The sequence below is a fragment of the Chiroxiphia lanceolata genome, chromosome 5 (assembly GCF_009829145.1).
Source record: "Chiroxiphia lanceolata isolate bChiLan1 chromosome 5, bChiLan1.pri, whole genome shotgun sequence".
Lineage (NCBI taxonomy): Eukaryota > Metazoa > Chordata > Aves > Passeriformes > Pipridae > Chiroxiphia > Chiroxiphia lanceolata.
In genome coordinates this window covers 60,579,639-60,723,817 of record NC_045641.1, presented here as the reverse complement: position 1 = coordinate 60,723,817, position 144,179 = coordinate 60,579,639, and the positions used below count along the sequence as shown (strand labels likewise).

The following is a 144,179-nucleotide window of genomic DNA, read 5'->3' as shown; positions in this document are numbered from 1 at the left end:
AAAGCTGGTGCTTTTCTGGCGCTGGGCCTGGACACACAGCAAGTCCTCACAGGCCACACAGCCTCTGCCTCATAACACAGGCAAGGACTGTTCCAAGAAGCTCTCTTTTGAACAGACCCTGGTGCAAGGTTTGCCTCAACCACCTGCTGCAGGGAGTGAGCAGCCACCCCTGCTGCTTATCACACACTATCTGCTCAGAAGGGGACAGGCCACTGGCTGCAGAAAGCTCCGTGAGAACAGGTTCCCACTGCTGAGAACTTCTGCTTTTAAAAAATTAAAATTGGATGGAGCCCTGCAAATAACACATTTCCCCCTCCTCCCTTAACAAAAGACCAAGTACGTTATATTTTCATAGAAACTACCAGAAAACTAACTGGCCTTCCCACAAACGCTACTGAAAGTCCCAGTAGCTCAGGCAGGACTTTTGGGAAAGCAGCATCTCCATCACTTGTGGGCTAGTCCAGTGAGAGGGAAGTCCCAGTCACTTCCCAGTCCCAAGGATTGCCAAGTCCCAGCAACCCAACCTGGGTTACTGGTTAATGTATGTGGCAGTCATCTGTCGCCAAATCTTCCACCTGCAGGAAGGTGTGTCATTCTAATATCTTCCAGTGGGACAGAAAATTAATCTCAAATCTTCAGTCTACACTGCCAAGACTTGCCACATCATTATGGCAATAAAATAATTTGAAAAGCAGGTTCAGGTGAGGTCAAAGACATGCTTTCACAAAACAACTGTATGTAGCACTGTGCTTACCTTACTGACAGAGAGATTTTGTGCAAGGAAAAGAGATCCTGTCCATTTTTGTGGGACCACAGCAAAAGCTAGTAAACCACCCAGGTCTAGCAGTCTTCCACACAGAGAGGTGAAAACACATCCCCCACACCAACCCCAGAGGGGAAGATCAAGAGCACAGCAGTACTGCAAAATAAACACACAGTTTCCCAAGCTGCTGAGAATAAGAGAAAAGCAAAAACTGTATCCAATATTTTTGGTTAACACTCTTACACAAAATCCATTAAGGAACCCATATTCAGCTGAGAGTGTATATGTTCACATTTCGGTATAGCACACACAAGACCACTTGGTGCCCACTGAGGTTGAGTCTCCTTGCAATTACCACTGCAAAACCACTTAGAAAGACATCAGTCAACTCCCCACAAAGCTTGTCTGGACTTTTTGCAAAGCCTGTTAATGGCAACAGACTAGTGCAAGCTGAATGCCAAGGAGATCCTCCATGCTGAGGAGAGAGATGGAGGGGACAGGTGTCTCCTTCCCCCCATCCCACCTCATGCTGTCTACCACAGGCTTGAGGTGCTGTATTCCTTTCTTCACGTTTGCACCACGCTCACCTAGGGCTACGTTCTCCCAAAGATGACTTGTGCAAATATCCAGCAAAGTCACCTCAAACTCTGCCAGGCTTTTTAGAAGATACACCGCTCCCTGCAGTAGTACAGCAGTGGCCTGGAAGCCCTGAGCAGGTACAGTATCCAGTGCAGGTGGCAGCAGGCACGCAGTCCGTGACCCGCTGAATGCGCTCGCTGAGGGATGGTTACTACGCTCAGCTTCTGCTGGGTGTGTTTACAGGGACATGTAACAAACTAAAGCACAACCCAATCAGGTCAGTATCCCTGCCTTGTGAAGGCAAATACACAACACAGTGTCTAGGCAAACACTCAGAAGTATGTATTTTGTTTCTTAGCATCTGATGTGCTTATCCAAGAGACACTCTATTATGAAGACTTTAACAAGCCTCTGGAGATACAACGGCATACTCATCTGGGAATTTTCAACTTCCAAACAGCAATTTTAGATGTTGTTTGAGTACCCCGATGTTAAATCCATGGTCTGGTACTTTTATTTAGAAAGTCCAAGACTGATTGCAGACACAGGGTTCATTAATGCTGCAAAACTTATGCAGCAAGTACATCTTGACTGCTGCATGGCAAGCACAGAACTCATATCAACATCAACAACGTGATTTACTTTCTAACCCAGATTCTTCCAGAAATCCAGACGCTGATAAGATGATCTCTGTCACCAGCTGGTATTTACACCACAGTAGAACAAGATGTATTAATGTTCTGGCAAAGACTGGCATCAAACACATATTCTGAAAATATTTTGTTTTGCATCATTGCTGCCATTCTCACAGGAGCGGCCTTTTAACACCATCCTTCAATAGAAGGGAAACTAGTGCCATCTGTTTCCCACTTGATGAATGGTCAGCAACAGTATTACCATACATCATGCCTGAATGGGGAAGAGCTAGTAGCAAAACCACAAGTTAAACAGATTTCTCTGACAACTGCATTGAAGTGCAGTTATAAATGGAAGGCGTCAGTTCAGTCACACATTTAATCCTAAACAGTTGCCATTTGACCATTATACACTAAATATTCTGTCAGCTGGAGAGCTTAATAGCTAATATGCACTTAGAAGTACATACGACTGTGCCCTTTGAAAGGTTTTAACCTGAAAGCTTTGCAATTTAGATCTCAAATTAGAACCAGGGAGTTAGACTGCCAGCTACCCTAACACCTGAATCTTAGCTGTGGTATTTTAACCATGTGAAATCTGGGACAGATAAAAAGATGGCAAGTAGGAAGTAAGTAACTTGCATAGAAATTAGAAAGAATTACACAACATAATTTTGCCAAATCTAAGCACACTAATAATGTTACTTAAGCTTGTTATTATTTGCCAAATTTAAGCATGTTATTAAAATATATTTTTTAAATCAGCACTTGCGCAGAAGCGAAAGGGACAGCTCACCAGCAATGAACCAGAAATCTCAGCGGAGTGTATCTGTCATTCTACAGAAATGGAGATTTACCTGCATTAGCAGGGAAGCTGTATTCCTTCAAGTCAGGGGAAAAGTGTTTCTCCTCTTCCTCCTCCCTGGTCTCTCCCTCTGCAGCTTCTCCCTGCAGAAGTTCCTATTCCCCCAAGTTCTGCTTTACGCAACTGCTTTAGCAACTTGAATGGATTCAGAAAAGACTCCAGGAAAAACCTCTCTGCATTATTCTACCCTCTCACTTTTGGAAAAGCAGCATCAAAACCAGAAACTTGTCTTGCAAAAAAATCTGGAGTTAGGAAGAGAACAATAAAGTAAGTGGGAAATAAAAGAATCCCCACACCCTGCTTATTACCTTTGTGAAAGGTTGGTACAAAGCAGCATGCATCACTACATGTGTGAAAATAGTTTCATGCTTTTGTTGCCTGTCAGGACTAGAATTTGGTGCTTAGTTTTCTTTGCAAAATTTAATTTGATGATCTAAATTAGAAGGAGGCATTGCTTTAGATGCTCATTAAGTTTTCAATTTATGGAAGAACTTCTGAACTCTTAGATTTTAAAGTAAGCTGAGCCATTTCCATTTGTTTTTCCAGATTCCTTCTGCATTCTTTCTGATCACCCAAGAAGAATGAAAACCTTTTATAACAGAAAAGATGGAATTCCTAGAAGGCAGGCATGTCTCCCTTCATAACACAATTATCAGGCCACTTGGAATGAACGTGCTCACCTGCTTCTTGCAAAGATGAAAGAGAAACATTCCCTGGAGTTATGGAAGAGCAGAGGGATGCCAGTCCAGCTACTCAATACCTTCCTCTCTTCCTATTTCTTCATTCTGACCCTGGATCATTCACCCTTCGTACAATCCAAAACTGCCAGTACATTGACAGAGAAGAGGAGAACAATTTGACTTGCCTTTATGTGTACAAAACAGCCTTGGCACAGCCTCCCTCAAGTTGGTCTACAAAAAAATACGATCTAGCCTACATATGTTGATGCAGCCGGTTTCTGTCAGTAAAAATCTCACAATTGTTGTCTCTATAGCATTTCATTGGAACTAAGAAACATAGCCAAAATGGTATGATTGTTTTTTTCTTTTAAAGGGAAGGAAACATGCCTTAATATAGAAAGAATATACATGCTCTGCCTTTTGCATCTGCAAGTGCATACACCCAGGCACATGCACACACACGAAAAATGCTTCCAGAGCTGTCTAAGGCGCCAGGAGCAGAGTTGTTTCTCGCAATAAATTCTTGGGCCTGTCCCTCTGCTGAAATAAACTGCAATACCTCTCCTGAAAATCAACTGTAGGACAGAAAAGTGTACATCAACAGAGGAGCTGATCTATATCAGAGACTCAACGTAAACATACCTCCAACCATGAGTTTACACGCTGCAAAAAAACCCCCTTGGAACAGAAGTGAAAATTGGACCCCCCGAAAAACACTTTAACATTCACAAAGCCAGAATGCTCCAAGGACATAAGAGACCAATCAAATTGGGGTCATCTGAAAATGCAATTTCATTATCTGCAGCAACATTTCTTTTACTCGGTCATCTGTCCTTATAGCTCAAAACAGAGTGACTAGTTTCCAACACCCATAACCTAGAATTGTGCATACTGTACACTCTTCTGGCCCCCTATATCCTCAGATTTTCCTTCCACTTCCCTTCCTCTCTCCGCCCAAAACAACTTTACTTGGAGGAAAGCTGTATTTGGCCATTACAGCCTAGGACACATCTGAATATAACAGCATGCTGTGGAGTTGTCACTTGATGTGCTGAGCAAAACCAGCAAAACTCAAAACTACATTTCAGGAATCTTTTCTCTGCCAAAATAAGTAACTCACTCTTTTGCTGGTAGTTGTCTATAGCTACTGTCGTGTGCTCAGAGCTGCAGTAAAATCTTAGCACACCAGATGCAACTGGCAGCAAATACTAACCACGTACCAAAAATCAAATTGGACATTTCTTTCCCGTGTTTGAGCGTTCACAGCATCCTGGCTGGGTCACAAGCTGTTCTGAGTTAAGTTTTCAGAAGCAATTAAGTCACAAAGGAGTCTAGTTACCTGTCGATCTTCACTGGGAAGTAAATTCCTAGCCCACTTAAACTACAGAATTGAAGGGCTAAGTCACTTGGGTGTTTCTCTAAACTGTCATGTGGTTAGTCCTCCAGAAGAGATAGGCCAAAGCATTAAAACAGTAATCAGTAAGATTTGCATAGGGGTTAAAAAGAAAAAAAAAACCACCCGAACCTACCCCACCTGCAGACATTCCATCTTGAAAGATGACTCCCCCTGCTCCCTGTTGCATAACTAACTTCATGCTCAGTCTGAGGAGGAGCCCAACAAGGAGAACCTGGGATGTTCTCAAACAAGTGCTGGAGTTCAGTCTGTGATGCTTATCTGGAAGCAGTCACCACAGCTGTTATGATGCTGTTTGCAATCACCTGCTACTGAAAAAAGCATCACAGACACTTGCGATCATGAGACACTGAATAGTTTTGGTTTGTGTTTTTTGGCTGGGGTTTTTTGTTTGTTTGTTTTTAAAGAGGGTAACATACCTAGATGGGGATTTGAACAGAAGGTGTAGTAATTATTTGGCAGAACAGCTGAAGTGACTTCGTTAAAAAGGATACATTTTCATTTCGTTAAGTAATATTACTGATAATTCCACTTGGACTTTGGACTGAGCACATTCTAAAATGGCAAAGGCTTAAGTTGTGAAATGGAGTCCTGCTCATGCATTCTGCATAACCACTCAATTTTCAAGCCCCAGTTCCCTGGCTGCTTTTTTGTGTTAAAATGTAAGTGCTACAAGGGGTGTAAGTGTGAAGCTGATTGTCAAGTAGAAACATGTGTATGTTTTTCATCTCGTTAAGGAAGAGGTACAAAGCATCAGGTGTTAAGAATCAATACAAAGCAGAGTTTGGTAACAGAGAAAGAGCTGTTCAGCACGAGTAAGACAACAAACCATTACAGTTTTAACTTTATTTTTAACATCTGAGAATTTATCATCTCTTTTAACGTCTTCTACTAAGAAGTCAGTGATATTTTCTTCTTAAAGGAAGACTAATCACATAGGCAATTAGCTTCTTTTAGAGAATGAAGTGAGGAGGAATTTTTCCCAGAGGCACTGGCACTCAATCCCACCTACTTTCAGTGGGAGCTGGATGCTGCATGCCTGTGGGTGTGTTTGAAAATTCCAACTTGCTACTTGCTGATTCTTTACCACATACCACAGATCCCAAGAAACCTAGAATTTACCTGTGTGCCAAAGGAGGTCAGTGTCCTCTGGTGTCAGCAGAAAGGTTTCCAGTTCACTGTCTGTCCCTACGGTGCAGACTTTGGGCGATCTTGTTCTCTTTATTTAAAAAAGCTGTAAACTACACAGTGAAACTGTCTGTGTCCAGACTGGAAAGGGGTGTACACACCCAGCACACGGCTGACAGAAACTGTCTCACCTCTGTAAGTACACACACAGTAGTGAAAGAGTTTGCTGAGGAAGCACTGCTCTCCTGGCATACCTTATCAATGAGTTAAAGAGTTGTCTCTATGGCCATCGAACTGCCACCTTCCTGAGCACCGAATTAAAACTCAAAATGAAAAAGAGCATCACTGGTCACACTCAAGTACGTTACTCGGTCTCCACCCCAAGTGCAATGCTATTGCAGTGCTGGGCTCAGTTGAGTACGCTGGGCCTTCTCCTCCCCACTCCCCAGCCACGAGGGGACGATGGCAGGGCCCGGCCTTGAGCCCAGAGAGACACGTGTTCCAGGCGCACAGCGCCGGGTTGGGGGGCAGCATCCTGCGCCGGCTGCCTGAACAGCCACAGCGCAGCTCCAAACTTTTTTGCAATTGTAATGATTATTAAAGAACTTGGGTTGGAAGGACGGGCCGTCAGCAGACAAGGCTCTTTATACGTACGAACCGGGGCCGTTCCCGCCAGGAAAGAGCCGCTGGGGGAGCCCCGGGGCAGGCGGGATTCAGCCCAGCTCGCTGCATTAAGGGACGGCCCGAATAAACAACAGGTTTGGCAGGTCCCTTTAAATCCCCTTCACGAGATGGATGCACGAGAGGAGTCGGCAACTTTTACCTCACGAAAGGGAGAGCGCGACTGGGAGCACTTCCCCGGCGCAAAACACCGCAAGTTTGAAACAAAAACAAAACAATAGGGAGTAAGAGATGCCCGAAAAGGCAGAGCCCGGTCGCGCCGCTCCCGCCGCTTTCCGCCGGGCACCGCGTGGCGCGGGGAAAGCGCCGGCCCCGGGCACGGCCCCGCTCCCCCCCGTTACCGCCGGCGGGGCTGGGGCCGGGGCCGGAGCGGGAACAAAGACCCCCCCGGGGCGAACGACCTACTTTCGCGGGCGGCCCCGCCGGTCAGGTGGAGCCGCGAGAGCGCACACGGGGGTGGCCGCGCCTCCCCTCCCTCCCTCCCTCCGCGGGGCTGCCAAGCGTTCAACTCGCCGAAAGACGAATAAAAATTAAAAATAAATGAGAAGAGGGCAGGAAGGGGAAGGCGGCGCGCCGGGGAGGAAAGCCCCGAGCGCGAAGGTGGGCGCTCCAAGGCGGCCCCCGCGCTGCAAACGCCGCCCCACCACGCGGTCTCGGTGCAGGCGCCTCATCCGGCACCGGGGGGAGCGGCGGGAAGCGCGGATCCAGCCGCACACCGCCGAGCACCGGGACCCCCGTCCCGGCGAGGTGACGGCCACCGCCCCCCTCTCCGGTCCCGTCCTCCCCCCCCACCCCGCCCCGCGCCGGTTCCTCATGGCTCGGCCCTGACGTAATTCAAACATGGCAACAGTTTCACTTCAAAGGGCCGTCGCAGACCTCCCAGCAACGCGGTCACGCCGCGGCGGGGGGGACGCGGACCCTCCCCCGGACCCCCGACCCCGCGGCAGCCCCGGGCCGGCCGGCGGGGCTCCCCCGCCCGCCCCGGCGCCGTGCGCGCGGCGGTGACACAGGGAGCGCGGGCGCATCCAAAGTTTCACCGCCCCTCCAAACTCCTCCAAAAACGGCAGCCAGCCCCCTAAAAAAACACTATCCCGCGCGGAACAAGTGTCACCCCCACCGACGCCCCCCACACGCCAGGGCCGAGGCCCCCCCACCCCCCCGCCCCGGCGCGGCCGAGCGCTGTCCCCCGGCGCGCCGGGAGCCGCGCCGCCCGCAGCACATGCGAGCCCTTTGTTTTCCCTGCAGCCGGGCGCTGCCTACGTGCCGCGCCGGGGGCACGCCGCCCGCCCCGCTCCCGCTCTGCACAAACGCCCCCCGGAGCCGGGAGTTAAAACTTGTTGGCGCCGGGCACAGGCACACGCCGCCGGGGACGGGAGCGACTTGCAGCGGCGCTGGGCTGCGGGAACGGCAGGACGCCATCGCCGCCCGCCACACCGTCCTCCCCATGCCGGCAACGCCGCGCACCGGGCCGGGGGCAGGAGGGGGAGAGGCCCCACGCCGCGACCTGTGCGACCGACAGCACGTGTCGCACACCAGCCCACAGACACGCGTTTTGCCCCGTCTCGGGGCGTGCCCACACTCCGACCCCTCCGCGAGTAGTAGCGGTAACAGAAAAGCAGCTGCCGGCTCTCCCCGCCGTGAAACACGGTGAGGGAGAGAGGGAGGGATGGCGGGCACCGGCGGGCACCCCCTCCCCTCCAGCGCGCCGCTGGCACCAAGTTGTGCTCGCCGGCGCTACAGGTGTGCGCTGCGGGGCGCACCCGGGGCCGCACCTGCGGCACCCGCTCCGCACCGGGCAGGCACGGCCGGCGGGGACACGCCGCCCGCGTGGCGAGGATGGGCAGCCGCGGCCCGGGAAAGGCGCCGTGCAGCCCGTCATCACCAGGCAGCCCAGTTTTCCCCACCCGCTCCGCATCTCGGGACCGCTTTCGAAGTTAAATCGCAGGAAAACTCGTTTCCCCTAAAGGCTTTAACCGTACTTTGGGGTGAGGAGGACAAGTCAGAGTTATCGGGATGGGTCTGCAACAATGCGGGAGGCGTTTCTCCCCGCCCGCACCTCATTTAAAACTCCACTAATAGATGAAAAAGAAAGGGGGGAAACGCCGCGCGCAGAAGCCACGCGTGTCAAACAGTTTCAAGGCGGCAAAGTCTTTTTGCCGCTGCAGAAACTGCAGACACGCTCCGGGAAAGTAAAAGTTGTGTGGGACAGAAACCACCGGCTGCTGGATTTAAAAAAAAAAAAAAAAAAAAAAAAAAAAAAGAAATCCCAACAACAACAGAAAATAATAAAGCCCCCAAAACCCCAAAGTTCAAACCCGCCGTCCGCTCTCGCCTGTACTTTTCCTCCCTCCCTCCCCACCAAGGAGCCAAGGGAAAGCAGTCACTCACCGCCGCGCTGCGCCCACCAACACACACCCGTGCGGTGCGCGGCGCTCCCGCCGCTGCGCGCGCTCCCGGCTCCCCGCGCTCTGCCGCCGGGCGCGGGCGGGCGGGCGCGCGCGCGCGAGTGAGTCCCCCCCTCCCCACCCCTCCCGCCCACTCTTCCCTGGCCCGGCCCGCCCCGCCCCCTCGCCGCTCTGCGCAGGCGCCGTTCCCACGGCCCCCATTGTGCTCAATCGAGCTCCCTCCGGCCGCGCGCGCCCCGTTGTCCTTTTAAGGGAGAAAGGGCCGCGCGGGGAGCGCGGGAGGGGGCGGGGCCCGGGCCCGCGGGGACGGGCGGAGGTGACTTCACGTGTCCTCCCCCCCCCCCCCGCACCTGCCTCCCGCCCCTCCCGCGGCCCGGGAGCGCTGCATCCCGCGAAACAGCGCGGTACAACACAACACCACACCAACACAACACGGCACCGCAGCCACCGCCGCCGTGAAACGCCGCTCCCCCGTGCGCGGCGCGTCCCGTCCCCGCAGCGTGGAGCGGCCGTCGGTGCCTCCCCGCAGAGGGGGGACACCGGCTCTGAACCCCTCGGGCGGAGCGTCACGGCCCCCGGGAGAAAGAAGGAAAGTTGTGTTTTGTTAGTTTTTTTGGTTTTATTTTTTTGTTGGTTTTTTGTTGTTATTTTTTTAGTTTTATTTGATTTTTTTTTGTTGTTATTTTTTTTCTGATCTTGAGGAGTTTGGGGTTTTTTTAATTTATTTTTATTTTTTTTTTCCCGCGATGGGTTCATTTTTTTAAAGCGCTTTAAAAGTCGTCATCGGCGCCTTATGTAATTTTTTTTCCCGCGGCGTCAGAATGAGCAAATTACAAAAAAAAAAAAAAAAATCGGTTCACGGTCTTTTGTGCGATTTTGGAAGAGCTGCTTCACGAGGCGGCTGGCGGGCTGTGTTGAAATAGGTTTCCTTTAAAAACTCTGTCAGACGGATTAGCATGTGATATAGAGGGTAACACCTAAGGAGTTATGACTTAGCACCATTACAGCCGATAACTGCAATAAAGTTGTAAGCTACTCCCTCCCGAGCTGACACTCAAATCAAGCCCGAAGATGGAATGCCTTCTTTCAAAGTGTCTAAAACTTTCCTACTGAATGAACAGCAGCTCAGGCACAGTGTGCAGTTGTTGTTGAATACTCTAAAATACTAAAATAATGCCATTTCTATATTTCTATAACAATTTCTTTCTTTTATCCTGCTAGTGACCTTTTCAGTCTAATCCTGACTTAGGCACAGATTTAGCAACTCACAAACTGCTGAAATGATTCTTCTTCCAGCAGCAGCACTAGCTAACCTCCAGAATTTTCAGGAGAGCAGGACAGGCCACTTTTCCTTACCTTCGTCTGAGCATCTCACATCTTCTCCACTTGTGTGTAAATATCTGGTAATTCTATACCATCTCCTTCCTCCATGCTGCAAAACCTGACAGTTTGGGCACACAGTGTGGGAGGATGTCTCCCAGGGAAGTGTCCAGGTTATTATGTGAATTTTTTTTTTTTTTGAATGATCATAGTGTGCTGCCTTTGGTACCAGTGCTTCCTTCCAGACACAGCTAAACCAAATCACATTCAACTTGTGCAGCAAATGCTGAATATTTTCTCAAAATACATCTATAATTTTCCTGGGTTTCCTAGTCTAGGGAACTCTTCCAGTGCTTTTGACAACTTTTGTTCGCACATAACATGTGTCTGGGTTTATCAGCTTCTTTCTTTTTGGTTTGAGGGAGTGATTCTCCCAGATTTTCTCCCATTGTTTCCCCATTTTTTTGTTCTCCATACTTCTCAGGGCCCCTTAGTGACATTCCTTTTAGTCCAGTGCTATCTAGTATGGCATTTAAATCCCCAAATGAGGATGAAACGGCATTTTCAAGGAGAATTCTCCTAGGTATCAAGCTGCCTTTCAGCACCCAGTGGAACAAAGCTGATCTCTCACTGCCAATCAATTGCTGCCCTTGTCATCACCGTGCTGAACATCCATGGAACAGCTCAGGGTGGGCTCTGACTGCAAGCAAACCAGGGCCAGGACAACTGCTTGGATATTTATTTCACAGCTTTATGCCCTTACACTCTGACTTTCATGAACACGGTTGTTGCTGTAACCTGGGGAAGATCTGAGTTTCCCACCACTGTGTTGCTCCGGCCTGTGAGCAGCTTGGCTGCCCCTGGCCTCTCAGAGGAAAACAGCTTCTGTCCACAGAAGGCCAAATGGCAACAGATAGACGAAAAACATGGTCAAACCCTTCATTTCTGAAACATCCCCAGTCTCCTTGAAGTGTTTGCTGGGGACATTTCAGGGCTGCCCTGTAACTCAACAGTGGGTTGAGTTCTCATTTTTGGCTGGTGGCTGGCTTGCAAATAAATAAAAGGCACTTAAATAGCTAATGAGCTTTCACCAAGGTCCCTCTAGCTCCTTGCCCTTGAGCAGGCCACTTGTGCTCCCCACACCATCAGAGGGACACCTTGTCTGACCTTGCTGTGTGGATAGAGGGTGATGAAAAATAGCTCCAGATTTGGGACTATTAAACTCCAAGCCTAGGGAGTTTTATTTGGAAAATGCAGAAACCACATGTGCACCTTTACACTATGGGTAAAGCCTCATTTGACAAGGCTCTGTTTTAAAAAATTAAGCATTTTTCTTTCCACTCAGAGCATGGTATAATGGAGGAATATGGAATTTCATGTAGATCCCAGGTGACCTGGAAAATGAGCTTTAGTCCAGGGAATTTATTCTCATCTAGATCAATTCTAAAAAATATTTACTTTCAGAATGTGTGTGGTCTCTGGAAAACTAATGGGACTGTTCAGTGTTCCAGTTAAACTGGTACCTTTTCTGCATGGGCTCTTAATTATTTTATCTAGGAAGCTAAATTATTTAAATGGTGTCATAATAAAGCTAAACATGAGGGGGTTTTACAGATAAAACATACATGTATCATCAATGCTGAGGCAGAGGTGCTAACATAGAGGAAAAGTAGGGCATTTGCCAGCAAGGACATCTGATCCTATTGTGTTATTTTTCAATATTAATGAATAAGTAAACACAAATAGGCTGCTTGTTGTGAGGAGAAGAGCAGCTGTCAAGATCAAACCCAGGCAGCTGTTCCTGCTTTGAGATTTCACTGTAAAATATTTTTTATAACTTCAATAATCTGAAAATTTGCTTTATTGGCTATATGCCTGGGCAAAGGATTTTGAAAAAATTACCAGGAGTTCTTTCAGGAAAAAGAAAAAAAAAAAAAGTGATTTTGCCAAGAAGTACAATTTTAGAGGGAGATATCGTTGACAGATCCATTCTTTAGCTCCAACTTGCACCAGTTGCCCACATGAGTAACAGGATGTTAATTTTTTGAAGGTGCAAATGCTCCCATAACTGGTAGTTTAAACAAGCTAATAAAGAAATGTGATTTCCCCCTCTGTTTTATGTTTTAGCCCAAATAACAGATGGCTACAAACCATGGCAGCAAAGTTTGATGAAAATAGAAATTGATACTATGATATTCATGCTGCCAAAATGAAGTACTCAAGTTATGTGGCTCAGAGACACAGGACCCTGAACTAGTTTACTCCTAGGAATAAGGCAGATCATTTATAGCCCAGCCTAAGAAATCCATCAGGGCTTAACAGATGCTTTCTGAAGCATTTTTAATTGACATTTCAAATTCCTTAAGAGGAAGATAATTCTCTTAAATTCTTAAGAATTGCTCAAATTGTATTGCAAAATGACCATTTTCTATTACTTCTTAAACACCTTTAATGCAACTTCTCAAGTGCTGCTCATTTCTTTGCTTCCATACCTATTAAAGCCAGTAAGACTATTCTATGGGGATTTATATTAAGGCGATTTGAAGACACCATTAAGAAGATCAGTCCTCTCTGCCTGCCAGGCTGTTTCCTGTCAAGAAAGTTATCCCCCCTCCTCCTGTCATTTGAGGCGGTTCTGAAAACGGAGACCAAGTGTTTGGAAACCCAAAAGAGATCTCTCCTCTGAACCAAGAGCCCCATCTTTCCCAACAGCATGGAGAGAAGTTCCAGCTTTTGTACTGATGATTTCAGAGTAATCTTTGGGGAAGAGAAAGTTAGTAACTCCTTTAGAGAGTGTTGTGTAGGCCCAGTCTCAGGTGAGATCATTCAGGGGACAGAATTAGTTCTTTGAAGTTTCTTACTGAACCTAGGACTCCCAACCAAGTGAATCCATCTCCTTAACCCTATTGACCACTGCATGGCCCTGAACACAGACACAGGTGGCTGGGAGAAAATGAAAAGCAAGGGTAGGTAGCTGGGACAGCATCCATAGTGCCCAGAAAGCAATACCTCAGTGTGACAGACTTTTTCTCTTGACCTCTTTCTCAACAGGAATCAAGCAGGTAAATAGGGATGCCTGGGAATGGAAACACCTAGGGAAGCAAATTGATTTTTGTTATGTTTCAGAAAAGAGGTCATGTCCCGATGCCTGATATCCTCTTCTGGGAGCAGCCAGCACGTTCAGCATGGGGGGCAACAGGACTCCTAGTGGGAGCTGCCAGGAAGGATTTTCTTACAGGTGTAGGTGCTCTAGGCTCATACCCAGAACTCTGCTAAATAAAAACAAGCAACCTGAGGCACTATCTTTCCAGGTTAAAGCATCACCCATTCTTTCTTTGGAAAGGTCTATCCTCAGTGACATCACTTTGTAATCTACAGTACCAGAAGACAAAACAAAGTTCCCTTTTTTCAGGGGGAAAAAAGCTACACAACCCCCCCCATAAAAAAAAAAAAAAAAAAAAAGGAGAGAGAGAGGGAGAGATAGCCCTAGCAAAGGAGAAAGGCACTTCCTGGAGGTGACAAAATATCAGATTTTGACTACAGGGAGCCAAATAAAGTAGTAGGGAGAAAGCATATTTCTCTGTGGGCAGTTTTTACTCAGTCAAAGCAAGGCAGAGGATGTGTACAAGGAACAAGTCTCACGAGGGGATAGCACTTTGCTGACCTTATTGCCAAGCTGCCAGAGACAGACAGAGTACTTCCAAGTCTTCTGGTGAGGAAGAAGAGCTGGGGGCAGACCTGGCTAACCAGGGAAAGGAGGCAGTAGGAGGAGATGGTCCTTGAAGGAAATATGCAGAACCTGCAGTCTCAATCACAAGCTTTGATCAAGCAGCCAAGAACCAAGTGAAAATCTACCTCCAAAATCTGGAGGGGGGAGCTGGAGGCAAAAATTTTTGCAGGGGTAGGAGGGAATGGAGTTGACTAACAAAGCCACCACATTACAGAGATAACTTCAGATAGCTTAATTGGATTGAGTCAGCTAATTGGACTGCAACAAATCAACCAAATTTGACACTTAATATCCTCTAAAAAACAAGCCAAGGGCAGGTAGAGGAAAAGAGCCATCAGGAAGAGTGCAGCACAAAGGGAGGAGGCAGCAGGATATATCTCCCCTCCTCAGGGCAGAGGCATCCCATTCTGAAAACAAAAAGAAGATAAGGGAAGGTGAAAGACTTTCCAGGAGGAAGTATTCACTCACTTCACATGTAGATAGGGGGAGGCAGAATGGGGAAGCTTCAGGCAAAATTTGAGCAGACGTTGATCCCGGAGATCCCCAAAAGCAAGTTGGGTCCCACAGTGGATGTTCATAGTCAGGAATTAACTCTACAGGGTGATGAAAGAGACTTAAATAAACCCAAACCAGGGCACATTTCTGACCATAGTGCCTTCCCTCAGGTCTAACTGCTCCTTCATATTGCAAATTACAGCATGCAGAGAAGTCAAGGGACCCAGATGCTGCCTGCAGGGCAGAAGTGGCAGAGCCTGAGCCACAGAGCCAGTGTGCAGCATGAGCCCCGTGCTACACAGGCACAGAGTGATCTGACAGACACCTCAGGGCCAGCGGGAAAGCTCCTCTGCCCTCACTGACCCAGTGATGAAGAGACCACCAAGGACACTAGAACCATGTGGGTATAGAAAAGAAGGGATGCAAGAGAGCATGACCCTACAGGGCCAGAGAAGGTATTTTGCAACTTATTTCCATCCCCAGGAAAAACATATGAAGCCTCTAAGAAAGGAGAGGGCAGCTTTTGAATCAGGAAAGTTCAGGACTTCCTATACCACATACATTTTAGCTTCCAAAGTGTCTTTGGTTAGAGGCACAGTTGGGTTTTTTTCTTTTTCAGTCACTGGGATGTAACTGGGTTTAGCTGTAAGGGGTTATGGCTGATTAGGAGCTGTGGGAGGAAGGATGCTCCAGCTGGGACTGAGGTTACCTGAGCAGGCTGGGGGTTCAGCCAGGCAGCAGTGCCCTGAAGCACATGGGAAGTGCAGGGAGCCCAGTCTCCTCACAGCATGGTAGGTGAGCATGTCTAGGGTGGCTCCTTGAGCAATCCCCAGGTTGGGCTCCTGGGGACACTGAATAAGAGCATCCTGCAGGGATGACCAGGTTGTGAGGAGGTGTCCTAGGATAGTACTGTCCTTGAAGCACGGGCATTTTTTGAAAAACAGCTAAACAAGTGATAGCTATTTACAGAGTAACAAGCTGGCCAGAATCACTTCAAAAACTGGCTTTCCTAAAACCAACTAGCAGTGTGGTTTCTGAGATGCTATTTTCAGCATGCTGTCAAAACAAATCTCTATCCACAGCTGAACTGACTGACTCTTCTTGTCAGGATAACTACCCTTAGCAGTGGCTGAACCAGTCCTAACACAAGGTTTCAAAAGCAAGAGCAATATTTACTGGTTGATTTGTTATCTATAGGAGGGAAGTTGGAAAACTGGATAGCTCTGGAAGTGACCTCTTGTGCTGATCCTTCTTTGCCCTGCAAATGCCAGGGCTCAGTACTTGTACTCGGAGTCGAATGGGGAATCATGAACATCCCATTCTTGCCATATAATAAAAAAGAGAAATGTTTGAACAAGGGCTAAATCCCTCCTACTTGGGCCAACTGCTGAATGGTGAGCAAAACAGTTCGAGGTTTCAGGCACTTTTCTCTGTGCCATCCAGTACCAGCCATGGCCCCAGACAGACCCAGACTGCAGGTCTGATCAGCCTGGCTTTCCCTCTACTTCTAGATCCTCAAGCTGTTTCAGAGCAGAGAGACCCAACACATTTAGCCACACCAAGAAGGCAGAGGGAGTGGCTCAGCTGAAACCCTCAGAAGCAAGGATGGTGGTGCCCATCAAGCAGACGTGTGTGAGCTGTGAAGGTCTTTCCTAGTTGTGTATGTGTGTGTGTAAGCATTCAAATGCTTCTCACTTAAATAGTCAGGCCAAGTTTACCCTCTTATAAACACATCCTGCTGTAAATTAGAGTAAATAGCCATTCATAGGAGGCCTGCAAAACAGGGGGAGTTTTGTTAGTGCCTCTCTTTAAGGCAGCAGCAGCCCTTTAAAACCTCTTTTATAAGCTGTGGCAAACAGGCTTCCAGCATGCTCCTTACACTGAGTCAGCATGTAGATGCTGACTGGAGCATGGAAACAACGTTTTGAGGGTGTGCTGGGAGGTTTGGGGGACAGATAGCGATGGATAAACTCAAGAGTCCACTTCAAATCAGTGTCACCTTTTTATCTATCCCTAGACAGGTGTGAACCTTGTGGAGGCACAGCATGCCAGGAACTCAGCTTCATGGGGACTGACTCTGAAACAGGTCAGTGTCATAGTCCACTTTCCTTCAAGCCTTCTGCATGGATCCCCCTGTACGTAACAACAGACTTTTAGGTCTGGTAAATACTGCCTTGGTTTGTAATCTCTGTGCCATGACAGTCCCCACTCATGTTCATGGTCCCAGGTTCTCAACATTCCCTGCCTTAAGGCTGTGATGCTCCTGTGCTGGCTCTTACACCCATCCCAGCTTCTGGGGGACAGCAGGGTGCAGCAATGCCTCCACAACTTTTTGCCTTCCAGATATTTTGGTGCATCTTCATGCTGGCCAGCTTCTGCTCTGCAACAGCACGCCTCCTTGCTGGGTTTATATAATCTGCTGTCATCACTGCTTCCTGCTCCACATGTTTTTAGTGCTTTAAATGCACAGAGAAAGACTCAGACTCCCCCCCCAACAGGTACATGCAGTCGTGCTTCAGGCAAGTCATACCCTAAATGATACAGGACTGTTTCCAGGCAACTCTTGTGGTAGCAGTTATTCATTTTCCATTCACCAAGGCTGCCATGGTAGGTAGACAGGAGTAAAACACATCATCTGCCTGTGTGAAATTCACGTAGAGTCCTTGCAAAAACTCTGAGAGTAGCTGGCTATGGCATCTTAACTACATTCCTCATAGAATTCAGGCTGAGTTGGAGTGCAACCTGTTACCATCAGTCTGGAAGCCCTACTAAGTGATTAGTCTGATGTGGTGGGTGACAGCTGCTTCAAACTTGAAAACATCTATAAATCTCTTCAAGAAACATAAGTTCCCTTCACTGCTAGTTCTCTTTTGGCACTGGGGGCTCCTAAAACTCACCTATATTCTAGGTGTGGTCCTGGTGTTTCCCTCTCCATAAAAAGGAAATGGGAGCACCCAATTTCCCTAAGGTCAGTCAACAACCTGTTGCTAGAAAACTCCTGTTTCTCTCTGAGGTAGCACAAATAATGCCCGTAATAACATGAGTCACAGGAAAATTAGAAACAGTACTCAGCTATAACCAATTGCAAAGTACATGTACCATAAAATGATCTTACAATAAAACATCTTCCAAGGTAGTCATCAAGTAAGTGACAGCATCTATTCCACACAGTTGTCAAAAGAGCCACACATGGTGTCTGAAGCAGAGTGGAGCCTCCTGTCCTGGGAAAGTAAGCTGCATCATTGTGTCCAGCTTAAAAAAACCCAAAACAAACAAAACCCCATCTCTACTGAAGGATTTTGACACAGGCCTTTCAGTAAAGAACAGGTCTGGACTATGTTATTGAGCCAAAAGTCATCAGATTCATGCTTAGTCACCTGTTGTCTTGGCGGACTTTTAAGTCTGGTTTTATCTTTGCATTTCAAGGGTTTCACTTACATATCATTCCCCTACTCAGCTCTGTGGAAAAAGAATATAAAGATACATCCTCCCTCCAGCTCTCTCCTCCTTCCTCCTCCTCACAGGGGCCAGCACCACCACTGCTGACGTGCTGGTGTGGTCTCTGCCACGCTGCTGCTCCTCCTCCAGCTGCCTCTGCCTTAACCCAGGTCTCTGACTCATGCTCCAGCACAGCAGCAGGGAGCGAGCACCAGTGTTTTGCCCACTCTCCTGGCATTTTTTCCTTGTCCCTTGCCTTTCTCACTTTAAAAACTTTGTGGAATAGCACTGGCTGGCTGCCTGTGAACCTAGACTCTCCGCCAGCCCTGGCCTCATCCATGCTGCCACACAAGCCGCCTCAGGGCTGGCAACCCTATTGATCTCAGCTGTGGTTTTGTTTCTGCATGAAAACAGAAGCACTTCTCTAAACGTTTCCTTCTAAGAAACAGGGGTTTAGGATTGCTGATGCTGTTCAGCTCAGCAAGGCTAGAATGTTCACAAGGCTTTACATGCTCTCGTAACCCCAGAGTTCTTAATTTATTTATCTTTTAAAGGTTTGATAGACTCAGATTAGAGTGCTCAGAAGTCAGATCAAATCCTTTCAAGCTAGTTTGGCATTGTCACAACTGGAGAAGAATTACATCAGGCCTGTTCTCAAACATCTTTATCAGGTGCAAAGAACAACCAAGGAGTTTTACTCGCTTTTGCACCAAAGGTTCATTTTGTGCTTGTACAAAACACACCTGGGTTTTGATATAAATGAGAATACACAGGAGCTGTGTGTCCTTATATTGGACTGAACTTTGTTCCTGGCTTCACAATCACATTTTGTGCCTTTCTTTTACATTACAGCAGATCTGCTATTGAACATGCATTGCACATTTAGCCAGAGATTCAAGAACACTCTCCTGTCTCATCAAAACTTTTTACACCTGCTTAAATGTGTTTAATGTTTCATCTTCCTACTTCCTTGCTGCTTGTGCTAAGAACAGAATGCCCTTGGAAAAATCTTGTTTCACTGCATATATCAGACCATGTATATCTGTGCTAATTCCAGAGATGGGCAAAGCACAATGCAAAGGTGTTCAGACAGCTTTGGCCCCTGCCAACTGTTTGTCTTTGTGCTTTTCATACATTTTTAATTGTACACACTTCTGCTTGTCCCCAGCTTAATCCTTTCATGAAGAAAGCCTGGTATACACTTGATTTGCAGCCATCCACTTCTTTGCAAGCAAAATCCTGTTTCATAACAGCCTTACTGTAACTCGGGTGCTGGCTATACCACAGAACAATGTTTTAATAAATGTTATTTACATTTTTCAGGGTAGCTAGAGGGCTTTTGGTTTTAATTAGCTGAGTAAGAGAGTCATGAGTTATTACACAGACACAAACAGAGCTGCTACCATCATCTACCAGCTCCTTACCCATGGTTCCTGTGCCAACACAGGAAAAAAATAGCACAGGCCCTTGCAGGCAAGTATTTTTTGAAAGAGGGGGAAGGGGAAATCGATTAAGATGTTACAGGGAGTATTGTGCCTGGAGTCCTCAATAGTTTTTCATTATTATTGAGAAATTGCCTAAGCCAGAGGTAGAAAGTCTCTTTTACATTTGGGAGGAGCAAAGGGAATACAAGCCCTCCTGCCATCCTCCCCTAAGCAATACTTTGGTGGGGGAAGTCAGGGAGGTTGCTTGCATGGAAACACTGCCTGCTGAGAACCATTTCAATGAACTATGGACTCCTTCCTCCCCCATCTTGCTGCTGCTTCCTTCTTCCCTTCCTAAACCTTACTCTCAGCACAAAAGTCACTCAGAATCCCCCTGCTTATGAAACCTGGAAGAAACAAAGTCCAGATGAGAGGGGCATATGAGGAAACTCTTTAGAGAAGGAACCTTGCTCAGTAACTCAGCTTAGGGCATCACCAGGAATGTGGCCAGCTTGGAGGGCAAAAGAACTAGACAAGGCATTAGGCTTGCAGTCCTTGGAAAAACTTGTAAGTAGCTCTGCATAATTTTTTGCATGAAAACTTCCCAACACTTTGGACATTTGCAGGAGCTGGTACCGTTGCAAACAGGTTTAACCTCCAATGCCAAAGGAAAACTTAATTCGGCTACAGGCCCAGTGTGAATGGAAAATGGATGTGTGCATTTAGTTGCAAAATGCTTCTGATAACTTGAGCCTGGAGCAGCTGTGGAGAGGAGAAAATGGACATGCCTGTACTGTTGTCTTCTGTGGCTGGTTCCTGCTCTACTGTGGTGAACGGGGTCTCAGATTTGCCCACAAATGTAATCTGTGATACTGGGCTGGGAGGGATCTGCCCAGAATATCCTGCACTTCGTGATAAGACAAGCCATGCCATTCACAATTCTACACAGAGTCAACACCATCAGTCTTCATGGTCAATCTTCTGCTTGTCAGACCCTGTGTACTTCCACTTGTCTCTTCCAGGCTATCTCAACCAAGAGATGAACACAAGGCTTTTGTATATCTTCATTAGCACAAGCCTGGCCCTTCACAGAGATAAGTATTTGTACGTAAAATGCTGAGATCACCTAGAAGCAAACTCTTTTGTATAAGACTGAGACTGTCTTAATAAATGCTGTGTGTTGAAAGTAGCAACAGTAGTCACTTTATTATTTTCCCATAAGAGAGTTGCTTCTCTTCTGTGCACAAACTAATAGGTTTTGCAGACTACAGTGTTCATGAATGCCTGTCTAAACTCATCAATTTTAGGAACTTTCACTGGCTTCAGCAAGCCACAGTGGATCAACTTGTATTTGCACTTCCCAGAACACACATTTGAATTAAAGATCAGCTAGTTCATTCCTCACTTTTTAGCATTGTGCCAGTTAAACACAAATGGCTAAGCCCAGAGCAGCTATCCTGTTTCTCACTGAACACAGCTACCCACACTACCCCTGTCTAGCACAAATTCCTGCTGACATCTGAAATTCTCTTCTAACAGAGTCCATGTCGAGGATGAATTAAATAGCTTCTCTGGTCTGCAAGTTTTTCCTAGTTCTCCCGTGTTCCTGTTAACATGAATGGAAACCTTTTCCACAGCTTTAAGAACATTAAAGCTGGGCAGAGCCATGGAGTGATGTTTCCACTTATGCTTCCTGAATGCAGTTTTTCTGAAAGTAATTTTATGGGTTGGGAGAGAATGTCCTGTGCACTACACCCACTTTCAGCCAGCTTCATACTATTTAAACAGTCAGGAACCACAAACCATCTGAGAGAAGTTTAGATCCCAGGCAAGCCAGTAGCCACACTAATTCCAAGCTGGTGGTTCATATTCATGGTCCAGTTTAGAACACATCCTATTTATCACATGGGGTAAGGACAGTTCAAAAGCTGCATGTGTGCAAGCAGGTAAACTTAATTCAGGTGAGACCATTGAGTAGAAGGAACAGGCTAAGGACACTTCATGGAAGAGTTCACAGCTATTTCAAGTACAGAAGCATAGTCTTGGGTCTGACTTCCCAGTTCATTTGCAATTAAATCCATACCTTTAGAAATAACCCAAAAATCACAACCCAACACCACCACCACAAAGATGATTCTCGGTTGTATTGACAATTTCTGACTACTACTGAAGATCTCTGGTGAGCACTACATATGTCTTCCTCCATGCATTTTCTGGCTGATGATCTAGTTGGGCTTACAATGAGCAGGGACAGGTTGTGGGGCAGAGAGGGGACATGATTTACCCGATGTTAATGAATGTCTGTACCTCCTAGAAGAGCTATAGGCTCAAGATAAAAAGCCAGGGAAGTTGCTTTTGCAAAGTATCTGTTTCCTCTTCTTCCCTTTTGGTAGGGAATTGGCTGCCATCCTCACACAAGCAAGTATTTATATGCATTTCTGCAGCGCTTAATCACATTGCAGATAGTAACTGTAATTACTGTATTGTAGCTAAGTAGGAAGAAAATCTGATCTTTTCTCCTAATGATTACAAAACTCTCTAACAATATACTGCTTGACAGACTGGCACGTGCCCACACCACCACCAATCAACAGGTTTTACCAATGCCTTTAAACTGGATTTAACCACAGGTGAGACCTCAGGCCACTTCTGTCACAGCAGCACTGAAAAGCACCTCTCAGTCACACACCAGTGGATGCAGGATGAGCAGTTGCTGACCCCAAGGCTGAACAACCTACCTTGGTGAGGCAGAGACTGGCTCCACTGAAGTCCCAGCACTCCCTAACTGCAAGATAGGCTGTAAGCATATTGCTTAAAGTTCTTGGTGGAAGTTAGGGAGACCTAAAAATTGAAGCCACGTTTTCTGGTCTCTGTCCTGTGCCTCTGTAAGACAAATAAGGACTTTGTCTTCATATCTAAATTATCAGTATATTGTAAAAATACAACTACCTGAGTCCATCACTTTAACCTTTCACGCTTGTAAACTCTTCATTTTTTTAATGTGTAAAGAACATGCTAATATATCAGTTGGATGCCTTTGAAGGAATGAACTCAGTATGGGAGGACAGTGCAGGGGGGAATATTCATAAAGATTAATGCTAGCTTAGCCTTCAGGGACAAGCTGCCTCTGTTGGACTTCTCTAGGCATAATTAAAAGCAGCCTAGTGAGGTTTCTCCTTGCAAGGCCTACTGAAGGAGCCCATCTTTTCCCACTGGCTGCAGAGGCAGGGCAAGGAAAATGGCTTCCTTAGGCTAACACCAGCCTTTGTGTTCCTAAGCAGGAGAATGCAAGGATTGCAGAGCACCAAACCCAACATCTGGCTACTACTGAGCTTATTTTTTTTTTCTTTAGGTTAGGCTTTAGTATCAGCTGGCTGTGGGAGCAGGAGAAAATCTATCACCGAATGCACTGTGTGAGGACTGGGACATCTCTTGCATTCTCCATGCCTGCCTTTTGCTGAGAGAAGAGATGCCCTGTGATAAGCATTTGAGATCTTCTTGAGGATTATATCTGTTGCACAGTCCTGCCAAATGCACTTTGCAAATAAAACTCAATTGTCCATTCGCCATCTTCACTTACTTAGCCCTTCACCCTACACAGGGCTTGAACACTGGAAACAGGGTGAACAGATCACTCCACAATTCACCCATTGTAACTGGCTGCTTTGGCCACGTCTAAAAGTCAGTGGATTCAGGGAAGAGGTCGTGTAAAACCAAGAGGTCCATATATTACTGTATTACTCAGAGTAACTGGTACGAACACCTGAGTCTGTCTGATAGAACCCACAACTATTTTACATTTATGGATCCTGCTGAACTCATTATTGAACGATAACAAGGTTGTCACTAGGTGACATAGCAATGAGGTCATTTACAGCAATGTCTTTTGAAAAATATGCTGTGGGTAAGGACCAGGGGGGCTTTGGCTGTGTTTCCCCCTGTAGCTTCTTCTCTGCTCCCCCCAAGACAAAGATGGGCTTGGTTCAAGGAGAAAATAATTTGTCTGGTCACATTCTGAGAGAAGCTCTTTCAGAGGATCTGAGATGCCCTATGAGGTCTGCAGGGAATACGGATGGGCCCATTAAAGTGTCAAGCTTTCCCACAGAACTCCAGCTTTCCACTGGCAAATCAGCTCTGCAGTGCTTCAGCGGATAGTTTACCATAACCAGCCACCAGATAGCAGACCCGTACAGAAATCTTCCCATTCCCTTCACATCCTGTGCTGAGATCAAACCGGCTTATAATGATACATATCTGATGGAATAGCAGGAGAGAAAATAGGAATGTCAGCAATGAAATGCTCCTTGACCACAATGACAGGAGCCTCAGCCTCTGATCTGATGGGGTGACAGTCAGGGAAGCAGCTTCACTCTTAACTTGAGCATAATTTTTTTATCATACAAGCTTACCTGAAATGCTGGAAGGAAAAAAAGGTTGGTGAGCTCTTTCAACTCTTACCATTTTCTCAGTTTTCTTCTGCTTACCCTTCGCAGAAAACATTGCAGTGTTCCCAGACTTCATCAAGGACAGTGCAGTGGAGAGGAAGTTATTTGCACTTCCTCATCTGGACAAGCTTAGTCCTGCCATACTTCAAGTACTTGCTGCCTTTGAGATCTCAGATCTCACTATCTCTAATTTACATACATAAGCCTAACACATTTAGTAAGCAGGTGCAGTATTAAGCATGGTCACTCCTCCCATTGACATCTGACAACAAGCAGCCCTATGGATTTTATCCACAGTTATGGGATCCTATAATTTTGCTGCAACACTGTTGATAAACACCAGCATAAGCAAATAATATATTTCAGGATTTCCACATATATAATCCTAAGGTCTGAGACAGTCCTCTCTTGAGATTCTCTGCCTTTTCAAAACTGAGAGTTAACATGAGTGAACAGACATGCCCCACACACATACATGCAGGGGTCTGCATTTCAACTATCAGGTTTTCAAAAATTCTATTTTTGCAAATTCCACCAGATCTACAGCTGTGAGGGACATGGGGGAAATTTCTGAAAATCCAGTCCAACCTGGAAAAGCAGGGCATTTCACTATCTTTTTGTTGCAGGCATCCATCTCTCTCCTGTCCATCAACCCTTCTTCTTACACAACACACTGACAGACTGGAGGACATGAGTTTCATTCCAGCATTTCAAATTATCAGAGCAGCTCACATCAAGAGAGGAAAGAGATCCTTGGCTACAGTTCCCATTTTCCTTCCAACACTTTTGCTTCCCACACTTGCCATTTTGCTGCCAACAGGATCCTACCCTCCTTCTCCCCACTATTCCAGATACCAAGAGCAAAGGAACCCAGGATGCCTGGCAAATACCACCCTGGTTAGAATTCAGCTTCACTGGGATCCCATTTCTTCCCTTTTATCAGCCATGCTTTCCACCTAAGTCTGCTTTCAACCTAAGAGTTGCTCAGGCTCAGCACAGTCTCTGCTTCCCCTTTGTGTCAGGGGAGGCAGAAGGACAGGTTTTGAGAGCAGGCCCTCAGACTCCCTTCTCCCCCACTTTGCTGCAGCAAGTTCCCACTACCAGGAGTCACCATCAGCTTAATCATTTTGTTGGACTCATTCCTTCTGTGGAACATGCCCTCCAGGTTCAGAGCAGCTCTTCTGCTTGAGGCCCGAATCTCTTGGTTCCTCTGCAAGGAGAAAGTGACACCAACCATTATTCTCACAGTTTTATTTGTAAAGGACATAGCATGAAAAGCTGTATTTCAATGTACTTCAAAACCTGAAAAACCCATGTCGGTTTGTGGTATGTATGTTAAAGTGCTTGATATAGCAATACTTTTACTGACGTCGTCTTGAAAATAATCCAGTTCTTATTTCAGTTAGTAGTAATGTAAAGACAAAATATACTTAATGGAGACATTTAAGGATCATTTTAAGCTATACAGGGCACATTTGTACATTTCAAGTGTAACACAACAATATTTCCCCTTAAGATGCGCACCTTCATTTGATTGAAAGAAGGAATTTTCTCAAATATGCTGTTGCGCAACTATCCTAAAACCCCACATTTTTGAACAATGATATCTAATTACACAAACCAACTTGGAATAAACATGAGCAGATTTTTCACTAAACAGTACGATTTCATTTATTTCAGAGAATTATAAATACATATTTTGTACATAGTGAGGCATTTGATTCTCTGACTCCCTCAAGCTACCATGCTGGGTGTTAGTATAACAGGACTATGCAAACTCAGACATCTGCAAACGGGCATTGGATAGGAGTATTTTATTTTTTTTAAAAAAAGCAGATACCAGAGAGCTTTGGTCTTTTCCAAGATTCCCTTTCTCAACCAAAGAAGGTGCTTTAACACTGAAGTAAAAACTGTGTTAGCTTAGAAGAATCCCAATGGGTTTCTCACCGTGGGTAGAATGATTTCTGTAAACCTTACAGAAAAAAAACTCACAGTTTCCAATAAACAAAAGTAGTCCGCTAAAAAATTAATCATACATAGTGGAATAAAAATTCACTACGAAGAGCTGTACTCCCAAGGTTGTCAAAGAACTAGTCTTCTAGGAATCTGAGGCACTCAGCTGTGCCCCTTTCAACATATCTTAGGGTGGTTTATTGCCTACAAGGAAACATGAGACATACATAATTTTTATTGTATTATTATTAACATGATGTGAAACCTGACAAAACCAAACAAGTCAACACTTGCTGAAAAAGCTGACGTGAAGTTGTGTTAAGTGCTCAAAGGTTTCTTAATGTAGTTTGAAACGGGGAAAGGCCCTGATTTGAATTTTTAAAATTCTCAGGTTTTCGCTTCTTCTAACTTAAGAAAGACTTCACGTAGTTATTGCCTTTTTCTCTTCATGTGGATTATTCATTTAGATGAATGACCTTTAGAAGTGCCCACATTTCTACTTTATTCTGCTTGTGCTTAACCCTTGTCATGTCAGATGAATGTTATGACTGCTTAAGTCATATATAGCCTTTGGAGAAGTATGCAGCAGTATACTTTGGGAAGCATCCAGCTAGTAAACGCAGACGATGATGTGAAGAAATCCAAAGACTAAAGAGGTGGTTATTTCAGTAAAATGAAAGTCACTTAGACTGGGTTGGGCGTGAAAAAATCCTGTATAGCAGTCATTAGACATAAAAGGCCTGAGCTATAATAGAAATCAAAACATTCTAAGCAGTCATTAGCAAATAATGCTGCCACATGGTTTCTGGTGCTAAATGTATAATTCATTGATAGAGTTAAGTACTAGGAATGCATTTTCAATTGCTGCTGAAGGTTTGTCGGGCATCATCTGCTGACTTTAAGCAGACTTGCCTGGCCACACAGAAAACCTTAACACCCCAAATTTCACATTTCTGGAAACGTAAGAGAGATGTCTAACTCATGACACCGTTCACAGATTTTATGTTAGTTACTCACACCCACAGCAGTGACATGGTAGTGCTGCCTACAATGTTTGGGATGAACTTAGTTTAAGGAAGCACAAGCCCAGGAGGAAAAAACAGTTATGAAATGCTGGAACCCTCATTAAAGTTGAAGACTCCTTGACAGCGTTATTTTACTTCTTTCTTAGAAACAAAAAAAAACTTCTGTAACATAAAACTCTCCTTTCCAATGAAACAAAGTCACATGAAGAGTTTTCTTCTGGCTGGGAATATGATGTGAAACTTTGACACTAAAGTGAGTGCCGTTTTAAGAACTGGACAGCAGGAGGACCACAGGAAAGTAGAGAAGCTTGAAAAAAGGTAGGTGAGAAAGCAAACCCTAATTCTCGTCCTCTTTCCTTTTCCTTACCTCTCATCCCTCCTTCCACAATGTGCACACTATGCCAAGACCTGCTACTGTCCACCATTTCCAAGTCCTTTCTAATGCCACATGAGAGCACAGTGCGAGGCAACACACTTACAGTACCAGTCAGGGGCCTTTCTCAAGCCACAGTTGACAGTGAGACTGTCTTTCCCAAGAAATCCACTGACAAAATGCCCAAGATCATAGGGAATAAACAAATGGAATCAAACACCTATATTCAAACTAACCTCCAAAACCTAAAACCAGGTGAAGCTAACTGTGTCCTCAGATCCTTCCAATTCCCATCCACAAGAACGGAAAATACTCTCTGTATTTGCTGCATGGTATTCACAAGATGATTTTTATACAATCTCTTGTTCAATTTGTAGCATACAGGATTTCAGTTGCTTCCAGTTCCTCATTAGGAGCTGCATCTATATATATGCTCCATATTAGTAACATATTAGCTGGAAAAAGTGTAGGAGAGAAGCCTCAAAATACCAAAGTGAGATTCATTTTTTTCCTCCTTTTACTTAAATCCTTTTCTTTTTGTAGCTGGATCATTTAAATTAAAAAAAAAAAAAAAAAGTAATCAAAGATCCTGTACTCCCCTAGGAACACTGATTCTGCAAGATAAAGGAAGACTTATAATCTGTCAGCATTTCAAAGCCAGCTGATAGAGTTCAGAAGCACAGCAACATCGGTGTTTGTGGCTCTACAGCAATGATTCTTCTCAAGTACAGCAAGAATTTGGTATGAACCAAATTCCTCAATGTGGGAAAAAAAGAAAAAGGTCATCCACAACATAAACTGGCCGATGGTGAGGAGGAATCATCAGGATGTGCAGAAAGAGAAGGGACACAGTGAGTGAGTCAAGCAAGCCATCATTCCCCATCTCAGGCTGCAGCAGCACTGCTTAAACAGGTGTCTCATGGTGCCTCAGGTTCTGAGGCTGACAGCAGTCCTCCTCTTCATTTTTTAAGCATTTCAACACGTTTCTCCTTCTGGAGATCAACAGAAGTGACACAGAAGAACTGACAGGAAAAAAAAATGGATGGCTCACAACTTCCATGCATGGAAAGGTGAGTCTTCAAAGAAACTAAAAGAGACCATGTACAGTAGGGTAAACCAGCATATGCTTACAACATTTCCAAGAGTAACACAATCACAATGGCTACATAAGGATATTTGCTGTATTAATTTGCAATACCTGAAAAAAGCCCTGCTGAGTTTGCGCTGTATTTACACACTGATTGGCTTCTTCCTTACAAGCAAGTAGCGGCATCCCTTCCCACCTTGGTCCTTCCCTCCCCCAAGTCCTTCCCCTGGGTTTAACCTACTCATAGTCAGAACAAGAACATTCAGTCTAAGAAAAATTTCTTAGAGTAATATAATTTCTTAAAGAAGATAGCATATTTACACACATCTAAACACATGAAAATACTCTATTTTTGTACTAAATTTCTGTTTCAAATAAACTACAATACTGCATCTTAGCTTTCTGCAGCTTTATAGGACAGTCCCCATCGGGCACAAACCGGGCTTCCCAATTCCGCTTCAACCGGCAGCTTTGCCTTACAGTGGTGCACTACCATCGTGTTCAAGTCCTGACAGGTCTCCCAACTGTGCTTTGCTTGCTTGGGAAAGGAATAATGAAGTTCTCAGCAAAGCCATGCTAAACATCCACTCCTTTGATGAGTGATCCTTCTAGGATGATGTTGAAATCTTGCAATGTCTGTAGCACTCGGATAAGGGAGTTGACAGTCATGCGGTCCCGTAGGAGAGCATTCTCCTCATACATCCTTGTAATGGGCGGGCACTCTGCCAGTAATGGGATCCACTGAGAGAGCAAGTGGTCCCTGAAAAGGGGATGAAAGGAAATGTTTCAGCACCAAGCAAAACGGATCTCAAACTGAAATTCTTCTCCAAGAACACAACCCAAAACATGCAGTCCCTCCTTGTGAGTGGTGTGTGTTGTTTGCACATAAATGTTTCCTGTGTAATTACAACTCTTGATTTTGTTAGTAAAATACTACATACTGCAGAAATGAAAATGGAAAGGTATCAGCAGAACCGGACACATGTAAGAATTCAGCAACATCTTCAGATCAGGAACAGGGAAAGTAAAACTCAGACAAAACCCAACAGACTGTTTTCCAACTGGCTTTCCAAGTATCCAGGCAGACAAGACAAAAATGGTACCTATTTCTAGACATATCAACTTCCACCCTCCAAAATACAACTAATCCCCCCTTCCAAGTGCAAGACAGAAAACATCCTATTAGGTGAGAAAGGTTCATCTAGAATAGTTCTGTCAAAATTATAAGACAACCCATTTTCATAGGCAATTCAATGAGGATTTAGAAATTCATCAGCTCCTGAAAAGGAACTCTGCATTTCCAAAATCAGTACTTCACCAAAAACAGTGTTTCAAGGCAGATTTCATACATATGACTGTCAAGCTAACAGTTATAAAAAAGCTCAAAACATTTTTAGCAGTTTAGACACTAGCCACGTATCATTACTGCTTCTTTGCTCCAATTCTCACATAGTATTAAAGCTGCCTAAAATAGGCATGCCTTAAAATGGAAAACTAAAGGTAGTAACATCGGTGCAAAAATATTCTGGTCTAATGCAAGAGGACACATATCACACAGAGCAGTCAGGTACCTTGTCCCCAGGCAAACCAGGATTTGGAATTTGCCATCCTTTCCAATGTTCCTTGGAGCTGTATTGATGGCATTCACGTAATGACAGAAGGTTTTGCATGAAGATCTCTGAAGCAAAAGGGCCTCCTCATTGTCTCCAATCTGATCACTGGTTTCCAAATATGCAACAGCTTTCTCTGTGGAAGGGAGAAAATCGGAACTTGGTGAGCAGAAGTACTTCATTATGACACAGGATTACACGAGGGAGGCCTTAAAAGAACAACCTGCTGAGAGGTCTTGAACAGTTTATATACGGATTCCTCGCTCTGAAGACCACAGGTAGGTGGACATGTCCACCTCTGCAATGACACAGCAGTGGTCAGACTGGCTGATGGCTAATACAGCCAGGTAACATCAAGGAGCTGCTCCAGAGCACCTATCTAGGGTTTCACTGTAAGTGATATCATCAGCTTTGATTTTTCACTTTTTCTGAGTAAGCACTGAACCTCAGGCTAGGTATATCAGCCTGTGAGCCCATTTTAGAGGGGTAAGTACATCCTGAATTACTGCAACATAGGCCTACAGGTTAAGCATCACCAGAAGGCCAGCACAGGGATTAGGAGAGTTCTCAAGAGGAACTAGAAATCTAAACCTTTCGTTCCCTGCCCTTTCCCAGCTCTCCTCCAAACATCAATTCCTACTCTACCCCGACCTCCAGCCTACCTGCTTTCTGGGTAGAAAAGCAGCTGTTTGAACATTCATCTACAAATAAATTACAAGAATCTGAAGTACTCTTAAATTTCGGCACAGGCTCACACTCTTCCCTTACACAGAGTTTAGTATTTCTCATCTTCCATCTGGTTTCTTATTGACTTTAAGCAACCTGGAGCAGGTGCTTGGCAGGAGAAATGGCACCCTAGCTGATGAGAATCCGAGGTCTGTGTGTGTGAGTAGTCATTTTCCTCTAATCTTTCTTTCCCTTCTGCCTCCAAATCACCTAGCAGCTTACCTATGAAATCCCAGATGAAGACGTTCTTATGAAAAATGCGAGCTGATTTGAATCCATGGTGGAAGACCTGCTCCAGTGCTGCAACCAAACCATTTTCTCCACACAAGAGAATGGTAAGGCTCCCTCTCTGTGGGAAAGGGAGAGTTGGTAAATACAACTTGCCTTGTTTGCATGCCAGAAACTTCAAATCTAAAGGTAGTGCATCTACTGGTACTTCAGTTCCATTTCTGTTTATGAAAATATGCAGGTAAGTAATGAAAAGCAGGAATTACCTCTTTCTCTGGCTTGTGAAAGTGTTTCACAATATTGTTCACAGCTTCCCCGATTCCCTCTTGGATCTGTCCTGCATTAGGCTCTGTGAAATGATGGAGAGCATACTAGCTGAAGTGGTGGTTTTTAAATGTTGCATTACTCTTGGACACTAATCTTTCCCGGCTTGGCATTTCAGCAGTCATGTCCTCTAGTTTTACAGGAGCTGGACAGATGTATGACCAGGATCTACACTATGCTTTAGCAGAGAAAGCCTTGCATGACCTTTACAGTCCCATGTCCTGCTGTAGCCAGGTGCAGTTACTCATAAAAGTTAATTTTAGGGATGTGAAGTTGATGTCCCCCAAAGTCCCCCTGGAGATATGCTCCTCCAGAAGGCAGTTCACAGCATCCACATCAAGCTCTGAACTGCCCTTCAGAGAGAACTTCCCACTGACTGCAAAGTGAGCTGGGAAGCTGAGCAGCATCAGCTACTGCAAATTCTGCTGCCTCCTCCTGCCTCATCTCACATCTCCATGCTCCAAAGAAAGAGATTACTATCCCTCAACTGTCAAATGGGGACATTAAAAGAGGCAACGTGTGCATCACAGAGCAAACAGAAACTGGGGCAGGAAAAAGTCATCAGCTTGCAGCTGTTCCTCTGCACCAAGCCTTGCTTCAGGACGACCTCTCCTGTTCACAGGAGATTTTTCTTCTCAGCAGTTGCTGCCCCCTTCTCTAGGGCCCTGGGGAGAAAGGAAAGGACTTACTGGTGTTCCTCCCTGTGAGGGAAGTGATGCTCAGTCGCCGAGCCACAGTAGGAGATTTCTGCTGGGGTGGGGTCCGGCACTGCTTTCCCAGCTCTTCGTCTGACGTGGAGGACACCAGCTCTCCAATGAGTATCCGTTCCAAACTGCCATCGTCGACACCTTTTCCCAGCCATCGCCCACAGGGAAACCTGCCACACACCCAGGGCAAGCACAGGTCAGACACACAGGTAGTGCAGCTTGATCTCAAAGCTAGAGAGACAGCTAGCACCCAAAAAACACTGAGAACAGGCAGGGAGTACTCAGTACCCTGAAACTTCTCAGACCAGAACCCTGCAGGCAGCATCCCCTGCACCACAACTGATCATCCATAGGAAAGGAAATACACAAAGCTTGGGTTATACACATATTTCACAGTCCACATCTTGCTTTCTGCCTTTTTCACTTGCAACCACAGCTGATATTCAGCCTTTAAAAACATTGTGATGATTAACAACTAAATCCCCACAGAGAGTTCCCACCCAGATGAAGCTGTGACATCTCCTTATACTCACCTCATATTTTATTGCTGTACTCTTTGAGTCCATACACAGTCCTAATGAAATCCATGCACATGTCCACACCCCCAGCCCCTGTACCCCATTTTCTCCTACTTTCCCCGGTACACAGTGGCCAACTCTGAGCTCTGGAGCTCACCTCTCTGCATTCTAGTTTTCCAAGTTCACATTTAATAGAATTAAGTCTGCTTACTCAGATGTTTTGTAAAACCAATGATGAGTTAGGAGAGTTTTTTGACACAGGTATGTACTCAATTGAAGATTAAGAAATCATCAAAACCTTTTATTTTCTTGTAATCAGAGTTTCTTAAAAGAAAAAGAAACCAAAGATTTGCCAACTCTGATTTCAGCTCTTGGGGTTTGAAGAGTTAATTTGTGCACGATATTACCACACTACTTTAAAACAAGAGATTTAATTATTAGACACAAACATATGAATCACTTCAAAAGTATCTATACTGTCTGTCCTGTCTCAGAAAGATGCAAAGAAAATCCTACATTCAACTCTCATTTATCAGATTATCTAACTTCAACTAGGCCTTCTGAAATGAGAGAACTGGGGGGGGGGAGACCAACCCAACCCTATCGGGGACCCAAATCAGCCCACACAGTGTTCCACCAACTAAGGTGAATGCCTTCTTGATTTCTTTAAATTCAGCATAGAAGAATTTCAGACAAAGAAAATTAAGACTTGTTGCTTACTTGTACGTGTGTCCTGTTATTTCATTCCTGACCATGACACAATCAACCAGCCACTTGGCCAGCAGCCCTGAGTTGTCATGGCCAATCTGAACGGTCGTCAGCTTCCCTAAGTTCTGGCACTGAAATGAGTAACAGTTTTTACTTAATTTAAAAAACAACAGACAACACACACCCCCACCACATGCACACATATGGTCTCAAATGTATGCCTTTATTCAGTTTCCTTTGATTTATAGAGCAAGTATTTTTGACCAAACATGCAGAGCATCTTGAAAAACTGCATAGTTATTTTAAGACAGGAGTAAAGAAATAAAACTATTAAAAGCTTGTGAAGAGACTATATTCTTTGTTGTGAGCACTCACTCAATATTTCTGAGAAGTATTAATTACAAATTTCTGAGCTGAGATGATAAAAAGGTGTGCTTTTGTAGAAGAAATAGATCTTCAATAAAAACAGCTTTTCAAAAATGCATTTAGAGCATACTGACCTTCAGTCAACTCACTCTATACCACGAAGCAGTTCCTAGATCTTCTATTATTTTCAGAGATTGATATGCTTATTTGGGGCCAAACAAAAATCACCTACATGAGACTTAGCATCACAAAGTCACAGAAAAAGGAAAACAAAGGGCTGTGAATTCCAGTGCTCTATGTAACTGTAGGTGGGGCTGGCAGCAACATCTGTTAATGTCACCTAAACACTTCCCTTGCAAGACCTTGGTTTTCATTGCTTCTAATACTGCCAAACAAGCAGCTTGGGCTGACATTTTCCATAGTGGGTGGCTACCCAAGTTGATATTTTAGGAAAGTTTCAGCCAAAAGAATAATCCAGAATAGCATTAATATGGTCCTTAGAAATATGTCATTTTGCTTGTTAGAAGCCTGGAGATCTTTTCTGCAAAATACTAGTATCTGAATGAGAAGCAGGCATTTATCACAAAAATATCCTCCCTACGTTAAAATCTACCTATATTTGGCAACAGCCTTTTTTTTGCTATTGTTGCTGAAGGTCAGTCTGCGTATGCTCCATGGATACAACCTTAATTTTAGCAGCAGATTTTCCTACAAAATCACTCCTTAATGGATATGGTACAGCCTGGAGGGAGCTGCAGGAGCTTGATGGGGCTCTCCCTGCAGTTCCCCTTAGCAGCTGCTTTGGTGTGGCACAGAGCCAACCTGTAATTGATGGGCGGGAAAGGAGAGGGGAACGCCGGGAAATCAAACCTAAAGAGAAAACCCCAGCAAGCTCAGAGAAGAGAACACGGTGAGGATGGCAGCTCTTGGGTTTTCCAGGGGCCAGCACCAGAGGCTGGGGTGTTGAAGAGCTCAGGGGTTAGACTGCTTGGTTGGAAGGAAAGCAGTAATGCTGGACAAGGAGCTGGAGCAGCAGAAGAAATCTGGAACTGCCCAGATGTAGAAAGGGACCTGGGTGGTGGTAAGTGGAAAGACGGACTGAAAGAAGGGAAAAGAAACTTGGAAGGCAGATGAGGAGTTGGAAATGAGGGGTGAAAGGGAAAAACAGGCAAGGAGGCATGGAAGGGAATGAGATGTGGAAACAGACTGGCTAGGTGAGGAGTCCTGGGCTGGGACAGGGATGGCAGTGAAGCCTGTGCTTAAAAGTGGTATGTGCTCATAGGAAACCTTCATCTCACACAGGAGGGGCAGGCAGCACTATTTTCTTGTACATATTTGAATGTACAGTGACCTTAAAAACTGAGACAGAATCTGAAACGCTCTGCTCTTAATAACCCCTGACCAAATTAATGTTTATTTGAAAGCACGTTTCAAATTGAAAAGTAAAATGTAAAGAGCATGTACTCACCTCAAATGTCATTTCTAGGTGATTTTTGGGAATTTGCATTACCCCAGTATCTCCTAGTTCTCCTGACACACATATCCACGGGTTTGACGTGGTTATTGCATTGCTCAGTTTTTTGATGGGAATTATCACTGACCTGTAAGGGATCACTGAGAACAGGGTGGGGAAGGGGAGGGGGGAAGTACGTTAGTCTTGATTTTTTTTTTTTTTTCCTTCTTACGGTAAACGCGATTTCTGGAGCAAAGCACGCCTTCCCCTTGAAGGGAAGTTATTGTCCCCTGTCTCAGCAAACAACCAAGGAGAACCCCTCCTTCCCTGTGCTCAGAGGGGGCGGCGGTGCCGCACGGTGGTGCTGCAGCCCCGCGGCAGAACCCGCAGAGCCGGGGCAGCGCAGGGGAAGTTCCGCAGCCTGCCCAGGGAAGGGACGAACCCGCCTGCGGCAGGATCCGGGGAGGAGGGGGTACACGGCAGGATACGAGGGAAACGAATGTCAGAATCATTGAACAGTCTGGTTTGGAAGGCATCTTTAGAGGCCATTTAGTCCAACCCCTTTGCAGTGAGTAGGGACATCTTCAGGTAGATCAGGTTGCTCAGAGCCCTGTCCAACTTGATCCTGAATGTTTCCAGAGACGGGGCATCCACAACTTCTCTGGGCAACCTGTGCCAAGGTTTCACACCCTCAAAATAAACAACTTCTTTCTTATAGCTAATCTAAACTGACCCTTTAGTTTAAAACCATTACCCCTTGTCCTATTGCAACAGATAAATGACAAAATGTTAGTCCCTCTCTTTCTTACAGGTCCCCTTCAAGTACTGAAAGGTTGCAGTAAGAAATGCTGGCATGGTCAAAGTCTCAAGTATGATGCGTCTCTGTGGATACCTCCCCACTTATTATTCTTATTATTTTGGTTTTAGATCTGTACCACCTATACATGCTTAAGGCAAGGACTGCCACCCACCCCAATTTGGATTTGATTCCTGATACTGCACCTCTAGCACTGCAAGATTCTCTCTCTCCTTATGTTTCACAAGCTGCCTTTTTGACTGGGGAAGCTAAGCCAACCTTTTTTACTTTTGTGTGCCATCCAATAATACTGCACTCAAAAAATACTCTCAAATTCCAAGCACTTGTCCTACAGGGAAGAGCTGTCAAGCCGGATGCCCCGCAGAAATAAGGTAATCAAGGATGAATAAATCTCTTTGCGCTGCGTTAGTTCTGAGGGGATTTCTTGCTTTAAGAGGAGAAAAAGTAGAATGAGTGCCTGCTTTGACAGCCACGTAAAGCTTGCTTCACTTCACTCTGAACAGGCAGGGAAATGAAGACTAGGAACTGCCCAGGTGAATCCAAATAATTAGGTCATCTCATGGGACCCTGCCTTTTCCACATTGACCAGTGTTGGAAAGACAAAAGATTCTTTTTCAGATATCAGTCCAATCTCTGCTCTCCTCCTTAAAAGAGAGGATGAGAGAGGGAATCTTTCTGGCATTTAAGGAGAGACAAAACGAGATTTAAAATATACAGTGGAGCACAAAGTCCCATGTATTTCATCCTCCAATCTTCCATCTCCTTCTCAGTCTGAGGAGAACAGCCTGTTATGGTGCACGCTTAACGCAAGACCAGAAAGAAGCATTAGCATGTAGAGGACTTGTCTGGGAGGGAAGATGAAAGAAACTATACAGAGAGCGGCACTCTGATGATTACTCTCCTTTGTGCAATGCTCTTATCCAGAGCACTTCCATACAACGTTGCCCCTCCAGCTGGTTTCCCAGAGCAACACCCAGCAGCCTCGCAGCAACAACCAAGGTTTCCAGATAAGGGCTCAGCTACTCAGGCACCAGCAACACCGTCTCTTACAAATCATGACAGCAACTACTTTTTATTCAGGGGGAAAAAAATTGATTCTCCAACTCACTGATTGTGGTGAAGACGCTTGTGAAGCAGAAGTAATCCACAGCGTTGAGCGAGAGCAGGTGATAGAGAAACTGTTCCCGTTCTTCCTCGCAGCGCAGGAAAGCGTAACGCTTGTAAAGCTTCCTGGTAGAAACAAAGGCATCACATATTTTTGTTGCTGTTGTTGAAAAAAGCACCACGTATCTTAAAAGGTGTTTGAATCTTGAAATATCAAATGAAGAGTGGATCTTAATGGCAGGTATGATTCCCCACCAACACAAGCTGCTAGAAACCCACGGAGGGTGTGTAAGTCTGCTACACATCTGTGTTACAGACCACTCTTGGCTCCACGCTCCCACAGCAAGGCTACAGAGTTCCTATCACTTTTGGGTTTGCTGCAAGGCACAGATATGAACCAACACTACTCACAGCAGCAGACCTGGACCAACCTAACAGCAACCTCATTTCTTTCCCATATCTCCCCACTCTGGAATGGTCTTGTCTAATCTTTGTCTCCATACCGTGGCAGAGAAAACTAAGCCAAAGGCATCAAGCAGCGGATGGGATCCTCCCACTACTCTCTCAGCTCAGGGACCCAAGTGTACATCACCAACTGCCCTAAGCAGTGCAAAGGCACACCAGGAATTAAACTGGCCCCGCTCTGAGACAGCACAGAGCTTGTGACAAGGTCTGTAGTCTGAAAGGAACAGACTCCTGAAGAATTGCTGAGATGTAGATGCACCTTCAGGAAAAGACAGGTCTGTCACCATGCCTTTAGTTGAACTCCCAAAAGGTGACTGCCTCCAGTTACTCTTCTTTCTTCCCGCTAGCAGAGTATTTGGTAGTTTTTGGCATAAATCATTAATGCAAACCATGACAGAGCCAGAACTACTTGCAACAGCTAGGATGTTTTCTTTTCCTAAGGTTTGGGGGTTTTATACTAAATGCATTGCTTTGGGAAAATGAAGTCGGGGTCATCTACACAGGCAATCCCTAAGTGCCTGTGCTTGCAAAAGGAGGCCTGGGAGAGCAGGCTCGGAGGGCTGGCCTCTGGCCCAGCTCATGGGCAGTCAGGATGGGGGCCTGTGCTTGGCTGGAGTCAGCCCAAGGCAGGGCTGCTGTGAGATGGGGCATTCCTGTCCTTGCTGCTTCATTTGTACAAGACACAACAAGTGTAGGGCTATGATGTGGCTTGGATCAATGCACTGATCTGACCACAACCTAATGCCTCCTTCCTGAAAATTGTGATGCGTTTTCCATGCAGACGAGCAGAGTTCTGCCCTGCTGGGTGGGCAGTACCTCCTCCCCCAGCTACCCTCTGCCCTTCAATCACTTCTAGCTGGAAACCACAGTACCCAAACAGGGTGTGTGGCTGTGCCACAAGCAGCAGCACCTTGAGACATCACTAAGGCAGACATGAAAGTGAAGCACTGAGAAAAGGAGCCAGCTTACTTTGCAAGTGCCTGGTTGGAAAGCAGTTGCTTCAGGTGCTGAGATAAAAGCTTCTTCTCCAGAGATAGCCTTATCCAGGCTCTGGCTCGCCCCACATCAGTCTTTATCTCACTCATGTTCTGAACGTGCCTGAAATGTGTGGGAAAGAAAATAAATAGATGAATCATAAAATTCTACAAATGGCAACATCCAGTGTGATGCTGCAGCTGAACTGGAAGATGTCTTCTGACATCAATTCTACAGAGACCCCCAGTAGGACCCCCCAGAACCCCTCATTGTGGCACTGAGATCCCTGGCAGCCCCAGACTGGCATGAGAACATGGGGCAACTTTTCCTGATGCAGTACAGCCCAAATTAGCTTCTCTGTGTTTGCTTGGCCAAGGTAAGTAGGGGTAAATCTGCTCATCCCCGCATTGCTGGAAGTAGATGCCCTCATGGACACTACTAACACCTAAAAAAAGCAGCCACCTCATGACACTCAGTTATATCACAGTTGCCCCCTCAGGCTGCTGAATCAAAAGGGTGCATCTGGGAGGGCAGAGGACAAACATGTATCTTGAGAGTTTCTCCAAATGGCAGTCTACTTTGAAGGCTCTTACAAACCCCTTGAGGGCAGCAGCAATGGGAAATCTAAGAAAAGGAGGACTGTTGGGGCAAAAACAGCAACAGGAAGCCTCAAGCAGAATCACATTTTCAGAGATATAAGAGGCCCTTGTGTAAGTGATAATTTGAACAGCCTTCCACATGCTTCATCTGTAGGAAAGCAGAACTGTTCCACAGGGGCTTTCTTCTATGGTTTTGCTTTTCTCTTTTTTTAAACTTCCCACATTTCAGTTTGGAGAATGCTAGAAAACTCTAGTTTTAGAGCACAGGGAGTTTTAGAAGAGGAAGAGAGCAGCCATGGCAAGGCCAAGCTGCTTCCAAAAACCCCCCACATGGTTAAACAAACAACAAGAAAAATGAGTAACGGTTTCCAGCAGGAGAAAGAAAAGGCTACAATTTCATCATTTTCATGCAGTTTGCATGTTAAGTGCACAGGTGATTCAGCCCTCCAAATCTCTGTGGCAGGCTCCAACTACCATCAGCTGGTCTGAACTGATCTCTGCTGCGATTTCCTGTCCAACTCCTGCATCTTCCTTGACAGCCCTCCACGCGTTGCTGAGTGCTAGGCAATATTTACACCAAAGGAAATCCAATGAAGTCATGCTGTGACTGATGCTTTTTGCATTGACTACTATAGTCTCACTGCCTCGTGCTTTCCCCCATCTGTTACACCCAAGCGTGTGCCTTATGTTATATTTAGATCCTGCATTATTTGACAAAAGTACTCTCTTGTTTATACAGCCTCTAACACGACAGGCCCAGGACCTTTAGGGCAAATTTGCACATACAACCTAGTGCTGTCCAGAAATACAAGCCCACTCTGCACAAATGAAGTGGATACTGGACACAGACCAGCTGCACTGCTCTCCATTGGGCTGCCCCAACTCTCAAAATACAGGTCTACCTTCACAATCCACACTGAGGTGTCTGTATCACACAGCTCAGTGCTGTACGTACATATCTGAAACACCATCAAAAGGAGTGATGGTAGCTTGCCAGTAGCAAAACCTAGGTTGCTTAAAACCTCTAAAAAAACAAACAAAAAAAGAAAAGAAAATTAAAAAAGAAGCCTTTTTTTTTTTTAAAGAAACTTCCTCCTGTTTACTAACACACACGGATAGTTTTCTGATGGACCAGATAAGTTCTACTTCTTGCTGAGCTGTAAAACAAACGCAGGAGGGCACATTACACTCACACACATGTCCTTGCCCTTTATAACCAAGCTCAGCAGCCTCCCTTTGTCAGCAGCGATGCCTACCATCTGAATTGCTGCTCAGAGCCTTGCTCCTGGCACTGGAAATCCCTGGCTCAGGATGTGGCAGCCAATGTTAGACCTTCCAAGCCACACAGCTGGACACGTGATCCGGAGTCCTTGAGAAACTGGATGCATATTACACTCAACTACATCGTGTTGAGACACTCTTCTCAGACATTTCAAGTCTTTTGAGATGGGAAGATCAAAGCACAGACTATCATCTCCCTCCCTCTCCTTCCCCCAGAGTGCTCAGCTTGAATTACATCTAATATGAAACACCGAGCAGATTATGTTATTTCACTGTGAGAAGATTCAAGTGCAGATGGACTCAACCTTATTCCATGCATGCTCTGTGCCTCTTCATTACCTGCTTCTGGCTCAGACTAGATTAGCATTAATTCTGCATTTGGGAAAAATAAGGATCTGCAACCATACAGCTTGCCAGAGATATTAAAAAGATCCAGTAATCAGTCTTGGTGTCAGCAAAAGCAGAGTGTAACAGAACAGGGCATTTGGGAACCCAAATTTAATTCACTCTCAGCTGTGAGAGTCAGAACAGCTCTATTTTTATCAGTGACCTCAGCATAAGTACTGTGTGCTCAACACTGCACAGCAAACTCTTCTTGTCAGAGCACTGAACAGCCATCTCAATGCAACTCCCTTGGCTGGGACTTGCTTTTAATCCCATTAGTAATAACAAAAAATCTATTTACCCTGTCAAAGGTAAGCCTGGGGTATGGGAGGACATCCCCTCTGTGAACAGCTGTGCTGACAGAAAAGGTTAAAACTGCTCAGTGCTGCCATGCCCCTGAGGATGGTGTGCACGCTCCCCGTCCCAGCACCATCAGGAACGAGCCACACTAGCTCATCCCAGGTAGGCAGCAGGTCTTGGCTAAGCCTTCCTTTTGACCACAGCAGATTAAGTATCACTGCTGTGGGCCCAGCTCCCAGCTCACATTCTCCACTTGCAAGTTCCCCGCAGGAGGGGAGGCACAACACGGGCATGAAAGCAAGAGCTGATAGCAAGGAAGAACGTGCCCGAAGGGAAAGGATCAGAAACCTGAACCCAGCTGGACCAAAGGTTTTGGGGAGTTGCCTTGGTGTTGACTGGTTGGGTTGGACATGCAGCAATGTGCCCGAGGGCTGTGGCCATGCTGGAAGCAGGTTGCAGCAGGAGTCTGACGGGGAGCTAGAAGAGGGTGGGAGAGATGCTGCAGATCCTCGCCAGGGGAGAAGCTGAAGGGCATACCCCCAAACATGCTTGTGCCAAGACTCCATGCACAAAGCCAAAATAAACGCCTTGAGCATCTTCCTTACCACATCTAAGATGCCTGGCTTTGCAAGGGAGGCAGAGGACACATCACTTTACCTGTAGCACAGGCTCATGGTGCACTCAGAGCATGACTGTGACTCAGCCCTGCTTTCTAAGTTGTTTACATAACCTTGCATGAGCCATCAAAAACAAGCCATGCTTAAGGCAATGCTTAATCCTCCAGCCACTAGTTCAGTTAGCACCGCAACCCCAGCAATTTAACAATTACCCATCCTTCTAACTTCAGCCTGAATCTGTGTGTGCAAACAAATATTAAGTGGCATTCCCTCCAAGCAGGAGAAAGTATGCCACGAGATTACAGATGACAAATTCAACTCACCATCTGCCCAGCATTTTCCATGACCAGACATGTTTGTGCACAATCACGAATACCCAAGATATTACAGAAGGTAATGTTCTGCTTCTGTACTTTTTCCTCTGAAGAGCAGCAGAAAGAATTTTGTGATTCAAACAAGAGAGCTCAGATCCGTGCTGGGCTTTCATTACTCCAGTGGAAGTACGTGGAAGACAGAACCCCTGCACACAGCAGTGAGCACACACAGCCTCCTCTGTCAGCAATCCCCTCCCAGCACGTGAGTTTCCGCTCCAGATCCTCCTTCATCCTTTCCTCAGACTGACCCTCTGCATGCCTGTCAGCCTTGCAGGACTGAATTAAGTAGATAGCTGCCACATCCCATGAGAGGGATGCTAAAATGACAGACACATGTTCAAAATGACCTCTTGGCACCATACTCCTAATTACACTGTATATATTCCCTCTCCCACTTTCGCGTGTTGTTTTAGCCTTATGTGACATGTCATATTCTTCAAAATCAGAGCACAAGACTCACACTATGTAGCATCAAACAAAAAGGTTGGACACTGTAGGTGGGAAGTACAGTGATTTTCTTTCAGAAAAGTCTGATTAATCTGTGTGATCTCACATCAGAAAAAAAAGTATATCCGTATCAATACACAGAGTAAAAATCACATCGCTGTAATCACGGTTTTGTGAACTTACTACAATTAACTTTATTTTTGCCATAAGATTTTTTACCATATTTTTATGTGGAAGGAGGACATGGTATTACAAGAAGAAGTACTCATATTGTCTCACACATTAAATTGCCAGCAGTTGTTAGCAGCTCTTTACAGATGTGCATTATTGCGTTAGTCCTCCTCTCTCTTCATGGCACCTTTAGCCGACTGCAATCCTTAACCCCAGCAAAACAAGTGTCAAAAAAATAGCCTGACCTGGCAGTGGCTTGATCAAGAAGATGCCCTGAAGAACTTCTGTCTGGTGCTGTCACCCCAGCCTCCACCTCTTCTTACCCTCTAACCCTTCTGGTTCCAAACCAACATTGCTTGAATAGGTCTCCGTAGCTAGGCTGTGGTCTCCTGCAGAGCACCTGCCCTAACTTCACATCCTAGCTTTAAACTCATCCAAATTCTAAATTTGAATACATTTCTATATTTGTTCATTTATTACTATTTGCCATAAAATGCCAGCTGAGAAGAAAGAACGTTGCTCAGGCATTGCAAGCAAGTTTTTATGTCCCTTTGCTCTATTTATCAACCGTACTTGCTCAGTCAGTACTTTGACACAAACAAAAAGAAACAAACTCAAAGAACCAAGGAATTCAACATATCTGCTGTTAGTTGTAGAAGTTGGCTTTACTGCTGGAAGAACCCCACCCAGGGAAAACTAAAATCCAAGTAAAACGTGTGTGGCTTTCACTGTCTTTTAGGTAAAATAGATCAAGTGAACATGCAAAAAAGGTTTTTCAAAATAGAAAGGCAACATGTCATAGATTTGAATGTGGGCTGAAGAGAAGGTTTAATTCTCCTTAGCCTTTGTAGACCCAAAGCCAGTGTGGATCTTTACCTTATGCTACACAATTAAAACCACAATCAATGCTTTAGGAACCAAATTGCATACCTCATATCTTGTATCAGGGAAACCCTCAATGTAGGCAGAGTAATTCCTGTATCAGACTTTCGTCTTTCTGTTCCAACAGCAACTACAATGGAGAAAACATGAAGTTAATGCAACACTACAAAAATAGTCTGCAATGCATTTGTTTCACATACAGCTGAAAACAATCGTAAGTGGCTGGTAACTGCAGAGTTTCTGTGCATTATCACTAACTCCATCCTGGAAACGTAGAAATAGACAAAATGAAAAATGCTGAATACATTACCTATTCCTTCCTTAATCCAGCACTGAATTCAGAGATTTAGCTTCCTTTTTTGTACGTGAAATACATTAACATAAATCTGATGTTTCTAGGAAAAGCTCACAACTGAGAAGAACTCGATAAAATTAAGCTACAGTAACATATTCAATGCTAAGAATGCCAAGCATTTCTATGCTCTGCTACTCTGAGCAAACTGCTTTTTGGTGACACATTTTGCTCTCAGGAATTTGTGCCTGCCAGCCAGATTGTTTAGTGCATTACTCATTGAAGCTTATTAAAAAGTCTTTTCATGGGAGAGACTAGTTTTTCCATAAATGCATCTTCGAGGACTGATCATACAAGTTCCCATCAGCAGGATTTGGATTGGAGAGTCCTTGGAAGATGACCAACTAAAGTTCAGAGACTTTCACTACAATACCCCAGCCACTGGGCAGGGAGATCTCCAGGTCATCAGAAAACCAATCTCTCTCACAGCACAGAAGTAATTTAGTGATTGTAAAGGGCCAAGCCAAAGCTTAAACTGAGCACCTAGACTGATGTACAGAGATGAATTACACAGTTTCTGAACTGTACCATCCACCAGTATAAAGATTTAGTGAATATGGAGTTATTCACATTGGGATCTGAGAGACAGATTATGCTCACTGAAAGAAAAATGTCAGCTGTCTTACCCCCACTTCCACACTTTCAGCTTCTACAGAAATCATCTCTTGTGGAAGCACTGCTTCTCACACCTCACTCAATGCTGATTAAAAGGAAATGTAGGCAGTGAACATACATCAAGTGATTTTTCCAGACAGAGATAGTAACTATGTTCCTTTGCCTCCAAGGATTTCAATCTATTTAGTCCAGACATCAAGACATCCTCACAATGACGATGAAAAGTCTCAAAATGTAAATGTGATATTAGCAAAGAAATACACCAAAAATCCTGCATGGATTCCTATGGTTGCACTGTTCCTCCCATGCCCAAGTTCATTCAGTGTGATGGACCCTTCATGGAGTCAGTTGTCAAGTACTCACCTGGTGACTCTGCACTGTGCTCCTGCTTCTCTTCTCTCTCTTGGTACTGAAGCAAATGGGACCACAGAGCAGATTTCCCCTGAAAATGGAATACACAGCACGCAGCTTTAAATAATTTCAGGCAAAAGGAAAGAGGTCAATAAACACAGCAAAATAATGGAATGGCATTTAAATGGGTAAAATGTTCAGTAATTACAATCAATCCTTCTCTCTTGGATCATGAAATCTTAGGAAAAAGAGAGGACCACCCCACTGACCTATTAGTCACACCACCCACCTTGTTTCTTTGTCCTCTCTCTGGGTTTTCCTTGTGAAGGTTGAAAGAGAAGAAATCAAACACATACTTGACAACATCACTGCAGTTTCCAGAGGTACCTCTCAAATAGAAAAAGAAAAAAACCAAAAACCAACACCCCCCCCAAATCCCTAACACCCGAAACTCCTCAACCTTGGCAAGATATGAACGAGGGACTCCGAGCCCAAAGATACCTCCCACTTTATGTTGGAATGACACCACTGAGTAGCAGCTTAAAAGGTAGTGATGGCATTCAGTGTTTGCTAGACTAGTGTTCACACAAAGTTCCAAGTTTCCAGCTACCAACCTGCTTGACCTGCAGACCATGGCTCCAGATCCTTTCTAGCAGATCACAGAGACTAGCAATCAATGTATTTTCCTCCAGACCTGTTATGTTGGCTTCTCCATGTCCCAGCTCAACTGCTTCATGGCCCATCTTCTCTACCAACATGCGTTTAGTCTACAAATAAATAAAAAAAAAAAATCCCCAAAGGTTTCTAAGAATATTATCCAGCAAGGGACAGAATTTCTAGATGAGTTCACTTAAATGTGCTTAATACAGAAACCATTGCTAATAGCCTGACCAGAGAAAGTTTAAATATCTTTACAGGGTTTGTAAATTAACAAGAATAATTATATTAAAAAAAGTTTGCATGATTACTTCAAATCACAGACTATCCTGAGCTGGAAGGAACCCAAGAGGATCATCAAAGCCCAACTCCTGATCCTGCACAGGACAGCCCCAAGAATCACACCATGTGCCTGAGAGCATTGTCCAAACACTTCTTGAACTCTTTTTGAACTGGTGCTGTGACCACTTCCCCGGGGAGCCTGTTCCAGCTGTCCTATTCCTACACTGTTGATCTATTACCAAGCAGAGTATAGAGCAAAACAGAGAAGAGCACTAGATACATTTTCAGTCTTACTGACTTTCTGGTTTTCTTCTTGTTACAGCCATTAAAGTTTAACACTCAGGTAATGCAGCATAACACCAACAGCAACAGACACAAGCTACACTTCCATGTCTATAAAAGCTCCTTTAATATTAGAAACTGCTATACCTCATTTGCTCTGCATAAACAACATGCACAAGTGACATATGCTGAATTCCTCCCTTTTGACTGAGGGTCTCGAGCCTGTTCTGTTTAGGCTACATGTAAATACGAACAACTAAAGGAAATCCTCCTGGAGATGCCTGATCATGCTGATTCTCCTTCCTGTCCTTTTTACTCTTTCCATCAACTTCAACTGCATAAATAGAAGAGCGAGGACACGTTCCTTTCTCTTCTAGCCGTTGAAAAATGTAAAACTAAATTGATACACTAAGGTATCACTAATGATACACTAATGTTACACTATATTACACTATATGTAATACTAATGTAAATGTTACACTAAAGGGATATCCACTCTGGTGAATAGTCTGGTATTCCAACAGACTAATGCCACTCCAGCTGTGAATCAGACCACCATCTGCAGATGCTATTTAGGCTCAGTGTAATTAAGGGGAGAACACACAGGGGACGACCTACCTTCATGCGACATTCCTTCAGCAACCCTTCCACAAACTTCCAGTTGGTTTGTGCAATCACAGCTGGAGAGAGGTCTGAGAGTTTGGGCTGCCTTAAATTTTTCCCTAAACTCCTTGCCTCCTGCATGTATTTCTAAAAATAAAGAGAATAATTTTAGATATTACAAGTCAGAGGGACTCTCCTCATCCTAATCCTAGGCAAGCAAATGCTGGTGGAAAGGAACGAGCTACTGTTAATCTAGGAACAGAATCTTGATTTGTCTGATGTTTAGGTGTCAGGCTGGAGGAGTGGAGCGATTCCTTCTGACAACAGAAAAAGCAAGATATTTTCCTGTGTGGTACAGAATCAGTCAACACTAGCTAGTGAACTGTGCTGTTAGCCACCAGCATGAAGTTAGGCACAGCAAGTGCATAAAGTGCAACACCTTCATTAAGCAATAAAGTCAAAACACTCAGTAAAGTTTCTTTTCACTGTTAAGTCTCACTTAAAAAAAAAAAATTAAAAAACCTGTCTAATTTGTGATCAGACTATACATGAATAGAAAAAAAAATCATCTGAAAATAAATTACAAGAAGCGGAAATACACTTAGTGAAGGAGAAAGATTTCATCCATTACTTTTCATCTGGATAGTTTATGTGGGAAAAATGAGACTTGTCTTTATTCTCAATTAACTTCTTGATTACGAGTGAAGCTCATTTTAAACAGAACTGACAGTAAGGATCATTTTTATATGGAGTGGTAATTGTGAAGTATGGACAAAAAAATCAGCATACTCCTTAAAGAAAGATCCAAGCTGTAATAAAACACTTTTAAACTTTCCTGCTCCACTGCCTTGTCTTCAGGGGTGGGGTATTTTTTGGTTCGGCTTTCATTTGTTAAGCCAAAAAACACACACCAAAAAAAAAAAATCAACAAGTGATCTCTGACCCAAACATCAGCGAGAGGGCTGAGCAAGGATGAGAAGTTGGCCAGTTGTTCAAGCATTATTCATAAAGTTTTTGTTAAAAAAGAGTAAGATAATAGAATGATGCCAAATAAAAGTCTTGAAACACGGTGCTCATAGCCTGCTATGGGAATGCTCTGTTTCCATAGTGTGTTTTCATCCAGTTAATGATGCCTCTTTGGGGGATGGTATGTGACAATGATCACTCTTTCCCAGAGAGAGCTGGATCACATCTCCCCCAGGGACTTGGTGCTGCTGCTGGCTGGGTTTTCTGGGAAACAGAGGTCACTATGGCTGTTGCATCCTTGGAGCTTTCCGTCTGGGCAGAAAATTTATTTCATAGAATAATAGAATGGTTTGGGTTGAAAGAGACCTTAAAGGTCATGTAGTTCCAACCTTTCTGCCAGGGCATGGATACCTTCCACTAGATCAGGAAAAGCAAAAGCAAAATCCAAACATATTGAAGTCAATTTTTTTTTTTTTTTAGGGAGAGTACAGTTTTTCTGACACAATTGGATTTTTTCAACACAAAATTTGGACAAGAACAACTTAAGGTCACCCCAACAGGTCAGACAAGAACGTAGGGTTCTGCCATGAAAAGCTGTGTTCATCAAAAGTGCTCAGTTAGGTGATTACAGCTGCACCAATACTGTAAGGATTTTAAAATAGTTGAAAAACTACAGGTGGGAATTAAAAAAAGTCACAGATGATGAAAGTGTGTTGTCCATCAAGCAATCTCACAAGTGACTTCCATCTAACTCGGTGCAAAAATTAACAGCAAAACAAGTGAAAAAAGTAATAAAGGGAATATATAACTAGGAAATCTAATATTTCTTTTTAAAGGGATAAATAAAATGCGAAGTGTGGTTATAGTCTGAAGAGTACAAAACACGGATAACCTTATTTTATTCATTATATGTCTTGTTATTACACTAAAATAAAAAAGAATAGTATTAGCTCTTGTAAGTTCAACAGAAGAACAAGGGTGGGCTGAGAGAATTAGTTGATTGCACTTTGCCTGTTCATCAACATCCACCACCACCTTCTTTCACACTGGGATGCAATGATTCAGCAGCCAGAAGGTGATGATTTTTGGATTTGACACCAGCTTAGCAACATGGGGAAAAAAAAACGACAGTGAAACAAATTCTTGTCTTTCAGCCTTGGAGCCACTGTGTTTGCCAGGGAACTGGAGTGGAAGCTCATTTCCAGCTACTTTTCTGATTATAACCACACTTCCAAGCGCTACAGGGACCGTGCTCCTACTCTACGAGAAAGGGAGAGGCTTGAGGTGCCGTGAAGACAGAGGTTCCTCATGCTAGCAACATCTCAAAAGCAGCTTTCAACAAGAAAAACTAAAACATACCAGGCAGCATTCAGAGAAGGATTTTTTAGGAGGCCGTGCAGGAGGGGGTGGTCCCTGATCCCACTCCCAGAAGGCCATTGAATTCTGACGAAGCAAAAGCTCCTCCGATGGCTAAGAGGAGGCAGATGCCCCAATGGCAGAACAGCCAGAAAGAAAGAGGAGACAAAGCAAAAGAAGCATGCATATGATCCACAGCCAAAAAAAGAAAAAAGTAAATACATGACAAAGTATTGAAAAGGCTCTGCTGAGATACACACGAGGCACTGTTTAAAATATACTTGCAAAGCCACATTAGCAAAAATAGCAACAAATATGTAAAAGTGCTGTTTTGCTGTGTTTCCACTGAAACGTCATTTGAAGCTATAGTTGAAGAGTCCACTCATCTGCTCAGGTTCTTTCAGAGGGCAAACTCCAGCACTGGTCAACATTATTCAGCAAGATTTACCACAAAACAGCATGAGTGTTTTATTTTTGCTATTGACATACAAAAGAAGCACATGGACATCAATGGAAAAATGTGGCAGAAGATATTTAACGAAGGACAAGGAACTGAAAAGATGGGAAAGAAATGCATGTATGTGACTGACATTTACAAGATGCATGGGAGTTTCCAAGCTTTAGGCATAAAAAGGCCCCAAAGTCTTAACCTTTCAAATAGGTTTATTCATGTCAGGAATCTACGCAAGAGAAAGAAAAAAAAATTCCTTTAAAAGAAAGGAAAGAACCCTGCCTCATTCGCTTCTACAGCACTGACATTTATTCAAGGACTTGACTTTTCCAGAGACCTGGCTAGAGCTCAGCAGCTGCACTCAGGAAAGCACCAGGGCTCTGCTGCCTGCGTGCAGCAGCACGACCAGAGTCTAAACCAGCAAATAAGCCATTTTTTCTGAAGACAATGGGGCTGTCTTTTTCCTAAATAATAAAAGCACTTTATTTACGTTGCGTACTTTGAAGTTGTACAACATATACAAGCATCTGTGACAAGCGAAGCGGCATCTAAATGGCTACAGAGACCCAAGCAAATATCACAGTAGCCACAAAACTGCCCTAAGCAATAAGCACGTTGTTTGTCCAAACCTCCACCTCCTGGATCACAGCTTGTGCTGCCCGCAGATGATGTCACCTACCTCCCTCAAATCGTTGTCCAAGCCGATGTGCTCCGAGTGCTGCCGCAGGCGGTCCTTCCTGCGCTGTGTGGTGGTGCTGCGGCTGGCCCAGCGGCTGGGAAGTCAGAGAGAGAGAAGACACACATGAGCAGGAAAAAAAAAAAAAAATGAGGAGGGAAAGCCTAGGTCAGGAGCCACAGACATCCGATGGGGCTGCAGCAAGAGAAGGAGAAGCCCAAACTTGGACCGTGCAGTAAACACGAGTGCAAAGTGGTGCCCGACGTCCCCATGCGAAGGCATCTGGCAGGCAACAGGCCACTGTGCACCCAAGGGACAAAAATCCTCATGGAAATGTTCCCACTGCCTGCCATGGTCTGCAGTGAGAGCTCCTGGCATCCAAAACACAGGTCATGCAGCGCCGCTGATGCCACCACCAGGTAAACTGTTGTACTTAATTACCCAACACCATTGCTGCGTTTGATGAAGTTTGATAAAAACAGTGTCTGTAGAAACAAACAAAATTACAATGATGTATTTTGAGCAGCAACTTCTATGATTTCCCTCTTTTGTGAGAAGTGCTACTTCTCCTTTCTGCACTTCCAGGAACTATTTGAGAGAAATTTCTCATTGCAATAGTAACTACTGTGATATTGGGTGCATTTATGCCTAAAGGTTATAAACAACATTTATGTTCCTGGGATTAATCATGTTGCTATCTTCATCTTCTGGGTTTTTTGCATCAGGTTTCTAAATATCAAAAAAAAGCCTCGTTATTTTCCACATGTTCATATATGTCCAGTTGAATTTTTCCTCATCTGAAGCTGTCACCTGAAAGCAGCCACCTGGTAACCAGGTTTGAAACTGGGCAACGTTGAAGCTCTCAAGTGTCCAAACTCCTTTATGCCAAATCCTTGACAACAAAAATGCTCAACTGGTGCAGAGAAAATGAAGTTAATGCAATATTTATAAAAGAAAGCAGAAATAACACTGTATAAAGCAAACTATCAAGTTAAAAATAAGCAGCTTAATGCACATAAAGGCTATATCTTTAGAATATCACTTGATTACTGTAGTTGTGTTTATTAAACTTAAAATTATCTTTCAAATGCAGTTTAAAAAAAGCCTTTAAGTGTATAGCCTTTCAGTCAATTCAAGAAGTCACCTGCCTCTCTCCTGCACTCAGAAGATAAAGAGTGAAACCAAGGTGAAAGAGAAAACAAATCCTGTTCAGAGCAGTGCTCCAGCTCCGGTGCCTGGCGGGATGTATGAAAAAGGCTCTACCTACAGGAAGAAAGTGCCTGGAAGAATTTGAGGGGATAACCTCAATCTGGAAGAAAAAAATAATAAATAATTTTTAAAAAAGCAATAAAAAGAAAACAGAACCCACACTTGCCAACCTTAGCACTTGAGTCGAAGGGACCAAAGGGACCCTTCAAAATCCATCTCCATCCTGGCCCCTCTACTCCAGATTGAAGTGTCCATGCTGGGCACCATGCCAGAACAACTGCTCTGAGATGGCTTTTTCTATAGGAACTGTGATCAACAGGCAGAGCCCCTCGGGATTTGGGTTCTCTGCTTTGACAGATCTATACAGAGGGCACCTGGAGATGTCCACATCAAAGACAGAAGTGTGTGCTTGGTGAGACTCTCCACATTGGTGGTATTGGTGAGAACAGCAGTCTCCAAATCCCAAATCCATCAATTTCTCTGTATGCACCCCAAACAAGAGCATACACAAATAAGATCTGGGATCTGAACTGTTTGGGCAAAGAGTTTCAGCTGGTGACATAGGCAGATACATGCCAGGGGGAGAAAACTCTTGCACTGAGCTGGACTTGGGCTCTGACATGTCTGGCAGACCATTTGGGATGTGTAGGGAGAGGAGCCTGACCCAAGAGAAGTACAGAGGTGTGACCCCTGATAAACAAACCCTCCTGTTTCCAGAGAGAAGGACTTTGCATACATGTACCTAAATAACTATCTCCACCAATTCCTCTGGTGGGTCAACTGAAGACTGAGTTTTGGCTAACTGCACCAATAAAAAGGGGAGAAAAAAAGTCATAGGAACCATAGTTTTATAGTCAAACTGAAGTCCCATCCTACCTCCCAAATAACATCAAGAAAACAAGTACAAAGGAAGAAATCTGGGTCTGCATGTAATTACGGTTCTTCACCTCAGCATCCCATACAACAGGGAATTTATTTTTAAAGCAATGTAGCCTCAAGTCTCTGGTAACTAAATGAAACAGCCCAATACGTGTCTGCACAGTAAATGCTTATACCTTCTCAGAGGAATACATTACTGACATAAGTGTCTCTGCACCTCTGCAGAAGTCTTAAAAATAAACAGCCCCTGAGTTTATTAAGTCACAATTTTTAATTTTTTTTTTCAGAAGCAATAGCCAAAACCCTATTAGATGACTGAAAGGGGAGAAATAAAACCCTACATTTTAATAATCTCAACAAGTAGAAATGTAGCACAAAACTCCACACCCTTGAACAGAAGATGCAGACATAAAAGTGACTTTAGCTACCCGGCTCTGGAGACCTTCCATTTATTGCAAGCCAGTACCACGTTTATGTTTCATGTGATAGAATGCCAGTAACACATTGGAAAGTTAAGCTATAGATCAAACATTACCATATATTTTTCTGCTCCAATTTATATATGGTAGTTTCTGAACTGTAGACAGAGCTTGGATCCCTCTCCATCTGCATTTCTGCAGTTAGTGGAAGACAAAAGAATTGCTAGAACTGTCCTTTGAGGGAACACGTCTCACCAAAGGTGAAAGCAGAATGAAAGTTATAGAATAATTACAGCTACTACACCATTATTAAAGATTCTTCAGTTCATTCCAGTGCCATACTTCATCTGGGAGAAGGCACAGACTATTCTCCAGATTATTAATCAGAACCATTTGAACATTTTAAGGATACAAATGTAAAGATCATTGGGTGTTAATGAAAAAAACGACTGCTGTTCATTAGCTGGAGCAATTACACACGCAGTGAGCTGCACGTTCCTTTTTCCCCAACCTCTAAGCTGAGGAAGAGGAGCTGTTGAGACACTGAGTGAGGTCTGTGCATTGAGATGCTGCTCTGAATCTCTCCAGGAGATTTCGTGAAGATCTAACAGCAGATAAGCAGGATTAAGCAGCTAAATCTTTTAAAGCCTTTTCTTTACTGGGCCACATAGAATTTTCCCAAAACAATGCTTCAATATTATAATAACCACTCCTCTTACAAGCAGCAACTGCATTTTAAATTACTCTTCCTCTCCTTTTGATCACTCAGAGTGATTTTAAGGGGTATAAAAGCCCATCCCAGCAGCCACACCACCTTCCCTGAGCTGTCGAAATCCCATCCGGGTGCTTCTCCTGGCACTGCTGTCAGCTACTGCTGTATTCACACCTCAGCCAAAGCAGTAAGCAAAGCTGTAATCCCACCAGCAAACACCTGCTTGTCAGCCCTTAGTCTTGGGCTTTTCAGCTGAACCACTACCACCCATGTCCTTATGGAGCAGGTACTTGAGGAGACCAAGCCCTCCTGGCTGGTCCCTACCTTGGAGGGATGAGCCTGGCACCTGGGAGTGCACGGCACTGCAGTGCTGCTGCTCAGCCTGGATGCTGCCCAAGTATTTCCTGACCCACAAAATGCCCTCTCCCCTTTATTTTTTGCTGGTAGAGCCGTGAGCATGGACTACAGGCATGTTTCATTTACTCCTCACAGCGGAGGCACTGCTACAAGCACCAAGTCTCTGGGGATTAAGCAGACGCAGCTCAGGCACAGTGTTGTGGGGAGCCCAGGGACAAACTGCCTACATGGAGAAGTGAGAAAAGGTTTGTTTCAGTATGTCTGCCTGTATCTAACTCCCATGTTCACAGATGAATGGTCCTCACCTTCAGGGACTGCAAGAAAACAGGGATATTTCAGAGGAGGGATCAGGGAAGACTGTGCTCTGTTCAATATAGAGAAATGAAATGAAGGCATCTCATCATAAAATCCTTGTAGCACAAAAACAGTGAATTTCAGTCAGTGTTGTTTAATATCAAATGAGACACAACAAGCATAGGAATAGGTTTGCAGAGGCTGGAGGAAATGTAATAGTGACACTTGCGAAAGAAGATACTTAACGTGTGATGCTTAATTTCTATAACAAAAGTGGTAAGGTAGTCAGCATCAAAGCTGTGAGAAACAATCTAGCAAAGCAGCAGCCTCACACCAGGGACTGGCTGCGTTGTATTGCAACCATGTGTACATCTCTCTCTCTCTTCCCCTTTTCCCCACCCTGCTTTTTAAAGCCCTATGGAGAAATGAAGAAATTATGTCTACCCAAACCAGACATGAGTTTAATAGGCAGGATATATACTGCAACACATGAACATGCTGCTAGAGAACATCATTCACAGATGGATTTAACCAATATTGCCATCACCATGAAAGTCACTATCGTAATTTACAATCTATTTACAGTGTTAAAAGAGAAGGAAGCAGACAAATGCACTTGTCTATAGGACGGAACTTAAATCTCCTCATCTAAACCATCTCATGAGGTAGACTGCTACTTAGGTCTACAAATCATGACAATACCCTTTCCACCTAAATATGCCCATCAAAGAGTTATCTGTGTTTCTGCATCCACAAATTAGCACATACCTGTACTACACCCTCCACCAAATCCCCCTAAAGCATGCATGCAGCCTCCACACATTAAACACACACAGGCTGCACATGCAAACTGCTTGGGTTCAGATGCAGTTTGTGTGGGACTGCACAGAGATTCCAAGTCATGTCAGACCAAACAAATTAAAAGGAATGTCAAAACTGAGCTCCACCCAATGGAGCTCACGGGGCTGACAGGGGAGGGGATCCACACTATGAATCTGCTTCACAAACGCTGCTCCGTGGTAAGGAGAATGAAGGCTCAGAGAGAGACTTATGCACCTTTCCCAGCTCTGATGTAGGGTGGAATAGGAAAGCTTTGAAACTGCTCATCGGGTGGACAAAGATGAGCAAAATGCCTTAAAGAGAGTGGTCTTGCACTGACAGGCTGTCTCATCAGTTTACATGAAAAGACGTGATTTAAAAGGGTGGCACCCACAACTGCCATCCTCTGCAAGGAAGAGCGGTAGCAAACCAGCAGCATCACCTCTGGAGCCCCGAGGAACCACTGTCCTAAGTGGTATTTAATTTGCAAAGTCCCTTGAGACAGTAGCACTGCTCAGGGGAGAGCAAATGGAACAGAGGATGCAAGGATTCGATGCAGTTCTCCCCGAGAACTTCAATTCTGCAGAGCTGTGTTAAAATGATATATTAACTCAGAGAAGTTAGTTGCACTTTCCCCACCTTGCACAAGTTGAGCAGAGAATCAGCAGTTCAGGAGACTTGCCCATCAGGTTCCAAGTCACTACAGCATGTATTTCCTATCTCAGAAACCATTTTTAAGCACAGATTGTCAGTCACACCTTATTCTCAAAAATGCATGTATTTAAGTACAAGTGGTTCCTGTTTTCATTGCACCTGTCAGTGGTTTGCTGTATTAGGTTACCTTTTGTGTAGCAACTGCATCTTTCAGATTATCATATGTAAAAGGTGAGCTTTTACTACTCACAAAGTTTAAATAACATCAGAGCTGTGTGGGGATGGCTTGTTGCTGACTCATTTCATGCTCATTTAGATGCACTGCAGAGATGCTATGCTATATTACTTGAAAATGCAGTTGTCTGGCTTGATTAAAAAAAAAAAAGCTTAATTGAAAATAGACAGCCTTGAAATGGTACCCAGTAGATAGGGAGGTAATAAAAGACCACATAATATGAACCACTCAGTGAAAAAAAGACCATCTCTCATACAAAAACTAGTTCAGTTAAAACCAGAACAAATTCTGTCATCATATAGAGATTCATTGACTCCTTTGCATTATATATATATACACACATATATAATATTTTCTTAAATATTAACTGATGTTAAATGTTAGTAACAAGCAAACAGCACTCCTATTTAAAAATGAGGAGAACTAGAGCACCAGGCAGCCCTGGACAGTTCCCAACTGGAGGAGGGGGCTGATGGTGGAGGCCACAGGACAGTGTCCACACAAGCTGTGCCATAAACTGGAGCACAAAAATGAACTGACTTCATACACTCCTAGTGCTTGATTTTTACAAATAAATACTGACACACACAGTGGTGAGATCAGCAAAATACAGATCAGGAACAAATGCCTGGAGAAAGCAAAGAATTTTGAAATCTGCTTCATGGGCAAGAGCAACTCATCACTCAGCTAAAGCCTGAGGATAGGGGGCCAAGTATAGCAGGATTTGTGCTTGAAGACTCAGACTGTGCCCTCCTTTGGGGATTGCTGCAAGTCAGGCAGGACACAGAGAACAGACAAAGCTGGGATACAAGGGAGAGGACTCAGGAGAGAGAAATGGTCAGGGCAGGAAGAGGAAACAGGCTGGTCAGGGAAGTAAGCAAGGAGGAAAGCAGGGCTCAGATAATGAAGACGGGAGAAAAAAGGGCTAAAGAGAAAGGAAAGCAAAAGAGGGTAGTTTAAGCCATTTTGTAAATGTGTAACAAAGCAAAACCTTCATTCGAAAACCAAAAGCTATAAGAAAAAGATCAGCTCAGTTGTTCTTTGCAGGCATTCACTTCAAATCACCAGAATGCAAATATATTCCCATGCTTTGTGTGCAATCAATGTTTTCCTCTGCAATATTTAATCTCATTTATCAAGCTTCTTAGTACAAATTAAGTTACAAGGTAATCAATTAGATTGAAAACACAGCTTGTTTCATTGTTTTAATTTTGCTCTGTAAGCATATTCCCCCTAATTTAACAATTAGCTAATCAGAAACCATGAAGTGTTTATGTAGCTTGGCTTTTTGTCATTCAAATTCCACTCCCGGATCATTGCAAATGCATCAGTCAGTAGAGCCCCAGCTACAGTTTTAAAAGCCTGGCAGAAAACGCATGCAGAAGAGGAAGAAGGGAACATGTAGAAACCACAGTGTGGTGCTGAGGTTTGAGAAAGGAAATGAGGACTCCGGAAACCACGGCTCTTTTCCAGAATAACAGACAAACTGCCTAAGGGACTGCAGCCTCTTTTCTCCTGGGATGCTTTCTAGGAGGACTTCTGCAGAAGCCACTGCTTTACAAGGTTAGAGCAGCATGATGGGGGATGCTTTTGTACCCAGAGGAAGCTGCAGCTGCTCTCTGCAGATTCAGAAGGTTTTCCCATGACGTGGGGGATGTATCAAAGGCAATGAGAGCAGAGGGAGTCCCTCAAGTGGGACACTGCCTGATGGGAAAGAGAACAGAACTGGGTGAGGTGATTTTTGTTCAGTTGCTGTTAGCTGGGATGAATTGCTCTTTTCTTTAGAGAAAAGTAATATTCCTTTAATTTACAGAAAAATTTGGATACAACAGTTATCATCTTTCATTTAAGTTTAGATCAGCATATTCTGCAGCTATCCATGTTCTGTGGTCTTGATCAAAAAGATGATTAGGGAAACTAATCATATACCTGGGACCCTGTTCTCCAGTTTTATGGAGGTAGGGGGCTGGGGTGGAGTGTTTTGTTTGTTTGTTTGTGGGTTTTAGTGGTTTTGATTATTGGTTTGTTGGTTTGGTTTTTTTTTTTCTTAATTATTTGCTTACTTTTAAACTTTTCATTTCTTTTCAGTAAACTGAAGTTTGGAGGTTTTTTTCACTAAAGTTCTTGTTTAGCTGAGCAAGTCAACATTTCCACACAACACCACAGGGTGAATACCAGCCCTAAATGACACTGGGCAGGTACCTGCACCCTAACAGCTGGTAAGAATAGGAGCAAGTGTAAGAAGAGATGCTCTCCTGATCCAGAAATGACCAAGCAGGTGAGAGAAAGCAGCAAGAGCCTGATGCTGGCTGGGGCCAGAGAGCACAGGTTCATCCCCTTGTCCAGTCCTTTAAAGGACACCTGTAAAGGGGAAGCAGGAGGAGGCAGCTGAGTGACAGAAGTGGGGCAAAGCGTCCTGCTAAGCACGGCCGTGGGCTGACAGATGAAACATCAGTGGACTTCCTTTGATTGACAGACTTCTTTAACACTTACACATCCTAATGTGATCAACCCTCCAGTATCAAAACTGACTATTTACTCTGATTCTCTCTTTTTGATCATTTATCCATGCAGGAAGCTTCCCTTTTTAAGCCCTCATTGTTTAGATAGGTTCAGGATCCCCGTGCCTAATGTTATCCCTAAGGAACCTTTAAAGGCCTGCCTTCTGCTCCCATGGAGTTCTTACTCTCAGTTCCACCATCCCTGTCAGGTTTGTACTGAAACAAACCTTAATCCCAGTCTGGCCAGGGCTCAGGTTCAAATTGTGATCTTAGCAGTGGCAGGTTTACCGTTGGACTCTATGATCTTCAGGGCCTTTTCCAACCTAAATGATTCTATAATCCTAGGTAATCCTCCTAAATCCTCATATGTGCCTGTCAACCCCACCTCTGTGCCCAAGCCCTGCCCTCCAAGCCCCCAGCAAGCAAGTGCCAGACATCTCCCAAACACAATTTCTGCCCACCTAGGCAACGTGGTTTTCTGGGATCAAATGTAGGATCTAGAACTGAAACTAAAAGTGTTTGTTGTTTGCATTTTATCTGTGATTTTGAAGTAACATATTACACATATAACAGCCCAGCGACTGACAGAGGTATCTTTAGTGCTAGGCCTGGTTACAGGAACATTATGAGCTCTAGTCAGTTTATCAGCCCAGACAGGGAAGCAATAAATACCTGATTGCTGGCCACTGAGGTGAGCTTCTCAGCAAAACAGCTTTGAATGGGTTTATTTGCTACTGTTCAGCAACAATGGACTGGAATCCATAGGAATGGATTTTTTTTTTCCCCTCCTCCAAATACACTTCCTTACAATATTCAGGACAAAATTTGCTATACGAAACTGAAGCTGCCTGCAAAAATAATTCTCACTGACATAGCAATATCCTTTGCATTAACTTGATAACATAAACATAAAATAGCTACATCTGAAGTGTCTGGGAATGTAGCTGAAATGTTCTCTTACCCCCCACCCACATGCAAAGGTCCAGTCCTACAAGCAAATAAAACGTATCTCCGAGAATTATAGACTGGGAAATTCAAATTAATGGAAGACTATACTTCAGTTGATCTTGTGATCAAAAGACTCATGCTGTATTTGCAGGGAGCATGAAAAAGCTATCTGTTTTATGCATGGGTGTAAATTCAGCAGAATTACACGTCTGAAAAGGGAGAGAGCATCCTCTCAGCTGCTCACATGAAAACCAGGAAGCAGAAAGATATAAACAGATGGTCTTGAGATTTTCCAATTACAAACCTTTTTGGCAATATACAACTCGAGGACTTTCAAACATTTGTCACTTTGACATCGCTTTGCAATAAGTAATGGGATTTTTGTACTTACAAATTCTGAAACATGCTGCAATCTAAATCAAGATTATCACTCGAGGAGTTAGAGCCACATTTTAGAGTAGGTACCAATCTAACAGAAGCATCTCAAAAGACATAAGGAAAACTATTTTTAATTTGATGCTTATTCATAGATAAGATGCTGCAATAGAGCCAGAAGATGTAACAACTTCAAGTAGGCTGGGCACACTCACACTGTTACTGACACTGTAAAACTGAAACTCATCATAAGGATAAGAGGCAGACTGCTAAATACAGCATCCCACAAGATGAAGAAATCCTCCATTCCTCAAGGGACCATTACCCATAAACTTTTGTCTCCAATTGCAGGATGACTGCAAACAAAGGAACTTTGAAATACGTGTACCTCCTCTTCTCCTTTGTTGTTTTTGTGTTTTTTTTTTTTTTTTAAATTTCTGTTAAAGAATTGCAATTCTTTAAATATCAAATCCTTAAGGGTATCATTTGCAAATCGTATTCCTAGCAGGTTATTAAAAAGGGATTAGATAGCACTGGGGTGCACAAAAGGTGTATAAATAGAAATGAGTGGGAACTTCATAGAGCAGCTCAGAGTAGCTTGCGTGCATGCACATATCTCAAACAAGAACTTGCTTTAACATTTGAACAACTGTAGCTTTTGAAGCTCTTGATTTATCTGTGCTCTCACACTTTGACTTACCACAGAAACTGGAAGTGAGAGCTTGAGCGAATAATTTAATGAATTTGTGATCACTGGTACACAAATATTTCATTTCTGAAGAGGGAGAAACCCCCTTGGGGGGGGTGTTTGAAGGAAGAAAGATTAAAAAAAACTCACAGCACTTACTTTGTATTATAACTGTACAAATGTAAAGTGTATCAGTATTCCAGGTTGTCATTTTACATTAGGTACATTAACTATGTACTGGCACGCTCAATTACACAGCTATAGGTACCCCTACCTTTATATCAAAGGGCACCACAGAACCCTATCAGACTTAAAAGAGAAACCCAGGAACAGAACCACATCCCTTCTACCTTCACCAAGTTATTCTTCCAGGGTATTCCAATGAGGAAACTAAAAGAGAGCTACAAAAATCTCTGGGTCATGTCAGTCAAAGAAAAGAGAGGAACAGAGAGGGCATTAATTTCATTCTGCATGATGGTGTGAAGATTTCAATGTCAAAATTTCTTTCAGAATCTGAATTTTGGCTTGGGTTTCAAAATTATCCTACTCAGTGCAAATCAGCAAAGAAATTACTTTTAAATTCATAAGAGCAATGGTAAAGCTAAAAACATATATGAGAAGACAGAGTACTTAACAGAACACAGTTCTGAGAAATCTTCCCCAAACCAGAACTGACACTCCCTAACATAGCCCAAACTAAGGTTATAACTTCAAAAATCATAGCCCATACAAACCAGAAATGGAAAGAGTTGCTGGGTTCAACAAACTGGAAATATGCCATCCAAAATTAGGACTTCTGTTCAAATGTGAATCTTTTGTACAAGAAATGTGCTGTTAAACACAGAAAACAAAACCTGTGCTTACTTGTTATTGGTGGGTCCCGTTGCCAAGACATCCGACTGCAACTTTGGGAAAAATCCTTGCTCGTACTTCCCTTGGCCGATCTTCATGTCGAGTAAGTGCGGGTGGATGGCTGTGTGGTCGATCTTCATCAGCCTCTGCTCGATGGACTGGGCTGCAAGTTACAGTCACAGGTGAAAAACCGCGCTAGAGAACCACCTGAGGGCACACGCTGCCACAACAGGAGGGGTCATGCTCACATCCCTGAAAACCCGCTGAAACAGTTAAATAGTGACTTCAGACATGGAAATCTGTCGCTTACAGAAGTGAGGGGACACTTGGTTTGTTTTTTTTTAATTTTGCTTTTAGTTTCTTTACCCAACACAACTAGCGCTGGCACAAGCAGGTTAGCTGTTAAGTAAGCAGGTATTTACAGGAGCCTCTGGGATGCATTAGGAATTGGCAAGCGCAGTGCAATCTTTCCCTGCAATTCCCTGCTTGGTTTCAAGGCTCCTTCAGCAGGACGGAGACCTCTGAGGCCAGCTCCAACTCTCTGTGGGACCAGGCACCTCACTTTGCCCTGGGCAGATGCATGGCGGGAGGAAACCCGAATTTTGCAAACATCTGGCACCTACAATGATCCTCCTCCTGAAATCAGATATGCCATTACTGGGTGACAGGCCATCAAAAAACCATAGCCAACTGTAGCAGGGCCTGAGCAGCATCAACAAGATGAACAGATGCTTGGAAACAGAGGAGGCTACGGAAAGAGGACTCCCTGGGAATCCTGGCTCTGCTGAGACTAGTGTTCAGTTGTTTGCTTCAAGGAAACGAGGGTTTCAATCTCAAATCTTGAGCAGGATGAAAATAAAACCTGTCACCCTCTCAACACTGAGTCAGATGAACTTGTGAAGGATTGGGGTGTATGACGGAATTAAACATTAATTAGCAACTTTAATATTCAACTCTTTATAGCCCACCCATTAATGGGCAGGCCTGTTCTTTCGGCTTATCACAACTAGTGAATAAATATGCAAAATGTGGAAGCTAAACCCCTTTTCCATTTTTCAAGAACAACACAGAACTCGTTTCCTAGTTTATAAAACTGTGATGGGAAAGAAACTGTCATAAGATTTACATACATTATCATTAGAAACTTGGCAGGGTTTTTTTCCCCTTTAAAAAAAATAAAAATAAAAATCACTTTGTATGATTCCATTTTGGAGAAAAGGAGTGGGTAGTGTGGGGTCAGAGGGTTTGAAGGGTTCTGAAAACAGCAGGTTAAACAAACAGGTGCTGGATCAGTGCTGAGGTGATATATATTGTGAATGGTAAATATGAAGGAAAGTTGGTATTACTATCAGGTTGCTGCTTTTCACAAGATAGAAAATGAGGTTCTGGTGCCACAATATCTGCCAAAACTAGACGCTGAATAGACAGTTGACCTGCAAATTAGAATTGGGTTTAGACAGAAAAAGTTAAGCACACAGAGATTTCTATTTCTGCCATGTTTATAACACGTAAAACATTCTGAAGGAGTTAAACAAAAGAACCCCATGAGAAATGTGTTTGCCTCAGTTTATTAATATATATCCCAACAAATTTAAGAATATAATTTCCCTGTATTACTTGGAAATGAAATAAATACTTGTACATGTACTGAGTAACTCCAGTATAATTTGAAAATGCATCCTGTGACTGTAATGGAAAATAATCTAAGCCTTCAGTACACAGTGTTATTGTTCATTAACAGTGAACTCTACTGCTGGAGGTACTAAATGTGCCACACAGGATTACATCCCCAGCATCCCCTGCTGCTCTAACCAAATGGCATAAGGCAAAACAAGGTCTTTTTATGGGAAGGGGCAGACAAGGCCAGTGGAGCAGACACTGGCGCTCGACTCCTTGGTGTGGCTGGCACTGGTCCCACCACCACGGCGAAGGAAAGCTCTCCTGGCAACAGAACAGGAGCTGCCTGAAATGAGAAACCCTGAGCCCAGTGCCATGGTTTGGGTTGTGTTTATTAATGGCACCAGCCCAGGAGAGCTCAAAGGGAAGGTAAAGGCTCACGCTGTTTCTGGTGTTCAAAAGCATGCTGAAGTATTTGCTTAGGGGAGATAAGGGTACTGCTGAGCCCTCCTCAGGTAGCTCTAGAGCTTCCTCATTGACTGCAATGCTCAATGAGGACCTACACTTCTTTGTGGCTGACATTGTACTTTTGAATATCTTACTATCCCGTCTGGACGTACCTGCTTCCTTCAAAGTGCTGCATTTCTGATAGTTGGATGTCCTCAGTGCAGGGGCCCTTACATTATACAGCTTTATTTTCTCAATTCGGGAGTCAAAAACTCGTAGGAAAGGGTCCTTCTCTTCCCACTGGGAGATTATCTTATTATCTATGAAGGTTGCAAACATCTGTGTTTCGATGAAGTGTGAAAGGAATGGGAGGTAAGGCTCAGGTTGGTCCGAAAGAAAGGAAGCCTGAAATACAGAAGAGCTGGTTAGTGCCACGTTCCCACCCAGTGCTGACATGACGAGTCATCCTGCAGTAGCAAATCGATCCAGCAGCCAGCAGGAAGGCTTGGGTAAGGCTTTCCCACCATAAAACCACCTCTCAGATGGGTTCTGACTCCATCTACTAAAGGGGTTTGGTTCACAGGTCACCTCTTTGGTGACAACAGTGAGAATAAGCAGTCAGGGAGGCTTCCTGACAGCTGGAGCAAAGGGGAAATGGAGTTACTGAAGAAGTGCTCACGCTGCCAGCTTTTGCAAAGCAGCCTAGCAGCCATCACTCACAGGAACAAGCCTTGTGCAACACATGCCAGAACCCACTTGGGACCTCTGGTCTGGGCATTCCAGCTTGGGATCATATCCCATATTAAGGTGTCATACATATCAAGGGGTGCACAAGTGCCTTTCAGCTAATGCTCTTTTGTGATGTTACACAGGGCAATTAATCACGAATTTCCAATTAGAACTGACTGCGTGCCTACATCTCTAACTGAGCTTTGAAAACCCTAAAATTAACAGCCCATTTTATTGTAGAAGCACTAGCAGAGATTGCCTAAATTACCCCTTTCTTTTGGATGCTGCACTCTTTAATGCCTGAATACAAACAAACCAATAAAAGGCAGGGCAGCAGGTTTTTTTATCAAAAACTGACTCAGATCAGTATATAGCCTATTCCTCATTGCTTATCCTTCTAATGTTCTCCTTAGAGAGGACTTGTATCTGAAAAAGCTGATGTCTAAAAGCACTATCTACTTTGCAGTCCCTAAGCAAGAGCAACTGTGTGAGCTTCCCAACATTTCTCATTCCTTTTGCTAGCCTGCTGTCTCTATTTCTCCATTTCTAATCTCAGCTTCCTTTTCACTCTTCTATACACACTGCAATGGAGTCATAACAGTACTCTTGCGCCACACCAAAGTGATGACCTTCAGAACAACACTACCCATTACCAACAACCTCTACTGTGAGTTTAGGTAACATGAAAGGCTGGATTTGGTTTTTGTCTCATGTGTGCATCTCTCCTCTCAAAAAAAAAAAAAAAGACAGACAGAAAAAACAGTCACTTTCCATTGCTACCCTTCCACCAAAGCCAGAGGAATAGCCCCATCAGCAGGCAGAAGCCTGCCAGCTTGTTTTGTGCCAGCTGGGACAGCTCTGACCGGCTCCATGGATGTGCACCGATGTGCTTTGGCAGGTGATGTGGGCCTATATAATGAGAATGGACAAATCTCCCAGTGAGGCAGAGGAAGAACAGCAGATTAAAGAGTGCCCCGGCTGTGTACACATAACACAGCTATGCTCCCTCCCCCTCAAAAGCACTTTTAGGTGGAAAAACGAATACATGGCTATCTTTACTTTGTCAAAGTTTTGCATTTGTTCCCTGTTTGTCAGCCACGACTCCATGTCGGGGGCAGCCTGGATGACAAAAGCCTCGTAGTCTGCGAACATCTGCGTGAAGCGGTTGGCGAAAACCTCGCGAAGCTGCACGTTCAGTTTGTAGTCCCTCAGCTCCAGCTCCTCGCATGACAACTTGCCATCCTTCTTCTCTGTGAGGGGAGTTGTGATTTTTTCCATCGTCACGCCCGTTCTTTTGGCGAGGGCCTGCAGGCGGGCGATCGTCTCGTTGCCCTTCAGCAGCTCGTACATGTTGAGGGCGTTGCTGGGGATGTTCCCGTTCTTCTTGTCGTTCACCAAGTCGCTAAGAACCAAGTTCTTGAGTTTGGTGGCGCTGTCACTGCAGTGCAGGTTGCCCTCCGGGGGGATCCCAAACTGCAGGAGGACCTCGGAGATTTCCTGGATGAACTCCAGCTTGTTGGGGAACTGGGGGAATTCCTCTGGCAGTTCAATAAAATGGTTATCGATGTCCACAAAGCACAAGTTTGCCTGAAATACAAAGAAAAATTTCAAAATGGACACTCGAATTGGCTTCTCTGTGATGTAGCCTTATTTTCCCAGGGTGCTTCAAGATAGAAGGGTAAGTGCTCACACACAGAGGAGACTTTAGCTGTGATGTCTAGCCTGTGACATTTCAGACTTCAGTCAAGCTCAGGGTCAACTGGATGACAATGACTTAATGAATAAATAAAGTCTCCTGCCCTCTCCTGTAACATCACGACTTACAGATCCCAAACTTTGCACTACAAAGACTTGATAAGCCCTCCCAGACCAACCAAGGACACAGCAGCAAGCAGGGTAAAATAAAATTCTCAGCCCCTGTAAATACCCTCTGTGTGAATTACTGCACCTCACAGGCCCATTTATTTTACCACGATCCAACTGCAAGAAGCCTCTGTACCTGTGCTACCAAGGAACGAGATGTTCAGTGAGAAAGATGACATTGCTAGGAACAAATTACAAAAGAGGGTCCCATGTAAATCCTTTGGGATCATGTCTCAGTACAGCCTGTCCACTGGAAATAGTGCCCTATTTCTCCACTCCCCTGACCTCCTGTTTCCATGGAGGCTTTTAATCTTGGCAATTCCTCTGCCTGAGATTTAAAGAGAGTGCTTTTAGCTTTGCTATGAATGGAGATGGATCTCAGCCCGTAAGATTAAAGTTAAGTGAAGACATTAATCTAGCAGAGCAGATACTTTTACTAGGAAAATGTCAATGGAGGGATGGAAGAACCCCATATAAAAATTAATTACATGGCAAATGCACCCTCAGGAATAATAGCAGAATGAAAAACAGTAATTGATCTTCTGAACTGAGGCTTACATCTGAAATTCGCTGTCTGAGTGCACTGTGCTGAGTAAAATCTTAAACCAGGTCAGATTCCCAAGCTGCTGAGCATTGACAGGTTTCACCCTGGCATAAAGCTGCAGAATGGGAGATGCAGAAACCCACAGGGCAGCAGCAGCAGGTCTTTGTTAGCTTGATTTGACCACTAACACAGCTCCTCTACCTTCTCCAAGGTACTTTGACTGTTCTCTACTTCTTACCAAACACTGTAGACTAATCTTCAGATTATGTGAACAGAAAGGACTTGTTTTCCTCCTTTTCTGAAAAGGTTAATTTTCAGCAGAACAAGACATTCCACAGCAAACATGTTTATAATATATCAGATATTTCAGGGACATGTTTGACATTAATCACCTTTCACATAGATATTTTAAAGGGTATTAGGATTCATTTGGTAAAGCAGAAGTGTCCCTTCAGCTCACTTTTTCATATTAAATTCAGTCTGTACAAAGAAAAGCATTTCTTCTTAAAAAATGATTTGCTTTGTTTAACTATGCAGTTATTAAAGAGTTGTGGTATGCATCAGTACGGTTCTTTAGCTCAGGGACTGCCTTCTTATCTATCAATATTTCATTTCAAAGGCTTTTTAATTTCAGCTCTGCATATCATTTACAAAATTTGAAAAATGAGATTTGGATTCAGAAAACCCCGGGGGAATTGGTCTCACTTCTCTCTTCAAAAACATCTGATGATTAAAGTTAATGCAGAGAGATTAGTAACCTTAAGACAGCGTGATGGCCAGTTGTTAGAATTTTTATCTCTAACAAACAAATGGTTTATATTTAGAGCAAGAGCTTGAAAACCTAGCCCCTGGCCTGAACAATAAAGCAGTGCTAAAGCGAACAGCACTTCACCACTGCTCCCATGCTGAAGGATTTTTCAGTTTTTTTATTGTCTACAGGAATTTGAGATTAAGAACTTGTCTGTTCATTATGCCTTCTTTCTTTCCCTCTCCCACAGTTACTGGACCTGTGGTGTTCATAAAGGCTGATTTTTTCACTCATTTGTTAAACATCAGGGGCGGGGGGCAGATTCTACCCCGCTATTGCTCTTCTCTCCCCGGTGATACTTAATTTGTTATTCCAGCGATACTTCAAGCCTGTCACATTAAAACTTTAATTTAAGGAAAATGACAGCTTAATCCGCCAACTAAAAGCATGTGACTAATAATTTTTAAAATCACAGTAATTATATAATGTTAGAATGATTTTACTGAGGAATGTAGCTAGATACCAGCTCCATTTCCTCATCAATGCAAACTTCATGTGCTTGGGTGATTGCACCCATGAGGTAAAACTTGATTTGCAGTTACATGCCACTGAGGCTAAGACTCAGTCACCTCCATGTAATATTTAAAATAGACCTTTTTAAAAAAACATATTATCCTTATCCTGTGTGTATCCCTCTACTTCCACATACAAACTCCCTCTCCAGCATATTCTCCTCGGCTGTTGCTTCCAACCTGCCTTCTAAGTAAGAGCACATATTTGCAAGCTTTAGGGGCTCTGCTCCCAGGAGAGGTCTCTGCACATAGCTGAGCTCAGCTCTGCCACTGTCATACTGCCATATGAACAGTTATTTTTGGGGTTCCCACCGATTTTAAGAAGAAACCCAAGTTAAAAAGCATGGCTTGCTCTGCTTCCAGTCACCATCTGGAATGCAGACAGGTTAGCCACATCCCAAAGACTTTGCTGTATAACCAGATTAGAATGTGAAGCAGTTTTCACCATCTTGGTCAAATTTCGAGGAGAAAAATCTCCATTTTACTCACTACCATCACCTAGGATTTTAACACCTAAATGAGGAAGATGGCCTCTCCTTCCTTTTTTTTCTCTCTAAGTGGTTCACAGGCACAGTATCAATGCAAATCTGGCTTGTTTGAAGCCAGGGTGCTGGTCTAGTAATAGACCTCAATCCAGCCATGAACACACGGGCTGACAAAGGATAGGATGAGGCTGGCAGGACAGGGCACGCTTCGTAGCAGCAGCAGCAGGGGAACAGGTTTACACCATCTAGCAACTGCACCTGAGATCCAGATCCATAAAGATCATCCCCGAATGAAATGCTCTTTAGCCCTCTATCAATAGGACTGTGACACTGACAGAGTAACAGAACCTGGGGGAGCGTGTGATGCAGGGAAAGCAGAGAAACTTTCAGCATCACAGCAAAAAGCAGAAGTCAAGACAACTAGTGGTACTCATTAAATTCAGAAATGGACCAGGAAGGGCTGCAGAGAGTCCCCCTACTATCTCAATCCTGCTAACAAAAAGTCTCCACAACACCAGAGATGCCTCCTAACATCAGGCATGGTATTTTCCAGCAGGAATTCACACATATTAATAACACGCTTCAGGATAGCAACCCCAAACAACAGAGACTGACCTCCTGAGGCAGCTCCAGCTTGGAGCGGTCAGTTCCCTCCTTAGACTGCAGCCCCATCAGGTAGGGAACAGGAGCATCCAGAAAATGCAGGAGAGAGGCAGGAAGGATGGGGACGTACACATGTTGCCACTGAAATGGGAACAGCAGCGTTGTGATTCCCTCTGCCACCGTCATCAGACGCTGATAATCTAGACAGGGGAAGAGAGAGACAGATACTGAATTATATCCCTGTGTTTTGCTTTTGAAATCAGTTTGGCAAGGACATCAGTGACAAAACAAGACAGAAACCATGTTTATATGGTAAGATGTTCTTTTGAAAATAAGACAGTACTTACAAACCTTAAACTTAAAAACCTTAGACATTATTTAATTTGTCAAAGCTCATTACTCCCAGAAAAACTGCTGAGCACAGATATTCATATCTTATCTAGATCTATTCTGTCATTAAATTAATTTGTTAAAAAGATACCAAAAGTTCTTTCTACAGTACAGGATAACAATACTGTAATTCTATAAAAGGCATGTATTTTTACAAGGGAAAAGGAGGAGAAAGAAATGGACTTCAAAGAAACATTGTGGTTTCTTGCTTGCTCCTGCCTGCCCACTTCTGCTCCACTTGCAACTACTTCTAAGGCTGAGTGCACTTCCCAGAAGACTTGCCTTGGTCACATACCAGCAGAAGATTACAATCCCTAAGTATTTAAAAGTACTACTTTCAAGTAAAATCCAAACAGAAGCCTAACATAAATTTAGTCCTCAAAAATATTCTGTGTAGGTAGTATATTTATATTGCATTGCTTTTCCAAATTTGTATTTAATCCACTAGTTCGTTGCTTTGCAATATTTTGATTCAAGTAAACACACCATGCATTATTTTTTAAATCAAAATTTATTTTGATCCAGCTGAGCTGCCAAAATATTTCAGAATTTTGGTAAGAGCAAATTATTTCTCAAATATCCAGCTGGCATGATGGAATACCACAACCTATTTATTGATATAAATAAGGGAATACATGGAGAACAATATTTAAAAATATGTAAATAAATAAATCACACATTAGTATTAAAGAGCAAATCTCAAACTGCAGACAATCCATCTGGAAACAGGTAAAGACCCCTGGGTCTTGTAAGCTGCTGGTGAATGTGAAGCCAGATGGCCAGATGTTTGCTTCTACCTCATCTTACAGCAGCTTCTGAATTAACAAAAACTCCCCCTAAATTTTGCACAACATGAAAGTACTTGACCCCAAATTCCTTAGGAATCTTAGCTGACAATGAAGAAGCAGCACATCTCATTTAAGGGTAGTGGTTAAAGACAGGAACACCAAAGTGCAAGGCTGTGACAAGAGAGGGAGTTAGTTCTGATTCCCATCCTGGGCTTCTGCCACTTGTGAAAGCTGCTCTTCACTATTTGCAAACAGAATTCTTCCCCTCAGCTTCAGTGCATGGGTATGTCATCAATAACCAGCAAGAGTGGTAAAAGGGACGTGTCCTCCAGCCTCATCAGTGCCAGGCGAGTCTCACAAGCTTTGGCTTGAGCATCCAAAAGACTTTCTCTCTCACCAAGGCCAGACCCAGATCCTTGGTAATGCTTGGATTGCTGCCCATCTCTCCTGATCCCTCTGCCCCGCTCCAGAAAATTAAAGATACATGTATGAACACTCTGGTTTGGAGCCAGGTAAGAAGGTTTTTTTCCTATAGCCCCACCGACTGCTTTGCCTGGAAAGAAACCCAGCCTGGCCCTTCCCGTTTCCTGAACAAGCAGGCCAGACACCCTGGAAAACATCAACAACAGCAAAAGCACTGTCATCTGACACTGCTCAGCTATTAGGAGGTCACTGGGAAGATACACTTGAATAAATATGTAAATTAGAACAACAAATTGCATAACCCATTCTCCTTGCTAGCACTTCTCTGTGGAAAACCAGCCTCGATCTGCAGAAGGTCAGTCAGCAGGGCAAAAACATTTTTCATCTTGTCTTACCAACAGCTATTCACTCAGTCTTCAAAATTAATTCATGCATGCAAGTCAGTCTCAAGGTTACACCTCAAAATCACTCCCAGCTACAGATCAGCCATTTATGAATCCCTCCCCATGCTGCAATGGTCTATAATTATACATTTCCATTCGCTGTCTTGTTGAGGAGCACGTATACAAACCCAACTTACAGCACCTACTGGCGAAGCTTAGGAGTCTCATAACATTTCATAACTCTGCAAGCTTTAAAGGTTTAAAAAAAAAAAATCAAATACAGAAAGTGGCATGTCTTAGTATGCATGAGAATTTCAAAGTCCCTTCCGATCTACGTAGCCACATGAAGTAACAGGTTTTGACAGCAAAGGTGCAAGTATCTTCTAGAATAAGGGCATTCAGCTCAGGAGATCCATACTTACTATTCTCTGGTGCTACTGATAACATTTAACATGGTCACTAGCACTAATTTTGTAACCACTTTACTATGAGGAAATCTGTTTAAAAAAAAAAACCAACAAAACAAACAGCCAAAAAACAACTAGTGATGACTAAATTATTAGCTAATTGTTACCATCTAGCAATACTTGTCAGTGATTAGTACAGGTAATCAGTTCAGTTTTGACTGAAGTTGCCAGGTTCCTCCAGAAAAATAATATAAAAAAATCTGGAAATTATTCTTTTGATATCTGTTCAAAGAAGTCATAAACTCTAATTACTTTTTATGTTCTTTCAAGCCTGTAGAAGGTTAGACACCTATCCTGTAAGGCCTGAAGTGTTTTTTGATGGCGAGGTCTTGTACCAATCATCACTTGTGGAAAGTTTACATGGTTACTGAGGAAAACCTGGAAACAAAGGATTACTACATTTTCTCAAACCAGAGACAGAAAAAGGGGAGGCAGAACAGAAAACAAACAAACAAACAAAAACAAACAAACAAAAAACCCAAGGGAAATGAAAGTGAATGGAAAAAACAGGGTGGGCTTGTGTAAAGGGAGGGAGTGTTTCCAGATTCCATCCCACATCACCACTACACTTTGATAACAATCTCCAACTTCACGACAAGTTTTGCCAATTATTTTATGAATTACAGGTAGGAAAACTATTCTCTGATCCTACTCCAACCCATTCAACTGTCATCAAGAAACATTTAGAAAAAGATACAAAAAGTAAAAACACTGTCTAGGTGATATCCACAGAAGGTCACAGACTCAGAGTGATGAATGGTTCAGATCCAGGCAGTTTCCTGAGATCTGTGAAACAAATCCTTTCCTCTTCTTGGGGCTCACCCACCTCATGGGGTGCACAGCACACTGGTGCAGTGAAAGGCCCTGCCATGCCAACAAGGAAGGTTACTGCCTGACTGCTTTAAATACGTGAGCAGAAAGTCACAGCCCACGGTGATGGCCCACAGCAGCAGCTGTTGCCACCAGAGCAAAGATCTGACCCATGCAAAATCATCCCTGGGTACAGAAATTAATAGTGGACAGTTGAGACCTAAGCCCAGGGCAGTGCCTGCCTTCTCTTTGCTGTGCAGTCCAGGATAGTGGAGAAAGGACCCAAAAGATCCTGAGGCTTGCCAAGTGTCCCAAACAGTGGATGTGTTTCTCTAAAGCATGCCGACGGGCTTTGAGCCTTAAATTTCTCCTGCCCTGGATCTAATTGCTCCATCTCTCTTACATGCATCACATACATTACATTGCCAGTGATTGTCCCCCTGTCCTCAGCACTGGTGAGGCCACAGCTCTAGTGCTGTGTTTGGTTTTGTCCTCTCACTACAGAAAAGACATTAAGGTGCTGGAGCACGTCCAGAGAAGGGCAATAAAGCTGGTGAAGGGTCTGGAACACAAATTCTATGAAAAGCAGATGAAGAAACTGGGGTTTTTTAGCCCTGAGAAAATGAGGCTCAAGGGAGACTTTCTCACTCTCTACAACTACCTGAAATGAGATTGTGGCAAGGTGGGGGTCGGTCTATTCTCCCATGTAATAAGCAATAGGACAAGAGGAAATGGCCCCCAGTTGTGCCTGTGGAGATTTAGATTGGATATTAGGAAAAATTTCTTCACTGAAAGGGTTGCCAAGGAGGGAAGGGGTTGAGTCACTGTCCCTGGAGGCACCTAAAAGACATGTAAATGTGGCACTTAGAGATATGATTTAGTGGTGGACTTGGCAGTTGGACTTGGTTTATGGTTGGACTTGATCTTAAAGGTCTTTTCCAATCAAAATTATTCTATGATTCTTCATGTTCAGAGTTAAATCTCTAATTTGTTCACAGAACGCTTTCCAAAAGAAACTGCTCAAGGAGGATAATCCCAGGGCAAAGTGGTCCCTGGGGCTTCTATTGCAGCTGCTGCCTCCTAACAGCCACTTAAGCTGGATTTGGTGCAGCGTTGTCTCTCACACTTAACCTTCTCCCTGAGTGAAGAAGAGGGCAAAACAGTCAAGTTAAAAGAGCCTGGATCAAACTGCTTTTTCTGACATCATCTGCTGGGGGCCCTCAGCCAAGTCCCTGTATCTCAATTCCCTGTGCAGGACATGGAACTGCAGCGGGGACCTGCTCCGCCGCAGGCTGCCAGTTCTGCACGAGCACCACACTCGAGCCATGCTTTACAAAGGTCTGGTAACATTGATATCTCTCATAAAATACAATGTAGTGCTTAAAATGCAAATCCTGAGACATTCCTGTATAATTATGAATCGCTGTTTTCTGCTGGAGATGGAAATGGTTTCAACTTTTGAACATCAATTCCCTATAAATGTGTTTCTGAAAGAGGACAAAATTTGACAATTATTTGTCTTGACGTTGATTCTCCACAACACAATAACAGGAAAATAACCAATCAGCACAGTATTACAACAGATACTGTGCATGTAGAAATATCTATCTCAAAGAGCTTGAAGTTCAAACAGAGGCAGTGACTGAGAAAACAAAACAAAATTATCTTCTTTGCATTTTACAGGCTCTGTAGAAGCTCTGAGACGTTAAACAATTCACAAAGTTCAACATAAAAATTACTTTTCCTGCTACAGAGGCATCTGATATTTCAAAATCCTTCCAGTGCTGCAGCAAAGCAGAACCAAGATCCTTCTAAAGGGAAATGAGACATCAGTGTTTTCCCTGTCAAAACAACTAATATCTCATTCAGGTGCTACTTCCAAAACAGGTTCAAATCTTCAATCATAATCAAACAGAAGAGAATTTCACCTGTGACCTTCCCAGCAAATGCCCAACCACAGGAATTTTGTATATAGGGCATGTGTAAGAGCACACATGCTCATTCAAACCAGAAACGGCATTCCTGCTGTGATCAGTACATGTTCCAGTTTCAACACCCCCCTCCTTCCCATTGAAAGAACAACTTGGCAGTATTCCAGCTCTCTGTTCCTGTAACCTACCAAAGGTATGGCAGGAAGCCTGCTGCAGAGCTGGAGTCACAGCCTGGATCTTCTAAATCCAGTCCGATGCTTTAAAAATAGACTGTGCTTCTTTCCTTTTAAAGTCCCACTTTACACACAGTTTAAAAGCACTTGGAAGTGTTTGAGATGATGAGTTAGCTGGACACCAGTTCCTTTCCTCTACTGCTTTTTGAACATGCATGAAGTATAACTGCAGCTTTGCAAACCTATGTATTTAAATACGTATCCTGGAAGATGGTAATCGGATGATGTTCTCGAAGAGTACCTTATCAAAATGCACAAAACAACACTTTTAAATAAAATAAAGCAACAACAGAGAGAAAAAATCATCAATGAACCTTAATGCATAAAAGCTAATTCTTCAGAGTGAAACACCTGCACAGGTTTTAAAAAATTCTTGTGACCAGTAGTTTTTCAACATGCTACCTCTTCAGTCAAAGCATTATAAGCAATTGCTGTTCAACTGCTTTTTTTTGGTAACAAGATATGAATTAGATGAGCCAGGAAAAACTGGAAAATAAAAATTAGTATTTTGCTTTGAGCTCTGAGCATGAGTCAGGAACGGCACATAACTGCTATGAGACCTGTCTTGGGGCTCGGTACCTTCAGATCTCTGATGTTTATATATAGCCTACTGCAGATGAAAAACAAAATCTGAAATTCACATCTGAGACAAAAATTGTTTATGAAAGCAAAGGTTTTCAAATCAGATCTCAGCAGCTTCACAGAAGCAGCACATATAAGGGCTGCAGACATCAAAGCACCCTGGAAGCTTCCACCTTTCATCTGCTTTGTATACTGGCAGCTGCGATGAGCAGCAAGCCAGTCCAGGTGATTTTCAAGAGATGTACAGATAAAAAGCACAGAAGTGGTTCAGGAAATGTTTATTCACTATACAAATCACCTTGTAGCAGTGCTGCATTCAGGGAACTTGGGCAGGTGCAGTGACATGGGGTTGTAACCAGCAGCCTGTCCTGGGGAAGCGCCCCATGGCACCTCAGTGCCCTTCATCCCCAGAGGAAGAGTGGATTTACCAGTGAGTGACACAGCACAGGAGTTACTTGACAAAAGCAGAGTGGCATTTTATGTAAATATCAAAATATATATTTTCTTAAACGGAATGGTCAAGATAAGCCTGCATCTAATTGCCTGAAGTAAGAATTAGCCTCTCAGATTGGGGGTCAGCTCTGCCCACAGGGAAACATCTCAAGGCCAATATTCACCGAAGTCATTTCTTACCCTTTTCCCTCATTGGTAAATGTATAATATAAAAAAAAATCCCACTTCTACTTCAATGAATTTCCATTTATACGATTTATCCGTGTCACAGCCTGCCATTAGTGGTTTAGCATAAATTAGTTTATGATTAAGAGCCACCTTAAGAATTAGCTCCCATTACCAGCATGGTTAAGTCTCTGAGAGGAGGGTAAAAGTCCATGACAAGGCTGACAAGGTGCCAGCAGGACACATGAGGATGCTCCTGAAGACACAGGGAGCCCCTTGCTTGTCCCTGCAGCTGCTGGGACACAGCAGGCTCCCAGCAGGCAGCGAGGTGGTGGAGAGGACACAGACCCCAGCAGGGAACAACTTTGCTCAAGACCACTTTTGACTGCCATGATATTTATCTGGCATTTGCCATAACTAGAACGAAAAGGCCTAATTTAACTTTCTTTCCCTCATTCTTAAAAGGAAAAGAGGTTTTATCATGGAAAATAATGAGACCCAATTAATGAGGTGGTGGAGTGTGTGTGCATGCATAGCGTTAAAAGCAGTGACCCAATCTTCCTTTACAGTTCATTGTGAACAAAAACAGGAGTGGAGTTGCAGTACAGACCTGTACTAGCTCCTTTTCCTTATTTCCAGATGCTTTAAAACCTTGACTTTTTAGGTTGTATTGACTTGGGCTAACAAAATCGAGCAACTTGTAATTAAAAAACAGTTTTGTCTTTTCACCCGAGCTAAAAAGGAAGAGTATAATTCATTCTCTGATTATTCTATCCAGTTACTTGTCTCCTTTCCAGGGGAACATGCACTGTAGCCTCCTCTGAGTGTTGTGTTCTTGAGGCCCTAATCCCAGGTCTCTTTCACAGCACAGACAGATTTTCACAGAATCACAGAATATGCTGAGTTGGAACAGACCCATGTAAATTGTTCTCTGCAATAACTTCCCATTGATTTTGATGAATACTAGTGTGGAGGGCAACTATTTAAACAATGAGCAGAAGAGCAAAGGTTTTCTACATAGCTATTTGATGTAAAAGTGCTTTAAAAGACAAACACAACATGTGTATATTAGTTTTTAAAAATTTCCCCCAAAACAGACTTCATAAGAAAGATCTTTCAGACACTACCTTTTTATAGGCAATGACTTTATATATACATAGTCATTTGTATTATAATTTCTAAGATTAAAAAAAAAAAAAGCTAATAATATTTCAATCTTGGAGAAGCAATTACTCAAGCCTTTGGAAAAACAACTTGGAAAATGCTCAAAAATATAATGAATAGAAACAGTCTAAGCTCTAAGAAGTTTATCTTTGTCTCATCCACACGTTTCCTCTCGTGCTTTAATCCCTGGAAAGGCAGACATACAAAATGGATTGCTGAGGTTTCTGCAGAGCTTACAGTTTAATTCATCTCTCTCCAGCAGAAGTCTCACGCCAGTGGTGTTTTGTTACCGATCCTTCAGAAATTGTAGCAGCTATTGCAGAGTGGACATAACAAGACCCTTACATCTGCGTGGTCTTATTGGAGAGCTGTGCTCTGAATGAAAAAAAAAAGAGCACTTGCAAGAGCATTGCAAAGACTGCAACCCCAAGAATTGCCAGGAAAAAAATTTCTAATCTCTCTCCTTGGTTTTCAAAGCCCCGATGTTAAAATCTGTCCCTATTTAATCTTAAAAGTGTTCTTTATATGCAGAGAGATGTAACCTGAAGACATCGGAGTTCAGCTTCCAATGCTTTCAGGTGCAGCTTTTTATATCACCTTTGCAGATCAAAGCTGGCACTTAGAGCAGTCTATTACATCTACCCACCAACAGTGGTTTTGATTAACTCCCTGGAAGTCCACACTGTCTCCATGAACAGTAAGGGCTGATCTTTTCAGTCTCGTCATTGGGGTGCAAGCACTGATCTCTGCCACTCAGCCAGCTGTGTCACTTTGTTCTGTGTTTCGCCTTAATGCTGCCACAGCACCATTTGCTGCTCCCAAGAAGCATGGACATTTCAAAGATTCAGACTGAAATGCTTTGGTCAGAGTGGCTTTTGCCCCAGAAAGATACAGATACCTACATTATTAGTTCCCAAACTGTGGTTTGTAAAGCCACAGGGAGAGCTCTGTACCACCAGGCTGCTTTAAAGCATAAAGTGTAAACTTGAGGATTAAGGTAGTTGTCTGCAGTCCAAAATGCAGCTTAAAAAATGAGCTCATCATTATTTCATGTCAGTTTGTCCAACCTTCTCCTTGACCATCACAGCTGTAAACTGAAGTTACAGTTCACTACAATCCCTGCATTTTCCCAAGTGATGGGATACCACCCACCTGTAAAACACCACGAACAATGCAACTAGATACCCAAAGCTGACTGCAGCAGCCATGGTACAAACAGCTACCTGTCCTGTCCCCACTGCAGAGCTGTGCCAGACACTCTTGTATCATGCTAGGAAAATATCCAGGGCAAGCTGGGTAAAGTCACCCAACACCCTCACCTCTTTATTTAGTTAGGTGCCTTTGTTCAGGCTGCTGGAAACATTATGCCTCAGCTACAGGGGTTAAAAATAAACTTTTTCATCAGCAGCTCCTGGTTGCCTTGAGAAAAGCCACTCCAGAAAAGCCAGTACAGCCTCTGTGCAACCTTCCTGCCAGCTGTTATCACCAACTAGGCTCATTATATGGTCAGGGTTGTGCACCCAATTATATTTTCAATTGACTTTCCAAAATAACAATTTATTCTTTAAAAGAATAACAAAATTTTTGGGTAAGACTGAATGAAAAGCTTCCTTCCAACAGGGCTAGGAGAACCACTAAAAAATCAGCTTCCATTTCCCATACATGTAATTAGCAGCTCTCCCACTGAAATAGTTTAGTGAACTAAAGCAGGTTTTGGTCCAGTGCTCTGATTTCTTGAGTATTAGCAGTAAGTGAATTCTGGTTTGGGTAAATAATGCTGTCTTGCTTGAGATTGCAACCAGTGGATGCAAGACCATCTCCTACTAATTTCTTGTTGAGTTTGGGAAGGTCACAGGAAGGCCAGGCTACTGGAAACACAGTCCAATGAGTCCATCCTTTTTAAAGCAGGAAGGGAAGGAAGGATGAACTTGCAAAATCCCTCTCTCATTCTTTATTTTGGAACAAGAGATATGTAAGCCAAAAACTTTTCCTCTTTTGCCTTGAAAGAACTTGCGAGTTAAGAAAGTGTTTTTCCCCAATGGATCTCAAAGCTTTGAGAGATTTCAGGGGTATCTAGGCTGGTTACATCTCAAATAGGAAAGTAACTGCTGTTTTCTCTTTCAGGAATTGCAAGACTGACATTTAAAAGAAGCCACAGTGCACAATTAGCCAAGTACTCAGCTGTCAGGGTATGCCAAAACTGAGGCTTTGCACTTGCCCTCCACTCCACACTCCTCACCTCTGGGAACTGGCATTATGATGCTATTTACATAATCACAGAATTTCCCTAATACAACTGTACACTTTCCCCCATGCACCATTAAGTTGTGCCTATAATAAATAGGGAAGTAAAGGTCACGTCAAGGACATCCCTAGATTCACAAATTATAGAGGGAGAGAGAAAAAAAAAGTAATCTGTGTTTTGAAGGGTGGAAGGGATTACTTCTCATTATCTCATTTTTGTTTAAAAAAAAAAAACCCTATGGAGAAAACAAAAAATGAGTAAACTCTTAAATTATGGACAGTAATTGGAAGAATAACATTTTTCTAACTTCTAGTGGCACTGAAAATCGAGTCAAAATTATTTAGTGTGTATTTTGTATCTGTCTGAAGGACTGTTACAAAAGTAACACATACACAGGTTGCTCTCTACATGTACAAAATATTAAAATACAACCTGACAAGCACATTTTTGCTAATACTACTACCTTAGAGGGAAAAAAAAAAATCAGTTTTCAGTGAGTCCATTAGCAAGGACCAGGGTGGGATCAACTAGAAGGGATGGGTGGGGAAGCATTTTAGTGGTGCTGCTGTTTAATGTCAAATCCCAGTGTAAAGTGACAAAGGCAGCACAGTTCAAACGAGGAAGAAAGGGGGTAAGTGCACACACACAGGAGCAGAAGTTAGTGGAAAAGGAGCCTAATCAAAACTAACAGCAGGATTTCTGCTCATACTTCAAACTGAGAGCAGATAAACCCCTTCATTTTCAGTTCTTGCAAGCAAGCCCCTGGAGCTCACGTGGAGAAGAGCTCTGCAAAGAACTAGCAATCCTTTGAATTCCATCATTTGCAGAGGAACTACCCTCTTTCCACTTCCCTGAACTTTTTTGTCCATTCTCAGTCATTTAGTTATTAGCATTACCATTACATACTTACTGACCTTTTCTTTTCCATGACAAACACAAGCGTTCCCTTTTGAAGCCTGAAGGTTCACTACCTGGACTCATTTTAGATGACTTCCCATCCTCTCTCCATTTCAAGTTGTGTGTTGCTTGAGCCACATCTCTTGAGAAGCCTAGGTATTCAGCACCTTTTCCTCTTTTCAATTAAAGGTATGTATATCTCCTGGCTTCATATTTTTCATTCTAGTCTGATGAAACCAGCCCCCTCAACACCCCAAAAATTTTTCCCTGAGGCACTGTTTCCTAGTTTAGGGTCAGCATTACAGATGCCATTTGAAAACCCAAATAATATGAACAGGGATCCAGTGAGACTTGGAGGAATCTCCAAAAACTCTGAGCATCCCTTTGAAAGCCAGCAGGAAACTTGACATGTTTGGGCACTCTGGTGCATTGAAATATTTGCAGCACTTACTTTTAACACCTGAATATCACCAGGGATAGACCCACAGCAACCAATAGTGTACAGGAAACAGGGTGTAAAACCTCAGAGCACTCCCAGCGCTAAGTCGGGATTCCCCAAACCTGTAGCAGAGTTTTGCACTATTGCAGAAACACACAACCATAAGAGAAAAGGTACAAGCCAGATTTTCAAAAGATTACTGGCACACTTCAACTGCACAGGCTCTGTGCAAGCAACTTCTGTCAGTGTGACCAGCCTTGGCCAACTGCAATCTTAAGCGTCTCAAAAAGAAGTACCAGCATCCTTGTCAGCAAAGGTCCCAAACAGCAGGACTACAAAGGGATGACCTGTAACTCCACTCAGTTTCAACCCAGCATTACATCTTCAGCCTCCAAGTGCTAAAAAACTTCCAGCATTTTAACCAGAACAGATCCATCACACAGAGGGAGGAAATTTCACCAAACATCTGTATGCTGCTGAAATTTGAAAAAGAAAGTAGCAAGAGTGTCTTCTTCAAGATGTATTACACTTTCTGCTGGTATTCTTGCGGAAGACAGGATTTGTCTCATGCTGTCTTGCAGCATGATCAAGGGCAGTGTATGGATAATAATCAAATTAATTCTACTGCTAGCTTTCACAAGTGATAAATACAACGGATAATTAAACAAGCGGCACCAAGACTGCCTGGAGGAAACAGTTATTTAGTGCTTTCATTAGGACAGACTCACTTCTCTCACATTTTTACTTTCCATTCTCACGTTTCACAAATCCCCTAAGGATCAACGCTAGCTCCACATAACATTAAATTATTGTATCTCCTGTGGCTGCAGCCGCCCAGGAACTGCCCGATGGAAACAGACCCAACATGCACCGCCGGACAAGCGCCCACCTTGTGAGTACAGAAGGATCTGCATCTCCAGAAGAACGCAGGTGAAAACCTGGACCAGGTTCTCCAGGCCCAGCAGCTCGAAGACCTCCCGCAGCGGGTAGTCAGAGAGCGGCAGCTCGTTGGGCCCAGGCCTCTGGCAAATGATGGGTTCATAAACCCCATAAAACTTGAGCGACCTCCCCGGGGGCGGCAGGGGCACCTCGTAGAGGATGTTGTGGATGTAGCTCTCCAGGGGCAGCGGCGGCGGCTGCTGGGAGGTCACTGCCTTATAAAGCTGGATCAGGAACTTCTTGCAGGCTTGCATGAAGGGCAAGGGGGTGATGAGGCATATGCACTTGGAGACGTACAGCGTGTCTCTGCTGATGTCGTAGGAGTTGTACCGCTGGAGCTTGGCGAGGGACGTGGCGTCGCCCTCGTCGATGCTGCTGGCCAGGGAGTCCATGCTGCACGAGGAGGAGGCACAGACGCTGCTGTACTGCTCTGCATTGTGCATCTGGTACAGTGTTTGCATGGCCGTGCAGATCTGCTTGCTCGTGACCTCCTCGTAGAACGTGAGCACAAACCCATACGTACGAGAGCCGTCCTCTCTGGTGATGATGAACGAGTGGAGCTGCGGATCCCTGTTATCTGCCTGCGTCCTGAAGGACAGCCCTTTGGGCATACACAGCTAAGAAAGAGAGAAGGAATAGACACAGTTATCTAAGCTACAATTTTATTTTGTTATTTTTGCTGTATAGGCACATTCTTTTTATCCGCTGCATCACAACAAGCCATTTATTATTAAACATAATGCCCCTGAAAAGTATTCAAGAACAAACAGCCTGAAACTGATGCTACTTAAAAGAAGAGGTAGATACCACTGAAGAAAGGAAAACACCCTTCAAAATTACCCATCTATTAAGTCATTATGAGCCATTTTCATTACTTTCTGAAATTATTTTCACTGCTGAATAGCCTTTGTGTCATTTACTTAAGCATCATATAAAAACATCCAGTTTTGTTCTCATTTCCATATATCATGCCCACAGTGCTCTAAAATCAGAGAGCCAAGGAAGCATCTTATACCACTGAATTAAAATTAAACAGACTTCTTAAAATTCTTTGATCTTCCCTAATTTTATGGAAAAAAACCTCAACAAACCAAACCCCAAATGACTGGCAGTTATTAAGCTACTACATTTACTTTCTTCTTTAAGTGCTACAAAATAGCTTAGACTGGAAAAAGAGGGTGTAGGAGGGGATGGGGAGGGAAACACCCAAAATCTATGACAGCCTCCTTTTTGATTTACCACTCAGCAAAATCCTTTGCAGTGATTCTGCTACACTGGGTGTTTCTCTGAAACGTGGCCCTGGTGATAACTGGAGGCATTTTTCCAGACATTCCTTGGGAATGCTATCAGCCATCTAATACAAAATAACAAACATCCAGCAAAACTTGTTTGAATGTGCATCAGCAGGAAACTCTTCATGTTCTAGCTAAATCAGTATGTTTATAAACAAAGAACTAAAGCTGCCTTTGTACCTTCCAACTGAAGAAATAAAAAAGAAAGAAGAGAGGGAGAGCCTTCAAAGTGTTCCTCCTTTTCCAAAAGGCAACAGTTGAAGTCAACTTTCCCAAGGGATGTGAACCTACACACAACTGAGCGTATCCCCTACTGCCTCACCTTGACCTGGAGTAAATTCTTCTGATGGTAGAAGAGGTCAAGAGAAATAATCACATATTTTCAGGCACATCCTACCCTGAACTTCTGCAGTGCACCTTGCACAGACCACTTGAAAATCTGATTAAGCTGCTACCAGCCCAGCTGGGATTCAGGCAAGTGGTCCAGACTCACTTCACAACAGGCTATCAGGCCCCTAAATTATCTAGGACAGCTCTTATGTATTGCTCAAAAAGGTAATGTATAGGGAAATAAGTAGCATGGAGCTGACAAAAAGAATTTAATTCAACTGATGGGGTTTGCTGATACAAACCATGAAACTGCAGCTTGAACCATTTTTAAACAGCAGCCACATTTTCATTCAAAAGCTTTATAGCTTTTATTGAGGCGTTAACAGTAGTGCCATGGTTAAGGCTTCTCCAATAAAGAAGTAGTAAAAAATCCTTGTTTCACACTTTATTTAAATTTATTCTGCCCAATAAATATCTCTCTTCACCTCATTTTTCTGACAGGCTTGCTTAATAAAAATTTATTTCTAGAATGCAGGCTTTCAATGGTGGCTATAAGCCTTATCAAAGCCAAGCAGGCTGAAATCACAGGTTTAAATCTTAACGCTATCAAAGATTATATTTTTCTTCACTCTACAGAAAAATACCTGCATAAGCAAATTATATATATGGCTAAGATCAAGAACAGATAAGCATCAGGGAAATTCAGACCAGCTGAGACAGTTTCAGAAGCCTGTTTAAATAAATTTCCTCCAAGACTTAATTATTATTCCCTTGTCCTTTATATACTGAGTATATACACACAAAGGGATACTCATCTATTAAGTTTCAGCCACAGTTTGACATATGTAGAATAACAACATTTTAAGACCCTGGCTGCAAACCCTGGCACAGAGGCTGTTGCTGTTGTTAGACCTACAAGAGGACATGGGAGAAAGCAGAGAAAGAAAGAAAGGAGATGGGAAGGACCGAGGCAGGAAGAACAACCAGGAGACACTTAAGAAGCTGAGATCAAAAGGAAGAGCCTGCACTCATTTACCAGCAATACAGAAAGCTTTGAATTTGCGGTTAATGCATGAAAACTTTCATCTTAGGGCCTTGGACATCAATCACTTCCCATCTCATCTGTGTCACACATGCCACAGGAGAGTGTTGAGGAAGAGCAACTTGGGATGTGCTAAGAGGGGTGAAATCTTTGCCTGCTGGTGTGAAGCTGGCTGGCTAACAGTGAGAAGGCAGTCAGTCACCTCTACTGCATCTTTGTACAAACACTGAAAACTGTCCAAGGTTACTGATCAAAGGACAGCATTTTGGTTTCCAGAGCACTTTACTATTTACATTTAAACATATTGATCAGCAGAAAAATGTGGAATTAAATCGTATTTGCAATAAGGCTTATAACCAAGATGGTTTGTAAAAATAAAAGGAAGCTGCACCAAGACAGTTAAAAAGGTATCAACTAATCCATAACCTGTCTCTAGAAGTCATGAGCAGGAGATACCCTTTCCCTAAACACAGAGGCAGGACACAGACACTGTAATCCTCCTCTCCTTCTTCTCCTGGACATCCTCCCTTCCAGATATTTCTGAAGCAAAGGTCCCCTCTGGACCACTGCCCACTAGCACTGGTTCATCACTTCTCCATTAGATCCTCCATTTCACTTTTTAAGCCTCTATATATTTCTCATGTTCACAATATGCAGCGGCAGCAAGCTCCATACCCAAATTGCACTGTGGGTGAGTGGGTGGAGAGAAAGATGCTTTTGTTTGCGTTAAAGCCTGATCCTTCAAATTACACCAGGGAACCTTTGATTCTTTTATTTCAGTACATGAGACGTTAAACAGATAATACCTCCTTAGAGTTCAGAAATACAGGCAAAGATTTATATAACTTGATGAATCAGAAGGCTAAATAGGAGGCTTGTTTCCTAAAAAATCCAGTTTCCTCTCTACTGATAACTTAGATTTGGTACAACACATCACTTGCAGAGTGGCCACAGAAGATAGCATGTGAAGCTAGGGAGGGATAATCACAAAAAGCAGTGGGGGGAAAGAAACACTTCCCCATTAAAGAGAACTCTGATACATACTTTGAAAGTGAGAGAAAACATGACTTTTAGACAGCTTGATTGCTTGGAAGTTCAGGGGGTTATTTTTAAAGCAATAGGATGGTTCCAGAAGGCAATTGAAATTCCTTAAGCATCCAGCAAAGCCAGAGTTCTCACTAAGTTAACCTTCAAGGATTTATGCATTTTCTTCTCTGAGGAAAATTGCTTCTGGAAGCTCACATAAAGCAAACACATAGGCAGAACTAATACAGCAAGGCAAGATCAGAAAGGCCAATAATTGCCTCAAGGGATTCTGTGGAGGTGGATATTACTTTAAATGATGCTTCAGATCAAAACAATAAAGAAGTTTTCCAAAAGATGGTTTAAAATATCATTAAATACTGCTGCTGTTAGTAAATGTTTTTTTTTTTCCCTCCAAGACACATTGCAAATGAAAGATGTGTTCTTCAGCTGTTTGATTTTAGCTGAATGAAACTCAGATCAATTATTTTATTTTAATAGGTCTCTTGCTGTTTTAGCATTCCATTTTTATCTGATACTATGACTACATTTCAGGAATATTAGACATTTTCAACTGCAATGTGAGAGACAAATAATGCAGCAATTGCAGCTGCTATATTCCTGCTGCACAACCCCCATCACTGCTCCTCTTAACATCCCCAATTCAAAGGCAGAACTAAAAGGCATAAATAGCCTTGGCAGTTGAATTATTACCATCTTAACTGCTGATGAAGCATCACTCAGAGTCCTCCGTGACTTCTGTATAAGCAAAGCGATGTGGAGACCTGCCCAAATACCACACCAGCTCCATCAGTGCACATTTGGAAGCAGAGGACAGAAATCCCCAGCTGTCAGCAGGCAGAGGGAGTGACTGGGCTCATCTCTGCCTTTCAGTGCATGTGCAGTGCCACAGTATCAGTTCTATGTCGCTGCTACTTCCAGCTCCTGTATTTCCATGTTAAATATTTGGCACAGTGCTTAAAAAGAGAATTCAGTGAAAACTGAGATGAACTTCAGATTTCTACATCTTCACGATTGCAGGGAAGTTACAAATTCATTTTTGTGTTTGCAAAAGCCATTTTATTGTGGGGTTTATCTATTTCTCACCTCTCCTGGGTGAGGGCCAGGAGATTCTCCTGACTTCATACCTGCACCATACAATGAGATCAGTTCTGTTTTGTAGCTAGTATGCAGTTCTACCCTCTGCAAATGCAAAGAACATCTAAACCAGACTGGGAGGGGGGAAGGGGCTCCCTAATTTTCCGATATTGAGTTAGATCCAATACACATTTTTGAAAACAGCGAGAAGCTGGTTGCTTTTAAGTTATAAAACAAATAGCATTTTCTGTACTGGGAAGCTCAAATACCAGTAACCTGTTGTCAGGTTATATTCCTAACAAGTGCTTTACTGATTGTCAAAACATCCTTTGAATATCAGCTCTTCAGAAAAATTCCCAGGGGACCATCAGTCTTTCAGTTGCCACTGCCTCTCCTACAATAACTGTTTTTAGCTCCCTTCCCAGTCCATGGGACTTAGCAACATAGATCCCCACATCAAATTTAGCTGAGAGGAAAGAGATGTACCAAAGATGCATTGATGCAGAGGTGCCATTAAAAGTGATGACCCAGCAACAGCTGTGATTAAGGTAAGTTCCAGTTTCTGCATAAAGATTCCTCTTTCCCTTGCTATATGCAGAATCACAAGGTGTTTTGTACTCCAAAATTTCACAGGGATATTAGTATCTTAAAAATTCCTTGGTTTGCCTCCTGTGGATATGTATCCCTTCTCACCCAGTCACTGGGACAGTGGTTAGATTTGTTCCATCACGGAGTACACTTAAAACTACAACTAACAAGGGAAATTCAGTATTTTACTTTTGCTGCACCTGAAAGTATCCTGTATTTTCACAATACCTCCTCCTCTACAGCTTTCTGACCAGCACACCCAGTGGGTGCTCTTAGTCCCAGCAGAAGCACCTCACAAGGGCTGGTTGTAAACAACCCAGGAACTGCTTAAGAGTTGAAATTGTCAGGTAACAGCTTGAGAAGAGAGTTTCTCTACCTACCATGTTGACAGCATCCTGGTCAAAGGGGTTCCACTCGATGTTCTGAGGGTAATGGGCCAAAACTTTGGACTTGAAGGTTCTTCTTAAGGGACTCTGGTCGAAATTCTCTCCTGCAAAAAATGAAGAAATAATGACTTGTCACAGCAGTGTGGCTTCAGAGGGAGCTCACTTGGGCAGCTTTCTTTTGTTTTTCTCTTTTTTTTCTTTTTTCTTTTTTTTTTGTGAAATCTGAAGGGCATTTTCACTTCCAACAGAAGTACTACTCTTAAAAGAGAAACAGAAAAGATGCGCATTCGGTCTGACCTTACCCTCCTTCCCACAAAATCTTACAAACCAGCTTCCAGCTTAGTATTTACAGCATGGAAATATATTGTCAAGAGAAAAATGACTGCTGGGATTTTACAGAAAAAGATCCTGAAATGAACTGAATTATTGACCTTCCCCTATAGCTTGAATATCTAGAGATGGCTTTACTTAGTCACTGAAATAGCACTTCCCCTCAAGTTTGTTAGAAACTGTCTTAAGGTCAACAAAAAAATATGAGCACCTCTTGGCTATTATAAATTATTCAAGGATTCATTATAGATGATCTTTTTTTATATCACAAGTCCTGTGTGAAAATTAAACATTTATTTTTTTCTACATCAAATTTCAAGGGCAGACATTTTCCACACAAAGAATCCAGCAAATGCAAGGAGGAAGATCGAAATTAGACTTCAAGCAGAAATGCATCCAGTTATCAGCATACAAATACTGTATTTCACAGTGATATTTTTAATGGAGTTTCCCCCACTGGATTGCCTACAGTATGCAAGAGAGCCATCAAAACAAGAAGTTAAAGTCTATTAATTAAATTACCATCTACTACACTTTTTTCAGGTATCAGGTTACTAATTCCAGTGTTCTTGCTTTAAAAACTACAAGTGGGTCTTTTCTATTCATTTGCTTTCTGAGAGAGATGAACGGGATGGTGCCTTAGGTTCATAACGTGGTAAGTTTTTCACTAACTCCTGCTTTCCACTTAAAAGCTCCCTCTGGGACTTCTTAATGTTACCTAAGTACTTCTCAAAATACATTACTGAAATAGAATTGGATTTCTTCTCTTTACAAAAGAACATTATTTCTCCTTATACTTAAAGAGAGAACCAATATTTCACTAATGTTTTTAATGAGAGATTATTTTGGATTAAAAAATAGTCAATCGCTTGGTGAGTTCTAAAGGCAATTCACCAGTCCTGAGGTCACTAACCCCTCTCTGAAGGCAACATGGACCACAGGTGTATAACTTGTGTTTTCTGAGTTACGTACAACAGCTAATCCTTCGTGCAGCGAGCAGCCTATGAGGTGTTGCAAAATTCACAGTTCAGGAGTTACTCGAAGGTTTCTGAGGCTGCATCCACTCGGCACATTCCCTTTGCTCCTTGCAAAGCACAGTCTACACAATTATTTGTCTCAGAGTGAATTGATTCAAGGAACTTTCTGTACAAACTGACATGTCAAAGGAGAGCTTTTTGCTTTTTTTTTACCTGGCAGAGCTTAGGGTCTGGAGGTAATTGCAGGGAACACAAAGTAATGGAGAAAAACACAGTGGCAGCTCACCAGGTAAAAATTATCAGGGCAAAGTTTTAGGAGGGTTGAAAACCATTTTTTGTATGAAACCCTTAGCACATCTTCAATGCAGAGGGCAGAAGCTGCACTGTGTCTCAGGGGCCACAGTGGCAGGGCCATTGCAGCAGCACCTGCACAACAGAGGCAGGTGGAGGAAGAGGAGGCAGAGGTCAGGCATTTCTTACACCAACACCAGCTGCCTGTTTGGTCAGGAAGGGAAAGCAGAGGCTTATGCTGGAGTTTCCCTCCACAAGGGTGCGTGTAGGCGGATGGAAATTCCTCAAGACACGTGTCAGTGGTGCTGGGATTGCATCTCACCCTGCTGTGAGAGCCACTGCACCGAGTTCAGAGCAAACCAGCTCTTCCAACAGCATTCACATGCGAATGCATTCAGAGGGTTTAAAATCTTTTTCTTCCCAAGTAATCGCTATGATTTTAAAGATATGGTTATTTTTATACAATGGATCATTTTGAACACAGGATTTAGACACATTGTAGCCTTGTGGTGAAATCACCATGTGGTGAAATGTGGTGTTCAAAAAAAACATGTGTATGTGGCACTTGGGGACATGGCCTAGTAGTAGCAAGGCAGTGCCAGGTTAACGGTTTGACTCGATGATCTTAAAGGTCTTTTCCAACCTTAATGATCCTATGATTATTTTTCTTCTAGCCCTACACCTGTCTCACTTCCTTTTGGTGAGTAACCATTTGGGGAGAAAAGCAAATAAGCTTCAAGAAGGCTGTTTTGGGCTGGGGAGGAGAAAAAGTGAGATGATGCAATGCTGCAGCTGTATTTCCTGGGGAAGGAAATGGTAAGGTGAGGAGTGGATGAGGGGACTGGGGAGATCCCACTCTGTACAACTGCCTCAAAGGAGGTGGTTGTGAGGTGGGGGTCAGATTCTTCTCTCAGGTAACAAGTGACAGGACCAAAGGAAACGGCCTCAAGTTCCATCAGGGGAGGTTTATACTGAATATTAGGAAAAATTTAGGGTTGTTAAGCATTGGAATGTGCTGCTCAGGGAAATGGTTGAGTCACCATCCCTGGAGGCATCTACAAGACATGCAGACGTGGTACTTAGGGACATGGTTTAGTGGTGGACTTGGCAGTGCTGGGTTAATGGTTGGAGTCAGTGATCTTAGAGGTCTTTTCCAAACCAAATGATTCTATGATTCCACATGAGGAGCTCTGGTAGGCGAAAGCAGCCTGCTTCAGGAATTGCTCAAGGCAAACCAGAAATCCAGCAAAAGTGTATGCATCACTGAAATAAAGAAAACTGAAGTTATTAGCTAAATTGGATCAAATTCAGAAACATGAAGACCCTCTCCATGCTCAGCTACAAAGTCAGATTGAAATACCAAAAAACAGAAACCATTACTCTACTACAGAACATGGCAGTAGAATAATCTCTTATTTTGGTCTAAAAGTTCTTTGCAGAGGCATTAGAGATAAAGATAAAATGGCACCCATCAATTCCTAAAGCTTCACAAAATAAAGATCCCAACAACCAACATCAGCAAAAATTCTCTCTCTGGGTATGTACTTAAACATACCCAGCAACATTTTTAATTCTTAGTATCAACCATAATTAATGTGCTTGCATAATCAAACAAATATGGATGAGGTTATTGCCTAATTAGATCTTCAAGAATTCTCACATCTGACAGAGTTTACCTGACAACTGTGAATTGGCAGAAAGGCAGATATTTGATGCTAAATTTGTTTCGTTGCTTTTACTAAAATTTAGAAGAACTGGATGACTTCATTAAGTTCTCCACTACTGACAGCAAATGATTGCTGGAGTCCAAATTTCTTTAAAGTCTTCCTTTTCCATAACACAAAAAGGTTACTGTAACCTAGTGGATGGATGCTAGTCGGGTAATGTGCGTGCTTCAGAGGTACTCATCACTTTTGCAGTTCATCACTTGAACCCTTCACAGGTTCTTTGGGGGCCAGTGTTCCACTCTACATCACAAAGATGTTGTAAAAACACCTTTTGCTTGAAAAATTTATTTCCAAGTTAGACCAAAAACTATATCACTGGGGATGCAAGAGCAGTGAAGGCCCTGATATCTTGCTGTTCTTATTATTTAACATCCTTCATCTCATCTTTCCTATAAACCACCACCACCCCCAACTTGGGGGGCAATACTCTGGAGCATCTAGAACCAGTGGAGAAAAACAAGGCGTATTTGCCAATCAACCACTGTAATAACGATAAAATGAGGATTTCAGTCAGCTTTTGGAAGTGACCAATAATTTGTACGCTGCCGAAGATATTTGTGCAGTTGTTTAGATGACAGATAGGTCTAAAATGTTTTGGTTATGAAGCACAACCAATGCTTTAAGAAATCCAGCTTCCCAAAACCAGCAGTTACAATGTTCTAGTAGGCTGACAACATGGATTCATTTTATCCAGGAAAGTAGATGGCACAAGCAACTTACCTTTGCAGAGTCTCTGCAGTGTTTGCATTTTACTACTCCGGTGGTTTAAAAAAATATAAATTAAAGGTAAAACACACATGGACAAAATACGATTTTCTCAATCAGTGATCACAAAACAAAAGAGAAAAAAAGCCAAGAACCCACACCGCAGTGAATCAATCAGTCGTTAGCTCAAAAGAACTCAACATTGCACCCCCCATACAAAGCTACCTCCCAGAAAGTTAAACAGGGTAAGCTTTTAGAGGAGACACACAATTTAGGAAAGAAACAGTATGAGGATATGACAGGAAGCAGCCAGCATGTCAAGGTGAAATGTTATTGTTTGGCCAAATTAGCAGGAAACCCCTCAACTCTCACTGAAATGAGATGAGAGACAAGGACCACGACAGCCAGCCCCACACTGACAAGCAGCTGGAAGAGAACCACAGGGAGCAAAACCTTGGCAAACAAGAGGGAAGGGATCTGGACCAAAGGGTACCTGATAGTATCATCTCTGAGCCTTGGTAGTTCTGAACTACTGAGCCACACGTGGCAAAGAGAATTTACTTAGTTGTTATTCTAGACAAACAGCAAATTTTCATTAAAGCTACTATGTGCTTTTAAGTGCTTGCTTAGTAACTTCCCAAACAGGATTAGCAAGGCACATTAAAAATGAAGCAAGTATCAAATGTGAATTGAATCCATATACTAAAATATTAATGGGCAGATAACAGTACTGTGAATGCAGACAGAAACATCTTATTTGGTGTGTGGTGCCCATTCATGCAAACAGCATAACTCATAGGGTAAGCTGCCCCTCAGAGGCAAATTAAAAAATTGGGTTTGAATAGAAGCCTTTTGCTCTCAGGATATTTTAAAAAAATATTCAAGTACTTTCAAAATTGTGTAAAATGTGTCACACTCAATTTCCATTTCAATTGGACACTACATCCTATGTAACTGTACTCTTCACAACCAGTCCCTTTAAGGCACTGGTTTTTAAAGGAACATTTAGTTTCAAATTAAAAGCAAATGGTGAAGTGACAGATGCTAGATCAAGAAAAACTGTGCTAATTTAATTTCAAAATGAGAAGATTTCTCAAAATTAGAAAATATCTGTGTTTTGGATACAGGATACAATTACTAGGGAAATGCTGCTACAATTGTGAGGTTGTCAGTCATGACGGCTTTCATAAGAGTGATCCTATGTATAAATGTAGTGATCTTAAGGTTTAAGCAGATCTGTTTCAATTAATAATCACAGCTACAGAGGCATAGAAAGCCATGTACCAAATAGGCAGAGGCATCCCTCCACCCACACCCTCTGGTCCAGGGAATGCAAGCTATCTGTCTCTCCTTCCAAGCTCTGGAATGTCAACAGGAATGCCTGTGACTACAAAAATAAAAATATCTTTTATTCCTTTAGAGGAACATACTGGCAGCACAACTATGCACAGTGCTGTGCCTCGTGGTGACCATCTCTTTGATAGCTATTTCCAACGAAAAGTGTTCAGCACATCCAGCTACGTTCTCTCCCTGCAGACGGAACTTTAGGTTTATTCTGGATGACCCTGCACAAGAAGCAAATAGTATACAAGGTGTGAGTGAGAAAACAATGTGGGAGCAGCAGTAACAGTGCTTGGCTCGGGAGCAACTAAGCTGTTAATTGTCAGGTTCAGGAGCTGGTAAGTTTAAGTAGGGCAGAAACTGCTCTGCTGGTTTTACTCTGAGCCCCACCAGGATGCCAAGGTGGCAGTGGAAGGCTAGTCAGAGTTCAAGGACATTAATTCAAAGGTGTTATTTCTGAGCACAGTCTCACAGCAGAGAAGGGAGACAATATGAAAGAGGACTGGGACAAGGCAGACAAAACAGTTTTCATTCCAAATTTTTAAAACCTGCATTGTCTGTAAGATGGTGTGGCTGTTTGGGGAGCGGCTGAGGAGGGGGGCAGTGTCTAACCTACCTTTTGCACATTGATACATAAAGGAATTGATGGATCACATTTAAGCAGGAAGCCATAGGGGGTTGTATACCCTTCAATACATCTAAATTATTTGGATTTTTTGAGGGCAGGGACGGGGGTGTGTCTGTGTGAACCTCACCAGTATTACTATTTAAATCTAGACTGCAAAACATGCTTCCTTGAGATGTCAGGAAACTTTGGGTCTCTGCAGCAGATGTTGGTGCAGCTGGACCTCCCAGTCCCCTTTGTTCACAAATCCACACAACCAAGCCTATCTAAATTTGTAGATAAGTATCCTCCAATGCAAGATATTATTCAGTCTTTATCAAGCACAGAAAGATCTAGCATATCTCATCTCCACCAATATACTGACTCCACTGCTGGGATTTTGCTGGAGAGGGGAAGCACATCTGCCAAGAGAGCATCAAGAAATAGAACAAAATTTACCAGATATTGATTTAAATTAGGTAAAGAAATAAAAAAGTCCAAGGATTTTGGCTTTGATTTTGATCTCTGATTCTTATTTGATTCAAGGGGAGTTGGAAGACTGAAAATAAAGAAACAGAGAGGGCCTGGTGATTGTTTTGTCCTTAACCCCTTTTTACCTGAGGTTTTGTCTGCAGTATCTGAGCTCTTGCCATGGAGATCTGCTTGTAGCCATTTGTACAAGACTACACAACATAACAGACAGAAATAAAAAAAAAAAAAAACAAGTATGAACAAAATGAAAGGACATCCAAATGTACTGGGGAAGGGAAAAAACGTGAACCAGACATTAAATACTCCCCCTTGTAATCTCTCTTCCCCCCACTACTGGCAAAGGGTAAATCCATGTGACAAATAAACCCCTCTATGACTGTATTACGACAGAGGTGTTGAATGCAATGACAGACATGGTAGAATACTTGACAAAATTAGTAACAAGATTAAATTCTCAGTACTTCAAACAGCATCCTGCCTTACAGCTTCCCTATTATGAAAGACATCTTTGTTCACATATTGAGCCATTCCAGAGCCCTTGAAACTCAGGGGGAAAAAAAGACATCAGTTCTTCAACTAGCGTTGAACTAAACCCAAGAAGTTTTATTTAACAAAATATTGTTAGCTATGTTGTTACACCTTCAATCCTGTACTGCATACCATTTTCAGGACTTACTGAACTTACCTAATAGCTCTAGTCATCATTTCTGTCTCATAACTGGGTGTTTTTAGACTAAAATTTGGATAAATAAGCTATGTTTAGAACTTGGCTGAACAATTTTAATGTCTTCCAGCAACAGCTATCCCAGCAGGCACTTCTAATGGAACAGCTTCCTCAGTTAGCCTGCCTAACTGAGGTTTCTTCCAACTGGTTTGCTCATCTCCTGCAGAAAACCAAAAAATGTTTTCAGATACCACGGAATTTCTTCGTCAAAAAAGTCGCATTTGCACACTACACAAAGGCATTACATAATTCTTCTCAAGTTAAATCTATTTTTGTAGACCTGGCACCCACATTAGAGGTGCAATACCATTGGCCTCTCTAGTGATTCAGTTCCTAGGTGTAAATTCAGAGTATTTCCACCACAACCTCATACTTGACCTGTTAATCCTGTTCAGAGGACCAAGACAGTTCTGCCAAGGCCAGATTTTTTTGGGAGGCAGCACTCAGCAGAGGGTACAGGAGTTCTTCCAACAGAGATTCTTAGATGTGAATTTGTATTTTAGGATAACTTTCTCTTTTCTTTAGGATGCACCTGAAGATAGCCTACATTAGAATCTGCAGAGTGATGTTTTTCCACCCCATGCATCTTAAGTTATTTCATTCTACTTTTGAGCTGCTTGAACTAAAAAGTTTCATAAGTATTTAAATTAAAGAAACAAAACAATTGTCAAAGTTAGAGAAGACTCTTGCTAATCACCCATTATCCACACCACCTTTACAACTCTCTCTGCCAGGCTGTCCTCTCAGTTCTCCCCTAAAGATTATCATACAAAGAGAATTGCACACTGAGCTTCCACGGACTTTGCCACCACCTCTGCAATAGGAAGGGTGAAAAGAGAAGATGTAACAACTTTGTGAAATAATGTATAGCTCAATGAACTGGGACAGGTTTCTACTACCCATTTCAGCACTTTGACCATTTATTATCATCAATCATGTGGCTAAACAGTCACACATGTTACGTAAAAACTCCTGCACAAGAAGTCAAATTGACAACAGACAGAGCTATGGACACCGTTGTACAGCCTAATTTTTACACAAACACAATGTAATGGAATACTACCATTGCCACAAACTAATTACACTTAGGAAAGGCTCACTATTTCAAAAATTCTTTTAAAAAGGAGTTTTGTCTACCTGAGAGTTATTGCACATCTAAATAAGAATAAAAAGGCTCTAATATGAGAAGTTTAGGTTCCAGCATCCTTTCCTTCTGACCTTGATTAAAATACTGAATTCTCTGCCTACAGAGTAACACTATACAGCACCAACACTATCAGAGTCTTAAAATAGCCCCAAGTCCCAGCTGCCAACAGACCACATACATCTCACTACACTCACCAAGAACTATGAATTATACCATCCCTTTTACATAAAACTTGCATCATAATCTTGTCAAATTAAAAAAAACTGTGGCTTAAATTACATCAGTTTGGCTGATTATTTGCACTGGGGTGGGCAGAGTTAAAAAACCAGGTACCCAAGGCATGGTGCTCCTACACAATTGCCTGTTATCTTTTTGTTTAGTTACATAGCAAGTGAGCATTGTACATAAAACCATATGAAGGGTTAGAAATCCAGCTCTCAGCTCCCAGAAGAACAGCAGAGTGAAAAATGTTCAAGCAAGAGCAAGTCACCAGCACAGGTCCCTAAACACAGCAGGATGCTAAAGCCTGTCTAGCAAGGGATTCCTGGCTTTGGAACAACAGGCACCCAACTACGGTCTTGGGCTGAACTGCCAAGAAAGTGAAGGTATTTTAGATGCCATCATATTCTCTATGAAGTTTGGACAGATTCCTACTCATTGCAATGCCTGTTTCCCACTCCTCATTTCATGTGCTCACCTCCCTCCATGAACAGAACACAGAATGAGGTACCCAGTCATGCCTTTTGCACAGGACACCTTTCACATTTGTGCTTTCTACTTATTTACCAGGATAGGATCGAGTTCAAATGGACCTGGTTTCTGTCTCATTCTCAATCTGGTTTTGGAAAAAGACTCACAATCATAATTTTTGATTCAAATGAATCTTAAAGCAGGTTTTGTTCTCTACTCCACTATAACAGAGGTAGTACAAGGGTCTTGTCTCAGGATCTGCTTTGCTACAGTTGGTATTTCTGGAGAAAAGGGGAAGAAAAGACCAAAACCCACAAACAACCAGAACTTGTCATCCTAAAAATCCCTGTATTATTACTGTTTAGGTTTGTGTGCAAGAATGCAGGAAAGAAAGGGGAGTTTTTCAGTAAACTTTGCTTTGGGGCTTTTTTATGACAAGAACAGCCTTATTTTTATAATTCCATCAATCCAGTTGTCTTTCAAACTGGGCTGTACTAAAATAGATTTTTTTTTTTTAAAACCACTCTGTAGTACACATAATATCATGCACCAATATCAGTCTCCACTCATCAGGATAGCAAGTTTCAGGTGTTTTGTTACTTGAAGCTGTTTCACCAAAGCTGTGTTTATACAGTGGCAGAGTGTGAATGAATTCACAGATATAACACCTTCTGCCACCCTAATTAAGCTTAGTTTGCAAGTCACTACAAGAAAAGAAAGAAGTTTAATTTGGGCTGGAACGTTTTCAGCACTAAACAACTGTGATATAAACAGAGTACAAAGATGCCCATACTGCAGCTCAGCTAACCAACTATGCCTGATTGGGGTTTTGCTTTTTTCTAGCTTTCCTTTTACCCATCTCACACAAGTTTGGGGTCTCAGTTCCCTGGACTCAGTACTGTTGCACTGCATTTCTCCAGTTTAAAGGAAGCCCTTGCTTTCTGATGTCCCCAAGAGCTGTCCCTCGGTGTACTCAGCCACGAAGAGGATCCAAAGGACTAGTGGTTGGTTTTTACTCAGCACTTACCATAGGTTGTGGTGATAAGAAAGAATTTATCCCCAGTTTCCAGGGAAGATTTTTCTTCTTCAAACAGCACAATCCACAACCCACTACAGGCACTCAAGACAGCTACTTAGAACACCCTGAGCAGGGACAGCCTCTTTGCAGTGCTCTGAAGAACTGGCCCACACATCTGTGAGGTTTAGACAGCTGGTTTTCTCAGTGGGCAAAAAGTGGATTAAGGAGAGTGGGCCCAGAAGTGGCCCCTCACTGTAGTGAGTTACTTTTTTGCACACCCTTTATAAGCAAAGGGTTACAGGAAGACAACTGTTGCCTGTCAAAGGCTGCAGCTGCTAAGCTTTATGAAAACTTAGTTAAAAAGTGGTTTTGATGAGAAAAGGGTCTGTCAAAGAAAGAACTTTGCTTCTTGTAGTCAAGAAAGCTCTTTCATCGGCATAAAGCAGAAACACTCCCTTGTGTAGCACAAACTTTGCTTAGGGAGTTCTGAAAAACTGCTGTTTAAGCCGCTGCCAATAAAGAATTGTCCTTATGACAGTCTCCAAGAGCCAGTCTTCAGCCAGTTTTCAACAAATGAATCCTTTTAGAGTAAGAAAAGACAAAAAAAAACCTTCTCCATGCTGAAAAGTCACCAGAACCCTCAGGCAAGGCTTGAAATTACCAGAGCTTCTGGACGGAGAAGGGTGGTGAGCAGGAATGAAGATGCAGAGAGACAAGGATCTGCTGCCCACGCAGCCAATATTGGTCCTTAATGCTGGTACTTCCACTTAAGAGCTACCCCAGAAACCATTTCAGTTTGGAGATTGCTCTCAGCTGCTTCAACCCAGCGCTGCACCACAATAACTGGAGATCAGCATATCGCTGCAAATGCTTCCAATGGGGGCAAAGCTGTCACTGAGACAAGGCATTTATGCAACGTGCTGGATGATGCAGTTATTATTAGCTCTGAAAAAAAACCAACAACTTTAGTTTTGTCAACTGAAAGTGTTAGAATACTGTTAAGAGGCAAAAATATCACATTGAAAGAAAGATCAGTCGTTGTAACTACTCAGTTAAAATACCTCTTCTGCCATGAACATCTCTGCAAGAACCTACATGTCTTAGTCAACACCAACTTTGTTTACAATCTGAAGAACAGGCTGCTGCCAGTGAGTTTATAGAAGGGATCATTAAGAAGCTATCAGTGCGCAGTAATTGTGCATGTAAGGCACATGAAAAATATTTGTTATGCTTGTGCAAACCTTAAGTAAATCACTGCTAGTTAGATACGGCTTTAGTTTTTTTCACTGCAGCAGAACTCCAAGTATTTCAGACAAAGCATAAACAAATAGATATATCCTTAATCAGTGCTGCCCATTTTGTGGCCAGTTTCCAAGTCTACTGAAAATACAGAAAGCTGAAACCAGGACTCAATCACCAAGTCACTGTAAAGTGTCAGGATTCAAATCCAAAGGCATGGACAAATATTAATTTCTGTATCCAAACTAGACTCCAGGTGGAAAACTCAAAGCATAGCAGGATTTCTACTTTGCCTCTAGATTTAGTTCAGATCCCTACAAAGGCTACCAGAAACTAAATCCTTTGGCTTCCCTTAACACCTTGGGGAATATTAGGTGCCAAAGCATCTGTAGAAAGATGGATCTCATTTGAAAAGGCCAGAAGAGTAATTGTCTCTGGGTTCAGCTCACAAATGCCCCTGTGCCTCAGATCCTTTCTTCCCTTGTCCCACTCATCCCCACAGACATCTGGAATTGGAGGATATTGTGATTCTGCAAGTGTAGTCCTAACCTTTGTGCCTTAAAAGCACCACTTCAAGGCTTCTATCACATTTCCTCTCTGGTGCATTTTGGGGTTGCCTGCTCTCCCAACAACCCAGCTTTAACCTCCAGGATACACGGTCCACTGCCATCAAAAAGATCTCTTAAAGAACACAGGTAAAGTCCCTTCCACAAAAACTCAAAAGGGATCAGTGCAAAGGGCTCTGTATCTTAAAAGTCTCTCCTTTGCCGAAGCCCAGCAATTAAAACCAATCTCTTGCCTCTCTCTCCCCTCACATTTCCACTTCCAATCCTCTAAAAATCCCTCTATAGAGTAATAAATATCCATGTAAGAACAGTACGTTTCAGGGATGTTTTTAGACCCTAAAGCTAAAAAGACTGCAGAGAGCAACAAATGGGAACTGTGAACATTTCCTGGCCTCAAACAGCATTGAAAAGAGCCAGTAGAACTCTGAAAGTGGACCTGGAGAGATGGACAAAAAGGAGAGCAAGAAGTTGAAGTCCACTTTCACCCAAAGTGCGTGTTTTGCCTATTATTTCAGTGCCCTACTAGTAGGGATGAAAGCAGCAGAGGACAGAGATCTAAATAACCCTAAAAATTACTTGGCATTTGAGCAAATGTTTTGTCTTTACCACTAATCCACTAATCTTTCAGTGCCTGGATCCCAGGTTGATTGGCATGCTAAAAATACATAGGTTGAAGGCACGTAATTGCTGCTCTAATTTTTACGTAACCGTGAGCTGTCACCAACTCCAGAGAAGCTACTTCTAAGCCAAGGCTTTTAGAGCCAAACAGACACTTGGAGTCCCCCTGGCCATTGCACACAAGCCCTGCTGTTTCTGCATGACATATGTTATTGTATTTTACACATTCCTTTCACATAAAGTGGAATTTTATGGAGTTAAATAAAATGCTTCACCTAATGAGGCAAGACATACCATGCTGTTTTGGAGACCTCGGTAGCTGTTACAACATTACACATTAGAAACGGAGTATTTTATGCTGAGCAGATCAAGGCTGCATTAGGCATGGGCCATAGCTAAACACATTTTAGTAACTATGATTTCTGTGAGTATACGGAGGTCTGGAAGGTCTAATAAATGCAGGAAAGTGCCATGCAAAAGGAAAGAGAACTAACAAAATGTATGGGATCTGAAAACAACAGTGTCTTGGTGTAACAATGCGTGACAGCCAAATCTGAGCACCCTGTTACAAAAAAAAAACCCACAAGAGCATTTCCATTTTGCTTGGGAAAAGTTGCTATTCCTTCAAATCAAGTCAGGAGAGACTAGTTTTTAATGCATAAGGATGGGTTTCAATAGTCCCCACTCAACATTCCCTATAAAACATAAGCCCACCAACAAAAGAGCATTATTCTGTGTAAGAGAGAGCATATGTGTAATGTATTCACAAGCACATATATGTGCATGCTCCCTCTCTCCCAGAGAGAGGGGACTGGCAGGAACAGTCTGTTACAGGTTCAAAAGCTGCACCCTGCACCTGGGGCTCTTCCACAAAATGGCCCCAGCAACAACAGAGAGTCCCCAAACCTGGGGCACCAGCTGGCTCATAATTCCTCACAAGACTGCGGTAGCATCAGGAGTTCCTGCATTGCTCCCAGGGGATTAAAATTCCCATCTCAAATCAAACAGGATACACACATGTCAGATTAAAGAGACGCAGGCATTTGCATACCTCTTCAGGGTTTGACAGGTTTCTGGTGATTTATTCTGCAACATGCAAATACACCAAGAGTATCCCTGATGAATACCTCCTCAGTGCACAGGTTAACAGGTCAGCGTGCCTTGGATTAAATATTTACATTTAGGAAGCAATTTTTGTTTTTAATACTTAAATAGGAAGCACACACAAGAGGAAAAATCAAAACTATAAATATTTGTGACAACAAATGATGTAGATCTCAACAGTTACACAGCTGTTAGCAATAAGCTTAGCAGAGGATAGCTGAGCAAAAGTATTACTGGATATTTGCTAAAATAAAACCTGTAGTTCTCTTATCAGGCTGAAAAAATACTTTCTTGTTAAGGGCTGTAAGATAATTCACTAATATAAGATTACCAGGACTATAATGAATATTTCAAGAGCTTCACATGTACACAGCCAGTCAGTCCAACGAGGCTGGTCTCCAAGTAGTCACAAGAACAGGGAGTGCATGTGGGGAACAGAATTCCCCTTTGAAATCAAAAAGACTATGTATGTATATGAGATTAAAGGAATTTGAGCACTTACATACATCTTACAGCTGCAAATTCAAGGGTCATGAAAGAATTACGAAACATTCAAACTTCTAGTTAAGCTTATTTATAAGCCAAAACAACAAAGCTTCCAAAACACACTCCTCTTGCCTCTGAAAAAAGCTGCTTGCTAAAGTAGGACTCCACCTCAGGCTTTGAATTCAGCAAGTTTTATTCTGTGTTTATACTGATATGACAGCCTGAAAGTGACTTATTTTAATACAGAAATACAAAACTTCAACCTGAATCTGTTTCTTGTGGCATCAGAGTATCAATTTATAAACAGCCTGAGGAACTGTCTGTTCTAGTGGTGCTTCTGGTTAACCCCTTCCCAAAATTAATGTCTCCCCAAAGAAACATCCTTTTGCCACTCATTCCAGAGCTCTAAACTCTTTGGTGTATTTATTCAGATATCCCCCTCACCCTTCCTACTTCCTTTTTTATACTGATGCTTCCCAACATAGCTGGTTTAGGCTGCAGGTTAGTGCTGAGCCACGTTTCATTCAGGTCAGGAACACTTTGATTTTACAGTGAGGGTAACAATCCTCCAACAGCACTATCCCATATCACCTTCCCACCTCTTCACTGCTTTCTCCATGCCTAAAGAGATGATGGATTTTGATACAACCCATGGGGGTAAATCTTGAGCAGTTGACTTAATGGCAGGAAAACCTGAGCCTCATATGGGCACAGGCCCTTCTCCAGGTCAGATCAAAGTGCAGTTGCCCAACCCAAATGATAACACACAGACTCACATGACTCCACAACAGTCATCCAGCTGGACTCTCTGACAGAGGTTTGCACTTTCTTTGGCAAATGACAGCATTGCTTCATCTCCCTGAACCATCAGGGCATGTCAAAGAAGCCATGCAATTAACACTGTCTAAAACAACCGGTGCTCCCTAAGCCTTTTAGTTTCTGCTTTGAAAATGTGTTTAATTGTAACTTTGTGTTAACCTGCAGAAGCAAAAGCGCTTACTTCTGTTCAGACACAAGGTCAGTTTTTCCCTTTCCCCAAACTTTCTTTTACTTAATATTTTGGAAATTGTGCTCTTTTGAGAAATATTGTATCCTATGCAACTGTACTTCAGTAAGCAAGCCACAGTAGAGTGTAAGTAACACAAAGCTGCACCAGCTCAAATTTACTGTGAGGGTGGTGAGGAACTGGCAGAGATTGCCCAGAAAAGTTGTGGATGCCCCATTCCTGGAAGTGTGCAAGGCCAGTCTGGATGGGGCTTTGAACAACCTATCTAAAGTAAGGTGTCCCTGCCCATGGCAGAGGGCTTGGAACTAGGTGATATTTAATGTCCCTTCCAAGCCAAATCTTCTATGATTCTATGAATGTTCCTGAAGAGCCCTTCTACTTGAAAATCAATAATTAATTCCCTAACATGCAGAACAGCTCTGCACTTCTCACAGGATGCCCTGAGGCAGAAAGCAAGACACTGAGATCTGGACAGGAAGGGAACCCTCGATATAATGATCTGTCAGGAGAGTGTGGGTAAGCAAGTAGGACCTCAGGCCCCAGCACTGGCCATCACAGGGAGCATCAAATCCCACATTTGTCAGGGAAACAGGTTCTGTTCAAATAGACTTGCAGAGTCTTGCTGCTCTCTTCTGCAACCCAGTTTGTCATCACCAAGGCAGGAGTGAAATCATTCCAGCATCCCTTTAGCTGCCATCTGCACTCCCACAGGGAGGGGGCTCAAGCTTGTCAAATGCCTTGAATTAAAAAAACCAACCTCTTACCTCAGAAGTGTCAAGAGGTGGCAATTTCAGGATAACAGCCTGAAGCCACTGGCCATCAGCAGAGCACACTGCCTATGATTAAGCATGAAAAATAGGTCCCCAGAATCCAATCCCCAACTGCACTGGGGACAGCAACTTTTGAAGATTCAGAGACTCATAGAGAGACTCTGAAATTCAAAGTGGTAACTTGTTTAGGAAACAGTACCAGTCTTTAAGGACAGAAGAAAGGGAGTTTGGATTACAGCAAATACGGTTTCTGTTACTGGCCCTCCCTCTTTTAAACAGCTATTTTTGATCCCTATTGTCAGGGAAAGAACGAGACATATCATTAGCATGAACATGGCAGGAAAGATATTGCTGGAAGATGACCAGGGAAAAGGAGCAACCTGAGATGAGGTGTGCTTGGCATGGAAGGTCCAGTTTGCCTGGCAGTGTGGGACGTGAGACTGATGAGGAACCAGATCCTGTCCAGCCCTCCTTGTCTGCTCTGCCTACCTGCAGCACGGGCACAGCTCACACACAAGCCATGATTCTCTCATCCAGGACAGGAAAAAACCAAAACCAACCAATCAACCAAACAAAAATCAGAGCTACCGGAGTTGGAGAGGCTCATATATATTTTCCACAGATGCATGTGAGGACCAACCATTTCAATGACTGTTTAAGGATGTGCATTGGAAGCTCCCTTGAAAGGCCACCCAGTTCTGTTAGTACCCAGCTGGACAGCAGGTTTTCAAAAAATCAGTGGCCTTTTTGTTCAGTTGAGGTTTTTTTTAACCTTTTACTCCCGCTTAAGAGTCCACCAGAAATCATTTCACCTCCCTTCAGGAAAACTGTGTTTCAGAAGGTACTGCTGGTAGCTGATACTCTTCTGCCTAATTAATAACCTCACACCCACTAAATATTCCATGCTGTCAGACACTGCCTGAGTAGACAATCTCGTGTACCAGTAAACATAAGGCAAGGTTGGGCCATTGCTTCCTTCTTCACCAAGGCCCGAAGGATTTTTCTCGTGATGAAAGCCTTCAGAAAGCCACTCTGGTCCTGTGTCTCAGTTCACTCAGACAGGTTTGCCGCTAAAGATTTTTCCCTAAGAAGGAGGATTTCTTACGTTGCATAGCTTTTAATTAATTGGGGCACCTCAGACCAGAAGGTCTGCTTGCTCCCCCTAAGTGAGCTTCCTAAACAACAAAAACACGCTTAACATGTGGCAGGGTTATGGTTCAAAAGTTCATTTGGGCTTAGCTTTGTGCTAGAAAACAGTTTTGACACGTAAATTTATGCAGACTCAGATTTACCAGAGGTTTGGGAGGCCTAGAAGGCATTTAGAGCATGGCTGTGCTGGCTGTGGATAACACATGAGAGTGCCCATTTCATGTTGTTACACAATGCACTGTCATAGCTGCAGTCAGAGAAGGGATGACTAATGCTGAGCAGATACACAAACAGACCCCTAACAGAGTCACAGAGGAAACTGGAGGATTTCAGATGTAGAATCATCCAAAACATGTACCTGTAAAAGCAAGGGGACTGGGATTGAGTGGATCAGAATAATTGGGTCGGGAAGGACCTCTGGAGGTCATCTGGTCCATGCCGCCATTCAAAGCAGGACTGACTTCAAGGCCAAATCATGGTGCTCAAAAGCAAGACAAAAATATTTTTTGAAATGAAAAGTTGCAAAGAGAATTCAATAGCTGTAGGGAGGGGAGTGCAAAGTAAGACATCAACATTTCAGCATCTTTGGAACAAACAGTGTTAAGTCAGGATTTCTCTGATTTAATGCTTTCAGTGCAAACCAGGAGGCACTCTTGAACCTGCAGTGTAAATACCAGGTGGGAAAACAGAGTTTGTGAGGCATTAAAGGTATGAATCACCCCTTGCCAAGCCTCTCGTCTTCTCTTTGAAATACTTCCACCTCCCAGCAGAAGCACCAGTAACATCATTTTTTGGCTGGAGACCATACACTGAACTTATTTCACTGTTTGCCACTTTGCCTCTCCAGGAGAGGAAAGCCCAGCATGCTCAAAGGCACCATTTGTATCTCCTGGATATTACAGCTCCATGGTCCCTGCACCTTCTCCTGTGACCTCTGGTCACATCCAGCAAATCATGCCCATTTCTCACTGGGAAGCCACTTTTTTTTGGCAGTTGGCTGCTTTCACAACAAGGCCCAAGAAAAATAGTCGGCACAGTTTCAGTGCCTTTCCTAGTGCAGCTGCATCCCGGGCAGGACTTAGGCTAATCCCTCCTGAACGGCCTTGTTGCTCTTGCCTTGCTACAGAGCAGCTTGCTGCAGCCCTCCTGACATTGGTTTAATGCTGATTAGTCCAGACACAATTCTGGTACAGGCTTCCTGCCAGGCGAGGGAACGAACAAAATTGGTTTGTGCACAGACCAGACGACAGCTGCAGTCACTCCAGCTCAAATCTGTTGAATAAGGACCCTTTTCTTGTTTACCAAGATGAAGCTAAATTAGCCCAGCATGAGACAGAAGGACAGAGCAAATCCTACAAGCCAGCAATGTCAACCTGGCTCTGAAGGTCCGAGATGTGATTTGGTCAGGCCCTGTTAGTTGTGCTCAAAGAAGCCACAGGGGAAGCATAAGCTTTTTGTTAAGTGAATCCCCCAACTCAGGGAAGAGCTGGAGTTTTAAAAAGGAAGTATTTTTTGGGGGGGGGAAGATTACAAACAGAATGCCCTCAGGTTTTTTCAGAGCCAGAGAGGCAGTTGGTGCACACTTTACTTGGAGCATATTTTTCCCCATATCTTTTTCTTCCAGTCCTAAGAGGAGAAAAGCCTCCAGCTTTCATGAGCCCCCTGTTCCCACAGTGCCCTTATGGCAGTGTCAGGCCCTAACCTCTACCACTTTTTCCTCCTGTTCTGATTTTTTCTTATGCTGAAAGACTGGAATCAACCTGCATTTCTCCAGCTGACTTCAGATGCTTGTATTACAGTATTTGGAGCACTATAAAGCTTATCAGGCACACACATATCACCACACTGTTGCCAAAGCAAAATTCAACATGCTTTCTGTCAAAAGTCATTCTGGTACATGCTTAAGGACAGACAGTCTTTAGGTGCAAAACCATTAAAACTGATAATATATTGTTCAGGCTACAGAACATGACTAAAATTAGGAGGTATCAAGATTCAGAGAAGCAGCACAAGTAAAGACGCACTTAGATGATTGCTATGCTTGGTTTAGAGATGGGGAAATAGGGAAAGAAGGAAGAATGAAGACAGATTCAACCACAAAAGAAACAGTGGCATCCCTGTCTATGGCACAGGGGTGGGTGAGATGGTGGGAACTCTTAAGGTCCCCTCCAATCCAAGTCTTTCTGTGATTCTACAAATCAAGTTATTTTTCAACAAGGTGCTTGTATCTTTCTCGTTCACCTGTTCTCTCGCTAAAACCGCATTACACATAGCCATGGAAGCTGCCTGAAGAGCAAAAGGTTAAGGGCATGCTTTTTGCTTGATGGTGCAGTTTGAAGGGAAATTTCTATCATCTCTTAAGCATATGCTTCCATGCTCCTCTCCTTGGAGAGCACCTGGGACTCCTGTGTGCTGGCCCTCCACATGCAAAAGATACTCAACAATCTCAGAGACCGCTTTAAAGAGAGTGTCCACAAAGCTATGAAAGTGTCTAAAATCAGATGCCCTTATCAGCATGCTGTCAGTAAGTACCTATATAACAGTATTAGCTATGATGCTTGTTTTTAAAATGCACAGGGTATCCCGTTTGGAAGGTTTTCCACTCAGGAGTGATCCATTGACTTGATCTGGAGCATCATCTCTGTTTGCAGAATGACACACAGATCTCTTGACATGAATTACAGAATCCATCACCTTCCCAGAGGTAGCACATGCACAGAGGCAACAGTTGCACGTGAGCTGCATTCCCAATTTTTGTCAGCAAGGCTGGTATTACTCAGGCTCTTACAAAGTGATTTAATGGAGAAGTAACACTGCTCAGCTCTACGGTATTTGCAAAATCTTTAAACCCATATCCAAAAGTGGATACAGCACCACAGGATTTTCCTTCTATATATAAGAAAAGCCTGGCTTTTGGCACTTGCAGGGTTGGCTGCTCACTGATTGGGGTTTATGGATTTGCTAAATAACAGCTCCTTCAGCCTGGGCATCTCAGCTCTGCAGGATGCTCCTGCCCATCACATTTCCTTCCTCAGTCACCAGAAACAAATCTCCTGCCCATGTCAGCCACAGTTTAGGCACCGCTTTGCCTGGTTTCCAATCCCTGCACGACCTGATCCAGCAAGGAAGCAGGTAAGCTTCCAGTGTTTTAAAAGCACAGCATCCTCACAAAATGCAGCTACAGCTTTGTGCTGGTTTTGGCAGGGGTAGAGTTAATTTTCTTCACAATACCTAGCTATAGCTTGGATTTGTCTTCCAAAGTCACTGTTATGTGTGATGGAGCCCTGTTGTCCTGGGGATGGCTGAACACCTGTCTGCCCATGGGAAGGGAAGAATGAATTCCCTTTTTTTTCCTGCTTTGCATGTGCATGCAGTCTTTGGTTTACCCATTAAATTGTCATTATCTTAGCCCACATTTTCTCATTTTTACTCTTCTGATTTTCTTCCCTATCCCACTGGTGGAAAGTGAATGAGCAGCTCTGTGGAGCTGAGTCGCTGGCTGGGGCTAAACCATCACAAACTTCTTTCTAAGGGAATACCAGAAGTCAGCTCTAATATGGTGCAACAGGTAGAACATTTGCCTTCACACATGAAAAATTTGTTCAGTTTTTTGCTTGCTGGAGCAGGGTGAAACTAGGTCTAAATTTTCCCTCTCCCACCTCCCAGAAGAGATGATATCCATGAAAAATGGCTTGCTGCACGATAACAGAAGTGCATCATCAATAAGTTGAAAGGGAGACATACAAGAAGCATCTCGGCCATGATCCAGCGGTCAGTATTTTGTGTCAGTGCATGAATATTCCTGGGGTCTGCTCCCTGCCCAGCCACACGTGCCTGGGGATCCTCCTAACCAACCTTTAAATAGCAGAAGTCTCCAGGTGGTACCTCTCTGGAGGTAGCCATCAAACAAGGTAGCCATCTGGTCTAGCCATCAAAGGAGATTCCAGCAACTAAAAGCATCTAAAGAAAGATATTCCTTAGTTTAGGCTTATTTCATATATCACCTACAATATTCCAAAAGAGCAATATGGCATCTTTTATAAAGGTCATTAAAACAAACAAACAAACAAACAAAAACTCAACAAAACCCAAACAAAAATTTTTCCTGTTAACAGGATTTGGGGCCCATACATTCCTGAACAACAGAAAGAGTAAGGGAAGAAAAAAAAAATTTTGTTCAGGACCATCAGAAGGCAAGCTGAAGTAGGGGAAATGTAATTGTGTCTTTGAAAGAGTGGAAAAGAAATGCAACAATTAACTTTTCTTGTAAGTTTATTAACGCCTACGTAACTTCTGTTTTACATAAACTGATCATAAATGAGTAAAAACACAAAGCTTAATAAGAGCTTTTCTTATATCCTACTCATTTTAAAAAAAAAGATGTCTCTCTTCTCTACTCAGGTATGGCCCCCAAGTTTTAGGACAACTCTATCACCTTGCCTAAAAATGTAGAGCCTTTCTCCACTTTATAAAGACCAAATAAAGCACAAGCCTGAAGGACTTTGGCAGCTATCTTTGGCAATGAACAGTATCCTCCAATGACTTGGGTACCTGCAGAAGAAGAAGGCATGTCACCCTTCTGACAGCACAGCAGGGCTCTCAATATCACAATAAGGTTCCCAGAGCTACCAGCTGCTACTTCATCATCCCCGCAAGCAACTCCCACCAAAATCCCACCAAAGGCAGCTTTTGCTCAGAGGGAAGAGGAAAAAATACAGTTTTATTGATGGATGCTGAAAAGAAAAAAAGAAACAGTTTTAAAAGACAAAAATGGACACAAAAGGGGAGGGGAAAGTACAAACCGAACTTTTATATGTCTATATATTGACAAGACAGAAGTGTTACTAATTTTAAATTCAGAATTTATTCATGCAGTTAACAGTTTTTCTGAAGTTCCTCATTTCATCTCCAAGACTTACTGTGTCTACGTATGAAAGACTGAGGAAGATTTTAAGCATCTCAAGATGAACATCAATGAACCACTGGTTTCTGGAACAGTAATTTCACTTCCCTGAAAGTTGCAGCTGGGGCAAAAAGGCCAGTCTCTTAGCAGTCAGCAACCGTCAACAAAGGGTTCAGTAAATTTACCATGGCAGACTTATTTACTGCACCAGTGCTGGAAAGTCACTTCTGCTAAAACATTATGACAGATGAAGCTCAGCAGAACTCTTGGATCCAACAACGAACAAGCAGTGCAATCCTCCTTCCATCATCCCTCTGAGAACAGGCACTCAAATGAGTTTCTGGTAATCCCTTTGCTACACTATGGCCTTGTGACTAAATTGCACAAGTTACCTTCAAACCGACTGTCACCTCAAGTGACTGACTAACATCATTGCTGGTCTTGAGTGAAACTTTGTAGCATGCAAAGTGTTTTGATCACTGTTACATATAGATTTGTAAGATTTGATATGGAAAAATCTAGTGATTTGCCACCAGCCCTTTAAGACATAAGGCTTAGTCAAGTACCAGACCAGCACACAGTTGGCTGGCTCTTGGGGAGATTGTGGGGTTAGAGGGATATGAGGATCTCCAAGGCAGGGAGGTACAGTCAGCTGTTTGGCTAGCAGGAGGTAGTACAAGAAAAGAGAGCCCTAGTCTTCCTTTCATCCCTGTTCACCTGTTTTTCTCAACTTCTCAATTGTGTTGTCGGCATTTCAATCTTGTGATTTACTTAATAAAATAAATTTAATCCAAAATATCTTCTATGTTGACCTCAAACTGCTTCCTAATAGAAAAGGTTTCAGGCCAAGTGATGGACATAAGATATTGTCTTCCTTCAGGGCAGCTATCCCAGAAATCACTGTGTCAAACCCCCTATCCTCCAGATATTCTGTAGAAAACAACACAGCTCTGAGGTGGCCACCCCTGGGCTGCGCACGGCAGGACACAGCTGGGTCAGCTTCCTGGCACCAGCAGGACAAGAGGTGAGAGCACCCCAAGCCCTAACCCTGGTGCCAGATAATACACACAGGCCAGAGCCAATTTGCTACTCAAAGGGCAGAGTCCACAACCAAAGGCAATTATCACAAAGTGTGATTGACAAATAGTTGTATATTGCTACAGTTTGTTGCTTTGCTCCCTTCTCTCTCAATAACCGAACATCTTATTCCTATTCCTAATCCCACTGGCCCCAGGTAATCCTGACACTTTATCACTGGCAAACAAGCATGGATTGCTCCAGGAGGCACCATGTTATGTAATAGAGCTTGATATTATTCAGAGCAGAACCCCAATTCCCAGTTTGCAGTCCTGCCACTTTCCCTTCAGTCCCCCCAAACCATCTCTGTTACAACTCCCTATTTCTTTACTCACACGTGACCTGAGTCACAAACAGCACTACAAAAAAGAAAGCCTGCATTATATGATTATGATCAGATTTCCTTTGCTCCTTATTTGTGATGATCTTCTATCCAACCTTTACAATAATCTAAAAAGCAAGGCAAACTCAGGCATCCAGAGAGAAGATGGAATAAACATTGTTCTGTTTTCATGTGTCCTCAACTGTTATTTATATAGATGTCTAATTACCCCAGGCTTTTTGCAGTACAAAAGCTGACTTCAGCCTGCGCTCATGCCACAGGGCTTGTGGATGTTTTCACAAGGCAAAGCTTTTGAACAGAAACCAGAACAAGCCCCAAGAGGTCAGTTCCCAAGCAGATATCATGCCTTCCCACTGCTACTATTCACCCTGCTCCCCTGTGGAAACTCCATGTTCACCAGCATTAGTGAGATAACAGCAGTGACATCTCAATCTGCTGCCCAGGGGAAGTGAGGCAGAGGAAGGGGCTCCCTGGGAAAGGCAGCTCGAGGCCAACCCAAAGTGGGTAAGTGCCACAAGAAATGCTGGCTGCCTGCTCGGCACCACTCGATGGAGAGGGGCTGTCCCAGCTTCTCACTAACGTGTGCAGGGGCAAGAGGGACATGGGGCAGTCCCACTACTTACTGGCAAGTGTTTCTCCCTTGCATCCCTTCAGTGGCTGCCCAGGCCCTGCCAGGTCCTCTCTTGTGTCCTCTCCCACCTCCAGGCAAGAGCAGCCCGGTGACTCAACCTCCCCATTTGCCTCTCCAGTGAGCTCAAGGGATGAGCACCTGGAGATGGCAATGGTGACCTGATATGCTCTTGTGCTAGCAAAAGTAGATGGTAAAACTTGGGAAATCCCTCTGCTCCAGCCAAAGGTGGGTGTAGAGAGAAGATGAGAGAGAGAAAAGGACGCCACAGCTCCCACCAGCGCTGCCAGGTGCCCTTTCTCCCCAGAGACGCGACACAAGGGAAACACCACAAAATGCCCCAGCTGTGAGGAAATGCTTGTGCTCATTCTCAGATGGCAAAAATCAATCATCCAAAAGGCAAATCCACAGGAGACCTGGGCTCCATTTGTTCCAGCACTCAAGGAACTGCTGGTTGTTTGCTTTAAATATGTATTATTTCCACACAATAGCAGTTAACGTACCACTTATTACTCCCACCATCTGATAGGAAGATGTATATTGATGCTGGTTTGTAGTTGGCATGCAAGTCACCTACTGATAACCCAGGAACTGTCTTAGAATTGCACACAAAGAGTACTTTGCAATTTAAGTTAACTGGTAGTAGGAGAAAAAAATCCTCTTGCAAGCAGAACAAAAACCTGTTTCCAGTGTCTGTCTCCATCGCCTTTAGCTACTGTTTTCCAACAGTAGCAGCCCCTAATCCTCAGAAAGATACACTTCCACTTAAAAATACTGCACAGAAGTGAAAGAGTAAATTGGAAATTATAAACTTGCAATAATGACAGGAACTGCTACTAGGAGATTTTCCGTGCCCTTCTGGCTCCTATTTAGCAGGTTTCTGTTCCAGTGTAACCATAGGAACAGCAGTGAAGAGTCTCATTTAAAAGCCTTCACTTCAGCTGGTAGGTTAAGTTATGAGACTGCAGTGGGATTGAATATTAAAAACATTCAAACGGCTCTAAAAAAAGCTCAGTTTTTATTGTAGGAGACAGACATCTGTGTTGTAAACAGACACAGTGCCCCACCAGCAAATAGAACAAACCAACGCTACTGAAGGAGGTTGCTAAAAATCAGGCTCAATAAACAGGTTAAGAATACAAATTGTGAATTGTTTAACACACTGAAACTGAAACCATATGTTTCCTGTGGCTGTTGTTTCGTTTAACAGACCACAGCAAGACAACTGGATGAACAGTGACAGTCCTCAGTAATACAACAACTTCACAGCAACGTTCACCTAAACCGGTAAATTTAATATCCTAAATTTTACCTAATCATTCAAAGTAAAAAATTCCACAGTTCTATCTCATCATCTTTCCTTCAGGAAATATGAAAAAGCACAAGTTAGTTATCTTAAAAGAAAGCCACAGGAACCAAGCCAACAAAATACACAGCCCAAGCAGACTAGAGGTGTTAAAGGGAGCACTCGGGAGCAAGTGAAATAAATAAATTATGAATCAAAAAGGTTTACCTAGGTGCCCTGTACCTATGCATTTACACCTTTCTCCTTAGGAACTTAAGACAGCCACTTACCCTAAAGCATCTATGACTTTTCACACATTAGCAGTAAGACTCATCTGCAAGCAGAGTTGGAGACACATTCAATTATTCAGCAAAACCTATTTAATATACTGTACTACAATAAACAACTGGACAAAACCCAGATGGGAACATTTACATTGCACTCACTACAAAGGACAGGCCTGTACATCATAGGAAACCATAATATCCTTTTTTTACAGGTTAGTGAATATGGTAACTTTTAAGCAATTATTATGTCCAGAGTCTAAAGAAAAAGTAAACAATCTTTTGGTACTTATCTGTACAATTTGCTGCCTAAATTCAGAAAGACCATAGACGTTTTTCAAGCAGTTACAAAAACTACAGGATCTCTGTAAGACCACATCAGAGATGAAGCAGAATACAAAATGAAGCTTCAGTAACCATCTACATACATTTTAGGGAAAAGGATTTGTTGTCCTTAAAGTGCCTGCAATCTTCTGCTTAATTTCTCATCCATGCTCCTGCTCCACAGGCTCCAGCTTGGTAGAAGGCAGGAAGAAATGAATACTTTGTTCTCCAGGCTGCCATAGCATCACTTGTCAAGTATTCAGAAAGGATCAGACACATCCATATTCATCTTCTCATAACTTGAATCATTACCATTTTGCTGGCCCATTTACAATCTTCTGTCTATTGCTACTGTTCCAACATGGTCTTTGGTCTGTCTTACACACATTCACTTTTAACTAACGCAGAGGTTTTGTCCCCACAGGCCACCATCTGCTTTGTCTGCAGCAATCAAATTTTCAGGAGTGTTTGGGATCTCTCCCTGCAAAAGCACAGTTGATGTGGCAAGTAACATGGAAAAGCCCCAGTACTTTTATGTTCTGTGGTATAAATGTTGGTCATACCTAATCAGAGCTTCAAAATTATGATCTTTGTAGCATTAGAGAAAGCAAATAAAATGTAGGCTCGTGCCTCTTTGAGCTTTTCACATCCAAGCCAGAGCCAGCAGCCTTTACTGGCTGGACTGTCGTCAGGAGGAGACTACAGGTGTTCTACCAAGAAGGTTTGTACCGGCTATAAATAGGCATCACAAGCTGTGCTTGTAGTTAATTTTGGCTTTATTTTAAGGGAGAAATCAAAGTTTTCTATTTCCCATGCCCTTGTTCTAAGCACCTGTGCAGTTGAGTCAGTTCCCTTTGCTACAAGCGCCACAAAAAGATCTCTGGTTCAGGTTTTCACATTTCTTTCAAATAAACCCCCTCATTATTAATGCAAAGCCCTGTCCTTGTTTTATTTACAGATGATAAGTGATGCTATGTTCAGATCCACATATAAAATTTTCATGTTAGACATCTGCAAGTTAATTACGAGATAAAAGTCTCCACAAGCTCCAGTGCGTTGCATGGCAGGCTGGCAATGCCTCAGAGGTGATTTTAGCCTCTTGTGTTAAAAAGACACCTGGAGGATGGGAAGGATACAGAGAAAAGGAAGCAAGCAGCACCAGCTTTAAACAGTTCAGGGAAACTGTTTCTGATTTCACAGATAAAAGAAGCTTTAAATTTCTGAAAAGTGGAAATTTTTCTTTAAATGAAGAAAGGTTTTAATGTGTATGGATTCAAAAAATGACAACAGAAGACATTTTCTCTAGAATGTGAAACCCCAAACTTGCAAAAGAAAACTGCTAGGATACAGAAGAAAGCAAAGGAAGAATGAAATATGTGAAAACCAACCTGAAATGTGGAATGATGAAAAATATTGAATTACCTATTTTTGAAAGAAGGTTCCCATAGCTACCTTACCAAAAGGTGGCTTATGAAGGGATAATTGTGGGGTTTTCTAAATATATAGCCAGAGACTCCCTCTCAGGAGGATACTGATCATTCCTGCCCTCCCTCCCACTCTCTCTCCCACATATGCTACTGCAAGGCAGGCCAATACTATGCTGCTATTCAACATGACTGCATTTATAATTTACACCAAGGAAACTACAGCAGTGAGAGAAACCTGCCCAAGGCTCTTCACTGCTTTGCAACAGCCATCCCTGCGGTGAGCTAGGGATGTTTTATTATTTTTTTAAAATGCATTCATTATTTTTAAATAAAGGATCAAATGAAGAGAACCACCAGTTTTACAGAACCATTGAACCATAACTGCTACAAACATGAACAAAAGGCCCTGTTAGGGACGTATGCAACAGTGCCTGAGCTCTGTGTATCGCAGACACAGAACACGTCGCTGCAAGTGGGATGCTCCAAAGCGTTGCCAAGTCAATCACTACCCACAGTCCTTCATTAAGGGTTATGCAGTACTTCAAATGGTGCCATGCCATTGACAATATTTTAGTAAAGGAAAAACATCATGCCTGGCTAAGCCAAAAAGCTAATCAAATGCCCACAGAGAAGACCTGTAAGGTGACACCACTCACCTGACTGGGATGAGCTCAACCCTGTCAGGTGAAACACCTGGCCAGATCCTCAGATGGACAAAACACAGGATCAAATCCTGGGAGTGTGGTCAGGGCCTTCAATTTCATGTTGAACCTTGTAGCTGCATTACAGAATTAAGATTCTTCTTGTGCTCTGCAGCTTTCCTTAGGTCAGAGAGATTTATGAGCCCCACTGAGGAGGTGGTGATGAACAACTGCTTTTTACTTCCTGGGGCAAGCTGTTCTATAAATATGAACTCAGTGTCTTAAATCCATGCAGATTCCTGTAACTGGCACTGCTAATGTCATACTTTCTTTTCTGATGCTTCCTCCCTACTATTCTGAAGGAGAAGAAGGGCAGAGGAAATCCTGTTCACATGCATATTTCAAGATGATTTTCGCCTGCTTGAACTCACACACTGAACATCAAGTTCTAACATTTTAACACGATGGCTCAACCATGTTTGTTGTAATTAAAGTTTAACAATTTTTCAAAGCAAGATTTTAAGCTCTACATTAATATTTCACAATGTGCTGCATTACCTTGGTGCTATGCCCTACGAAATACTTTACACAACCTGCAAAATCTTTTTATTCAGCCAGATACTGGAGTTCTCCAAGACATATCAAAGCAGTGACCTGTCTCCTGCCCTGGGAGAATGAACTTCTTCACACAGCCCCCCAGAGCCACTACTGGCCTTGCAATACAATCAAAAGGTTTGTCCTTGTAAAGTGAAGGTAAACCTTGGAAAATGAACTACAGGATGACATTGAAAAGATGTATCAATTTATGTTTTATACCACAAGGATATTTAATCTTCTCATCAATGACAACTGAGCCAGGAGCTGCTACTCTGAAATCATACACAGCATCCAGTCCTAGACATTCCACATGCTCACACAACTTCCAAAGAGATTTCCCACCCACCCTTTTTTCTTCCATGAGATACTTGCTGTAGGCAACCATCATACAAAGTGGGACCTTAAGCTTTCCTTAAATAGCCAAAGTACTTAATAGCCCCTTTATGAGGAGAGTTTTAGCACGAGGACTTTTCTCTTTCCTCAATCCCACAGACACTGTGCATCAATGAGCAGGCAGTGTTTTAGTGTCACCACTTCTCTTGAGGGGCAGCTCAGGAATACTGCTTAGAAATGAGAAGGGAGAAGGGAAGAGCATGCAGCCTGGGCACAAGACTCTTGAGCAGAGCCCTCCCAAACCTCTGTCAGCCTGTGCCACTGTTTACCAGGTGCTTGGAGGTGCAGATGAATCCTCAGCCAACCACAACACAAAAACACAAATTAAAATAGGACCCAGAAGCTCTCTTTGCTGTTCCTAGAAGGAATCTGAGCAGTCTGAGGAATTTTCTATAGTCAAGCCCAAACTTAAGGCCTATAAACAGCTACGTGTCTACTTCATCATCAGACCTGCAGTGAGCAAACACACTGATAAACTAAGTTTTGCTACACAAAGTTGCTTCCTGTGAAGCACTAAGACTGTCTGGGGAGAAGTAATAGCCGCATAACAAATGAACTGGATAAAATGAATGCATCAAACAGCAAAGTATCGATGGAATCATTTGGAAATGAATGGAATTCATATTGATGAGCCCATTACTTTGTTGCAACTGTTTTTGTGCTAAATAGGAGGGCAGTTTCGATTAATGCAATGATTGTATTGAACTTCAGTCTGCTTAATATTTTATTTCTTCATATTCTTGCCTCTGGTTGAGGGACCACGGCTTGTTGAGCATGAGTAACCATGCTGCACCGTTTGAGACAGGTTTCCAAAAGGGCAGGGTGCACCAGCTCCCTTTTGGGGTAATGCATGCACTGCTGCTGCAGTTTCTTAAGACTACTGGAAAGGTCCGATATCTTCCTGAGCTAGGACAGCTTCCTAATATCGTGTAAAAGTGCAGTGAGCACATTCTTCAAAAATGCCAAATCTGCCTGCACTGGTATAGTCTTCAGAAAGTCAATATGGCAGCCTCAAGGAAGCAATCCAAAAAAGCTACATTCCCCTCTCTCTCACTTCCAAAAACATCATCACGTCTTTACAAGTTCTGTCATTTCCCTCCCTTCCCCAACTGATTAAACCACTTTCCAAAATAAGGTTAAAAGTTCCGATAGAAAGGTAATACAGCGATGGGGATAAATCTCATCCATCAAACAAAGTTATACAGGCATCATCTGAATTATTTTACATGCTGGAGATGATCATGAAGAGAAGAACTCTGGATGCATTGGAGACAGCAAAACAAAAATTCACTACTTGACAGTAGAGGATGAAAAACTGACTGGCCATTGCCCATGTCTGCCTGTCACAGCACACTGGATGCCTGTGCAGAAGGATGCCTGTGCACACACACAAGCTCCCTACTATTTCAGTATGTAAATCAACCTTTCCAAAGGGTAACCATGAAGATGTGTCCCTGCAGAATAGTTATTTCATAACATTGTCCACGGATCATACTCCATAGCAACAGCATATACCAGTTATTAGACAAGATGGACAGTACCTCTGACCAGGATAGGAATTCCCATACAAGAGTTACCCACCATGAGTGGGTAATAGAAAGCGCTCTGAATCCTCTGTGGCATTAGGTCGACCCTTTGGCAATCTAGACAGACATGATATGCAGTGTAGAACAGCATTTGATGCTCAAGCTACTTAATCAACATGTGGCATTGCCTGGAGGAGACAACCTAGTTTTTAATTCAGCCTTCCAACAAAATTTAACTCAGTAATGCAACATATGGCCACAACTACAATCAGTATGGTATGTTTCAAAAAGGAAACTACTTTTCTTTGGAGATCTAGAAAGGTAAGACAGAAAGCAAAGAGAGTGGTAAGACCTTTTCCCTTTATCTTTGTGGAGAAAGATGAAGCTCGCAGAGCGGAGGACTCTTCTAAAGGGTATCTACTGTCAGAGTAAGTCCTTGGAAGCCTCTTCCACCACACTCCTCCTTGCAAAATAGGCTTACAGGCCCTGAGATAACCCCTCCTTTTGTTAATACTCCAATACAAGGGCTAAAGATTGGAGGATAAGAAAATTTATTTTAAAAACTGCTTTTGAAGGAAAGAATTTCAGATACAAGTGAATGGACTCAAGACTTTGTAAACTGACAAAGTCCATCCCATGCTCCCCACAGGATTTTTAGCATGATAGCTCAGCTAAGTCTTTTTGTGCAGTTAAGTGTCACCAGACAGGCCAGCCACAATGAAATCAAAAACATCTCCCTAAAATTTATCATCAACATTTGCGACTATCCTCTTCCCCCAGTCAGTGCTTTGCCGGTGCTGCAGTAACCATCACCACTGCTCTGAAATGGCTCAGTCCTCACTCACTGCTCCAATAGCAGGACAACTTTTGCAGCCTATTTCAGAAGCCACAGCTATGTGGTGCCTTCAATGCAGGGACCAAGAGGATGCAGCCCTGAAAATCACGATCACCTTGGCTGATGACATGCCACGTGCTTGGAAGCTTCAAAGGGAAAGAAAAAAAGACTGCTGTCAGTCATTAGTTGCCTCTAATACCACTGAACACTTTAGTGAACGTGGATGTAACTGAGCTCATGTTTCCACAGCATAAACCAAGCTTTCTGGATAAGCTTGTGGAAATGACTCCACATCAGAGCCATATCACAAGAAAAATGTAAGTGCTGTACCCATTTAAGAAATACTGTGATTTTGTCCGTCAGAGGTTTAACATCAGATCATCTTGCAGTACAAATATATATATACATATATATACATGTGAGTTAATTCCTACATGCCATCTATCTCAACAAATCCTCTTAGAAACATTTATTGAAAGGACTTCCATTTATGTCTTTTTACTTCTTACCTCATAGATTTTGAAGTATGGATTTTATATTCAGTCCTAAGGAAGTTAAGAACATTATCTTGATTTATCATGAACACAGATACATATACAAGAAAAAAAAAAAGATTGATTTCTTTTTTTCACATTTTCCTAACTTTCTGTTAGTGAACTGAGGGACAGAGCGAGGGAATGAGGTGTCAAAATTTCTGCTGTTAACATAAATGAAAAGTTTGGAGAGATTTAGAAGCTCACTCCTGGTGGAATATTAGGATTTGTGGAATAATGAGGCTCTTTGACAAGCACTAGAATCAGTTGTCATGGGCCACCAAGGAAAAGCCACTGCACATTCTTCATCTGCAAGGGGCCTCAGCACCAAATGAGGTAGGTTTCTTTCCTCAGATTACTGACTGGACACCCCATGCAGAAAATTACTATGGTTTTCCAATCTGGTGCACAAAAAACACTCACAAGAAGCCTTTAAGTTCCCAGGGTTCTTTCTGAAGCTGTACCTGTTGGCCATCAAGGTCATTATTTCTCACTTAGGATGATCAGAAATCTCCACTGAATTCTCACCTAGTGAGCAGAAAACAGTCACAGAGTTGTGAGCCTGCAGAAGCTCAATTTTATAACAAACAGGGTTACTTGGGGTCCTTTCAGCTGTGACAGAAGAGAGGAACTTAATTTGCACATGTATCTGTACATATACACACAGAATTCCCCATGATCTGGAGAAAGAACAGCCTCCACTACCCTCAGCCTCCCAGGCACTGTGCATCTTTGCTGTAAGGATTCTTGACAGTGTTGGAAAACTATCTGACTTTCAGCATCACCAAGTCATCACTTCCATTTGATAATCTTTTTTTGCCTTATAACCTAGAAAAACCATCAGGTCTATTACCAGTATTGCATATTTCTTAGGCCACAGACTTCTCCTTACCTACAAATTTCTGCCAGTTTGCTTTTCCAAACAGTAGTCTGTATTCCAGTTTTGGTGTGCATTTTAACCTTAAGCTTTGTATCTGGGCTATTTTAATGCAACTCATTAAATAAAAACAAAACTTAAAAGATAACCTTAAGTTAGGAAAAGGCTTGCATTCATTGCCTTCTATTCTTCACACACACAATCCCCCCAACACTATTCAATGCACTTGAGAGTCACTTCCTCTGGGTCCCACAGAAGCACACACCGTGGCCCTTAATCCAGGGCAGGAATCTCACACACCCAAAGAGGCACACCCATGACCACAGACAAACTACATCACTCTTCCTCCTACATCACTCTTCCTCTGACTGCATGCAATTCCCCCTTTTTATCAAAACTTCATACTAATCAGCATTTTGGATAGCACATTCAGAAAGCTCTCATTCCAGGACTGGGAACACAAACTCAGCAGAGATCCCACCCATTCTCACAAGGAAGTTATATAGTCTTCTGTCTTGGTTGGCTGGTTGACACTTGGCTTGTTTCTCAGAGGCATCTCAAATACATTCAAATATTATATTTAAGTATACCTAAACAACTTGAGGTCTCTGTCTTTTTTACCTTCAGAACTTTGAAGAACTGGCATTTATCCTGAACTAAAGCAACATGCATTTGACAAGGTTATTAAAACCACCTTCCTGCTCAGGCTTGAGCCTGTGCCCTCCAACTTCCTTCTCCACCTCAATTTATCTTCCTCCAATTGAAATCACTGTTACAGCAGATGAGGTTTATCAGGTTTATCAAACAAAAACAGCAGCTCCTACATCCACAGCTCCAAATGAACTCAAATGAAAGGCATTCATTTGCACACCACTCCTCTCCTTCCTGATTAAAGTAACAACTAATTTGGTAGGATGTTAGTCCCCCACTATCCCACTAGACAGGCTGAAACCACTCAGAGCTGAACTGGTTCAGAACCATCCAACTGTACATATAAATGACTGCAGCTTTCATAGCCAATGCTTTCATTGCCCTGTACAAATAACACATTTCTTCCAGTAGACTGCAGGAAAGCCAGAACATAAAGCTCCTTGGGACCTACAGTCAATGCCACGCCAAGGACTAAAATTTCGGATTTAGACTCCTCTCTTATAACCCTTATTCTTCCAGATACAAATAATGCTTCTATATAATGGGATGTGAAAAATCCTGGCTTCCTCTTGCAGCTCCCAAGTAATCTCAGCTTTCCTTCTCCACAGAGAAGGAATCACATGCAGAAGGTATCAGATCAGAGGCATTCTCTAGAGCGCAGCCTGCGCAGGCGCCCGCCCGGGCGGTGCCGAGTGCACACACAGACTTCCACAAGGAAGAAAAACCCTGTGGTGGTAACCCGTGCTGCCTGCAGTACACAACTCATTTCTGTGTGTTGGATACATGCCAAATGTCCCAAATTGACTCAGGAGGAGGAAATGACCCACCACCACCACCAGGTCAAGAAGGCATTTCAGCGCTGACTTTCCAGTTCACACAGCATTTGCTCAGCATTTTTCATCACTTCTCTGCAGGGGTTGAAACTGCTATGCCAGGGCTTGTTCCACCTTGGCAAATTCAATTAAGTGCAGCAGAAAAAGTTCTCCTCTGATAGAGCCAAAGATTCTTTGGCTAAACCAACTAAATCAAGCGTCATTTCTACAAATGATGATTCCACCATTTTTGTCCTTGCTTTTCAGTAGTTTATTCTCTACTGTTCCTCCCTTCCTTTTTTTTTTTTCCTTTTTTTTTTTCTTTTTTTTTTTCTTTTCCTTTTTCTTGTAAAGTGTAGAAAATACAAAGACTACACAAAAAAGAAAAGATACAGCAGGTCATACAGCTACCACTTCAATAAGCTCGATAGCTCCCAAGGAGCAGAATAGAGATGTCGCCAAAAGCATCTAGAGGTACTAGATGCAATTTTTTCTTAAAACTGTTTCAATTTTTTATCTGCTCCTCTTAAGCTAATGGCTGCACTTCTGTGAAGCTTGTTGTGTCACCCCGTATTTTAGTGAAAAGAGAGTCAAGAGAGTCTCAGCTTTGAAAATTTAAAGCTGACTGCATGAAAATGATGGGCTTCCTCAAGCATAATTCCAAGGGTGCCACATAGGTGTTTGGACTTGACACCACAGCACTGCTGCACCTTAAAGGAGACAAGAAGTTTTTCTACTTCTTTAAAGGAGGTTACAGGTAGCTGGATGGGCTGACTCCCAGCACATATATTTGATGGCTGAACTGTCATCACATGTCTCCAAAGAAAATCACTAACATCAGCTATCCCAAGCTGGCTAAATTACATGGCAGGACCTGACAAGCCATTGGCAAACTATTTAAATTCCACAAAATGGCCAGCACTAGGAGCCTGTATCAATAGAGGCAGCCTATCAGTGTTTAGACTGCCTACTATATACCAGTTCTCCTCTTTATGTAAGAGCTGGGTACGCTCTCATTTAAATTAATCCCATTGGCCAGGAATGCTGCTTCCCTGGGCCTCAGGTATTTATCTGTAGTATATTCCAGCCTTCACAGGAAAATTTGGCAGAGGGGTAGGCTATCAGCTCCTGCAGCAAAAAGCTTGGTACAGAACTAGGCTACCACATCAAAGGCAGTTGTTTTATTCCTTTAATTCCCTCAAAAAAGTTTCCTCTTTTCACAGCTGCCTGCACAGTAGAAAAACCCTCATTGCTCGAGCAGTGCTGGCTCAGACACAGCACTGTGAGGAAAGCCAGGGCATGGAATCAGAGCTGGTCATGCTTCTGGCCAGCTGATGGCTTTGTTTCCATCTGCCAAGCAGCAGGCAGGGCAGGCAAGCCAGCGAGCCCCTTCTCCCACACCAGCCCCCAGCACCAAGACACTTGCCAAGGCTGGGAGCAAATTTGGAGAAAAGGTAATTCCAGTAACAGCCAGAAACACAGCACTCAGGCAATGAGAGCACGAGTCCCCAGGCAGCTTTGCCAGCTTTCTGCTCATCGCTGGCAAATGCTGGTTTGCAGGAGAATGTTGAGATGCCTGGGATGTTTGCAGAGGCAGGACTTGGGCTGCTCTGTTTGGGGCCATTGCCACCACAGTCTTAATATGACATTCAGCAGCAGCAAATTAACTCTTCTCAACAAGGGGAGCACTACACTTCCAGCCCCATTTTCAGTGATGCTCCTGTGTATCTGCATATCTGCACAGCTACTGCAGCCACACCAGTCACTCCCCTTAATGAAAGGGAAAAATGTACCATAAAAGCGTTAGGAAGCACTGCACACACACACACCAGCTCCCAGTACTGCATCAGGAGAGTAGCAGCCCAAATAAATGGGCAGGACTGGATGGCAAGCCAGGACATCTTTATCAGTTCTCGAGGTCCTGTTCATCTCCAGCTGGAAAGAAGAAAACTGCAGAGGCTTTACTCGTTATTTTTGCTAAGTCCTGCAGCAGGATGTCTTCCTGCCCTCCAGACCTGGACTGCGCAGCTCTGTGCTTCCTCCAGCAGTTATACATAGAAACAATCCATTAACAGTCAGGTTAACGCACGGCACAAATAGATCATACTTGTCAGCATGTCTAAACCCTACAGGTCAGCTGGCCACTTTATTTAAGAGACTCTGCAGCAGGCTCATGGCAGGAAATCAGGACTTTTCAGTCTGGATTATAGGAGTAGAGTATGATCAACTAGTTTTTACCACTGTTATTAAAACAGCACGGGACAAAATTTTGCAGAATCACAGAATCAATTAGGTGGGAAAAGACCTCTAAGATCATGGAGTCCAGTGTACGACCTAACACCACCTTGGCAACTTCAGCACAAGTGGAAAAAAAAAAAATCAAATGAAATCTAAACATTATTTCTTCTCCAATCTGTGTCTTGTATGCTTATGCAGCATGAATAAAGGCAAACAACCTGAATGTGGCCAGATGTTGCATTTCAGAGAGCTTGGGTGGGGGCTGGAGAAAAGAATAGGACCCACTCTGGGGATCGGTACATGCATTCTAAAATACAAATATTTTAGAAGACATCAACACATCACTAATGTTATTTGTATGTTCATCTTGCCTGAGGGAGATCCTGCTATTAATAAACTGTGCTTAGTTTTGAAATTAAAAGCTCAAATACAAAGGCTCAGCAGCTCTCAAGAAAAAGACCCACAACTTTTTCAGCATGCAAGCTGCATCCCTTCTCTATAAAAACTTGCTTTTAGAAACAGATGGCAGCCTGCAAGACCTACAAATCCTTTGTCTGGAGTGGCAAACTAGGCCCTATTGGCCATCAAAGTCAACCGTCACATTGTGAAGCACTGACCCTAACAAATCCATTATGTTTCTTTCTACCACAATGCTAAACCAGACAAAATGAGTCAGACTTAATAGGAAAGGGTGAGGGATTTTAAATCCCTTTACCCCCATCCCCACAAAAATAACGACAAAGGGGAGAGTCCGTGTCGACCCTTCACTGCCAAGCCCTGCCGTGAGGGCTGCCTGTTTGGGCCAGGCTGCCCGAAGGAGGATGGATTTGGGGTTGAAGCATTTCTGTGGCGCTGTGGAATGGCTTTGAAATCAGCACACTATGTCAGTCAAAAGTGAATATCCTGAGCAGGAAAGAAAGGCCCTTATGCTGGCTGAATAATTAGGTCTGATGTGCTTTGTAGCTCCTCAGCCCTCCCTTCCCAGCTCTGCTGAAGTGCTGTGCAGATACACAACACAGAGATGGGAAAAGCTCTTCACAGGTACTGCAGGGAAGAGAATATAATGTTTTTTCTCCTCTGTCAGCTGAATACAGAAAATGTAAAAAAAATAGGAGCTCATATCAAAGGACTGCTGCCTTCAGTCAAGGGAAAAAACAACAGAGAAGCCTGCTGAGGTGACGACGGACAAGGCAGTGGTGTGGAAAAGACCAAAAAGCCTTTTCCCTGCTATGGGTATTTGGTGCATCTTGACACACAAAAGGAAACACCCATCACTGGTACTGTCAGCAGACACCTCCCAGCAAGGAATACTTTTATCAAAGAAAAAAAAAAATCTCTCTCAGTAACAGTGGGTGAGTTTATGAACAATCCAACTGCTTTCATCTTGCATATCTAAAACCAAGATACAACAAAAGAGTCAAAGTCCTCAGAGCAACAGTTTGGATGGATTCTTCACACTCTCAGAGAAATTGCTTCCCACCCCGTTCCTTTACTGGTTTTCTTCAGCATAAAACAATCTCTCAAGGACATGGCAACAACGACGCTGAAATTCAAAGCACTGAGATCAAACACACGAAGCTGACGCTCATTACGGCTAAATTATGTCACCTATCTGAAGGCTCAAGCTTATTCTTTAAGACAATACAACAGTCATTAATCACAGCCATTGTGTATTGCTCCAAAGGCGTCTAGAAAGCTAAAGAATACAACCGAGATTTATTATACTACGGTGCCAGATTTAATTACATGGTTTTCTCCTCAGCATCTCGCCACTTGTAGTTCACCACCTGTTTGCACCAGAGGACCAGAAATAAAGACATGCTGGCCCTTGAGGCCAGGCACGCAAGAGAGGGCTTGTGCTGTGCTGTTCTATGGCTGTTGTAGCACAAGACCAGTGGGCCAAGAGAACAGACCGTTTTGGGGGAAGCTGGCAAGCAAATCACTTGTGTAGGGCTATTGTTTCTCTTGTGAAGTTTTACATTTCCAGTTCCTTTTCACATACATTTACAAGCAGAAGAAGTACATTGCTGAGCCCATGGGCAAGGAGAAACAGCTCGCCGTCTTCTTCCTAGAGCTGCAACGCAAAGATTCGTGCCCTCACCACCACAACAATGTATTTAAGCAGTATGTCTGTCTGCTGGCAGCCTTCTGAGTTTGCATTTTCTTCTATAAATATTTAATGTAGAAGAACTGTTCATGTTACCCACTCTGCCCGAAGTGTTTTGACAGTCATGCTCACCACATGACAATGATGCTCTATTTAACACTGCAGCTGCAGACAGGAGGATTTGGTTTCAGTTTTACACAATATTGCGAAACTGATGACCTCCTACAAAATAAACCAGATAATACCTTTTTAAGGAGTATAATTTAAATGCATTAGTAAGACAATTGTCACTAAGCCACTGCAAGAAAGAAAAACACGAATTTAATTCCTGAATTAAAAGTTTGCTTAAATTTAGCTGCAATTTCTTTTTTATTAAACATATTCAGATAGTGAAAATAAAAGAATCTAGCCTGCAAAAGCTAAGTAACCTCCTGAAATGGTTTCTCTTAAACCTAGAAGAATTTCTAAATTTTCTGAACCACAAATTATCACCAGCCTCAAAGACCTCTACACACTTTTGCCAACTAGTTAATTGAATATGCTCAAAAGACGGCAACAGCTTAGTGAACTGCTTGGCTGGACCCACGAGAGGTTTGATCCCAACCTCTCTCTAACATACAAAGACTCAGCATGGTCTGGCAGCAACTGACCAAGAGTCAGTCTTTCACATCTGAAGCTCACAACATTCTTCAGAGAGAGAAAGTTCAGGGAAACAAAAAAAGACATAAATAACCTGGCTGGTCAAACCCAGACAAATAGCTCTGCTACTGTCAGTGATGTGGAAAGGTACTTTAATACTCTCACTTCAATGTGGAATCAGTTAAGCACTGTTTGGAAAAAGATATAGAGGTAACTCAAGAAAGAGAAACTGAGTCAGCAATGTTTATCCTTTCCGATGTCCCTCCCAGCTCCCAGGAGTAGTCTCGGTTACCCAGGGGCTCATTAACTCATTCATCTATTACAAGCTTGCTGGAAGCATGGAGGGATGCCACTTTGGTATGAGCAGATTAATCAAGCATAGATTGCCAACCTTCCGCTGCAAGGCAATGCCATCTCCTTCTAAGCCATTTCTGCAGGCAGATCCAGCTGAATATTGTAATTTACTTCCAAGACAACTCATAAATGCAAAGTGATTAGCCAGCCCTTGCAGCACCTTTTACTGGAGTTACTCAAAATTTAATGCACTTAATACAGTTTTATGACTCCTTATGCATCATTATCACTTTAATACATCTGAATACAGATCTTGGTTCTTACCAATATTATCAGAAAGGTCAGAATAGCATTTTAAAACAATAAAGCATAAGGATAAGCCAGTTTGGTTTTAAATGTGGGACGGGGGAAGAAAGAAAAAGAAAGTAAAGAAGCCTCTTCCCCACCATGTTCTGCTGCTGTATCTCCCATTCAGTGCATTTTGAAACAATACAGAAGCATTTTTTCAGAGACACATCTCTGGATGCAATAGCACCAACACAGCCGAGCTCCTACATCTTTTCATTGAGCTCCAGGAAGGACTTGGACCCTGCAAAATCTTAGAATTGCTATTTATTGCCAAACGTAGCTTTGCTCCCACTGCCTGTTATCACATTGCAGGAGCTGAAACTGAGCAAGAAAGACTAAGCACGATGGCATTAACACACTGTACGGTTTCACAGGCATGGGTGAATAGCACTAGGAATTATGCGACAGGATGCCAGGACAGAAATCGTGGTCCTCTCACCTGGAGCTCCTTTTGCTCACACAAGCCTGTGAGCTCCGATCTTTCTTCCTTCCCCCTCAGCACCACGAGTTACCTCCATTCCCAAACCCACCAGATGGGCAGAAGGCAACGCTCGCTCTGCTCGGATCCCAGCTCTGAGGCTGCCAATTAGCCTGCCGGGATACCAACGTGGAGGGGGCCTCTCTTGCTTTAGAAAGTGCTGTTGCTTTTCCAGCAGCCTTTGTATTGGAAGGTTAATTAGGATCTCTGCTCTAGTTGCAGGGACTTCACCAAAAAACATACCCTATCTTTCCCATTTTCATCTCTGACAAAATTAAATTGACCTGTGGGCTCAGAAGGTGGTAGATAAGGATACAGTTTGGTTTGGGGGGTCGTTTTTTTGACTTTTTTTAATAAAAAGGAAACAAGTCTAGTGCGATCATGTTATCAAATCACACAACCTGAGTTTTGAGTGTGATAACACTACACTATTAACAACACAGCTGGTCTCCTGCTTACCGCCAGCTTCCCTTTTGAGTTATTCAGTGCACCACAAGCAACCCTGGGTCACAGTCAGAAGTCATAGTCACGAAGAGCTGCCAAAATATTAACTAATAACCAAAACCTAATACAGATTTTGAATTGCAAATAGCCTTTCAGATCGTTACCACCATCAAATATGAGCTATATCTCGGACACTGCAATGTGACAGTTGCTCTGAGCAATTCACTCTCCGCATTGGGACAGACCTAAATCTGCGCCTTTTCTCTCTGGCTCCTGGACAAACGCCTCTCCCAGCGCTAGCACAGACCTGCAGGCGAGGAGCATGAATGCATCCAGGCCCCCAAGATGAGATGTTTTCCCATTCTTATTCCCACCGAAAGCACAAGAGCTGAACTAATCGGGTCCCCGAGCTCCTGGGTCACAGCCAGGGCACCCGCGCCAGGGACCTCAGCTCTTTCTCACCTGCTGACAGGGACAAAGCAGGGCTGAGGGGTCCCCAGCTCATTAAGGCAGAGTTTTCATGGGAAGTTCAGTCCACATTAAGCTGGAGGGACTTTTTTGGGAGGTTGTTTTTTTTTAACAGTGTGTTAGACTGAGCAATTTGCAACAGGGCTCTTTCTTTCCCCACTCAACTCACCACCCTATGGGCAGCTCCAAGCAGAAAGTAAACAAAGACACGGGCATAGAAACAACTAAATTATTACCCAGAACTGTTGTTGTGCAAGTTAACATCTCCCATCACCATTCCCCTTTTGCTAAGTGCAACATCAGATCACAGCTACAGCTGCCTCACCCTATGCAGATGTTCGTATTGACACAGCAAAAAAATTATTACTTAATAGCATTCCTTACACTGTGATTCTTCAACTCTTAGTCACTCTCCAATTTGAGACAGAAACGCTAGACTACACATTCCTGCTTGAATTAAGAGTCAAACAACATCTGCTATTCACACTCACTAACGCCAGAAAGAGTTAACGTATTTGCAAACGCCAGTAAGATAAACCTATCTTGAATAGCACCATCTTGGGAAAAGGCTAAACACCTAATCCATCCAAGCTGAATAGCTACTATCCTGATTTTCAGAGATATAAATATTCTACCTTAATAGATTTATAACAATAGGCATTATAGACAAATGCTGACAACACAAAAGGGGTGCACTGGAGACACTGCAGTACTGCTCTTCCTGGCCTTGATATTCTTGCAGTGTTTACAAGGCAGAATGTACAGCAGAATACACCCTTCACGCCTTTGTGACAGAGCACACATCCACCAACAGTCATTTTACAAAACACCTGGCAGTTTTTAAGCATTTAATCTTCACATCTTCACAAAATTTTAAGAGATCAGGTGTTTTTGGTGATTTGTTGGTTTTGTTTGGATGTTTTTGGTTTGTTTTGATATTTTTTAAATAAAAAGCAGGGATTCTTCCCCAAATACTTGGTGTTGGGTATTTTCTAACACTTATACTGTAAGAATAAACAAAATGAGAAAGCACAAAATCTACATCACAAAGAGTCCTATTCCAGAAACAGTGCAGCAGCGCTTCATCTCTCCCATACCAGCCATCATCACAGCTGAAAAGTCTGTGTTAACAGAGCTGTTGTTTTGTTTTTAAGCATAAAATTGTTCTTAATTTTAAATTCATGTCACAGTATGGCACAGCATAAAACAAACAAGAATACCAAGTGGGAATACTGATGGAGAAATAGTATTGTGTGAGTAACTAACTCATCAGCAAATCCTCCCCTCCCTCAACAAAACAAAACAAAAAAAAGCCAAATATTTGCTCAATTGCATATTGCATTCTTTGCTCAAATACTTCATAATTTGAACTTAGAAAAACCAATCTTGATTCTCTTTCCTGAGTACCTCAGGAGAAACCAGAGGGCCCAGCAGAAGGCATTAACACCACCTGACTGGATTAACCTCAGCAGCGACTTGGAGAAAAAGGCAGGAGAGGTGGGCTACTAAATCAGTGATTTGGACGCTCCAGACAGCATCCAGGTCAGTGAGAACACAGGCTGCAGAAGCCATCAGATACCTGCAATCAGTGTAAGCAATACCTATTTGGACCATGACAGCAGCATCCTCTCCCAGCAGGCTCCAGCTGCAACCCAAACACTGGTCAGTCCAAAGCAGACTGCTTGGCCCATTTGATCAATATTCCATTGAGGAATCACCAGTTCAGTGAGCGCTCGGTTTCATAGTTTCATTACAAATTGCTCAGCCCTCTTGTCTTTCAGTCACAGGAGACTCAAAACACCTCTGACACTTGGGCAGCCTTGTGTGAGGAGCATCGGTGGTGATACGTGATTTTTTCCCTGTAACTATAGTTACTGCTAACACAGGTAACACGGCATCGCATCGCGTGCCAGCGCACACCAGCCCGTTTGTACGTGGAAATAGCTATGCATGGAAATGAGCAGAGGCTTATATAGATGCTAAGGGGAAAATGCAAATTTATACAAATAATTTCAGTCATCCGTGAAAAGCAGCAGCCACTACACACCCATGACAGTTGAGTTTTGCCTTTTTTTTCTTTTTTAATCCTATCATTGTTTACACAGAATGGTGTTTCAGATTAAGCCCCCTTACCCTTCCACATGTTAGTCCTTAACATGACAAGAGAATACCAAGAAGGGGGTGGACAAAGAATTCTTCCAGCTTTCACGCTGTGCAACCTACCACTCACACAGTTTCAAAGCACGATTTGACTCCATTTGATATAAAGCTTGGTGTTGTTTTTGGCTTTTTTAATTGCTAGATTAAAAGATCCCAGAATTATTATTGCAATTAGATGAATAAAGTGACTGCAAAGCAAAGTCAAATTCATGCTCCAAGGAGGAGGGGGGGTGCTCTCACTCCCCAAGACTGACATATTTAAACATTGCCTCAACACAAAACAAGAACTGCTGACATTTTTGTATGAAATTGTGAAGGTTGTTCTCCAGCAAGAGAACAAGTTTTCTTTGCAGATCCACAAAAAAACCAGACCCATCCCCCCCATATTATATTCTACTAAGAGTTAATTTTTATACTATCACTTGAAGCACTAAGATCACTAAGATCCAGCAAAGTCCTTCAAAACAACTCAGACTATATATTAGCAAGGGAATACTCTTTCCATGTCACTCTTTAAACACCTGCTTGGATGTTCCAATGTTATTTTTCATGGATTGGGTAGGTAGATGGAGGTAGAAGCTAAACCTCACACCTCAAAAGAGCATGACTTGCTTCATGTTTTCAGCCAGGCACCTTCACCAAGCCTAGGACACCCTAATGAAAGAACTCTCAGATAAGCTATAATGATCAGATTGCTGATTAAAGTTCTTTCACTCCAAGCAAGAAGCACAAATGGAGTTGGTTTCTTCCAGCCATACCAGTATCTGACACCTCAGCAGTCTGTCTGCCACACATCAGCCATCTCCACAGTATGTTTCTTTTACTATGATGACCCATCACCATCTTTTCCCTAATTACTTTTTGAGATTATCAATATGGCTAACATGACCAAAATACCACAGCGAAGGTCTACTGTTTCCTGACCAAATTTGGTTTTCCTCAATGCAACTTTTCCTATCATACATACTTTTGCTATTTTCTGGTCAAGAGAGAGATAATGAAAAAAAAAAACAAAAAAAGAAAAAAAATTGTAGGTTATTTACACTCACGAACTTTATGTAAGTTCAAATATTTTGACTACAACAATTCCTCTCCATACACACAAGAGGTGGCTGAACAAGCTACTTATCATCTTCCTACATATATATATATGATCTCAAGTAGCACCAGCCAAACACCACAGCATTAACTACATCAAAGTGCCTGCACTGTTTGTTTGGGTTTGTTTTTTCCTCCTTCATTCACATTTCTCCTTGACTCCAGCCCTGACTGCAACAGACCAGCAACTGCAGCGGGGAGCAGTGTGCCAGCCACGTATCCAGCATCAGCCCACGCAGAGGCTTTGCGGGCTGTACACTTGCCAGCATGTTTCAGGGACGAGCTGGCATTAAGGACAACTTGATTAGTCCCTGACAAGCGGGTGAAAGAAGGCAGGCAGGAGAGGCCTCCTGACACCCTTGTTCTGCTGGCTTACTTGCAGCCCAGCCCCTCCCAAAGCAGCGCGTTTTGGAGTTATTCCTGTGTCAAGCTCTGCACTGGCACAGGAGAGCTGTGGGCAGGGTGTCAGGGCACTGGCACAGCTCCTGCAGCACTGGGAAATGGCTCTGGAGAGGACACGGGAAAACAGCCGGGCAGAGAAATCAATACTGGAGTCACACATGGCCCTGAGCAATTTGACATATTTATGGTTACTGCTCTTCCAATCTCAGAGGGGGGTGTATTACCTCCCCCAGATGCCACCATCCCCCAGCACCCTGAGGACCAGGGCAGAGATGGACGTCAACACAGGAATCTCTCCGCTGGCAACAGGCACCTTCACATGAGGCTCAAAATCACCATCTCCGTACCCTCCCTACCAACACCCAGCCGTGGTGAGGCCTGATCTGGCACTGCTGGGCTCTCCAGGATGTGCACACCTTTGCCTTTCAGTGCTCTTTGCCCAAGGTAAGTGGCTGCAGTCCTGGGGACCCCGTCCCTCCCCAGCCACTGCACCGCTAAGCCGCCAGGATGGGGCCAGCACTGACTTCAGGCTGATGCACAGGAACAAGATTAGGGCTGGATTTAGGTCGTTCTTATAAAGGACAGCAGCTCAGCCATTCTGCCCGCCAGCACTTTGATTACTACTGCAGTTTACACTATGTGAAGGAAAAAGGTTACCTACTGCAATGTTAACAGAGCAGGTGCTAGGATTGTCACTGAAAAAACCCTTCCCATACACTATCACACCTTCCTCATCTGTGCTACTGCAACAGCCACTGGCAGCAAAACAGCCTCTGAGCATGCAAGAGGTTTTAGTCCTTCTAAGTGGAAATTAAAACATCAGCTTATCTGGCAAAGAAAGTACAAGATATTCTCTTTGGTTTAGCATTAGTAAGCCAGTGCTATTGATAGGAATAATGATGTTTTTCCAACCCAATCAATACCTTATTTTCAAAGGAATACAGTATAAAAACCTTAGATGAAGTTAAATGTATAACAGAATAGTCACACCATGGCTGGGGGAGCATTTAAATCCAGTGTTTCTCTGGCATATATAAAGATAGAGAATGAAAGTACTATTACTAAAATATAAGAATACACCACAGCCATTACCAATTTCAGAAATAGTCTGTAATCCAAGTGGGCAAGAAAGTTACTCCTTATTAAAGGTTATTGTAACTGGAGATCATAGTTGTCAATAATATTGACAATTCTTTATAAAAAGCACTGTTTCCTTTGGCTGTAGTTCCTCTGGCTGAAAAAAATCCTCCCACAGGAGCTAAATCTTCAATGTATAATTCAGACATTTTTTTAAAATAAAATAAAAATCTCTGTGGTATTACAATGGAATTCTGGTTTTCCCCAGTAGCAAAAAAACAACAACAACAACAACAACAACAACAAAATAAAAATAAAACCAAAACAAAATTAAGAATAAACCATTACAGCAACTATCCATGCCACCACCTTTAAAGACGTAGAAGAGAGCAGAAACATATTTCTATTTCAGCATCAAGTCAAGGTTGTCCAGAAGCAGCAATTATCTCCATACTCCTTTAACTAGAAAAGCAACACTTTGTGTATGCAGAATAAGACTTGGTTTCACATGAACAAAATATTAACCCAGTTTAGATTTTTATCAGACAGGGTTTCTAAATATATACTATGACAATTCACAGAAAAACGACAGTTACTTCAATAATGCAGCTACTCCATCCATCCCTGATCCACAAGATTTATTTTTTTTCAAAAGTCAGAAGACTTAGTGCTGTCTTTGAGCATCACTTCTTAAGAGGGGCTGGAGAAATGCTTGAATTCCATCACTCCAACTAGCCCCACAATGACCAGAAATCCTAAGCAATCTACGTCAACTGCTTCTGAGGATCAAGTCGAGTTTTGTTAAGTTCTACAGCATAAGCCAACTCTGCCTCCACTTGTACCACTCTCGTCCACATCCAGGCTACTTAACCCAGACAATCCTTCCAAAAATGCTTTGTGCAAATCTGGACTGTACTTAAAAACGAAAAGCAAAACTCCCGCAGTCTGCTTTTCCTTTCTGTCAGCTGAGTAAGTCATTAAGAGGAATCACAACTGTTCAGATATTCCTCGGTAAAGGGAGATTTCTCAGTCTATTTCCAGTGAACTAGGAACAAACCCAATTGCCTATTTTCAGAAAAGTCATGCACACAAGACGTTGTATCGCTGTAGTAGTGCCACCAAGTTTTCTGGCAGAGCACTTTGTGCGCTGACTTGGCACGAAGGAAGCACGATGGAGAATGGTGCAGGATGTGGGGAGACTCTGCAATGAGCAAGCACGCGGGTGCCAGGCACACACAAGGACAGAAAAGTCTTTTAGCTTTCTAAAAATAAGAGCCTACTAGATAAGAAAGCCAGCCAGACTGCAATATGCCTTGTTTGGATTTTAACATTTCACTGGGGAGAAATTAGTTACCAGTATCTGGATATTTGTAGGGAAACAGCATGAGGTAGAAGTAGTGTTTATTTTCCCCGAGACATTCAGCAGTTCCAATGAGCATGAACAGTAAGCACTCCCAGCTTTGCTGATCATAAAAAAAAATAATTTGATCTTAAAAGTAGAGTAATGAAGCTCTCTACAGTTTTAAAGTATACATTGAATGGGACAATAAGACAGTGAATCTTTATGCAATGGCCAAAACTAGACAGTGTAAAATACGTTTGCTAGACAAGATACAATAACTACAACGTCTCCTCACCGCAACCATAGTCTCGAGGTAATATTTTACAGTTCATGTGCGGAAAAAAAGCTATAAAACTTTTCATATCACACAGCAAGAGGGCTACCACAACTCCACCAATATTCATGTTGTAAGACACAGGAAGCAGCATCCAATACGGCCCTTCAGGCCCCAGTTCCCAGGGTGGCTTCTGACACCTTTTTTTCCTCCAAACTGCTCCACCAACAGCACCCTCAACGAAGCACAGACCAGTCCTTCCACTGTGGAACAAAACACTCATCCCTAATTCTATGCTTTCCTCTAGAGCACTAAGTTACTTCCCCAATAAAAGATATTTAATTTTATTTTTAATTGAGTCATGTGTATTCTGGATTTTTCTAAACTGTAGTTTGTGACACACTAATGAAATACTACAAAATTTAACTTGCTCTCAAAGCAAAAGGTGAAGGCTGCTACAGCTAGAATAATCTTGTGCCTTGCACACACACTTATAAAGTTTATACAGTATGACAAAATATTTGATAGAAACAATTTAATGAATAATTAGGTCTTTTTGTTAAATGCAATGTTAAATATTTACTTTAACGGATTCATTCAAGTGCATAAAATTCCAAGGCTGATAGTCTCAAAATGGCTTTACCTGGGAACAGATAGGCATATAGAGGAAAGTGAACTGAAATTTATTTTCCATCAGCCCCGAGCATGAGAGAAAAGCTCCCTTCATTCTGTTTTAGTGGAGTTCAACAGGGCACTGAAACCAATACTGAAATTTTCACACTTTTCAAGGTATTTCACATCAAATACCCTGCTTTTTTTTTATGGTCTCTCCAACTATTAAGTGCCAAAAATTCCTTAGTTAGTTTCCTTTCCTCCCAGAAGTCCCTAGAAACTGGCATGGTTTTTCCCTTCATCCTTGACCGAGAGCTTTGTGACAGTGCCACAAGTGTTTTGACAACATCATAATCTACATGCAACTTCACTGAGTGTTTGGATACAATACCAAGCTGAGCAATAGGTAAACAGCTTTTAACTTCTCAAATTAATTCACTTAAAAACCCCAAATCAGCCATATGAAAAGCCAGCTGCGGAGCAAGTTGTTAAAAAAAACTAGGAAAATCTGTACAAGAAAACATCATACATGCAAAAGAAAAAAAATAATCTAAGCAAAATGAACCATCTGCTTGGTGGAAAATTCTCATCTACCAAACTTACTTTAAGCACTGAACATCCAGTGGAACAAGAACTATAGAGCAAGTTACTCTTCCTTAAAAGCATGTCAAAACCTTACACAATTTTAAAACCTTGATTTTATTTAATTTTTCTGGACAGACCTATCAACCCTACAAGACTAATTAAAAAGGCAGTTCTTTGCCCTGCTTTCAAGAGTATCATTGAAACATTTCACTTCATGTCTGATGCGGTTGATGAGGATTTTTGGTGGGTTTTTTGTTTGTTTGTTTTAACTGCAGAGAGTTCTTATGGAAAATGATTTTTGGCTTGAGCCATCAGGCAAGGAAAGCCTCCACGCAGGGGTGAGTCCTGGGCTGTCCTCAGCCAAGAGAGGGCACAGGTCAGGGAGCTCCCAAATGAGACCAGATGTGAGTCACCGGCAGCTCCACGACACACCGTGTGCTCCAGGGAGCTGCCTGTGTCTCAGACAATCACCAAGTCCATCTGAAAGCTGAAAATCCCTCGAGGATTTTCTAACTTCTGCTCCTCTGTTCACAGGAGAGGCCCTGGGGCCTCCAGGGTGGCAGAAGAGCTCCTCTTGTCTCTTCTCATGCTCCTTTGCTCAGCCCCAACGCAGCTCCACTCAGACGTGGGCTGAGCAAGGCCCTTTGTGTACACTGGCTGCTAAGGGATTCACAGGTTTGGAGATAAGCAGGTTCTTGATGACTTTTTTTTTTTGCTAAACTGGGGATGATCTGTGCAGCAGCTTAAGTCACAGCCACTTTTCACTGATGCCGTGACTTACCTCAACAAGCTCTTTAAGCACAGGGATAGCAAGATAACAAGCTACATAACTCAAAAGAATAGCATCATTTCTTTCTATAAAACATTTTAAGAACATTTTTAGAAAGAATAGCCTTCATCTGTGGGTTTCCTGTGATGCAACAGACTTTCTGTTCCCTCAAGCTTCTTTCTCCCCACCCATTCCGGCAATGAATTCAATCCTAGTAGCTTGGTGCTTGAAACCTGTAACACAGATTTGTAGGTGGGTTCTCACTACAGCCTGCCTACAGTGGCATTAGTACTCCCCAGGCTTTAACAGAAATGTTTTCTCAGCTATATCTCAAACCAGAGTTATTTTTTTCATGGCTGCATTATATTTGTGGCTCCCAGCACTCCCTGTTCCTCCCCAGCATTTCCCACTGTTGAGCTCCCAGCTGATAGCAGAAAGCTCCTGTCACGAGTCCCTAAAAATACAACATTGCTCAGTGGCAATATTAAGTCCCATCATATTTCTGTAACTCTACTTCTTCCTCTATCATATCCCAACCCCCCCTAGGTATTAAGAATGCCTCCCAAAGTGGCATTTCCAAAAATGTTTGTATGCACAAACCATCCTGCTGGACCTTGCCACTTACTAAGACATTGCTTTAAAAACAACTGCTTTTGGTAATTTCTCTTTGAAATCATTCATAGCTGCATTACATTGTACAAATGGATATATCCTAGATATGCCAAAATGTCTTTCTTTTACTGAAAAATTAAGAAGGAGATGCCTTTTGCTTTGTGTTGCTGGAGCAGTTCAGCTAAACCTACCGAATGACAACGAAAGATGAGCCCCGTAGTTGAGGCACTACACTGCATGAACCCACCGTGCCCAGGCTGTCCTTGAGCTCCCCAAGGCTCCCCAAGAACACACCTGTCCATCTCACTGGGGAATGGTGCAAAAAAATCAGCAAGAGACCAGTTTGAGAGTCTGGGTACTCATCAGGGAAGGCACAGCCTGCCAGCCAACACAGCTTTAAAAATAGTTTCTTTTTGGATAGAAGAGTTAGAGCTGACTCAAACTTTACGTAGCTGAAACCCCAGTAGATCATATCATGCAAATCAAACCCTGTACACCATCAGCTGGGAGATGGTGACGAGCCAAGAGTTTTCTACTAAAAGCAGCGAAACTGAAAACATATAACTGCGGTCACTAGAACATGCAAAAAACTCCCAACACAAGAGATTAAAGCACATTTGGCTAATGCTTCAGCTTGGACATCCTGGGGTTACCTCCAGTGTGCGCTCACTGCAAAGGGTAGAGATTTAGATAAAGTGCATTAAGATAAACCTCCTTGGAAAGTCAGGTATGTGCATCCACCCCTTTTACAGATGACAAAAACATGAACTTCAACCAGTGTACATTGATCAGTGATGTAGATCATCAAGTCTTTGTCTTGCACAACCTGACAGCAAGGTACTTCCTGATGCAATAGCTGCAGAGACCTCACCAGGCTCCCACAGCCAGGATCTCATGGCCAGGCAGAGGTGCTCGCTGTGACAGTACAGCTGCCTCCAATTTGAGCCAGGCACAGCTCAATCGACTGCAGTGCAAACGCACAGGAATGGTCAAACACAGGCACCTGAGCACTTCCAAATTGGTAAGATCATGAGGAAACGTTTAGCTTCCACGCAATTAAGCCCTGTTATTAAGCCTGAAGTCAATCGAATTTTATATGTAGAAACCTGACTTAGTTTCTTTTACATAAACAAAAGTGACATTGAGGAAGAACTGCTGCCTTATGCCAACATAATCGGCTCATATACAGTCATGAACCCACCAAAAATAAAGGTTTTAGAAAATGTGTTAGATCCTATAGCAATAATTTTGTTCTCTGATTCCGTAACAATTTTGGGGTGGTGGGGGATGGAAGGATGCAGGAGGACTATTTCTGAACAGACATAAAATGTGAATAAACCGGCATAATAAAGATGCGATTCCATTAATTTATTCAGTTCTTCCCAGATCCCTCCCCCTCCTTTCCAGTGCAGATAGAGAAGAAAATGCATCTGCCCCGACAGAAAGCTCGGTCATTCGGCTCCCTCCAATTCCATAACCCTCGGTACCCTTCTCCCGTCAGTCGCACCCTGACGGCCGCGGCTGGGCCGAGGGCGGGCGAAGGCTGCGTGTCCCCCGCCACCACCGGGCACCGGGGCCAGCGGCGGGTCGGCGGAGCCCGGCCTGCGGGGGAGGGCGCATCCCGGTGGGAGCTGCCCTCGGGGGGGATGCTCCGCCAGCCCCTCCGGGAGGATGCTTTATCCTTCAAAGTCGCGCCCTTCCCGCGGCTCCCACCGCCGCGGCGACCCTCTCCTCCCCTCGCCCCCCTCCCTCCTCGCGGGGCGCAGACATTTTGAAGCCGCGCATCCCCAAAGCCCGGCGGAGCCGCGGCCGTGCGGGCGCGGGCGGAGGCCTCCCGGCGGCGGCGCTCACCTGCCAGCTCGTCGGGCTCCAGCCCGCTCTCCGCGTCGATGCCGCACAGCACGAAGTAGTGGGCGAAGCGGCAGGGCGCCGCGCCGGGCCCGGGGGCGCCGCTCCCGCTCATCCCGCCCGTTCCCGGCGGCGGCTCCCGGCGGCAGCAGCGCGGCTCGGGCCGGTCACGGCGCGCCGCCCCCCATCCCCGGCGGGGCCGCGCAGGCGGGCGGGCACCGAGCGGCAGCGGCTCCGGCGGGCGGGCACCGGCGGCCCCGCTGTCAGCTGAGCGGGGCGGGGACGGGCGGGAAGTACCGCGCTGCCGGACCGCCCCCGCGGGGCATTTAAACCCTGCGCGGCCTCCCCCCCCCCCGCCCCGCGCCTTAGCCGGGCATTCCCGGCGCGTGGGGTGCGGGAGAGTCCCCCGGGGGCTTTGTCGCGCGTTTTATCCGCAATCCTCGGGATACGCGATTAAAGCTTAATCTTCCTTCCTCCATCCCCCGCCCCACCCCGGGTGTGAGCGGGGGAGGTTGGCTTTATTTAAATAAAAAAGGAGACGGTGCCACTTCCTATCGGGAATGTCTTTGGCCCCCCCAGGAGGGAGCTCCCGGAGCTCCGCTGCCGGAATGGGCCGAGCCCCGCCCGGCGCTCCGGCTGCGCTGAGCGCTTCCTGCGGGAATCCTGCCGGGGGAAACGGCTGCTGCTTCTCCCCATCCGAACGTCGAAGCAACAACCACCGCCCGCAGCGGATGGCTTTTTGTGCGTGCTCCATCCCCGCTCCCAGACGGATGTCGCCCGTATCACGCTAGTTTGTAGGACAGAGAGCTATTTCTTTCTCTACCCGCGCTCCCTTTCACATCAAAAACCTAAAATGTCGCTTAGTTCCCAGTTCATTTAAGATTTACTAGCCGTTCTGCCGCGTCCAGGAAGAAATCAGCGTTATTTTACTCGTATTGCTAAAACCCCTCTCTTTAGGATCACCCGATGCCAAAGTACTTGCAGCTCTCACCTGGAGCGGCTCCTATTTTTAAAGGGGCAGAGATGATTCTTTTGAAGTTCTAAGATTTTCGTCTCCAAAGGGATGAGATCCATGCATATGTCAGATAATTCTGACATCTGTATATCGTAAGGAAGTTGTTGGCAGAATTCAATATGCACTTTCATCTTTTTCTGTTTCATCTGTTTACTAGTCTTGGTCCATGCTGTCTGTAATAATTACAATCCCATCCTTTGCTTACTGTGGACTCCTATGACCCCTTTCATTTAACTCCTAGTAGAGTGAATCACATCTCTTCCTTTTATGATTTACAATTGTCCTTGTTCAACAAGTTCCTTTGATAAGGAAATGCCTACAAGGAACCTGTTATTTCATCCAGTATGTGTCGTTTTATGGAGGTACATGGAGTAACTATTCCTACCTAGAGGCCACCTAGGTCAACTTCTCTCTCTCTTCATTCCTTCAAATTAACAAGTTTTATGCTCTTTTACTTCTCAGCTTCCTGTAGTGTTCTACTGACAGCAGACAAGGACTAAACAATTTTCTCACTTCCAATTTAAAAAAAAATAGAAGAAGATGGGTCCTCTATCACAATCACCAATTCTTGTAGTTGCAGCACTCAGGAACAACCTGAACCTTGCTAGATCCACAGAGAAATTTTACAGGAGACAAGTCATTGTCTCGACTTTGCACTGTGAGCTACATTGTTTTATTTAGTTTGGTTTGTTTATTAACTCGTATGTATTTGCTTATTCAGCTGTAAGTCAGATGATAAGAGCTTGACAAGTCAGTCTCTGACTCTCATTCAAACCCAATTGCTCTTACTGTGGAGAAGTACCCTCTTGTTCTGTTATTGTAGGCTGTTTTTTCTGAGGCCCAATGGCATGGGTGTCTCTAGGCAGTCTGAGACAGAGGCTTCACCAGCCTCTCTGAAGGATGTATGAGTTAAGACTGCTTCTAAGATTAACCCAAAATTCAATACAGTGGTTCTGACCTTTTCACCTTAAGTAGCAGGTAGTTCTAGGTTGCTTTGGTTTAGGTGTCTTCTATACAGGACAGTATTTTTGCTTGAATAAAGTTCAGTGCACAGACACCTGTGCACTCACCTGTATCTCAATAAAATCAATAGTACGTACAGCATTAAACAAGAGGATAAAGCACAACACATGGGATTGGAGGTATAAAATCTAATAAACTCACTGTGAGGTTGAGCTCCCACTCCTCTATGTACAGGTCCCGCAGACACTCTTATGGGAATGTTGGGGGGGAAGTGATTTCTTCTTCTAAGACAACTGATCTTCTGGGCACAAATGTCATCCTAATGAGACCACTCAGGTCTGCTGAGCAGTGCCACCAGACCCAGCCGTGCCTGGGCTCTAGTAAGTTGTGTTATGTCTCTGGATTTTTTCATCTAAACCCTTCCATCTAACTTGTTCCAGTCTTTCCCTCCAAGCTGGTCTAGCTTTAGATACTACATGCTGCCTTTGGGTAGCTCTTCTTCTCTCTCATGGTTTTTTTTTCCCTTCATCCTGGCTCTCATTCCAAGGAATCAGTGGCGTTTTTGAGATTTTAGCTGTGAAATTAGGCTTGAAAGTTAACTCACTGGACAGCAACTGCAATTATAACAAAACTTTTCCAAGCTCAACTGCAGGATTTTAGTTACATTAAGTTACATTTCTTCCTACCCAATGCCAATACTTTCCTTCATTCCAGGAGGTGAACTGGATACCCATTTACAGCTGGTTTTTCATTTGTCTTCTTTCACTTTCCAGATACACCCATGTCACCACAAAGTGGACAGAAACCCAACCAAGCCCATTGTAAGCCACTTCCCCCTTGTATCTGGGTTTAAACAACTTCTCCCAGGAAAATCAGCAGAGGTGTCTGCTGTGGCTGGAGCAAGCCTGCCCAGCAGAGCAGAGGTGGCTGAGTTGTGTTGCATGCAGCACCCAGGAACGCCTTGTGCCCACTCAAGTTCTGTTGTGCCATGAAGTTTTCCCACATCAGGTATGCCAACAGGACACAATGGCACCTCTCTCTCAATGTAAATTTGGTTCAGGTTTCCCTCTCCTTAACCTCTCAGGGAGTCAGTTTGTTCCTCAGAACCTGTGTAGTTTACATTGGGTCAAACAGCTAACAAGCCTGTCAGCCCCCCCTGCCCTTAGGATCTGCCATAAAAGATCAGACTACGGGCCCATCAAGCTCTTTGTCCTACTTCTGCAAGGAAGCCAATGGCCAGTGCTTCAGAGAGGTGAAAAAAGCCTGCTATTTAAAGGTTACGTCCCCTCTCCTTGCTGTGACACTTGCTTCACTTTTTATTTTCTTCAGTATTCTTCAATGAATTGGAAATCATGCTGCTGGTGATGGGTTGCTCACTCCTCCACACAGCTCTACAACTCCCTGTAGAAGATCTTTCACAAGCTGCCAAGACACATTGATTTTTTCCATTGAAAGCCTCTCCTGTTTTGCTCTAGTATCTATGGGGTCATGAGATCCTGTAGGGTGGAAGGAAGGAAAACCACTAAGATGCAATATGAATGTTTGTAATGCTTAGAACATTTTGACTTTTGGCTGACTTTCAGTTGAGCAGTTCACAGTGTTGTCAGCTACTTCAGAAGGAGCTGGGTGTGATTAGTCATCTCAGAGAAATGGGAGTAAGGAGGGCTTAAGGATAGACTGTAAGACCAAAATTTAAGTTGTGCTGGCACAAAGTGCAGAAAAGCCTATAGCAGAAGTTGGAAAAACAACAACAGCAGAAGATTTTATAGAGAGGTTCATAGAGAAAGCAATTTTCATTCTCTGAGCTTATACAAGAAGACTACTTAAAACGTGGGAAAGGTATTGGCTGCCTTAGGGTCTAAAACCAAATAAACCAGGTCACGAGCCATAGAGCATAAAGCGAAGAACATTTCCTCCAGCCCAGTTCATTGTTGCTTAGAAAGAAGATACTGCAGGCACATAGTCTAATATTTAATCAAATTATAATACCATTAAAACAAGTAGCTCATCTTTTATACTGGCCTCATATCTATAAAGATTGAGCTTGAATAAAAGCACATGGCCTTCCTCTGTCACATTGTGTAATTATTATTCATACAGCAGACTTATAGATAACAAAGTAGAAGATAACTACTTTCTGGTATCTCGGCCATAGGACCTCTGAAGCTTTGGTGATTCATAATTCAAAGTTTTTAAATCTCTAATTCCCTACTGTAATCTCTTGTGTTTTCTTAATTTTACGTACATTCATTGTACAAATGCCCTTGCATTGCAAACACATATAGATGCATTCCACTCCTATCTGCTTCCCGAGAGAAGCCTTGGGGGAGAAGTTTCATGAGGCAACTGAAATTATTCAATAGTTTACTACACTTTCTTCCCTCCTCCCTCCTGAGACTGACCCTGTGTCCCTGCTGCTTTCTTCACAAACAAGTCTGTAGCCTTGTCTGCCTCTCCTGAGTGTACCCAAAGCACCATCAGAAAACAGATCCCAAAACATAGGTAGGGATGGAACTACGGTGCTCATTTTCATTCACATCATTTTTGTGTTGCAAGCCAGACTTCACAGCATGCAGCTTATTCATCTGCTGAGGAGGCACCTCCACTTCAGGTCTGGCCTCATCTCTGACCTTTCAGACCTCCCTTCAGACTCAATCAGCTTTCTAAAGGTCTTGGAGGGGAGAAGTAGCAACAACACCTCAGACAGACAGGGCACACAGACTTCGAACACCACCTCAGAAATGACTCCTAGGAAAGTCCTGCTGTTGCCACGCCTGCTTTCTGGAGGTGTGTGTCCTTTACCACCCTGCCTTTTCCTCTTCATGTGTTCAATGGCACAGTGTGGCAAACATCTGTGGTAACTCCTGTCATTTCACTCCACTTCTTCCTGTGATTCTATACCGAGTTTGCAAGATGCACCTCCTTCTGCTGAGCAACTGATTAGGTGAGGGCTTCCTGCAATCCTCCCCCTCCTCCTATGAAATCAGGAGAAGGATCATATGCAACCATTACCTTTTGTATGATTCAGTGCCAAGACTCTGAGGTCAAAGACCATATTTTACTCAGAGTAAGGTAGACTTTCTGCTCTTTGGGTGTAGAAGACACACATACTCTTCCCACTGCTACCGAGATAAAACCTAATCAGCAAAGTATGCTGCTTGGATAAATCACTAGCATGTCATGCATTAATGAAGGTGTTGTACTGGGACCATCAAGCTAAAGCACCCACACAGAGATTTCCATCCGTCTCTGACAGCATCACTCGCTGCATGACCTTGGCCAAATTGCTCGTAACCTGACTTTGCAGAAGCACCATCCACCCTTTCGGAAATCAGGTCAGTGCACTCCCTGTGCTTCAACTACCCTCAGGAAAAGAAAGCAAATACTCCTCTTCTCTGCCTGAACATCTGCCAGGCACAAAGCTCTATTGTTCCCTCAGCCAGCCCGATGGCGTTGCACCAGGAGGCGGAGGCAGATGCACCTCTACACGGGCAGCAGCTCTGACGCCGAGTCCTTCTGCCCCTCGCGTCCCAACACCATCATCTGCTGACAGATGCCTTTCACGCCGGGCCTGGGATGAG

The 144,179-nt window shown here is 43.3% G+C and overlaps 2 protein-coding genes across 8 annotated transcripts in view; both read right to left on the bottom strand.

Moving 5' to 3' along the window:
- The window catches only part of SINHCAF (SIN3-HDAC complex associated factor), an 18,341-nt gene extending 9,126 nt beyond the window's left edge, over positions 1-9,215 (bottom strand). Inside the window, exon 1 of one of the 2 annotated variants that reach the window (XM_032689525.1) lies at positions 9,134-9,215. The gene's annotated coding sequence lies outside the window, so the exon portion shown is untranslated. Of the gene's footprint in view, positions 1-6,058; positions 6,077-9,133 lie in introns of those variants that run through there. The other variant, XM_032689524.1, reaches the window with a different exon arrangement.
- Positions 9,216-25,238: 16,023 nt separating this feature from the next.
- On the bottom strand, positions 25,239-138,747 carry DENND5B (DENN domain containing 5B). 6 transcript variants are annotated; one of them, XM_032688045.1, is made up of 24 exons: positions 138,624-138,690; positions 93,298-93,363; positions 90,751-90,782; positions 86,700-86,809; positions 80,897-81,563; positions 68,650-68,837; positions 64,882-65,409; positions 63,267-63,498; positions 61,042-61,192; positions 50,091-50,184; positions 46,654-46,785; positions 45,429-45,581; positions 45,104-45,136; positions 44,827-44,905; positions 43,545-43,626; positions 38,436-38,564; positions 37,006-37,127; positions 35,096-35,241; positions 33,274-33,392; positions 32,018-32,205; positions 31,271-31,353; positions 30,999-31,125; positions 30,012-30,186; positions 25,239-29,200 (listed from the first exon to the last, which is right to left on the bottom strand). In XM_032688045.1, exons 2-24 carry the CDS (start codon positions 93,351-93,353, stop codon positions 29,017-29,019), a joined length of 3,810 nt encoding a protein of 1,269 aa, XP_032543936.1. In that variant the 5' UTR covers positions 93,354-93,363; positions 138,624-138,690; the 3' UTR covers positions 25,239-29,016. The 6 variants fall into 6 exon arrangements, with proteins under 6 accessions (XP_032543936.1, XP_032543932.1, XP_032543937.1 ...); XM_032688041.1 differs by lacking the exon at positions 90,751-90,782 and having other exon boundaries at positions 138,624-138,747; XM_032688046.1 differs by lacking the exons at positions 90,751-90,782; positions 138,624-138,690 and adding an exon at positions 108,241-108,274.
- Positions 138,748-144,179: the final 5,432 nt, after the last annotated feature.

Excerpts from the sequence above, each read along its gene's own strand:
- DENND5B (XM_032688041.1), bottom strand. The coding sequence starts at position 138,735 with ATGAGCGGGAGCGGCGCCCCCGGGCCCGGCGCGGCGCCCTGCCGCTTC. Across the intron at positions 61,193-63,266 it reads CAGCACTTTGAAGGAAGCAG|CCCAGTCCATCGAGCAGAGG; the intron begins GTACGTCCAGAC and ends TGTAACTTGCAG. Across the intron at positions 35,242-37,005 it reads AAGCGTCTTCACCACAATCA|TGATCCCTTACAGGTCAGTG; the intron begins GTGAGTTGGAGA and ends CCCTGTTCTCAG.